The sequence below is a fragment of the Archocentrus centrarchus genome, chromosome 22 (assembly GCF_007364275.1).
Source record: "Archocentrus centrarchus isolate MPI-CPG fArcCen1 chromosome 22, fArcCen1, whole genome shotgun sequence".
NCBI classification, from domain to species: Eukaryota; Metazoa; Chordata; class Actinopteri; order Cichliformes; family Cichlidae; genus Archocentrus; species Archocentrus centrarchus.
The window spans coordinates 9,826,672-9,939,730 of NC_044367.1; the positions used below are offsets into that span (position 1 = coordinate 9,826,672).

General features: G+C 41.7%; 8 protein-coding genes across 16 annotated transcripts; 6 read left to right on the plus strand and 2 right to left on the minus strand.

The window, feature by feature from the left end:
* Window positions 1-8,101: 8,101 nt before the first annotated feature.
* thbs1a (thrombospondin 1a) lies at window positions 8,102-16,680 on the plus strand. 2 transcript variants are annotated; one of them, XM_030718407.1, is made up of 22 exons: window positions 8,102-8,259; window positions 8,353-8,439; window positions 8,674-9,233; window positions 9,340-9,418; window positions 9,532-9,621; window positions 9,716-9,825; window positions 10,135-10,260; window positions 10,631-10,727; window positions 10,849-11,022; window positions 11,118-11,294; window positions 11,375-11,548; window positions 11,636-11,916; window positions 12,006-12,224; window positions 12,331-12,438; window positions 12,855-13,014; window positions 13,117-13,235; window positions 13,564-13,798; window positions 13,904-14,131; window positions 14,218-14,489; window positions 14,583-14,680; window positions 14,782-14,921; window positions 15,017-16,680. In XM_030718407.1, exons 2-22 carry the CDS (start codon window positions 8,376-8,378, stop codon window positions 15,022-15,024), a joined length of 3,519 nt encoding a protein of 1,172 aa, XP_030574267.1. In that variant the 5' UTR covers window positions 8,102-8,259; window positions 8,353-8,375; the 3' UTR covers window positions 15,025-16,680. The 2 variants fall into 2 exon arrangements, with proteins under 2 accessions (XP_030574267.1, XP_030574268.1); XM_030718408.1 differs by having other exon boundaries at window positions 8,356-8,439.
* Window positions 16,681-16,803: 123 nt separating this feature from the next.
* On the minus strand, window positions 16,804-44,605 carry fsip1 (fibrous sheath interacting protein 1). 5 transcript variants are annotated; one of them, XM_030718652.1, is made up of 10 exons: window positions 44,296-44,605; window positions 44,152-44,209; window positions 43,887-44,056; window positions 43,718-43,796; window positions 43,540-43,629; window positions 42,795-42,934; window positions 42,441-42,560; window positions 38,995-39,156; window positions 27,319-27,471; window positions 16,804-19,244 (listed from the first exon to the last, which is right to left on the minus strand). In XM_030718652.1, the coding sequence occupies exons 1-10, from the start codon at window positions 44,455-44,457 to the stop codon at window positions 19,146-19,148; spliced, it is 1,233 nt and encodes a 410-aa protein (XP_030574512.1). In that variant the 5' UTR covers window positions 44,458-44,605; the 3' UTR covers window positions 16,804-19,145. The 5 variants fall into 5 exon arrangements, with proteins under 5 accessions (XP_030574512.1, XP_030574511.1, XP_030574514.1 ...); XM_030718651.1 differs by having other exon boundaries at window positions 43,718-43,799; XM_030718653.1 differs by lacking the exon at window positions 16,804-19,244 and adding an exon at window positions 26,760-26,883 and having other exon boundaries at window positions 43,718-43,799.
* A 47-nt stretch (window positions 44,606-44,652) lies between these two features.
* On the plus strand, window positions 44,653-51,785 carry LOC115772412 (sushi domain-containing protein 4-like). Of its 2 annotated transcripts, none has more exons than XM_030718649.1 (11): window positions 44,653-44,855; window positions 45,432-45,573; window positions 46,594-46,785; window positions 47,026-47,217; window positions 47,901-48,098; window positions 48,573-48,767; window positions 48,920-49,111; window positions 49,517-49,711; window positions 49,794-49,926; window positions 50,052-50,440; window positions 50,525-51,785. In XM_030718649.1, exons 2-11 carry the CDS (start codon window positions 45,456-45,458, stop codon window positions 50,548-50,550), a joined length of 1,830 nt encoding a protein of 609 aa, XP_030574509.1. In that variant the 5' UTR covers window positions 44,653-44,855; window positions 45,432-45,455; the 3' UTR covers window positions 50,551-51,785. The 2 variants fall into 2 exon arrangements, with proteins under 2 accessions (XP_030574509.1, XP_030574510.1); XM_030718650.1 differs by having other exon boundaries at window positions 44,654-44,855; window positions 47,901-48,092; window positions 50,525-51,783.
* LOC115772415 (sodium/bile acid cotransporter-like) lies at window positions 51,764-55,874 on the minus strand. Of its 2 annotated transcripts, none has more exons than XM_030718657.1 (6): window positions 55,776-55,874; window positions 54,535-54,957; window positions 54,213-54,417; window positions 53,833-54,011; window positions 52,286-52,485; window positions 51,764-52,136 (listed from the first exon to the last, which is right to left on the minus strand). In XM_030718657.1, the coding sequence occupies exons 2-6, from the start codon at window positions 54,921-54,923 to the stop codon at window positions 52,075-52,077; spliced, it is 1,035 nt and encodes a 344-aa protein (XP_030574517.1). In that variant the 5' UTR covers window positions 54,924-54,957; window positions 55,776-55,874; the 3' UTR covers window positions 51,764-52,074. The 2 variants fall into 2 exon arrangements, with proteins under 2 accessions (XP_030574517.1, XP_030574518.1); XM_030718658.1 differs by having other exon boundaries at window positions 55,781-55,805.
* Window positions 55,875-58,791: 2,917 nt separating this feature from the next.
* LOC115773052 (protein max-like) lies at window positions 58,792-64,646 on the plus strand. Of its 2 annotated transcripts, none has more exons than XM_030719554.1 (4): window positions 58,792-58,979; window positions 61,188-61,295; window positions 63,120-63,258; window positions 63,362-64,646. In XM_030719554.1, the coding sequence occupies exons 1-4, from the start codon at window positions 58,944-58,946 to the stop codon at window positions 63,544-63,546; spliced, it is 468 nt and encodes a 155-aa protein (XP_030575414.1). In that variant the 5' UTR covers window positions 58,792-58,943; the 3' UTR covers window positions 63,547-64,646. The 2 variants fall into 2 exon arrangements, with proteins under 2 accessions (XP_030575414.1, XP_030575415.1); XM_030719555.1 differs by having other exon boundaries at window positions 63,135-63,258.
* A 678-nt stretch (window positions 64,647-65,324) lies between these two features.
* LOC115772349 (ras-related protein Rab-15-like) lies at window positions 65,325-70,648 on the plus strand. Its single transcript, XM_030718539.1, has 7 exons — window positions 65,325-65,503; window positions 67,468-67,528; window positions 67,634-67,694; window positions 67,773-67,850; window positions 68,045-68,134; window positions 69,255-69,320; window positions 69,432-70,648. Exons 1-7 carry the CDS (start codon window positions 65,380-65,382, stop codon window positions 69,585-69,587), a joined length of 636 nt encoding a protein of 211 aa, XP_030574399.1. The 5' UTR covers window positions 65,325-65,379; the 3' UTR covers window positions 69,588-70,648.
* Window positions 70,649-70,697: 49 nt separating this feature from the next.
* gpx2 (glutathione peroxidase 2) lies at window positions 70,698-71,769 on the plus strand. Its single transcript, XM_030718538.1, is given in 2 exon segments — window positions 70,698-71,066; window positions 71,416-71,769. Coding segments are annotated over 2 exon segments (723 nt in total).
* Window positions 71,770-73,297: 1,528 nt separating this feature from the next.
* Window positions 73,298-110,033, plus strand: LOC115772241 (signal-induced proliferation-associated 1-like protein 1). Its single transcript, XM_030718312.1, has 21 exons — window positions 73,298-73,577; window positions 88,925-90,618; window positions 90,754-90,884; window positions 91,985-92,173; window positions 92,343-92,517; window positions 94,315-94,418; window positions 94,709-94,866; window positions 99,674-100,253; window positions 101,350-101,624; window positions 101,742-101,993; window positions 102,098-102,241; window positions 102,349-102,503; window positions 102,605-102,687; window positions 103,009-103,427; window positions 104,241-104,441; window positions 105,032-105,194; window positions 106,002-106,203; window positions 107,187-107,336; window positions 107,532-107,652; window positions 107,898-107,976; window positions 108,096-110,033. The coding sequence occupies exons 2-21, from the start codon at window positions 89,127-89,129 to the stop codon at window positions 108,237-108,239; spliced, it is 5,217 nt and encodes a 1,738-aa protein (XP_030574172.1). The 5' UTR covers window positions 73,298-73,577; window positions 88,925-89,126; the 3' UTR covers window positions 108,240-110,033.
* Window positions 110,034-113,059: the final 3,026 nt, after the last annotated feature.

A 113,059-nucleotide genomic window follows, 5' to 3' on the forward strand; every position in this document is an offset into this window, starting at 1 on the left:
GCAGGCCTAGTGGTAACAGATTCAGTGGGAGTTAAAAACAAAATAAATAAATAAAATTTAAAAACTGAGATGATAGCTGTATTTGGGTACATTCTTCGGCAGCATTCCCAGACACCGGCAGTGGCTTCAGTGAAGTCGGAGACGCTGCTGGGTTTGCCAAGTTTATCTAAAATACGGGAACAACTGACAGATTGTCCACATTGGCAACTGATGGAAAGAATGGAAAGCAAATGGAATGAGATGGTCAACGTGTTGAATCAAAAAAATAATAATTATGACAGATACGTCTGGCGATGGTAGAACAAAATATTTGTATACACAATTTTTGTGAGCACCCACGCCGCAAGGCAAAGTAATGGGTTTTTCTTTTGTGTGTTAAAGGTGTCTCTGGTACTTTGCCTGCTGGCAGACACAATGTGTTGCCTCTGACTGGAAGAATCATCACAAGCGGTCATAAATTCAAAAGGGCCCTTGTCTTTATCAAGCACAAAGAAGATAATAAACAGAAGCTACTGTTATTAATTAGTTTCTTCACTGAGAACCTGACAGAAACCGTTCATCCGTTTCCAGGAGAAGAGCTGTGGAATGACTTCAGATGGCACACTCCCCAGAACACGGTGGACACTTACCATACTCAGCCAACTGTTTTGAATTGGCAGTAAATACTCCAGGGTACATTTATGGACCCTAAAGGTGATGCCAAAAGGAGAAAAAAAGAAAAGCTCTAAGTAAATGCAGTAGAATTGTAAGAGTGCATGCATCAGTCTTCACATGAAAGTCTCAGAACGGGGACAACATGCAAACAAATAGAGAAGGGTAATATTTTTACACTATATCAAAAAAAAGACACATGAAGTGTCAAAGTTTTGCATATAGATGTTAAGTCATGTGAGGAATAAATTGATCATGTGCAGTCTGAGCCGGGGATTCCACAACAAATGAAGCACAAAGTGGTGATCTATAGCGTGAGGCGAATCTGGGCAATGAAGCGTTTTGAAAATATTAAAATCCCACCTGGTTCTGTTCAGCAAAAACATGTGTAAGAATGTAAGGAATTCCAAAAATAGGACAGCTTTTTCCTGACACTCCAGGCTTTTATATCATTAAAAAAAAAGAGAGAGAGAGAGAGAAAGATTTTAATCAGCTGCAAGCTTTCACCCTGGAAATTGGAGAGGAGCAACACTGCACTTTAAGGATATTTATTTATTTAGAAATAAATAAATTACTATACCATAAACTTGTGAAGTTTACAGCATAGTAAATTGACTTTCATTAGTTGTCTTTGAAGTAGGTCAGTCCCGACTTGTAAAAGGAACATGAATGCACCTGCGCACTGGTGGGTAAAGGGATGGAGATTGATGTCTTGCTCCTGCCTCTGGGCTCGATCCTCTCTGATCTTTTCACCTACATAGTAAAGAATGTTCATTCCACACCTGACCTGCGTATTCCGAGCATGTACTCAACTTGATTTTCAGAGCCTCTTTTCTCAAAGCGCACGTGAGTACATCTCACCACGGGATTGCAGCAGGTCTGTGTGAAGCAGTTCCACAAACACACACGTGAACTACGGATTCATGCATGTGCAACTTTGCCTTCCTGAAAATTAAAAATCATATTTGACAGTGTCTGATTTCCATATTGCATACTTCCAGCTGTGTGATGCTTGTGGATCCTATTATATTTATTAACAAAATTGTGGTTTCTTTTGGATCTCCACTAAATTTTAGCATGACTTTATCTGTCTAAATTTTGTTCACTTGGCTAACATCTTTAGTCAAAGATAAGGAATAACTAGGTCAAGAGTCACTTGAAGGGGTCACTTCTGTGGGCAAGCTCAGTGCTCAGTGGAAGTGAACACCTTAGCAGTTCTCCGTGGGTTTCTATCCAACTCCATTAGGTTACTTTGACAGAACTAGGCCTTGTACTTTATCAGAGGCCCATGATGTCATGGGAAAGACACTGGCTGCAGAGCACTGAGCTGTCAAAGACTGTTCAATATCTGCGGAGGTAGACATCAGCATGAAGGCGTTTTTGCCTCACCTGCTTGCCTCCATTGAAGGTTGTTACATTGGAAGTTTAATATCCTCGAGGGTTGACATGCTGAAACACTTCCTTAAATTTGTGGCGTGGGCCAAGGAAAGCAAACTGATCTGGAAGCTTGTGCATGTGGGAGGATAAAACAGTGCTGTTAACTCTCGGTTTGTTCGACACAGCCCAATGCACAAAAACAATCAAGGAGATATTTTCTCTTAAAAAAAAAAAACAGTTTGGCGCAGCTGGAGAAATGGGCTCCAATGGTGCTCTTTGTGAAGAATTTGACTGTGTTCTCTTCTTATTCATATTTATTGTTCACATAAACTAAAACCTCATCCACGTTTTCAAGTTGGTAATATTTTCAGGGAGATTTTGTATTTCAAACTAGAACCAAGTTTATGGTCTTTATTAGTATCCAGAAGGATGATAATGCTTTAGGACTGCCCAGCCTTGTGATTGACAAGTCAATTGATAAGTCAGGTCCACCTGGATGATGTAGCGATACATGAAATGCTCAGCTTGAGACTTCACAAATCAAACTAAAGCCTAAACGTCTTGAAACCTGCAGGTCATGTTATTTGTCCTTATTTGTAATTCCACTAAAATACTCCAAAAGGCACCAACAACACAGACACGGTCCGTTCAGTGTCTTGAATTAGCGGAGCTGAGGCCTTGCTGTCAGTCAAAGCAGCCACGCTCCTGACTTTAATCCAAAATCCCAATGGGTGCATTATAAAATAATCATCCATCCTGCAGTTGTTATGAGATGAGGAAGTATTTAGAGAGGTTGAGCATTTGGGAGTCTGACTTGCTTTTTCAGTCTTATGTGTTGGCTTTATTCCAGAGGTTGCAACTGGTTGCTCCTTAAGCAGTTATGCTTGATGCTTTCACAGCAAGTGTAACTGCCTGGTGTATCAGGACTGACTGGGGTGCGAGGTATCAGGGAGGGTTAGGGTTTTGATATATTCCTTATTTTTAAAGGTCTAATATTAGCTGTCTAAAACCATGCACAGAGCACTCTTTTTGTATTGCCTTAAGGTGGACCTGTTATTAAGAAGTATAACTTGTGGTCAAACTATTTTGATACGCTTTCCAAAAAGTCATTATCCATCTGTGTGGCCATCAGAAACTCCATCCTGATGGGCCTCAAGGTCTTTCACAAACCAAACAGTCTCTTGTTCTTCTACCAAAACATCTTTAACATTCCTGGGTACAGCGCTTGCAGCTAAGTGGCCGATGATCTGTCAGCTCATCAGTCAAAGGTTTGCATTTAGCAGCGCAGCAGAAACGTTATGGCACAGCAGCAAACATTTACCATCATCACTCACTGAATGCAAAGGGCTGCTTGGACAACTCGCACGCAAAAGAGCAGCACGACTGACTCGGTGTCCATCTGTGAACGTTAAGAGAAGACAAGTTTTCAGAGCGCCTGTCCAACATAATCAGTCTCTGACATCACTTGCCGGAATTGTGCAGGGTCACTGCAACCAATTAATCACTTTCTTCCATGCAGACATCCAAGGATGAACTAGCTAAATGCCACCACAAGGACATCTGAATCCATCAGTGGTTCTTTGCAGTTTTGGTGTTGAGCATATCAGATTCCTTGTATGTATATCAAACCTATTGATCAATGGTGTGTTATAATTAATGCAGAACCCTGGGAAAATGCTTAAACATGCAATATTTTCTAGACCACAGACGGAACAGGTTCTTATAACTTTCTGTTTCACATAATATCATTTTTGTCAAGCTCGAAAGCCACCGGTAATATCCATATTTCCTTCTTTCATCCCTCTGAGGCCAAGCGTGGATTACTATCAATGATTTACAACGGCCAGCTTGTCCAAGTCATTTTAGTCTTCTGTCTTGTTCCAAAGACAAAACAGCTGAAAGAATTAAAAAAAGAAAAAAAAGCTTAGTTTGGCAACATACATCGAGCTCTTTTCATAAATATCTTTGATTCCCAGATTTCCTTGGAAGAGCCTTCAGCCACTCTGTAAGATCAGATTCTTTGTTAGTATCACCAAAGTGTGTTGCATGCAAAATCCAATACACACCTGATGACGCACGATTGAAAGATAATTATCAACACTTAATCATCTTTTCCTACGAATCATTGGCATTGCTCTCCTACATGCCCTTTCCATTTTATTTATTCCGATTTTTTTTTTAAATAAATAAAAATTGAGTGATTTTCACAATCTTGCACCCCTGGACAAGTTTTCCAAAAGATATGATAAAGGAGATGAATGATACATTCAACAAGGCGTGCTTGCCAAATAAAAAGTTCCTAACACACCCTCATCTGTCAGAAACAGTGTTTTTAATAGCGTATCTTATTCTGTGGTTAAAAAAACAATTATAGCTGCAGGGGACATTAAAATGGACTGTGCCCAGGCCAAAGCTGGTATTTGAGGCTTGATGTATTAGTCATAGTAAGTTTCTAGTAAAAGCCTCTACCTGTCAATACAATACCAGTGATTTGCTGCGTCATACATTGCCCAACATCAGTCCCATAACCTGCCCATCATCAGATGTTGAGCACGCTGTTCCCATCCTGTCATAAACACATAGTGGATGGAAAAACCCCACAGCAGCTTGTTCAGCTTGGAGTGAATCAACAATAGAGGAGAGTTTTTAATCCAACCACAAAAAAAAAAAAAAAACAGCTCAGATTTAACATTTAGTGGTTAGAAAGTATTTAATATGAAGTCAATATGAAGTTTTTATTCTTTTAGAGTATTTGCTTCTAAAAATGGGATTTGCACTTATCTCTATTATAATGATGCAACTGTAATATGACCAACAATTGCATATATTGTTCATCATCCATTCATTTTCTTAACCGCTAATCAAACCTATTCCAGCTGACATTGGGTGAGAGATGCAACCACAGCCAATTTTAGAACCTAACATGCATATATTTTAAATGTGTAAAAAAAAAAAAAAAACCCTCACGGGTGCATGAAGAACACACAAATGCCACAAAGATAGGCTGAGCTGTTAGTGCTAACCACTGCAACGCCATGATTCCCTGTGTTATGACATTTTAAGAGCTACGGTCCTGCGAGGGGCTTTAGCTTTACTTCATTCCTCAGTGCTGTAAACGCTCTGAGACTGTCTACTTTTACTGCATTAAAAGTAGACAACCACAACTAGACATGATGAATTTGTTACCGTCTTGTCATATTGTATTCATTTTGTTATTATTATTATTTAAACTGCGGTGTTTTAGGTCGTGTTTAATCTCTTCCCACCTTTTGGGGAAAACAAAGTAAATCTAGGTTTTCCTTTAATTTGTCGCCCTTCAGTAAGCATGTTACTATGCGGTGATAAGTTTTGATGTTACCTGACATTTTCACCTGTACGCTCAGATTACAAGTCATCGCTTCTCCGTTGTATGCATAAAGTGTTGTTTCATAATACCGACTGTGTTGCCATAGAGTTCTTCCTGCCTTTGTGTCCTGCGTGTATGCGTCATTAGTTCTGATGTGTTTGAGTGCTGGACTGCCTGTTGCCGGTGTTAAGCCTACAATAACTACAGAGTCAAATTTTCTGTTAAATCAGACCTGCCTCACATGTTCATGCACATTGTGGAAATAGTGCCTGATTACCATCTCTCTCGTGTCGGGATGAATTGGTCTGATCCATCACTGACCACTATTGCTTTTATAAACATTTGACAATTAATAAGATGTGCCAGTCGGAGCTGGAATAAAGAGCGAGTGCTTAGAGAAATATCTTGTCCTTTCAGGGAATAAACTATCTGTGACATTCACACACTACTCACCAGGGTAACTGCTGCTACTCGTGCTATCTGTACAAACCTGGAGTGTGGTAGGTGGTTTACTGAGCATTTACATAAACACAGATCTCTGGACAAGCCCTTCCTAGTGTTTTAAATATTAAATGCAAAAGTTATTTGGAACTCTGTGTAATTTGGTGCAAAATGAATGAGCAAAAAAAGAGATATATTTATCCAGTGAGGTAGAAATAGAAACAGCAAATGTGGAGTAGTTTTGTCCATGTGGGAAAAGAGCAGATAAAATCAGTGAGGTGATTAAACACAAATGAACGCCCACCCACGGATCCATGTATCTGAGTTTCCCCAGTTTGGACGAAACTGGGTTGGGAATACACTCGGAGTAAACACTTGCCATCTATGGGCTGTTTCCGTTTTGGCTCAGCTTACTGAGTATTCATCAGTACTTTGGCACAGTCTTATCCCACACTATGACCTCACAGACACGCCCACCAGTGAGATATGTCCAGTCACACCTACCTATGATATCTCCAAAATTCTTTTCCATGAAACCAGAGACTCTTGTCCCATCTTAATCCCGTTTCACATCCCTGAAGCCATTTTCCACTTCAATAACAATTTGACCTGTAAAACTCCACTGTTGTCTTATCACCTCCTGTAGTCTTATGTTTCACTAAGGTGAGTAGTACATGCTGTAAATCCTGTATGTCACAGAAATGCCAGCAGTCATAAAACTCTTGCATTCCTGCGGTGTGTTTACACTGGCCGCAGAACAGGTATCCAGATGTGTCTCATCACAATCAGAACTCCATAACCTATCTCTAGACAGCAGCTCTATTTTAGAATCAAAGTCATCACAGCATGCAGACGCCTCAGTGCTCCCTCGTTTTTCCAGAAGGCTTTAATCTCTGTCATACGCTCACTCGCTTTCCTCAACTTTCCCGTTTGCATCCTCAAGTCTGCAAGAGTTAGTGGAAAATAAAGCCAAATACAACGAACTGTGAACAAATCTCTGTCAAGAGAACTGTCTTTACTTGGTGGTGGTGTGGGAAAGACAAGACGGAGAGCGAACAGGAGGCCGCAGGCAAAAAGCTTTAACCTTTAATGTGGTGGACAAAGGTGATGAGGGTCTCATGCTGTCTTAACAAACTTTTTGTTTCCAATATTTGCCTTTTTTTTTTTATTTGCCATTGACATTGATGGAACTGTTGAGCTAGTCATTTCAATTAAAAAAAAGACTAAATATCCTAGATAAGGCACGAGTTGGAAACCACAAGACACAAGCACCAATTTCTACATAATACATACATATATATGTCATAAAATACTCTATTTAAAACAAAAGAAAATACAAATGCACTTATATAGGGATTTTCTTCATGTAACATTAACATACAATGTGGGTTAAATGGATGTGCAACTCCATCATTTCCCCTATTTTCTCCTAGAGAAAATATTCTATCCTAAGTATTCACAGCATTTACCATTTGCCATTTTAGTGCATGGATTACTAATGTATTGTATTTGTAATAATAAAACCCTTTCCAAATGTGAAAACAGGCTTTTTCCTGGACGGCCCTTCAAATATTTTGTTTTCCACACATCATTGGTACAAAGAAATTCAGAGATGAGATTCTTCCAGCATACCTTTCACTCCCCCAGACCAGCACACTTTATTCGTTGCTCAGTGAGTCCCCTGGCGGCCACCATAGTAATAACAACATAAGAACTAGGCAGACTTTTTACCCAGTATGAAGCGTGTAATAAATAAGTATAAGCTCGAATTAACACGAGTGTAGGGTATGGAATATAATTTACTATTTTATATGGCTTTTAAATCCATTCATAGCTGGTTTTGTGTTACCGGTCTACAGAGATAATTGGCCTTTGAGTCATATTCAATCAAATGAATTCTTTATCCCCAGAAAATGGCATTTAAATTAAATTAAGACTGTTTGAGGAATAATTAAACTTTTATTTGACCGGAAACGACCAAATCTTGGCTTCAGCGCGTGGACGAAATACTTGTCCGATGATGGAAATTCTGCTCAGGAATGCATTTTTCCCTCCTCTGTGTGTGTGTGTGTGTGTGTGTGTGTGTGTGTGTGTGTGTGTGTGTGTGTGTGTGTGTGTGTGTGTGTGTGTGTGTGTGTGCGTCTCGGATATTCCTCTGACTGGCTGTGAGGTAAGAAAATAAGTCCGTCCCTCTCTCTCTCTCCTGATTGGTCCAGATTGAACTCAGGAATGTCCCAAAACTGTTTAAATAGCACTTATATCGACCTGATAGATCAGTAGAATAAGTGGAAGCATCAGAATAAACGGGAGCTTAAAGAGACTATCCACTATTACTATCCACTGAGCTTCTGTTAGAGCTGAAGGAGGAGAACCAGGATAAATAACAGGACAAGCAAGGACCTTTTCTCTTTATCCTGCTTCCAGCGGTGTTTTTCATTTTTAAGGTTTGTAGATAAATATTAGCCGATTATTTGATGTTTTTAATGTTCAGATCTTGTCTGGATATGTTGGGTAACTCTGTTATTCTTTGGTTGCAGTAGGGTTCACTTGAGGTTTCGAGATGATGCTGTGTGGCATCTTTTTGCTCTTGATGCTTTGGAGCTGTGAGGGCGCACGACTTGCAGGTGAGAATGGAAAATGTGTGTCATTGCTCGTTCACCTGTCATTTCGTATTAAAAGGAATCATTTCTGTGTGGAAATTTTTCAGCTTATAGTGACAAAATTATAATTATAGTGATGGTTTATTTTTACGCTTAACGTTATCGCCTGTTGCGTTTGTGGTTTTCTTTGTTTTCTATGACCTGTCGTTGTGAGAGGGGAGGAAAAGTAAATGCTGCTGTTCTTTTCTTTGACCGCAGAGAGTCGGGATGATAACAGTGTATTTGACTTATTTGAATTGGCCCGGGTAAATAAGAGACAGCATGGAGTGAGCATGGTCAAAGGCGAAGATCCATACAGCCCCGCATACAAGGTCCTGAATGCGAACCTGATCCCCCCCGTCCCCGACAGCGCCTTCAGGGACCTCCTCGACTCCATCCAGGCAGAGAGAGGTTTCCTTCTCCTGGTCAACCTGAAGCAGTTCAAAAAATCCAGGGGCAGCCTTTTGACCGTTGAAAAAACTGACGGGTCCGGGCCCGTTTTCGAGATTATTTCTAACGGGAGGGCGAACACGCTGGATTTGGTGTACTCCACGGTCAACCAGCAGCAGATCGTGTCCATCGAGGATGCGGATTTGGCCACTGGACACTGGAAGAACATCACCCTGTTTGTTCAAGATGACCGGGCGCAACTTTTTGTCGGCTGTGACCGGATCGATGATTCAGAGATGGAAGTGCCAATCCACAAAGTGCTGTCCCAAGAGGTGGCAGACACTGCAAGACTCAGGATTGGAAAGGGAGCTGTGAGGGACAGATTTAATGTAAGCGTTGTTGTATTTATTCAGAACTTAATAACAATACAAAATAAAATTCAATCTACTATATTTTGTCATTACATAATTGATTTAATTTATAATTGCTTTTCAGGGAGTGCTCCAGAATGTGCGCTTTGTCTTTGGTACCACTCTGGATGCCATACTGAGAAACAAGGGATGTCAAACTGGAGGTAAGTCTTAAAAATACATAAATAAAACAACAGTAAGGTGTGCATATTATTAGACTTTCTCATTATGCTTCAACCAACAAAAACACATTTGTCTCCCCTCTTTTCCCCTGCAGCTGTCCTGACTGATGTCATGACTTTGGACAACCCAGTCAATGGCTCCAGCCCTGCCATTAGGACTGATTACACTGGCCACAAAGCCAAAGGTAACACCTGTCTTCCCCAAAGAATCAAATCTTTGTTGCAGCTATAATTTTAATAGTTGAGAAAATTCACTGGACTCCTCTTTCCTGTGTCCAGATCTGCAGTCTGTCTGTGGCTTCTCCTGTGAGGACATCGCCAGCATGTTTAAGGAGCTCAAGGGGCTCAATATGGTTGTGAAACAGCTGTCAAAGGAGCTGCAAATAGTGGTAAGCTCAAAAGGCAATCGGGGTGTTCTCTTTGTCATCATTCACTCCTTCTTTTCCTCTGCTTCCACTTATTGCATTCCCAGTGCGTAGCCACTTGTCGCTGTAATGGCTCATCCCCAGCCAAGTCCTTAATGAGACCCATATGAATACACAAATATGTTTGGCTGTCAGCGGCATTTGCACTGCTTCGCTAGATTCAAGCAATGTCTTAATCACGTGTTGGTCAGTGATTCATTTGTGCTGGAACCTTGGCAAAGTGAAAGTTTTCCATCCTGAGTAACCCCCTTTCTGTCTCTCTCTTTCCCCCAGTCTGAGGAAAGCCGAAACCTGAGAAATCATTTGGAATTCCACAGAGGAGATTGCATCCACAACGGCATCATGCACCGGGACAAAGATGAATGGACTGTCGATAGCTGCACCGAGTGCACTTGCCAGGTAAGCATCATCACACCTGCTGGAATGCAACCATTAAGCAAAGGCAGGATTGAGCTGAGGGAAGCCATAGCTGCACTTCCTCCATCCCAAGTCATAATCGTGTTTACGTTATCACCTGCCTTTATAATCACCTTGCTCCTGCCTGAAAGCTATCAACAAAGCAGCATGGGGCTTTTTAACTACAAGCCACATCTAGTGAAGGCTGCTCATGGGCTGTGTAATGAGTCAGGGTGTTCAGTGAGGATTATGTTTTGTATCAACACAGTAGGAGTGTCATGTCACTGATAAGCCTGGAATAGTACCAGCAAGGCCTTATTTTTTTCCTGCTAACTCATTATACTTGTACTAAGTAACATTTTCCTTTGTCCAGAACTCCGCTACTGTGTGTCGCAAAATCACCTGCCCTCTGATCCCATGCGCCAATGCCACTGTGCCCGACGGAGAGTGCTGCCCTCGCTGTGGAACACGTAGGTTTTCTTTTAAAACTGATGGACTGATTGTGACTTTAATCTGATTTTCTTCCTTGATGACTTTCCACTAAAGAAAAAAAACCCTCATAATTTATGCCTCCCCTCCCTCCCTCTACAGCCAGCGACTATGCAGAAGACGGCTGGTCCGCCTGGTCTGAATGGACCCAGTGTTCGGTGACTTGTGGCCGTGGCATCCAGCAGCGCGGGCGCTCCTGTGACCGCATCAACAGCAAGTGTGAGGGCACCTCTGTGCAGACCCGTGACTGCTACCCGCAGGAATGTGACAAACGCTGTAAGTTGCCAAACATTCTTAATGATCGTATTCTTATAATACATTTTTCCCAGGTCGGGAACATGACGAATTAATGGCGTATGCATTGTTCACAGTCAAACAGGATGGAGGCTGGAGCCACTGGTCACCTTGGTCTTCCTGCTCTGTGACCTGTGGTGAGGGGGTCATCACTCAAATTCGCCTCTGCAACTCCCCCACACCTCAGATGGGTGGCAAGGACTGCGAGGGAGAGGGACGTCAAACCAAAGTCTGCAAGAAGTCGCCCTGTCCTAGTAAGTAAATGTCACAACTTAAGTATAAATCACATAATTTATTCAGGGCAAAAAATAAATATTAATTTTTTATGTCTTAGTCAATGGAGGTTGGGGACCTTGGTCACCTTGGGACAGCTGCACTGTTACCTGCGGTGGAGGAGTTCAGACCCGCAAACGTCTCTGCTCCGACCCGGCCCCCAAATATGGTGGAAAGGACTGTGTTGGCGATGCTGCTGAATCTCAAGTTTGCAACAAACAGGAGTGCCCTATTGGTAAGCATCTAAGCCTTATTAGCCTAACATAAACTTAAGGCACAATCCAGATCACCATTCTAAGTTACAAATGCTTTTTCTTCACAGATGGCTGTCTCTCCAGCCCGTGCTTCCCTGGCACAAAATGCACCAGTTTCCCAGACGGCTCATTCAAGTGCGGCAGATGTCCAATTGGCTACACAGGGAACGGCGTCACCTGCAAAGACATTGATGAATGCAAAGAAGTCCCCGATGCTTGCCATACTCATAATGGAGTCCATCGTTGTGAAAACACAGAGCCAGGTTACAACTGTCTTCCCTGCCCTCTGCGTTTCTCTGGTCCTCAGCCTTTTGGAAGAGGTGTGGCAGAGGCAACTGCTAAAAAACAGGTTTGGATTATTACTTACTCATTTTTTATTTTCCTGCTTCTCTAGCAGCTTGCATTGCTTTTTTTTTAATCATCTGTAATTTTCTTTAGGTTTGCGTTCCCCGCAACCCGTGCAAGGACGGAAGCCACGACTGCCATAAAAATGCAAACTGCATCTACTTGGGCGTCTTCTCTGAGTCTATGTTCCGCTGCGAATGCAGGCCAGGATATGCTGGGAATGGACGCATATGCGGAGAGGACAGTGACCTGGATGGATGGCCCAACACTGACCTGCTGTGTGTGGAAAATGCCACTTATCACTGCAAGAAGGTAATCCAGACCCCACATGGACAAAAATATACTAGGCTGTAATTACCCATCTGTGCTCTATTATTGCGATGATTGCCTGCTGAACTTCTCCATTGTTTCTTTATAGGATAACTGCCCCAGCCTTCCCAACTCTGGCCAGGAAGATCATGACAAAGACGGCCTGGGTGATGAATGTGACCACGATGATGACAATGATGGGATCCCGGATGATAGGGTGAGTAATCACAGCAGTTTCTCTTTAGCCGCTAACTGTGCTTTCCTCGGAGACCAGACATAGTAATCAGCTGTAGCCATCCTTCCTCTGGGCAGTAGGAATGTGAAGTCCTCACATTTGTGTGCTTTCCCCATAGAAAGTGGAAAGTAAGTAGCGCAGGAATAGTGTAATATAATTTCTGCATAAACCCCGAATTGAGGACGATGTGGCTTGTTGCCCATAATTCTTAGTGTGGATTTGGAAAGTTGGGCAAGAAATATGCAGTGGTAAAAATCACCAGTGGAATATCACATTCCAGTTTGAGTAAGAAAAAAAAAAAAGGAGTCTGGAAGAGCAAAGTTTTGTTCCTATAAATATAACTTCTCTGACTCGTGACCCATTTTAGTCATTAAACTGAGATCTCTCTATTAATTTAGGACAACTGCCCAAGAGTGTACAACCCCGCCCAGTATGATGCAGACAGGGATGATGTTGGTGACCGCTGTGACAACTGTGTATTTGAAGCCAACACGGACCAAACAGACACTGACAACAACGGAGAGGGTGATGCCTGTGCTGTTGACATTGACGGTGATGGTAAGTAATTTCTCCATATTTGGTCCAACTTTCCTTAACCTTATTTTTATAAAGCATTTGCCCTGTTGTGAAGACTAAAATGAAATTCAAATCTCTCAACAGGCATCCTGAACGAGAATGACAACTGCCCGTATGTTTACAACGTGGACCAGAGAGACACTGACAGGGATGGTGTTGGAGATCATTGCGATAATTGCCCTCTGGAGCACAATCCTGATCAGGTAGCATCATCTTTCACTTTTACTTTACAGCTATGGGGATTTGCATAGCTATCTCTGACTTTGTATTATACAGAACTTTCCTCAGAATGCTCCCTCTTTTTTTCTTTTCTCTTCCAAATTTGAATGAAAAAGAGTTTAAAGTTGTTGAAGTGCAAGGACACTGCACATTTGTCTGGAGGGACATTGCTTGCATACCTGAAAACAAGGGGCTGCTTTTGAATCACATCCAAAGCAGCACCTCTCATATCGAGGCCGGTGAAAAACAGAAGAGGGAATTATCTGAAGTGAGCGCGAGTGGCTCATCAAAAGGAATTTTGTTCTTTCGCAGATTGACTCTGACTCGGATCGCGTGGGAGATAAGTGCGACAACAACCAGGACATTGACGAGGATGGTCACCAGAACAACTTGGATAACTGCCCATACATTCCCAATGCAAACCAGGCAGACCACGACAAGGATGGCAAGGGTGACGCCTGCGACCATGACGATGACAATGATGGCATCCCTGATGAAAAAGACAACTGTAGATTGGCATTTAACCCTGATCAGCTGGACTCTGATGGTAAGTCCATTTCTCAGTTTGTAGTCCTACAAAACACCAGTGCCTTTTATAAATCTTTGTTCATAAAGCATTTTTGTGATTTTCATGTGCATATTTTTCTCTCAGGTGACGGACGTGGGGATGTGTGCAAAGATGATTTTGACCAGGACAATGTTTTGGACATCTACGATGTGTGCCCGGAAAACTTTGCCATCAGTGAAACCGACTTCCGCAGATTCCAGATGGTTCCTCTGGACCCCAAGGGCACCTCCCAGATTGACCCCAACTGGGTGGTCCGGCATCAGGGCAAGGAGCTGGTGCAGACTGTCAACTGTGACCCCGGCATTGCTGTTGGTATGTAATATACGGACAGACGTCTTGCTGCAATGGACATAAAGTGGTAGCAATTTGATGCTAACCCATCTTTTAATTTAATTCAGGTTATGATGAGTTCAGTGCAGTGGACTTCAGTGGAACATTCTTCATCAACACGGACAGAGATGATGACTACGCTGGTTTCGTGTTTGGCTACCAATCCAGCTCACGCTTCTACACAGTGATGTGGAAACAGATCACCCAGACATACTGGTCCGCCACACCCACAAGAGCTCAGGGCTACTCTGGGTTGTCAATCAAAGTGGTCAACTCCACCACAGGGCCTGGTGAGCACCTGAGGAACGCCCTGTGGCACACTGGAGATACCCCAGGACAGGTGAGCACAGATGAATTGACTCAAAGTTTGAGACATAATCTAAAAAATGTTTTGAGACTTTTCTCATTTTAATGATTTGCAAATCATTTTCAGGTGCGCACTCTGTGGCACGACCCCAAGAATATTGGCTGGAAAGACTTCACTGCCTACAGATGGCATCTGACCCACAGACCCAAGACTGGACTTATTAGGTGAGACAAAAACCCCAGAAAAATGCTCCTTCAATCAATTATAACTGCATAATTTATATTAAAATTACCACGAGCTCCACTGACTGTATTTTCTTTTGCAGAGTGGTCATGTATGAAGGCAAGAGAATCATGGCTGATTCCGGAAACATCTATGACAAGACCTACGCTGGCGGGCGGCTAGGCTTGTACGTCTTCTCTCAGGAGATGGTTTACTTCTCAGACCTCAAATACGAATGCAGAGGTAAGCACGCGAGCGACGGTCAGATGCATTTGAAACCACCTGCCATCACCTTGAACTTCATTCCTAACATGTTTTCTATCTGCCACTTCTTTCAGATACATAATCGGACCGCAGAGCCTTTTAGAAGAATTTATCAGTATGAAACAATAAAACGAGACCTGGATGAACTTCTATTTAACTCTTTTCCTTTGAGAAATGCACATTGGAGGTATGAAGAGCAAGTGAGTTAAAATGAGGTAAAGTGACCTCAGGAGCATAAGCCAAATGAAAGTTAATCCTGCACCACTGCACCAAACACAAATTTTGAGCACAGCTCTGCTCAGAAGACGATTGGCTCTCTCACTCTGTTTGCTCTGATCTGCATTGAAAGAGGGCCACATTTTATTGCTTTGCACACCTGAACTGTTGTCGGTATTCCTCTGTGGATGAGGATGAGGGACCAAAGGGAAGAGTGTTTTTTTGTATTTTATTTTTTGGTATTTTTGAGCATTAATATACATCTGCTGTGGACTCAGAGATACTTGTTTCAGTATGAAGAAAAGAGTAGGAGAACTTTGTTAATTTTGGGGGTGAGATTGCCCTTTGAAGGAACTCTTGAGGGACCATGGACAGTATGGACTGACTGTTACTATCAAAGAGAGTGAATGCTATTTGTGTGTTTGTGCATTTGTTCCACCACCTGATAAGGATAGTTATTAAGATAACTGAGTCAAAATTTGATTTTAATCTCTTACGGCGACCCCTTTTAAAGGCACGTGCATGTATCCGAGGCGCAGGGCTGGCCCGAAATATTAGTTTTCTCAGGAAAGAGCACTAGAAGAAATAAGAAGAGCACAAATTTCAGGACAGCACAGGGCCCCAAAGCACGCACACTGCTTTGGAACAGTAATTATGAGCAAATATAATGTTGATAACTAATATTTACTGAACATTTCAAGGGACATAAAGAGCGAGGGCCAGTCTGTTTCCTAAGATTATTGTAAGTATGGCTGTTTATGGCTTTAATTCTTGCTCATTTCTCCACCTTTATATGTCAGCAGCAACCCATTCCTAGAAAGTGAAATCAGGATCTTTTAAAGATTTAGAATTACTTCTGACCAAAACCATGAGAGAAAAAGGAAAGCATCACTTCCACCACCTCGAAATATTCCGCTTCTGCAGTGTGCATGGCTGGTGTGCCTGAGCTTGTGTGTACATTTCTGACAATGGGAAAAAAGGAAACCCTTTATGTACAAATATTACCTCATTAATTCTTTTTGTATTGAGGCCAGCAATACACAAGAATCACTTGTCTAAGCAACAGAGTATAAATTGGTTGGCTTCTTTATTTTTTCTTTTTTTAAGCAAGACTTTAGTATCATTTATATGCTGTAAATAAGATATTTTTGTAGCTGAAGAAGCCCAAACAAGAACGTAAAGGATTAAGGAAATGTTGCCTTGACTATGTTTTGCGATATGTATTTGTGCAGTCTTGATAAATTATTATATTTGTTGTATGTTGAGGTTATTTGATTTGTGTAGATATATGCTATTTAAATAATTTATCTAGAAGCGTAGCCTCATATGGAAGCGTTTCTGTCTGTATAAACTCATTTGCACACTGACACGAGGATGTCTTTGTCATTTTGGTTATTTTATTTCTTTTTTTTTTTTATATTAGTGAAGCTTTTCTATAAACATTTGTACCATAGTTTTTACCCAAAGTGCTGTTTATACTCCTACCTGTTCTTTTATAATGTCAAATGAACAATAAACGCTACAGGAAAAAAAAAGTTCCAGGGTTTCTTGGTGTCTTTATTTTATTTTATTTTATTTTTATTTATTTTTTTGGGGGGGGGGGGGGCAAACAGTTAAATACTTGAAAAGCTAAAATTCTCTCTCAATGATTTTTTTTTTTTTTTTTTACTTCATATCTACAAACACAGGGAGTCAAGCCATGCTGTGTCAAGCAACTGGAATCCATTAGTTGGGTCTAGTGAATCCTTGGAGAAAGGGAGTATCCTTGGGAGTCAACAGCAGCAAAACTCAACATGAATTATAAGCTATTTAAGCAGCACATCTTTACAGATATGACCGCACATTGCACAAGCATTTTTCTTACAGCTTCAAATGACAACACTCCACTGGACAGGTATTAGACAGAATTTAGGGAGATATGAACTTAAGTTATGGCTGTGTGCCACTTTTGCCAATAAGAACATGCAATGAAACTCCACACTTTTCATAAAAACATCCAAATATAACACGCCAAAAAAGATGGCTTCCTATCCATAGACCAGCTCTGTAGCCTGCTAGCTGTTATGCTGTAAGACACAGCGGCAGTATATTATTGCAAACAGAAATATGACTACTAATTTAAATCTTTCTTGGGGTCAGAAAGAGCTGTAATGTGCGCCAGTGAGGGTCGCGCCAAAAAACCCCAGACATTCTCAGTGTGCCGCAGGTCTCTTTACATTAGCAGTGACCTCATTCTTACCATAATGAGCTCACTGTTTTTCCATTACCCTAAATGAGCAGTTCATCTTCCCTTCTGGGAATATACTGTGTCAGTTACATACACATTATTTGTGTAATAAAGACAAATATGCTACATATGTTATAAGTGCATTAGTCATATACGACAAAGTTTAGTGCCATTAGTCTGAAAAGTGTTTGCATCTGCTCTCTCAGAGATCCATTAAATGTTTAGATTCGAGGGGAAATGGTGAAGCAGGTTTCACTCTCGTTGGGATGTGTCCTTGGAGGTTCACCTGGCTGATTTGTCTCCAGTCTAGAGGAATGTGAGATAATTCCTGCCATTTAGACAAGGTCAGAATGTGAGGGGTAAGGTGAAGAGTGAGATGAACAGGCCCGTAGGTGTCCAGCGCAAGGGGAGTAAAAAGGCAGGGCCTCTGGGCTGAGGTTGAGCCAGGTGCGGATTAGCTACCCGGGCTCTGCATGCATGGAGCAAATAGGAAGGATGTCTAGGGCTTCCAAAAATCTCTCAAACAAACCAAAACTCATCATTGTCAAAGTTGGTCATCTACTGTCAGGGTGATCCACTTATGTAAATGACAACTGAGCTTGAAAGAGGTCACACAAGGTCCCATTTCAGAAGATCCTTCTAACCCATTCACTCTGAAGGAGATCACCTACAGAGCTAGGAATGAGTGGAATGCTTGGAGCTGAGCTGGAGCTGACTATCACTGCTATAGAGCACACATCCTCCCTTCTCATTAGCAGCCATGCTGGATGTCTGACCACACATTACTAACACAGACATTCTATATTTCATAGGAAAAAGCTTTAAAACACAGTAGTGCTCAGAGTTCACCCCACAAACCCGCTGCTATAAGCTGATGTGTACATTAGAACATTCTGTGGCTGCGGCACCCGGTTATTAAATTTAATGACAGCAATTTTCTGTTCTGATCTATGATACTGTGGTTAATACAAAGTGTGGCCCTGCTGCTTTGTTTCCTCATGCAGAGATATAAACACAAATAAAAACCTGAGTTATAATCAAGCTGCATGTTCAAAACATGCAGACCAATTAGGATTAAAATAAAAACTGTTCTCATCCTAAATGAACCAAATTTGAGGACTATAATTTTTCCACTGCTACCACATCGTGAATAAAATGTCCAGCAGTTTATGTTGCTCTACACCGATCAGCTTCAACATTAGAACCATGGACAAGAGAAGTGTATGTCACTGATCACGTCATTAAAATGCAATGTTTAAAATGCAGTGGGAATCTCTGGATCTTCCTTTGACTAGTATCCGCCCTTTCACGGTCGGTAGCACCTTCCCCCAGCAGGACAACACACCCTACCACACTGCAAGACAATGCTCAAGAACACATCAAGGGACATGACCAAGAGCCCAAAGCATTGACCCAATCTTCAAACTCCCCACATCCTAATCCCATCAAGCATCCATGGGATGTGCCATAACAAGCGCAAACCAAAGAAGCCCCACCGCACAACCCACGGGACTCAAAAGAACCACTGCCAGTGTCATCCCAAGACACCCCCAGAGGTCCAGCATCCATGTCCTCACAGGTCAGGGATGTCTTGGTGTCACAGAGGGGATTACTTCATTTCCTCCAGGTAGTTTTTATGTGGTAAGCAGTGTATATATGACAGGACCATTCTATCTTCAGAAATCTAATGCTAAGGTCTAACCACACAAATTTATAAGGAAATCTCAGAAATTATGCATTCTGATAGCAGTCAAATCATTTCAGTCATTCATTTCAAGGTCCTGGCTCCAACTTTCTTTCAGCTCACATCCATCCATGAGGCCGAGTAACTGTTCCTCAGTAAGGTCTGGAGACTCACTCTGCAGGAAAACACAAATACATGTAAGACTTCAAAGGCCTTTGTATGATTCAATAGTTTAAAATCAAATAAATAGAAACAAATGTGACAACACGTGTGTATTTGCAGATTCATTCTGCGTGCAGGCCTACAACTGTGGATGTCACCATATTCAGGTCACATGTGCCTAAGATTATAAAAGTGACTGACTGCTGACATCATTCCTAAATTTGTTCCAAACAATTTTACTAGGTCTAAAACTCAGTTTCTGACACGTCCAGACAAAGTGCCGGATTAATATATGACCTCACATAACAGTGGCACTTCATAATAATGTACTGCACTGCTGCGGCCGTCCCCTGCGCTTTGTTGGAAGGTGTTTGGGAAAAAACACTTCCAGTTGGATGCTACTAATGTTTTTCTACAGATAAGCCAGACTCCTCACACGCAGCCTGGGACAGCAAGCGAGTTCAAGGATGAAAGAAAACTTTTTAAAACTGGGTTATGAGGAAAATGTCTTCAAAGTTAAATAAATGTCAACATCTATTCCTGGGAATCACGTGTTATTTGGCTATATGCAAACTCTGAATTCCTGGCGACTGTGACTAATTTACCTACGCACGTGTGCTCATAGACAACTGCAAGCTCACGATGTGAGAAGGCTGCACTTTGTTTGAACAGCTGCAACCCAACAGTCAATTTATTCCACTAATATCGACTCATTACCTTCCGTGACACAAGCATCGTGCCAAAAAAGTGTCAAGAAGAGGCAAACGTTATATCTCTGGGATAAACAGAAATTGCTGTCATCATTCCCGCAGCGTGTGCAATCTTGTTTTTAGCCGTCAACCTTAAGTGAACTGAATGTCCCTGGCCTTAAAGTAAGGATGCCATGATCCAGATATTCTGTCCCTAATCTCTGAGTCTTTTTCCTCCCCTCTTCTGGTCAGCAGAACAACACATCATCGCCTTATTAACATAATATTCTGTTACCAAACATTCTGGGTTGAATACACAAACCCCAATGCACATAAAAACATCATGCAAATGTAACTTTTTTCACCTCTTTTTGACTCAAGATTCCTCTGTCACATCTACTCCCTCTAGCTAGTGCTATTCACCGGTCATCTGTTGACCTGACCACCCACTGAAACTCTCCACCACCACACGATCCTGTCCATGCTCAAAGTCCTCCAGAATGTAATCATATATAGCTTTTAGGTCATGGCAGGTTGGGCAGACTTACTCATCTTTGACCCTCACAATAATCCAGATATATATTTATTTACCAAGGGACAGGAGGACACAGGCACCACAGACACAAATGCACAATAATGCCTCTGCGCCTGGAGCCTTCATTGTGTTTTCCCTTTGACATTCATGTAGCTGTGGACTTGACCTCCACCTTTGCATGGCAAAAAGGGAACAAGGAAAGATCCTGTAAGTTTGAAAAAAGAATTGTGCATGCACATAAACAGTCACTATTTAAGTGACACGATAAGTGTGTATCCATTTTGGACACACTTACATATACTTTTGTGTACATTCTAATGGAACAACTGGCACCTCAGTCACAGAAAAAAAGTTTGTTAGGAAAGGCAACATGATTCTTTGCAAATACAAGTGAGTAATTCCTGCAACTTGAGACATATGGCACAAAAAAAAAAAAAAAAAATACAGGTCAGTTGTAGGCATGTCATTATTTTCAGTGGCAGTAAAAAGTGCCCCACTGACCGGAGCATTAGTGGTCTGAAATGACTTTAACCGATACCAGCCATCTTGGAGATGGAAACTACGGGTTAGACTTTCCAACGCTGAGGAGAGAAAAGGAAAGAAGAAAGAAAGAATTTTTTTTTTTTTACTGCTTTGACAAAATGCTACAACTCTTTAAAAGTGGCCTGACCTCAGGTGCCCTCAGTACTGGGGAGGCCAAGGGTGTCTGTGGGTGACTGATATGTGCTTTTCTGCTGTTACACAACCAGTTAAGGTCCATCATTTCTTTGCTGTAGAGAGCCTCAGTTGCTCAGCAGGGACCGCACTAATTTTGGTAAACAGCACCAAAAACTGCTGCGATTACAGGAAAGCTTTCCAAAGAAAATGCTTGATAAATTTGATTAAGGTGCTTCCAGGGAGCGCTTCCTTCTTCCACTGGGTTATCAGTGAGACGGGAACAACAATGCTGAGCTTGGCTGAAAGTGAACAAGTGAGTGTGAATAGATAAAAGCTTTGTTTCTGGGCTGCTTTGGGCGGCTTATGTGCAAGTAGGGCTGCAAGAAAAGATGTAAATATGCATTTTTAACAACCAACCTACAGTCAAAAGAAGGGCTCTGTATGCTGCTAAGCTTGAAGCTGGCATTCCCAGCTTCAGCCATGATTCTCTTCCACATGATTCTCTGACAGAAACATGTGAAATCCAAGCTGGAGGTGGAAAATCTATAGATTCACTTGAAGATGATGATTCCTCCTGAGGACAGTGCCGGGCTTTTGACAGTGTCTGTTTTATTGTTACTGGAATATTAAAATAGGTTTTTATGAAAGTGTGTCCAGTTCCTCTACCAACAAACAATGGCAAGGTGGGTAAACTTCTGACCTTTAGTAAAAGATCCGAACTCTCCGTCACTCTCAGAACACGATCGGCTTTCCACCAGGTGAGAAATCTGACAAAGACATAGATGTGGAGCCCTCCAGCCACATTCTGCAAGGCACTACCACCTCTGCACAGTTCATGCTGCCTCCTGTGCACACAGGATACAGAACCAGTTTTTAACACAAGTGTGGGCTGCTCAGCTTTCAGGGGTCACTGACTTCAGTCACATACCTGAGCTCTATGGGCCACAGACCCAGAGGCTACTTCTCCAGGAGAAAGAGCTTCTATTCATTGCACTCCTGTTCTGCTATAGTACCCATGACATCATTGTAAATATGCCATGTCTAATGTCAGATCATTTAGATTTTACAGATACTCACTCACCTCTGGGACTTTTGGAGGTGCCTGATTAAAGGGATTTCTGGCTGGCTTCCAATATCTTCCAATATCTGAATAACTTCACACACCTCATCCAACACAGTACACCTAGACACACCCTCAGTGTCTGTGTGCACAAGACTTGAACTTTATCTTTGTGGTTCATTGGCTCATGCACTCTTTTTAATAAACATCTGCATTTGGCTATGTACTTAAACTAGAGAGCCACTGCCTCAACCCAAACAGCTATGTCAGAGGTTGCAGCAGCAAAGGGCTCAAATCTGACAGATTTAAAGGTGAGAGCATGGGTTTGCATCCTTAACCACTAGCCTCCTCACACAGTCTGTACAATGACACAGTGTAACTGGCAAAAAAAAAAAAGGGGGGGACTTTTCCTTTTCCTTACTGTAGACATTCATAGGAATTTGAATCACAGCTTGAAGTACAGGGTTTTTGGGTTGCATCACCACAACTGGACTGAGATGGCTAACACTAGCTATTCAATACGGGGCAAACATCACTGAGTACAGGACTAGGAAGGTTTAACATGACTGAAAGATACCACTTAACAAAGTATGCTACCTTTGCCTTTCAGTTCATGAGCTTGCTAACATACGATGCATCCTGCCAAATGCAAAATATTGTAAAAGGTCAAACAGCCTAAATCACAATTCATAACTTTAACATTTAAAGGTTAAAGAGGCTAAAATGTGCTCCATGCCATTAAACCTACATTGCTTCCATATTTCAATCAGCAGATGAGCTTCATCTAAGCTTCAAGCTCCATCCTGAGGCTTGAAGCTTAGATGCTGTTTCCACAAATATATCCAAAAGCGGTGTCACCTTCCAGGAGAATACAAATTTGAATTTCAGTATTTGATGCTGATTTAAACAGTGTACAGGAGAAGAGAGAGGTGCGTTTGAGGGGCTGCAGGGTAAGTGCCTGTGGAAAAAAGCATGGTTCACTGCTGCCAATTCACTTATCACATAGTGCATTTGGACACTCAAACTCTATGGAGCACCTTTTATTCTATGACGTGAGACTAGTGTGAGGAAACTTTTCTCAAATTGTCTCCTTTCCAGGGGATCATATAGTGACAAAGAGGAGCAGACATGGGTGACAAGCCAGTGGCTAACGGCCAGCAGCCATGGATGGAATGAAGTACAGGAGGTGGTGAAAGACGCAGGGAGACAGAGAATCCATTTTCACCACAAACTGGACGGTAATCCATGGAAAAAAGTTGTGAGTTTTGCAGAGTTGGCAGAATGATAGGGGCTCAACAATGAACTTAACAGATTCAGGTCAGCTGTGCATGGCACAACAGCTGGGTACCATCGTTGCTGTCATGGCGTGTGTGTGGCAGGCAGGATTGGACCCCAGGATGCAGACTCACAAAACAGGACTTAAAGGAGGATTTATTGGGAAAAATAACAGGAACCAGAACACAGCTAGGCAGGGGCTGGACAGATGCCAAAACTAACCTAAAATAACTACAGAGAAGGGCCACACTACGAGGGAATACTGCAGCGGAAACATCAACGACGCGACAACAGACAGAGAAAACGCAGGACTTAGGTGCCGTTTACACGAGGCCGTTTTCACTGGAAACGGTGTCGTTTTGATGCGTTTCAGCCTTTCGTTTACACGATGGCATTTCAGAAACGATCCGCGTTTACACGAGGACATGTGAAACGATGAAAACGATGTAGTTCCCATGCCAGGCCACAAGTTGGCGTTGGTTTTCTCTTTGCAGTTTGTTTACGCAAGACGCGCATGCGTGGAGTGACACAGTAGGTAGTGCGGCAAATTGTTCATTACTTACAAAACGGCCAATGTGAGAGGTTTTGTGTGGACAGATGATGAGGTTGGATCGCTGCTGCACACAACGCTGAATTACAAAACGGTAAAAACACAGGAAAAGCATAAGAAGCACTCGTGAATCCGCGAGTACTGTTTATCAGTTTGCGCGTGCGCGAAAAACTGGCCGTCGCAACCATAGTGCGCATGTGCGAGTCGAGCGTTTTCAAATCACCCCGGTTTCAAGTGTTTACACGAAAACGCAAGCCGGTGCGTTTCTGAAACGCTCCACTCTGGACCCCGTTTCTGAAACACATCGTTTTCACTCTGTTGTCGTGTAAACAGAAGGGCGAAACGCATCAAAACGACACCGTTGTCGTGTAAACGCAAGGCTGAAACGCATCAAAACGACACCGTTTCAAAATGAAAACGGTCTCGTGTAAACGGCACCTTAAATACACAGAAGGGCTGATCAGGGCAAGAGGAAACAGCAGGGAGCAACAGGTGAAGCAAATAAAACTAACAACGGGAAGCAAAACTAAACACAAAGCACAGGGAACACACGACTGTCAAAATAATACAGGAAGTGACTAACCAAGGTGCACGCAAACGGGGGACTGGCACACAGACACGGGGCAGAGACACAGACTAGTCACAACACTAGGAATAAACTCAACATGAAAACACAGGAGGTCAGGGTTAAGACATCATGGCAAAACAGACAAGAGCATGGAGCAGGGGAGACAGGGACGAGGGGAACAAACGTATCAAAACACACTGGGAATTAAACACTCAGGGAAATTAAACTAAAAACACAAAATGCTGGGCAGACGGCCCAGGACCATGACAGTTGCCCTGGAGGAACTGTAGCTGCGTATAACACACTGCTCTGTCAGCATCTTATATCTGGATTCTTGAATTTGCTTTTTTTTGCTTGCTTGTTTTCAGGCTGCTGTTCCGATAAGTGACAGGACTATTGTACAGACAAAGATAATAATAAACTACTGTAAGTAAGGAAGTATGACTGATAGTGTTGCCCTGATTAAAACAAGACTGTCCTGCTGGAATTATGCTGTTTTACAGTAAATGCTGGGATTGTCCTTCCTTTTGCTGTAGATTTAGGAACACAGCCAAATGAGGCTGCAGGAAAAATGAGAAGCAGATCAGCTGTTGAGTATCACATAATCTGCTTGAAAAATAGGCCTGTTAACACTGCCTTATCTGCTCTTTGATGACGTTTGTTCTACTGTATTTTAAGCCCGCTTCCTAACTTTTTCCTGATATCACACAGGTGTGATGTGCCACGTGTCCTTGAAAACTGTGAGGAAATGGATCAAGTGGAGGACAAAAGAAGAAGTGACAGCCCCCACCCAAAAAAGAAATAAATTATATATATATATATATATATATATATATATATATATATATATATATATATATATATATATATATATATATATAAGAAATAGGGGGAAAAAATCCAGCAAAGATCTGACACAAGATGCATCTGGCCCTACTATAGTGTACGCCAAAGCTTCATCAGAAACAGTCTCAGTGGAAGGGCGGAGGTCAAGAAGCCATTCTTAATGAAGGGAAACAGGGAGAGAAGGCTGAGGTATGACAAATGACACAAGAACTGGACTGAAAATCAGTGGGAACCGGTCTGATAGAGTGATGAATCCAAACTTGAAATTTTTGGTGCACAGAGCCAGTGGGGTTGGGGAGCTTGTTGTGGGATCATCTGTGCTGAAGACTACAGGTGGTCAGACCAAATATTGACTTTCAAGCTTGTTAGAATTGTACAAACTCAGTTTTTGCCTCATATGCTGTATTTCCACTTATGTTTGCACATTTTTCAATAAATTGCTGCACCTATTTCCCTTTTTCCTGACAAAACATAAAGAAACGAAAATCTAATCAGGTCATCACAGAGTCCAAGTGAATATTTGTCTGTAAGGCATTGAAGACATACTGTCTTCACAAGAATGGGATGTATGGAAATATGGATAATGTAATCCCTCCGGGGATGGCTGTCACCAACGTGGAGGAACAATAATCCTGTGAGAGACTCTCTGAGTTATGGATGTTATACAAATCAACTTTATGAGTATACTGCAGCTGTGTGAATCTGACTAAGTATGCCCTCCCAGACAAATTCTGACCAAATAAATCTTTTCTAACCACAAAACAAGCCCCGTGGCACTAAGAATATACACTCTGAGGGTGCTGTTTACATTGAAGTCACTTGCTGGGTTCACTCATTTAGTCACACTATATAAAATGCAGTGACACATAGTCGAAATGCAAAGACTGTGCTGCAGCCCCAGTAGTTAAGGGACTGGTGGGTTTGATGTGTTGGAATCATGATGAAAGAATGGTTTTCTTGGCTTAATGAGCAACAAAATTCCACTTGTCTCTCCTTAATTAGGCCAGGAATAGGCCTCAGTTGCATGGCATTATGCTGTATGATGTAAGGGTGTGGCTGCCACTTGGTGTTTTTATTACCTCACTGGTTGCCAGAGAAATGCTCATCTTTTATGTTTAAATTAGGCATACTGTATATACATTACACTGTGATTCATCTAGAATCTGAGAACTGATGAGAAGAATGACAACAGCAGCAGCACTCTGAAGAACCAAGCAGGTAGGCTGTTAGGCAAGACAGGGAGAAGCTACCCACGTTAACGATAACATCAAGCAAATAAATTTATTAACTCTAATGTTTTCCTTTTATTTAATGGAAAATTTAAAGTCATAAAAGTCAGAGCAAGCAGAAATCAGGCCTGTCCACTTTTGTTCTTGGGACATTCTTGCATTGTGCCTTTAGTGACAGTCCTCTGGTTGTAACTCTGCGGAGGCTCCTAAGACCAGACGGTGCTCATTGGTTTCTAGGAAACACTGTGGAGTCGAGACACTGAATCTTGGCAAAGATTGCGAGAAAGCAATTAAACACACAAAAGGCTATCAGTGGAGAAAGTGGCCATCCTGGCCTTCTGATCAAAACCATGTATCAAGAAATGCAGAAGAAGAACTTTAACTCACCAGTATAGGCAGAACATAAACTCTAAAGTGCTTTAAGTAGTAATAAAAGAGAGAGAAGCAAAATGAGGAAAAAGGGGGAAAATTATGGGCCTGCAGAGACACGAATGTTGCATGTGATTTCATCTTCTCACTGTAAGAATGACAGAGAATGAGCTGTATGCTTGTAATAATTTGTTACACACGTCTACAGATGAACACTGCGGAGCAATATAATGCACAACACAGACGCATTGTGTGTAAGTATTCAAGTGTACATGAGCATGTGTGAGTGTGTAGCTGCTTTGAACTCACAGTCATCTCTTGGCTTTGACCCAGGAGCTCCAGCTGCCGTTGGATCTCTTGGAGCCGCCTCTCCTGCCCTCTCCTCTCCTTTATATCCTGCAGGACCTTCTCTCCTGGCTGCGGGTCCCCATCACACTTCCAACAAACCTCTGAGCCAGGGCCCTGATACACAGCAGACATGAGAGGTTCTCACGGGGAAGAAACACCTCATCTCACGTGGGTGCTCTCCGAGAGTTGCACTCAAAGCTTCTGGCTGTCGCTTGGAAGCATTTAAATAGTGATAAAAGCATATAACAGCACACCACAATTAATTTCTGGGAAAGCTTTCCATTTCTCAAATACTCCTACATATGGGGAGTAAAATCCGGAACTCATTATAAGACCTGAGAGAGCTCAATACCTTAGCTACGGTCCCCTCGGGATCAAACATAAATCACCCGTTTGTGGCATCCACGTGCGCTGACACATGAACCCCACGCTCATCCAAAACAAACTCTGAAAATGGGTCAGGAGGAAATAGGAGTCACGCTTGGAGGATTATCAACAGATAGCTGATAAGTGGGAGGTCTGTCTTTCCGACCAAAGCACGGATCTTTCTCTTTGTACCCCCCCCCCCACACACACACACACACACACACACACACACACACAGAACCACTTTAAAAGTCAGTGAACAGATGTAAATTTGAAGTCTGTCAGATACCGCACTGATGCTGATGTAGTATGACAAAGTTGGTGCAAAAAAAAAAAGTTCTTGCCCGCCCACCGTTTACTTCTCCATTATCAATAATGGAAAACCGCTGCAACAATGATGTAGACACTGTCCAGTGCATGACCCCCACTAGAGTCACATTTTGACCTCTAAAAATACACAACTACTCCATAAAAGCAGCAGCTAGCTTTAAAACAAAAATTGTTGGGTCTGTGAGGATGCTGCCAACCGCAGGACTGTTTTGGAGTGTCTGTCCAGCGCCGTGTGGTTGAAATCTCTCGGTTAGTCCGGATGGGAGGCAGGCGTGTGTATGATCTAATAATGTTGAAATTGATGGACATTTCATAAAATGTCGACACCTCAATAGGGACTTGCATACAGCAAAATCGTAGGTTGGTAAAGAAAGCGGGACCCAGGAGAAATTATGAACTTAAACGCTGAGCTACTAAATCTGTTATGACATATTTATGGTTGGATGTAATCTTAGTTAAAGCCAGGGTAGGAGGGGACTTCCCTAAAGCTGAGCCAATATTTTGGGTTGAATTAATGCCTCTTCCCTTGTAAATAAGCAAAACAGACATATCTATTTAGCTAATATCATTTACTCAGATTTTTAGAAGCCAAATTTTAGCAATATGACTTTACTTTAAGACTCGAGACTTAGCAAAAACAAAATTATCCTAGATTTTCCTAAGTGTGTGTGGTCTCACCTAGCGGTGCCCTCTGTCTCCCTATAAGGAAATAATGACAGCTTCTATCTGAAGCTTCTTTTAAGTGGTCGTCACTGGAGCCCTTCAGTTAAGACTCAATCACCCTAGACTACAAAAGCGAGGACCACGTCGGGCTCAGACTCCTGTCATGCACCAGAGTGAGATATGCAGCATTCCAACCAGGAAAAATAAAAATTAAAGTCTAGCTTTACCACCATCATCACACCACTAAATGCACGTTGCTAAAAAAGCCCAAATCTCTGGGAGAAACAGTTTATTTAATTTGGAAACGACAGCTGCCCTACTTTTTACTATAGGACTGCAAACAGGCAGGGCACAGCTGGCCTACAGACTGCAAACTTCAAAACTGTCTACAAAGTTTAACAATGAAAGAAGCCATTGCTGGCCAGTTCGAATGACTTGTTACAGATTTTCAAACTTCACCAACACCCTGTGACTAAATTAACACCCTATAAATTACTTTGTATTTGAGGCACAGCACGAAGGTTCTGGCTTTTGAACATCCTGGTCTGCTGGGACCTTTCTGTGGGCAGCTTACGTGCTCTCCCACAGTCCAGAAACATTGCTTGTTAAGTCGACTGGTAATTCTAAATTGGCCATAAGCACAAACATGACATGAATGAAGTGTCTCATTGTCTTGTGTTGGCCCTGTGATGAACTGGTGACCTGTCTGGGGTGTATTCTCCCTCTCACCCTATGACATATGGAACAGACTCGAGCACCACAGCGACTCCAATCTGGATAAGCAACTGAGAAAATGGGTGGACCAATCTAAGCCTAATTACAGTAAAGTGTTCTTAGCTTTCAAACTCTTCTTATCTTTCCATTGGTCAAAGATGTTCTCACATGGTAACAGCTAACAATAAACAAATTATAGAGGACAATCTATGAGGTTTACATAGTTTGTTGCACGTGAGTAGTAATTGTGCTAATAAGATTCAATACGTAATGCCAGCCTAATCCAACAGGCAACCTTTGGAGCTGAAAAATGATACCACTGTGAAAGTGCCAAAAAATCCATTTCCTTGAATGGCCACTGCAAAAGTGAGTCGATCCCTATCCATGTTCTGATCAATTTTGATCACATGTTGAAATGATATTAATGCTTAAAGATATTCATTAATATGAGCAAAGCTGCTTTGAGTGACAGTTGGTCATGCATGGTCCATCTGGACACACAGTATCAGTTGTAGTTCTCAAAATAAAATGCCAAGCAAAACAGTTTTTATATTGCTGGAAAATTTAATGTACGCATGTGGTTCACCTATGTTCCATAAAAGAGTCCGTAATTGCAGTACTGTGCCAGCATTATTTTGAAAAATAGAATAGAATAGGCACTTACTGTGTAATAAATGAGTGCAACAAGTTTAGCTCATTTTCAAAGACATTGGCAAGCATTACCAGTGAAATTACCCTTTGCTCTTATGCCAGTTACACGGTAGTAATCACCTCTTGGAGGAGAATGAAGGATGTGTGTATTGACCTCGACAGACTCCAGCTATTGTTCTACTCTATTAGCGTATTTGTGCTATTTCTTCTTAAATGTTTGATAGCTCTAACCCAGTATGAGGTGGGTCAGACTGAGTGACAAAAAGAGCAGGGAACAGAGAGTGAGGTAGTGCTTATCTGAACAACACACCAAAAAAATCTGGTAATTGTCCCATATTGGAGTAGCTACTTGACAGGATGTACCAGATCTCCAATAATCACATCTCCTATCTGGGTCACAGGATTGCTGGAAGGCCTCAAAAACCTGGATTTGTTTTCTTTAAGCATGAAAAACATGTCAAACACAACTAGCTTCATACAGAAAAGTAGGTTTGCCAGGCGCTGAAATATGAAATGACTGCTTCAAAATTTGTATTAGCATCACAAACTGAAGCGTCCTGAATTTGAAACAAATGTTATTAAAAAGAAAAAAAAAGTCATTCACGCATGATATTGTGTCTACAGAGAAGCTGTCCTTGTTTTACTTAACAGTTTGAATCTTTTGTCCTTGCCAGAGTACAAAACAAGAAGCATAACCATGACTTTGTGTGACTTTGAGATAACTTAAACCAGGCGTGCCTTTCACGTTCATTAATTGATTTTTAATAGCCCGTGATCAATTTTATAATCTCTATTAGAAGCAATACATTCCATCCAGAAGTTGTCATGATGTTTGAGTGTGAACCAGCTGCAGCGGTTGATGGATGAGCCGCTGTCGTCCAAAGTGACGAAATAAGAAAAATAGTGGGGTTATTTTTGTGCCAAAAGTTTCACTTCAGATTAATTCAAAACAAATCTTGGACGCCTAACACTCAGGAATACTGAATGTGCTACATACTGATGTTCCCATTAAAGGAGTATTTTATTAAACCACGTCAATCACATCATGTTTGATAGTGAAGGGAGCCAGTGAGATTGGCAGACCGCATTCTCAGATGCATCTCATAAAAACAAAACAAATGTTGTAGTCATCATCGTGCATCAGTGTTCTGCTGCAGCCCGCAGCAATGTGCATATCTGAACACGGCAATAGCATGTACCAGCCTACTGGTTATTTCAGCTTCCTTCTTATTACATTAGGTATTTCAAAAGACTGCCTTAAGCCTGACCAAAACCAATAAGACAGCTTGATGACCTTGTTCACACGTTCAAGACAAGCTAAACAGTGACACATGCTCCGAGGCAGCAAATCCAAGGAAGCGTCAGCAGTAAAATCATAAAAGCTGCTCCACATGCCGAATGAACTGATTGGTACGATGTGTGGTCTTTAGAACAAAGTTCATAGAAAAATGAGGACTTTGGGTTATACAAAAAAAAAGAGAGAAAAAAACCCCACTATGTTTTTCCCTCAAAAAACACTTGCGTGATGTGAACGCAGGCCAGCCTTTCAAACAGCAGTTTGTTTAAGCATGCAGCGGATCACTGGGCCTTTGTTATATTAAAAATGCCTGTTGGTAACATTAAGTCACTCGGTCATTAAAAAAAAAAAAGAAAAAACAGGCAACAGATATAATGGAAACAGCATGTTTTTGTTATACTTTGAGTTACCAGTTTATTAAACAATCGATTGCAGTTAATTACAATAGCCCCACAATAATTGGTGTCCTTTCCAAGCTTAAAACTCGAGTTATTGTTTCAAATCTAGAATATGCTGTGTTTTCTTCAGGCTGTGGTTAGTGGTCGACTTCAGTACTTTGAAAGAATGTTATCTGCATCCAAATCCCAGAAACACTTTTCAACATAATAAAACACAGTTCAACAGAAGTCGCATACAAAACCTCCAATATATTTTTCACTATGACATGGGATCTTGTTGGAAGTTTGTTATTGATTACTCAGTTTGCCTCCTGGAAACACTGTAGAAACTGATTCCTGTTGATTGGGAAATATTCTCCTCTTTGTTTGACTTGTTAATGCCCCGAGGCTGCACATTACACGGGGACCATGCTGCGATGATAAAAGAAGGCCGGCCATGCTGACTCACGCAAGGATGTCTGGTGTTGTTCAGGACAGCACGCTTCTCTTTCTCTGTGTTCCTCTGTTTTTCACTCACTCTGAATCTTTTCAAATCTGAAGCATAGAAGGAGCTCGAGCTGTGCCACGTGGACCCAGGCTACCTGCCAAGGCCCGTCCACATGTCTTGCCACGAGCGCTCCCTGTGAGCGCTCAGGAGCAAGCTGTTCGGAAGCTATAGAAAAGTGTCTTGACTACTCTCCATTTCTTTAGTCTTCTGTTACCCCAGCTATGACCTGCAGCCATGTGTGCATTTGTGAGGCAGAGATTCTGCAACACAGCTGTATGTCATATACAGCACTGCATATAATACCTATCAGGAGCTGACACTCCGGCAAGCAAAGTAATGCAAACAAATGCATATATTACTGCACTCGCATAAAGGCACATTCTACACCTCCTTCCCCTCCCTCCTCTGTAAAGCTACACCACAAATCTATCTTATACAGCACCATAAGAAACAGTGTCAGGGTTTGTATATCACCATCTTAAAAATGTCCCAGATACAAAAAAATTGTTTGTATCCAGGCTGTCATTTTTCCCCTCCTGAGGTCATGTTTTCCCATCAGTACTTTGGATCCCTGTAGATAACTTGCTGATTGGTGAGCATTCCTGAAGTATTAGAAGATTCACTTGTGGGTCATCTGGACTTTATAGTTGCTTTCTCTTTTAGACTTGAGGGTGGTCTGTAGCAATCGTTGCTGCATAGATCAAAACCTTCTGGCGTTTCCTACGATCCAAAAAGGATGTTGAATGTGAAACTGTTTTTTAAAAAAAAAAAAAAAAAACTGCATCACCTGTGTGTTCACAGCATCTCAGCATAATCCAAAGAATAATCACCGGGCTTAAAAAGTCTGACTTGTTTAAAGATTTCCCTGCTTCAGGTCACTAAATAAAATTTTGCATTTATAATCCCTCCAAACCACTGTAAATACTTCACAGTCTGATGCTTTTACTATTAAGAGACATTACTCATAAAATTGTCTCCACCCAGCACCGCTTTGCTAACATAAGGTAATTTAATTCTCTTCCAAATAATGACACACATAAAATCAATGTGAACAAAGAGCTTAAGAAGCAGGCCACTTTCAATATTTATCAGAAGCATCTGGAGAGAAAAAGCATCCAAGCATCTTTTTGCACTTTTTGTCCCCCAGTGACAAGATTGTGCATTGTCAGGCAAAGTATCTGGCCTACATTTCAGCTGCTGATATTATACAATAAAGTGGGGTTTTTTTCAGTAGTAATAATTAAAATGAAAGACTGTGAGACTTGTCAATGCAATCCTTATGGAACAGTATGCCAGCGTAACATCTAGCTTAGCTGTGTCCAAAAAAAGAAAACAACAAAGTATATTTTTCCAAAATGTGGAATTATTCCTTTAAAATATGGTTCGATCTGCCCCATGTATTGAAATATAAAGAACAGCAGGTTGTGATTTGGATCATGAAGACAGGAGATCAGCAAATATTTAAAGCTTTGCTAATTGCTAACAGATGCCTGTGTGACTAAGTTACCCACCATGGAGTGTCATAATGAGTGGAACAGTCAAAAGTCAGATCTCAACCATGACAAGGAAAAACCTCTCAAAACCACTTAACACAACTGCTGCTGTGGAGAACACCAGCGGGAGAGGCGTTTATAAGAAGACAATAAACTGGGTCTCACAGGAATTACAGGGTGGGGATGGGTGTGGAGTCTGTTCCTTTCAGCCAAGTTAACCTTGTGAAAAACACCCAACGTGCCACACGACAACTCTGACACCGCGATTCTGACCGGCTGTCTGGCCATCAAAAGACTGCCTATGAAAACAATCACATCAGATGCTTCATAACCCTATCCAAAAAATAAATAAATAAATAAGGTTACCAATGTGATTAGTGATGAATGCCAGCTGCTGTTAATGATTAAAAAGAAAACGCTGTCACATTGTTTTCGTGAATTAGCACTTCTTCCATATTTCAGCAGGAACATGACATTGCATTCCTTAGCAGACAGATTCTTCCTGAGCTCAGAAGATATAATATGTTTTTTGCATTCCCACTGTTGTCACTATTAAAGAGAAACATATTTTTAATTATTATTTTACGCTATATTTTGCACTTAATAGTCGTATTTATAAAACAAAAACTGTTTGTACTACATGTATACTTTTTGTGCCCCATTTCTGAACACTGTGAATACACTGATGCATAAATCTCTATCATGACTAAAACTGTGCAGAAATGCACATATGTATCATTTTGTTGGGTTTATAAAGCCACGTAAAAAGTACAGTTTCTTTTTTTATAAATCATTGTGCATGAGTCTGATTTCCACTGTCTTTAGTCATGAATAGACACTCCCTTTTTTCATTATTTACATAGAAAAATGTTGGAGTAAGGAGCAGGTGGAAGAGAGCCTGGAGAGGTGGATGTATACACTGGACTACTGGACTCGGTAGAAACAGGAGAGAATACATGTGTGTAAATGAGAGGAAGGCAAGTGTAACAGTGAAGATGCGAGGAGTAGAGGTAGTCAAGGTGGATGAGTTGAAATGCCTGGGGTCAACCATCCAAAGCATGGACAGGAGACAAGAAAGGTGAAGAAGAGAGTGCAGGCAGGGTGGAGTGGGCAGAGGTGAGTGTTAGGGGTTATTTATGACAGAAGGATAACAGCAAAAGTGAAAAGAAAGGTTTACAAGATGGTACTGAGATCTGGTATGATGTACGGTTTAAAGACACTAACAAAAACAGAGGAGCCAGAGCTGGAGATGTTAGACGGTTAAAGATGCTAAGATTTTCGCTGGGAGGGACCAGAATGGACAATGAGTATACCGAGGTCAAGTAGTCTGGAGACAAAGTTAGAAAGACAAGGCTGAGAAGGAAAAGAGGAAGACCACAGAGAGGATTGATGGATGTACTGAAGGAGGACATGGAGAGGGTTGGTGTGACAGAAGAGGATGCAAGGACAGGGTGAGATGGAGGCAGATGCCCTTCTGTGGCGACCCCTAAAGGGAACATCTGAAAGAAGAAGATTGTAATAGTGGAAAAAAGAAAATATTTTGTGACCTCAGCTTCAAAATAATAAAAAGAAGAAAATTACTAAATGAAAACAAAGTCCTGCTAGAAGCAAGACTTGCCACATGGCAGTCATCTTGAAATGCCTCATTGCAGTTATTCCAGCAGTTTTTTGGGAGCAGTATCTAAATTAACATTGAATTTAATCCTCACCAGGACTTTAAAAACTGCATGTATAGAATCAACAATCAAATCTGCTGAAACCCTCTTAAAAAGTTTGCTGATGTTGCCACAACATAAGCTCTTATTGTTATAATTCTCCCACCATCTTTGCCGATGCAGAACTCTCCCATGGATGGATTTCACTTCAGGATTCACCTTTTCAGGCTTGACTCCTTTAAAAAAAAACGTGCATGGTTTGAGAATTACTTTTTTTTTTTTTTACCATAGCTTTAATTATATGACTGGACCAAATAAGATAAATTTGCAAACTATCTGCTGACCACTTTCTGTTTGTCAAAAGGGCGTTTTCTGCCCAAAACTCTGCTCTCTCACTTAACGTTTGTCGCAGTTAAGATTATGGGCACTCATCAGCAACCACACAGTGTGACTAAGTGACCTCATGCTCTTACATCAAAATATAGCTGACCAATGCACAACAAAAACACAGCTGGACTTACAATTCAAATAAAGAAGAACTGTGGCAGTGACTGCAAACCATGACACCATAATATGTTAATTTTTACTGCAACCACACATTCAAAAAAAAGAAACCAACCCACATTTGAAAGGATGACATATGTAATTCTAATGTGAAGAACACTTACACACCCATGTCACCAAACACCAAATAGCAGCTACTTCTCATGACAGAATCCTCTGCTGGCTTCAAGCTGTGGGTGGTGCAGGGATTACCACACAGTGGTACAGTAGGAGGGGTGTATTATACATTAATTCTGCAACCCGACAGATGTTTTTAATGAAAGCGAGGCTATTTCAGCTGAAGTATGAGAAAAAGGGGAGCAGAATGAAGAATGCAAAAGGAGCGATGCTGTCATAAGCACAATAATAATAGTGTCCAAAGGAAACAGTGATTAAAGATGTGTTTTGTTTCCTTTCGCTCCAGAGCTCCGGTGGTTTGTAGCTACCTGAACTTTTTCCTATCATCAAAAACGACCAGGGGCAGAGGAAACACAGCTTTTTCCGATCAAGTGACACCATGACTCACCGTGCAGCAATGCACTTTTTCTGTGCTTTATGGACTCGTGACACAGACATGTGCTTGGACATCTTAATAACATAAAATTCAGTCATTACAGTATAATATGCACCTGCCACTGACAAAGAAAAAGCACTGACATGACAATCTTCCCTCTGTCTTATGAAATGAAGAAAGCTTTTGCTTGTGCAAGTAAATAATTTGCAATATACATGCCGGTTTAGTCTCACAGTAGGCTTTATATAGCATGTAGTAAACATTGCTGAATGTGTTAATATGAAGAGGAAATTCCAAATGAGGAGGAAAGGAAAGCAATGTTGGCACTCCTCTACCTCCACCAGGTCTGAAATTGCATTGTAATGGGTGGCAGCTCTCCTCTGTGGCAGCATCCCAGCTGGAGCCAGGCCTCCCAGACTGTATCCACCCTCGTAGCCTCGAGTGAGAGACCGTGCAGCCAGAGATTATTCATGAAAGAGAGAATATCAATCACAACTTACTGGGAAAGAACACCACCAAGTTCGGAACACACAGATTTAAGGCCTCGGATTCTTTATGAGGGAGTGCACAGTCGGGAGAGAATAACTCCCCCTTCCACATAAAACGTGACAATCTGACACAGCCAGAAAACAAGAGACGAGGGAAAACATGGAAATCTAGGTCATGAATTAATATGAATGGGGGTAAAACACTTTCAGGGATGTTGAAACCGATATATTCATTTCTTTTTTTGTGTATATTACAGTCTGCTCTGGAATGAGTCAGCAAACAAGCAGGTCCACGAGCTGCTAAACAAATGGTTTCAGTTAGAAAGAAGAAAGGTAACTGCAAAACAAAAGCATATTTCCTTTTATGAGCACCTTGAGGATTTACAGCCACTGGTGTGATTTACTGTGCGGACGGCTGATTTTTAATCTGCACCACAACAGCAAGACAGGAGTGAGCTGGGGTTAGAAAAACAGATCATTTTAAGACCTTTTTGTTTTTATTTTAGCAGTTATCGTTTGGTTATCTGGTTACTTGCCATTCAAACGTTGCATGTCATTGTTTAATTCATATTTTACATCAGTTGAAAAGGAATGCCTGCATTAGACATTTCAGCACTAATGAAGAGCAGATGATGGATGGATGATGGGGGAATTTTACTTTTCCAAAATCTCTTTTGAGCAGGCAAGATGATTAAAGGGTGGGAAGGGAACGAAAGCAGGGTGCACAAAGTGACACATCCAGCTGTCTAGTATTATCACAATTTCATAGTATTGGCCAAAAGTCCACTTCCACATCATGTGGGGAGAATCTTACACAAGAGAGGATTGTCTCATTTTGAACGGTATTACTTAGGACCACAGTCACAGTTACTGAGTAATGACAGTCGTTCACCTAAAGTACCAGTTTAGCCACTAGAAACAGTTCTAAGTCATTCATTTTGGGCGCATGAAGAAGCAGAGCCACCTTTGCCAAACACTTCACCTATTAATGGTGTCCATCTGGCTGTCAAGTTACTGGCACTCAACCTTTCAGTAAAAACTGAGTTTCCATGATTTAGTCTACTCTACCAGGTTATAGATTCAGAGCAGCAGCAAGGTTTCACATCTGTTTATCATCTAGACAGATGCCGTATACGGATGAACCAACATGGATTAATTACTGTATCTAACTCAACTTTAAATACTAAGCTTGGTTAAACTGCAATCTGCACATAAAATCAGACAAACGATCGACTGCATTTACAATGCGGGAGTGAAATAATAAGACCAGTGTCATAAACATACTGGACATTATATCATACATACTTCATGTGTTGTTCCAGCATTAAGATTCAAGGTTTGCGTTTTTTTTTTTTTCCTTGACTATAGCCAGTGGCAATAGCAGAAAATGGCACCCTGGGTTATCTAAATTGACTTAAAAAACATCATTTTCCACAGACAGGTTACGCAAATGATAAACATGCCATCTGGCTTTGAAAACACAGCAATATAAAGTCCTGAGATAACTCACTGAGCTCACGTCTAAGATTGGGCCAAGACACAGGACCAAGGCCTGGAAATTTTTTACAGTTATAAATATCTGTAAAATCGAATCCCCCTGTTCGGTAGTGATGGACGGGTCGGACTCGAAAACTTACATAATCTAAGAGGTAAAGATTAGCAGTTAGCACACCTACATACATACCAACCTAAGTCTAACTGTATTAAATACAGTATTCAGCACAGGCAACTCAGAGAAAATATATTAGCAATTGCAATTAACAACCGAGGTTTAATGGATAAAAATAAAATGCATTCATAATGCAATTGTGATATTTTAAATACATTATATATTTTTTCCCTTGCTCGCATGGAAAGAGCATTTCCATTAAACTTTACCAGCATCTAATACCGCATGAGACGTATTATAATATCTTTATATGGAAATGTGGAAAACTGGATGGAAACATGAACAAAAACGCTGTTCCAAAGTACACCAACTTGCATGATGAAGCCACTGCTCTTACAACTCTACAAGACTGCCACGCTTGATACGTACCTGTGACATGGTTACGTTGGTGTAAGAGCTTTGAACAGAGTGAAATTCTTCGACAGGAAGGAGAAGGCGAATTTTGGAGTCAATGTCAATCAGGTGCTCCAGGTCAGAGGGCTCTGGGGTGTAACCCTGGCCTGTCAGGACAGACACAGCCCACATTGTCTCCTGAAAGAAAAGCAAGGTCCATTACGTGTAAGCCTGCTTTATTATGTAGCAAACGAAATAAGAGACTGATAAACATTACCTATCCACAATGTTGTAATAGTGAAGTACAAAAAAATGAGAGCGACTTTAGGTCCTGATATTTTCCTCTGGATGGGGCAACTGCCAAACTTTGACAAATGCCTCTTCCTCCAATTGACTGTCTATCCCAGCGCGGCTCACGTGGGAAACAATGGGTGGATGATGAGCTCATCACAGTGCAGTGGTGAGATAAGATCATGCCAAAGAGGATCATAACTCTCCAAAGAACGCAGCTGTAACCTCTGAACACTGGGAAGGGGGTTCTGAGGAAAATTGGCAAATGAAAACAGCAAACACTGGGGTCTATTAACTAGGTGGACCACATCACAAAGCAAGAATTTAAAAGTTGAGATCCACAATTTTTTATGACACTGATTAGTGCGTCGTATGTAGATCTATTCCATCTATTGTTTCAGTCGCTGCAATTATTTACTTGGATGTGGCAGAATATCTCAACGCCAGGCTTCAGGCAGGGTTCGTATGTCCTTTTTGTTCACATGCATGCGTTTTGTTCCACTGCATGACAGAATGTGAGTTTTTGACAGACAATACATAAAAATATCAAGCACAGAGTGATTTAATCCTCCTGCTGCTCACCATGGAAGAGAGGAATTCATAGGAAAAAGAAAAAAACAAACCCTGCACTGATAGACTGATAATCAATTTGTTACCCTCTTTTTCCACCATTGGTTAACTCAACAGAGTGGGCAGGTTGAAATGTCTGAACCCAGACTCTGGGCGCTACTCTGTCTGATCTGTCCCACTGGTGATCGAGAAATTTTTAGAATCTTGGAGGAAACCCATCACTGGCATTGTTCTTCTACTAATGGAGGAGGGGGTCAACTAAGCCTTTAAATGGGCCAGTATGGAAAAGCCCAAATTCATCCAAGCTGCTCAAAGTTCAATAATCTCAACAATTAAAGCACTGAGATTTAATTTTCTTTGTAATGATAGGGCAGTCTGAATAATAAAAAATAAATGCTGGGGGAACTCAAGATTCTTTGTGTGCAACAGTTAAACTGGTGCATGTGTACAAGAACACAGGACATTATTCACCCATGATGAGTTCCCCGTTGCTGCGTCACATGTATGAATGGGCATGTCAATGCACTTATTGTTTCAGCTCCATTGTGATTCTGTAGGTATTGATCAAAGTCAAAGGAAAAGAAAAAGGCTCTCACACAAGGCCTTTCGTAAGGGATAAACATCCGAGCTCCTCCGCTGCAAGTGTTCTGCGATTACCGACTGTTCCTGATTTACTGGGTTGCGCAGAACTTGCAGAGCTTGTACGGATGGGACTCAGCAGCATCAAAATCAATGTGTGAGGCAAACAGTAAGCAGCAGCCTTTGGTTGATGTCTCCCAAGGGATTCTACCAAGAACTTGGTGAAGTCCTCAAAGCTAAAGACAGTTCACTGCCAGAGTTGTGGTGACATAAATAATGTGCTTGCTCCGTTATTGCTATTCATAATACCAGGTCTTGCAATAACAGGAAGTCTTCCTCTGGCCAATAAGACCCAGAGCATCTGCGTTCCCCTCACTTTGGCATCTGCCACTAAAATGACATGAGTATTGTTTTAAAAGTCAAGGCAAGTGTCATGAATAGAGCAGCAAGACATTACAAAACCTCAGCAAGCCGTCCTTCGGATGCAGAGCTGTCAGAGTTGAACTAAATGGAACCACATGTTAAAGGTAAGTAGTTTTTTTTTTCGTGCATTCCAGCAGGCTTCGTCTCATCTGACTTCAAACTGGCTGTGCAGCTGCCAAAAGTGTTATTAAGGCAAATTAAAAGTGAAAATAAAATCATTTGACGTTAGAATAGAGTACGTGGGTTCACAGGGAAATCCAGGTGGCAGGGTCTCAGATGAATCCTCAAAGGAAAACAAAAGCTCCATTCACTTAGCTTTAAGCTCTATCGGCACAGTGTGTGCAGCTGTAGGACTATATGAACGATTCTGGCTTCTGAATTTTGCTGAAACATCGCAGAGGGAACAGTTTTGAAAACATAATTAGAAAACTAAGGGATAACAACGAGCTTTCCATGTGAACCATATGTGGCACTTGACATCTAGCTCATTATATGAACTGCTTCTAGGAGTCAGACTCTTCTGCCCGTCGGCTCTCTAAGCTGCCAAGCAGTCTTTAAAACATGGACATCTGACCCACATGCTCTTCTGAGAGGCGAAGTGTGGCTGAGTTATTTAACAATGGGCTTCAATATAACATAATTCAAAAGGCCAAATGTTAGATAATAATATATTTCCACCTACAGCGCTGTATGAAAAATTCTGTACATCATTATTACTCCCATTGGGAGAAGAAGGTAAGTAGCAGCCCAAAGTGGAGCTGTTTGGCCTTAATGCACAGTACCACATTTGGCAAAAACCAAACCCAGCATATCCGCACAAACACCTCATCCCAACTGTCAAGCACAGTGATGGAGGAGTGATGATTTGGGCTTGTTTTGCAGCCACAGGACCCGGACACCTTGCAGTCACTGAGTCGACCCTAAACTCCTCTGTATACCAAAGTATTCTAGAGTCAAATATGAGGCCATCTGTCTGACAGCTAAAGCTTGGGCCAAACTGGGACAATGATCCCAAACACAGCAGCAAATCTACAACAGAATCACTGAAAAAGAATCAAGGTGCTGCAATGGCCCAGTCAAAGTCAGAGCCTCAGTCCAACTGAAATGCTGTGCAACCTTAAGAAAGCTGTGGCTGCAAACCTCAATGACCCGAAAAATGACTTAGAGAAGAGTGAGACAAAATTCCTCCACAATTATGCGAGAGACTGATGAAGTCAATGAAAAAATTATGTGTTCAAGTTATTGCTGCTAACGGTAGTTGTACAAGCTATTGGATTATGGGGTTTAGTTATAGTTTTTCACAGTGCTGCACAGAGTCCCGTGAAAGCTTTCTTTTTCACATGACTGTATAATATCACACAAGAAAAAAAACATTTATAAATGAAGGAATTCCATTAAAAGTCCATTAGATTTTAGATTCATAACCAAGTTTATTTTTTTTAATGTAGAAAGTAGAAAAGAGAAAAATGTTGGTAGAGGAGGCAGTGGACGGGATAATCTGCTCCAACTGTGCTCTTGCACAAGACCTCTGAGACATAAAGGGTAAGTATAAAGAAAGTTGAAAAAGAGAGCCTTGCTCTACAGCATATGTTGTCTGTTAGGGCTTCATGTCAGCCTACCTTGGTGTCTGCGCCTCTGGCACCGTCGCCTTCCTCTTCATCTATTTCTCGGAGGAGCTCAGTCAAACGCCTTTTCTCTGCCTGGGTCAAAAGCACTTCACCCCTTTCACCACTTGCGAGCTATTGCATTACACAACATTTGGGGGGGGTGGGGGGGTGATTATCATTATTTGCCCAACATTTCTTTTCTTTTTAGTGTTGTCATATTATGTATAAATTCTGCTTTGTTTTGGGGGGGGGTTAACAAGAGACCAAATATTTTCCTCAGTGGAAAAACCAACAGTGGAAAGACTTGCTTTAAGTCATGCGATATATCCCAGCACTCCGTTTGGCCCAGTGTGAACTTTGACATACCTCAATGTTTTTCTTGACAAAGTCCTTCTGTTTATTCATGCCTTTGGAATCTCCAGAGCAGCTGCTTTCAAATTGGTCTTCCCCAGTGTCTTCATATTCTCCTCCAAATGATTTTATCAAGCTGTCTGGCCTCTTTTTACCTGTCAAGTAAAGTACACATTGTATTTCTAAGGGTAAATATTGAAATAGTAAGCCAAGACACTAACAACTATCAGGCAGCTCTGGTAATGTTATTTATTGGGTCTATGGTCTAATTCATATAGTCTTGAAACAGAGTAAAATGTACAAATATAAGGATTTTTTAAAGAAATAGACTAAAACTATTCTTGTAAGGTGACATAGTGGATGGAAGGACCGTGCTTTAACTAAATCTTGGGCCTCTTTGATAGCAAGCAGCTAATTTGCCTAAGTACCTCTGAATGGAGCAATAAGCACTGATTTCCTCACTCTTCTTGGACTGCTGTTTTGGGGAGGGGATTTATTTCTTGGGGAATCAATATCATAAAAAAGCCACATGAGCTTGATCAGGAAACTTTTTATGAGTCACACTAGGCACAATGTTATACATTCACTTCTTGGAAAATTGCTGTAACATTTCATTTAGTACACTAGAGTCTGCAGAAGGCTGAAGTGAAAGAAAACAAATGATCAAGTTCCCCGAGCTTATGGCGCCATCAAGTGCACGATTCTAGCAACACAAATGAGAACTTGTATTTTCTGTTAAACTATATTTCCACAGGCTCACTTGGCTTCAGGTGTTGGTTGTTTCCATTCTGCTCGTGTTCAGGAATCTGAGTGTCAAACACGGGTACAAAGTCATCCTCCTCTTCTGTCTCTAGAAGATGATAAGACCGTAATTATCAGAGACTCAGTGATGATATGAACTACACTTTTCCACGCTTTTTTGCTGATATGAATATTACCGTTTTGTGCTTCCAAAGCCAAAAACAACCTTGTGTTTAAAGCTTCCTGAGCAGATTCCGAGTGACCCTCAGGTCTATTCTGCTGCAGAAAAAAATGGACAGTCTAACATCACATAAAAGTGATAAGAATCAACATATTTTAGTTTAAAACAGACGAAGGTGTGCCTACCAGGAACTCTTGCCAGAGTTTTGCTTGAAGCTCCTTTCTTTGTCGTCGGATTTCTTTTTGTTTGCAGATTTTTGCAGACAGTATCTCATCAAGTCTTTTAATTTCTTCAATGGCTCTCTGTAGTTTAAAATGTTCATTGTCTTCCTCGGAAGCATCAGTGTGAGACTGATCTAAATGAAGTGCAAATATTCGGTTACAAAGTGAGCTAACTTCATTAAAACTGGGCCATAATTCAGCTGCATACCCCATTACGCTGAACACTTACCTTTGCCAGGACCTCTGGCAGCGGAATCCGCTGTAGTGTCTTCAGAGCTGCTCGGAAGCTGCGGGAAATTGTTTTCTAACGTTAAGAGATGTTATCTAATTCTGTGAGATATGTAATACTAATGCGTCGTGTTTATTTAATTACCTGAATATGAGCAGCGTCGTTGGGTAAAACAACTAGGGAAAATGGAGCTGTAGGACAAATTCTGTCACTGTGAGGTAATGATACGCTGGACACGCGGCTGCCTGTTTGCTCGCTCGACACAGGTCGGGAAATGTCGTCTAAACTGCCTCTGATGATTTCCATAATGTGTTTTCTAAGCTAAATTTCAAAGCTAAAGTTACAGCAGTGCATTTGTAGCCATTAAGTAACTAACCACAGCCAAAGATTTGTCCGCTAAATGTTTGGTAACTAAGGACGCAATCACATCCGATGAGGTAGCTATGGACAGTTGTTACTATGGCTACTGAACAAAATTGATGCGGCTCAGCTGACGCTTCAATCAATGCGGCTAGCGGCTAGTGTAGCGGGTCAAGCTTGGAGCTAGCTGGCGGTTAGCTGGGGTGGTACCGCTCGGCACGCTAAATCGCATTTTTGTTGTTTCTGCTGTAGAGTTAAATTGTTTCGGCGTAGCTGGAATATTGCTTATTCATGTCTGCGCTGTGAGGGTGCGACGGTGGAGGTTTCGAGGCCGTGTTTTAGTGGTAAGTAACGCTGAATAACGAGCCTTTATGTCTAGATAGCAAGCTTTAAAAAAATGCTAATATTTACTACCCATTGTAATAATAATGAAATCAGATAATATGCTTTGTTGCATAATACATTTTCATGTGCTATGGTAGCCACTTATAAACATTTCATACTCTTTGTGTAAAAAGTGATGTCTTTTGTCTGGGCCTTGTTCGCTGTGAGGTTATCAAACTGAGCTATGAATGCTAAAAACGAAACAGGGAAAATTGGCGTGTACGGAACCACCGTAGTTATATTTTATCTGTCGTATGTAGTTAGATGAAGCAGTTGCTTCTTAAACAGTGCATATTTACCGCATGAGTCATTGGTATTGCTTTTTGTTTAACGCTATTCTACCAAATGCTAATACCAGTATCTTTACAGTGCTGTCATTGTAGCACTTGCCCATAATCACACCCATTTCGCTGGCAGCTGCCCAAGCTCTGCAGTGTACCTGCACCAGGCAGGTGTCAGCATACGGAAGCTGTGGAGGATTACCTTTTAACCACTGTGTACACTTTTACAATAATATTATTTTCCGATTCTGCCAGGTTGAGTTGACTCTGAAGGGGAAGATGTGCAATGGAATGATAGAGTCAATACCAAAAGCCTTTTGGGCCCACTCCTCAGCCACTAAACGGTCCTTTGTGTTGCTGCTGTTTCTGACTGTAGTGTCCACCGGGCAAGGGTCAGGTATGGGACATAATTTATGTTCACTAATTTTTCTCAGAAGAGACTTTTCAAATCAGCTTTGTCATGACACAGATTGAATGGGTGAATATCAGCTGATACCATCTACTACTGCACGGTATATTTATTATTGTTTATTGTGTTGCAGCCCTAGTAAAGTAGCTCTATATAGCTATTTGAAGAATTTGCATTGAAAACTTTAGAAAGGCTCTGCATACTGTTCTTGAATCAGTGGGGCTATGGTTATCCAGCCATGTCAAAAAGGGGGAGGAAAGCTGTGTCAAAAATGTCACAAACAATAGACAGACAAAAGTGTTATCAAACCATGATGGCATTGCAGCCTAAAAGTCCATTAGATGTTTGCACTGTTACATGCATAATTAATTGTGTTAGATGGTAGCCATGATGTCTGTATACTTATCAGTTTCATGGTAAGTAAATGAACATATAAAAAAACATGGATGTTAACTCTTTACCATTAGTAGAGTTTACTTTTTAACAGTGTTAGGGATACACATTATGAGTGAGTCGTGCAAGTATAATTCAGTTTGTTTTGCAGCATTTGCCTCCACCCTTTTGTAATATGTCTAGCTGTTTCTTTCATTAATCCTGAGAAAATAGTTTTCATGTAATCTGCTTGAATCCGATTGGTCAGATTGTAACAAAGCCTGAAGAAGTGGGTCTGGTGGAAGCAGGCTTTCCTCATACAATAGTTTTAGTAGTTTACTTTTATCTTTTGCTCCCATTTTGAATGGGTTATAATAGAGAAAAACACCAAAATTGTCAATAAATGATGGTGTTAAGTGAGTGTTTTTCAGAGTGTCCTAAATAAAAACTGATATAGAACTGGAGAAAACTGTATAATACAGGTGTTGATGTTATAATTTGCTGCAACTGTGAAGCCTTTTTAGGTGTTTGGCATAATGGCTACATTAGTGTCGATATTGGAAATATCAATCCAGAGTCTTTCTTGCCTTGTTGCTGCAGCAGTTTTAAAGAAATTCTTCTGTTCTTTCTTCCCAGGATGTGTGAGGCCATACATGGTTCAGAACAGCTGGGTAAACCTCACAGAAACCAACAGGGGCTCATTCCCTGTGGGCACAGTGTTGCAGTACAGCTGTGACCCTGGTTACCTGCCAGATGGCCCTAACATCCTCACCTGCACCACACTGGGACGGTGGTCCTCTGAACCTCCTCGTTGCATTCGTAGTGGTGGTAAGATATTCTGTCGACTGCTGTCTTTTTTTTTTTTTTTTTTTCTGATCTATAAAGTAGTGAGTATTTAATGCTTTGAGCAATTAACCAAACATCTTTCTCTCAATTTTTAAACCCTGTTTTTCTTACTTTCAAAGTTTTAATTATGTGGCAATTCAGTGTCCAATTTTTTTGCCAACTTTTCTAATACATAAACAACTTTTAAAGATAAGTTGCTGTTCTTTTTTTCCATCTCATTAGCATGCCTCCCTCTCTCCAAACCTGAGAATGGGGGCTACACCTGCCACCCATCCCCTTGTCGACTGTTTGCCCATGGCGCTGTGATTGAGTTCTTCTGTAATGAGGGCTTCATGCTCAGTGGAGACTATAACTATTTGACTTGTCAAGATGGAGAGTGGGACGGCCCCATGCAGATCAATTGTGTAAGCCAAGGTTGGTCAGTCCTCAAATTCATCCCATCTCTTTTATCAGGAACCAAGCAGCCAAGAACATATTTTCAAACTGTGGGTTTTATTGTACCCCAAAAAGGACAAAAAGTGATATAAATACAAACCCATGAAAGTAAGCTATTTTAAGTAATCAGTGGGCCCATAAGTTAGGTCAACTAAACCAGCTCCACCCTCCACCTCCAGCCTCCTCTTTTGCTCAAACCAGGAGGAAAAATAGAAAAAAAAAAGAATTACTGCAGCTTATAAGTCACTGAAACTAATGTTAATCAATTATATGCACCATTATATAAAATTTCGCATGGCAGTATAGCATAATGGATTAACCACATTTAACTTTACTACACCACTTCAGACACCACTTCTAGATGACCATAACATCTTCAGAGGTTAACAGATTGGTCCTAAACATTAGCATGCCAGAGAGATGTGAATTTTATGGAGATGCTCTTGATATTGTCTGCAATATTGGGCCTCGAATAATTCTTTGTGAAATTCTTTAAGACACATTATTTCAAATTAATCATGTTGATTGTCATACCTTTCTGCTTTGTTAATCTGTTGTACAATTACTTTGTGTTACTTTTTAATAATTAAAATGTAATGAATAACAAACTTTTTCTTGTTATTACACCCCCACCTGTTTTTTGTTTGTTTGTTTTTTTTAAGGCTGTATAAGGCCTTCCATGGTACAGCATGGCTCAGCTAACCTGACAGACAGCAACAGGAGCTTCTTCCCTGTGGGCACTGCACTACAGTATAGCTGTGATCCTGGTTACGTGCCAGCCGGACCCACTATCCTCACCTGCACCAAACTGGGAGACTGGTCCTCTGAACCTCCTCGGTGCATACGCAGCGATGGTAAAGGCAAGCGTCCTATCAATTCTGAATCCACCTAATTTTTAGGTGCATTGTAGTTTGCGATGTTAGTTAATTCAGTTATTAATAATTAGCTGCAACTATCGATTATTTTAGTAATCGAGTATTCTATTGATTATTCCATTGATTAATCGACTAATCAGATAAGAAATACTTTTGTCTTATTAACAGCTAATGTGGATGAAACACTTCTTACTCGGAGACACCGGAGCCCTGCAGAGTTTAAACAAAGCATAATAAATTTGTGTTGAGGATTTTTTTATAATCGAATTATTTGAGTTACTCAAGGAATCGTTGCAACCTTAATAATAATACTACTACTAATAATAATAATAATATACTTGGATGAAAACAGAGCAAGTTTTTTCTTTTTTTTAAAAAAAATAATTCCAAATACAGTTAGATGGGATATAACATATCATGGTGTTTTTATACATTCACTGTATTTCCTTTCATGGACAGTATGCCAGCCTCCATATCAGCCAGAAAACGGAGGCTACACCTGCCACCCCTCTCCGTGCAGAAGATTTTCTCATGGCACTGTGATTGAGTATTTCTGTGATGACGGCTATATTCTGAAGGGAGAATATAAATTCATCACCTGTCAATATGGGAAATGGGACACCTTAATGCCGGTCAGCTGCCTCATTGAGCAAGGTAAAAGTGAATTAGCTGACTGTCTCAAAGGGCTTTTCTTATCCAATTTACCTATTATTTCATTTTATCATTGTTTTGTAATAAAGAATGTAGTTGCTGCTAAAACTGATTACAGCTATGAACTGTATTTTTCTTTTTGCCCCCTTTTTAAGGTTGTAGAAGACCCTCGATGGTGCAGCATGGCTATGCTAATCTGACAGACACCAACAGGAGCTTCTTCCCAGTTGGTACAGTTCTACAGTACACCTGCAATCCTGGTTACCTCCTGGATGGATCTGTGACTGTCACCTGCACCACACTGGGACACTGGTCCTCTGAGCCTCCTCGCTGCATACACAGTGATGGTAATTTTCTTGTCTGAAATTTGAATGAATAGATAATGTCTGTTATTGGTGTGTTCTTGCCTTTGGATTTTAAAGGTCTTGTGTTTTTATTTAATGGTCAGTGTTTCCTTTAGTAAGAGACTTGCTTCACTCACACACACACACACACACACACCAACCCCGCAGGAGGTTAGAGACACATTTTGCGACTGGATTCAACCTCCAGCAGATGGGATGTTAATGCTCGATGCAAGATAAGAAATGTCAAGATCATTTGTATACTGCTATTAGCAATGGTGTTAAAGGTTTCTCCATCCTACTGGGACTCTTTTCAGTGTTTATAGTGATGGCTGGCTCATTTTCTAATAACATAACTGTTTTGGAATCACCTTTCCTGTCACTGTTGTTTATTTCTTTCCTGGATAGTATGCCAGCCTCCATATCAGCCAGAAAACGGAGGCTACACCTGCCACCCCTCCCCATGCCAAAGACTTTCTCATGGCACTGTGATTGAATATTTCTGTGATGAAGGCTATATTCTGAAGGGTGACTATAAATACCTTACCTGCCAGTATGGGGAATGGGACAGCCAAATGAAGCTAAGCTGTATCATGAAGCAAGGTGAAGATAAGAAAATACTTTTCAACTAATAATTCCAAAATTTTGTTCAGATAACCATATTAATTATTTGTCTGTCTCACAGACCACAATCCAGTTTTGCCATTGGGGATGCCAACTTTATCCATAGTGGCATCCACAGCTAGCTCGGTGGCTTTTATCTTGCTTCTGGTGGTGCTGTTTGTGCTGCTTCAGCCAAAACTTAAGTCGCTCCATCGGTGAGTCTGCCTTCAAAATTCCTCTAATTTCACTGCCAAGATCTTATTTCTGAAACAGAGGGCATTGATTATGGAAACTAGTGATTAAAAAAAGTTTTAACTGTTCTCTTGTCCGCCACACCTAGACGTGATCAGGGGGTATCAGGACAGCCTGTGTCTATCATGGTGGAGGGAGTGCAGGTGACTCTGCCCTCGTATGAGGAGGCTGTGAGCAGCAGTGGAGCTTCTGCTCTCAGTTCAGAATCTCGAGTCCAGATAGTGCTGTCGGAGGGTCAGCATGCTACAGCGCCAGAGGCTGGCCCCTCTAGGCCTTCTTCCCTCAAACAGCAGCAGTCTGAGATGGCTGTGGTCCATCCTGTACCACCCTCCTCATCGTCTTCATCTCCCTCTTCCTCTACCTGGGCTTTGGAGCATGCAGGTGCTGCAGCAGGCACCTCATCATCACAAAGAAGGCCGTCTGGAGGCAGCGATCAACATAGCCTGTCTCTGGACTCTGAGATGGACTACTCTGATGGTAAAGTTCTATTTATACTCGTCCCTTTCTACTTATTTAAAACACTTATTTTGTAATAATCACATTTTTGTCTTTCTTTCCCAGATATTCCATTACTGAAGGAGGCCTGAAACACGCTTCAGCCTTTGGACTTATCCAAAACAACCAGCTTTGCGACTGACCTGTAATGATGACCGGGAGTTTCTCAACACAGCTGTCAACACAGATCAGCTCAACTACAGAGGCCCTGAGTTAAGCTGTGGGTCACTCAGAAGAGTTCGTCTGACCATCCCAAAGGAGAGGAGAGAAAGGATACACGTGTACATACATTCTTACATTTTCATGTCAATTCATGTACTGTGTATGTATGTCTAATATCTAAAACTCATTTTAATAATGTTGAACAAAACAGAAAGGAGCAGGCACTTCTGAGGGAATTTGTGTTCAATTTTGTTGGAGGAAAATGACGCGCGTTTCAGTTGATCGGGCAAAGCTGCAAACTCATCTTTGGAGCTGTTGGTGTCATTCGTGTCTTGTTTGCTGTTTCTTTTTTTTAACGACTCACCCTACCTTTCATGAAACACGGTGGCAAAGATGCATAAAGGGTAGTCAGATAAATTGCTGTCCATGTATGCTCACAGCATCATCTTCAAAGGTTTTTGTGATTCTAAATCATTAATCATAACTCACACTATTTCACGTTTCATTGTATATTATATGCCTCTTTGTCCACCCTGCATTCAAGATACTTCATTTCTCCAAAAATATTTTTTCTTTGTATTCAAACCCCCCCCCCCCAATGCCTTAGCTTTCCACTTCTATGCACAGGTATCTATAATTTGTGAAATTTTAAAAATGAATGTCAGTGAGATGCCGCCACTGCTTAGTGACATTACACGTGGCTTTGTCAGACACATGTACACAGGTAAATATTTTGTTATTAATTTATTCAGGCTGCTTGGGAATTCCTGTTTTAGTTCTAAATGGGAAGTTAAAATGTGTATTTAATTTATTTGTGCCCAGAACGCTGTTGATCAGCCATGGCTTCTTCTTCTGCTTCTTCCTTTTTTTTTTGCCTCTACACCTCATGGAAGCTTTAAAAAGTAGGTCTTTTCACTTTGCAGCTTCACTTTTAATTCTACTGCAGGCACGTTATATGTGACACTGTAAATGTGGTTGGGAAGATCCAACATGAAAAAATAATAAGTGTACAGACTAGTGTAAATGTTAAGTGTTCACTTTGTTTGACTGTCCATTGAGTTTACCTTTGAGACTGATGAATGGATTTTTTTTTTTTGTGAAGAAGGTATTTTAATATATGTAAAAAAAAAAAAAAAGGTTTAATTTAAGTTTCCTCTGTATATATCATATGATCATATGATTTAATTAAATATTATTTGAGGTGTTACAGTTGACTGTTTTTCCAGTTTGTGTTACAGTTGAGCCATTTTACTGTTTGATTTTTCATATATAACTTCTCCAAAGTGACACAGTTTGGTGGGATGGCTGCAAATCTTTCCACAGTCCTCAAGTGTAACATCCCTGAGCTCTGAACAGGCAGATGACATTTATAACATAAAGGCACTGGATGGCTTCATCCTGGGTATCTTTTTTTTGTATCCCTCACCAGTGCTGGGTTATCAGCAGTGATGCTGTCATGGTTGTTTCACCTCGTCGTGTTTAGGATCAGCACTCTTGTCTTCTTCTTTTTCTGTATCTGTGTAAGAACGGGGGAGAATTAGACAATATTTTGTTTGACCTCATTTTCCAACAGCTCAAAACACGCACGTGTGTGTCAGTTCACATGCTCCTCTGATCCCTTAGAGCTTCGCTGTGCAAAAACACGCAGGCAGCTGTGACACTTACCCTCAGCTGGTGTCCTGACTCTTTGGTAACATCTGAAGCACAGGGTGAAGAGAAAGACCTCAGCGCACTGGAAAGTGATGTATAACAGGGGGAAGAGAAACATGGGCCCAATAACCTCAAGAGGAAAAGCCACCTTTAGGATGGCAACACACAGCTGGATGTTTTGACACCCTGTCTCCATGGAGATGGTCCTGCTGCATCTAAAAATAGGGGAAGCATTTTTCTTTATTAGCTTTGAGAGTGATTCAGGATTATTTCATGTTGTCCTTATACATCACTCATAAAGCACAAGGATTTTCAGTGATGTACTTAGACTGTCCTTTGCTTTCATTGGACTGCCTTTTTTCTTGCTTCCTTGATATCACAGCATCTTACTGTCTATACTATACACAACAAATTAAAGATAACCTGATAATAACATGTTAACGAATATTCAAAGGTTTGCAGACCGCATCTCTGAATGCACAACACATTGAACCTTGAAGCAGATGGGCTACAGTAGCCAAACCCCGGACTGGGTGCCACTCCTGTCACGTATGAACAGGAAACTGAGGCTGTAATTTGCACAGGGGCACCAAAACTGAACAACAGGAAAAAAAAAAGGAGACTTGAGACTGGAAAAATGTTGCCTGGTCTGATGAGTCTTGGATTTCTGCTGTGACATTTTTTTTGGCCACAGCTGCTTTATTTGCAGTGTAGACAGACAAGAAATGGGGGAAAGATACAGGGAAGACACGCAGGCAAACCAGCGACACTCCGGAACCCAAACCCGTGCCGCCCGCACTGCAATGCAGCATATATATGTGGTCGCCTGCTCCACCACTGAGCCATCCGGGCGCCCTGCTGTGACATTTAGATGGTCTACCTGAGTATTGTTGCTGACCATGTCCATCCTTCTATGACTACGGTGTACCCATCTTCTTGTGGCTGCTTCCAGAAGGATAACACACCATGTCACAAAGCTCAAATCGTCTCAAACTGGTTTCTTGAACGTGACAATGATTTCACTGTACTCAAATGGCCTTCACAGCCAGCAGATTTCAATCCAATAGAACACCTTTGGGATGTGGTGAAATGCAAGATTTGCATCATGGATGTGCAGCTGACAAATCTGCAGCAACTGTGTGATGCTGTCATGTCAATATGGAGCAAAATATCTGAGGAATGTTTCCAGCATCATGTTGAATCTGTGACAGGAAGTATTAAGGCAGCTCTGAAACCAACGGGTGTCCTACCAGGTACGGGCAAGGTGTACCTAACAAAGGTTTTGGTGAGTGTATATGAACTGTCCAATGATTTAACATGTTGTGAAATATGAAAACCTTTTACTCTGCCAGAAATCCTCAAAGACTTTCATAAACTGCCTCTTATCCTGTTGCACAAACCCTGAAAGAACAGTGGCTATTGTGCAAGAACAGTGCAGTGTATGAGAAACATAATATAATACAGTGACTGGACAGATTCAACAAAAAGTACAAACTTGAGACACAACCTCAGACCCGCTTGTTTACAGAGTCAAGGAGAATGCTTAGTGTGTATTTACTTACTGCGGACTGAGTCTGCATAAGGCAGACATGACATATCCCAACATAAAGCCAATCAGTGGCATCAGTGAAGCCGCAATAAGAGCATCCGGGACGAGGATCATCCATATTAGGTCTTTGACAATATAGAAGGACAGGATAGAAACAATGATGCTGGACATCACCAAGAGGCTAAGACCAACCTGTTGAGAAAGAGAAAACATATCACAATAGTCAAGAACTGGTCAAATGACACAAACACTGTGTTAAAATATGTGATAAAACACTCCTGGTAAACACTCTTATTCACGATAGGCCTTTTCCATGGCTTTTCGTTTTCTGCTCTTATAAATCGAAACATCTGCTGTGAAGTCCGCTCTAATCTAGTCACGTGATGGTCTCACTTTTTTGACGATTAATGCGGCATTTGGTTTGAAGTGATTAATGGCAATGCCGAAAGCACAAGGCACCAGGGTGAACGCCAGAGTGGCAATGATGTCAACATATGGCACAGCATTTTCCAATCCAGTGAAGCCTTGGGAGAAGACATACAGCAGCAAAGGCATCAAACCCAGGCCTGCAATGTTGGAGCAAGCGGTCATCACAATGCTAGGAGGATATTAAAGTGAAGAAGGAAAGCCATTAGACTGATGTGTCAGCATCTCATTGTATGACAGCCAAATTTGGTGATTTACTTTAAGTGGTACATCACTGTGAACGGCTTACCTGAGGTTCATGTCGCCTTTCACGACAAGAGAAAAAATGTTGGATAAGCTTCCCCCTGGACAGCAGCCACAGATGAGCACCGTCACAGCCTTTATGGGATCCATCTCCATGATTTTGGCGAGACTGAAAGCAGTAATGGGCATGATGCAGAACTGGGACAGCAGGGCAATGGTTACTCCTTTTGGCTTGAAGAGATAGGCCTTAATTTTGGAAATTTCCATTGTACAGCCAAGAGATATCATGGTAATGAACAGGATGACAACAGTCAAAATATTGACTGTTTTGTTGATGGGTCCCCTTATGATCAGGCTGGCCAGGCTGACATTGCTGGATGCAGTCTCTTCATTAGAGAGGATAGCTATTCTCTCGTGGGCCTCTGTCAGGTTCATTGTAGCACTTGTCCCAACGTTATGTGGGTTTCACCTGTCACACAAAAGAAAAGGAAATGCATAAATTTGAGATTTAACTCCTTAGGACTTACAGCTAGTGAATCATCTCTGCAGGGGTTTCCACTCCACTTGGTTTGCACAGATAGAACCCAGAATACTCAAAATCCCATTTTTCATAAGGAAAAATAAACCAGTTAAGCAGTAAATTCAGTTGCCTCTTTGTTGCCATCCTTCCATGCAAAGTATTAAAAAAACAAACATGTATAACAATGGTTTCTTAATTCTCAGTCATGCTTTTATGGAATAAGTGGAAATGCTGATTCATAGTTTTGCCATTACAAAAAAGACATAGTAACAATTAATGCTACTATTTGAAGCAGCCCCCCTCACCCCCACCCTAAAAGTTGATTACATAATTAAATATTGTAACAGTCTATAAGCTGTAAGCTGCCTGACCTACCAGGTTAAACTGAGAAATTGTGGTGAATCATCAAAGACTGGGGGGGTTTCAAAATATCTACAAAAGCTGCACATATCAGGTGTTTGCATTTCAGGTAACTTTTGCTTCATTTAACTTTTACCTCAGTTAATAAAAAAGTTTTGGGGGTTTTTTTTGACTCCTTTACTTTTTGGTTTAGTTTGAAGAGAACACTTCTGTACCGTAACAAATACACCGAAATGAAATGAGCCGTGTTGTTGCACTGCATGACATAATCCTGCTAAAAATGTCGCTTTGTTCAAAAACAGCTCCATAAAACCTAATTTAATTGAAAACACTACTATTGGTGCTACTCTTTCCCTTTAAACATAAGCTGTTGTTACGGTAGGTGAACCATAAAGGCACTTTCTTACCTTACCTCACCCACTGGCTGCAGCTTTTACTCACTCACACACTTGTGTCCATCTAGTCTCATGCACTCCTGCTGAACTGCTTTTCTCTGTACTTGAAAACAACTCCCCCACCCCTCCCCCCCTTTTCTCTTTTTTCAGGCCATTGTGAGAAACTTTGTGGGATTTGTAGGCATGATGGTGTGCAAGGAATGCAAATATCTATTTGTATATCCAAAGGGGCACTTTTATTCATTTGACCTCACTATCATGCAAACTGCCCTCCAATTAAAGTTATGCAACCAGAAAACTGAGATGCTTGGGGGGGGGGGGGGGGGGGGGGGGGGGGGGTAATCAGTCTTTTGTTATCACAATGGACCAAATAAGATAGATGAGACACAAATCTTGTGTAAATCTGTAAAATATGGCACAGATTATGTCAAAGGCAAATGGACCTGCTTAAAATTCCATCGCAGCTTTTCAGTGCATTCCTCACCAGGGCCAGCAGCCTGAGTTAAGTCAACTGTGTTAATCTCGCTTGTTACTGCTTTCCCAAAGAGCACAAACATTTAAACAACCAGCACATGTGAAACTGAAAGGAAGAAAATCATTTGCAGAGCTCTTTCCTTACGAATGAATCGGGGAATGAACAAACGCACAGCAACTGTAAGGAAACTAAGAAACACAACTAGAGATATAACAAAAAAACAGATCCTCATAGACAAATGGCCCAGGACCATGACAAAATGATCATCTTTTTGGGGGTGTAACTCTCCCCCAGAATACTGCGTTCCTTCCATCTAGGTCAAGTCACAGGAGAGAGTTACACATTCTTTCAGACAAACAACCTGACACAGCACAGAGCATCTCTACTGGCAGTTAGGCATGACAAAAGCAAAATGATTATAACACTCATAGACTTCTTCCAACAACCATACAAACTTTTAAGCAGTATTATGGCATTGTACACATTTTCATTGTTATGCAGATGATACCCAGCTTTATCTAGACATGAAGCCAGATGACAGACATCAATTAGTTAAAGTGCAGGAATGTCTTAAAGACATAAAGGCCTGGATGACCTCTAATTTCCTGCTTCTAAATTCAGATAAAATGGAAATTATTGTACTTGGCTCTGCAAACCTTAGAAACATGGTGTCTAACCAGACACTTACTCTGGATGGCATTACCTTGGCCTCCAGTAACACTGTGAGAAATCTTGGAGTCATTTTTGGCCAGAATATGTCCTTCAATGTACATATTACACAAATATGTAGGACTGCCTTTTTGCATTTGCACAATAGCCCCAAAATTAGAAATATCCTGAAGCTTATTCATGCATTTATTACTTCTAGGTTGTCCCTAAAGATCCTTGAAGCCTTCAGCTGACCCAAAAGTACTGACAGGGACTGGAAAGAGAGAGCATATTTCTCACACAAGGGCTTCTCTTCATTGGCTCCCTGTTAGATCCAGAATTGAATTTAAACACCTTCTCCTCACATACAAGGTCTTGAATAATCAGGCCCCGTCTAATCTTAAAATCTCATAGTAAAATAAAGGACTCGATGTTCCTTAGAAGCATGCCTTTATGCAGAAGTGATAATATCTGAACTTCTTTTTTCAGTAAGGATCCTGCAGTCAGTCTATTAACATTTCAAAGAATTTTACTTAGTCTTTCCAAAATAAGCCTGTTTTTCAGTTCCAATTATTACTTCTTTGTTGCAGATGTTTTTGAACCAGAAAAAAAGGACTCTCCAGCTCCACCAGTGGCTCTGATTACTGCATATTTAGATCACAGCAGAATAATTAAAGAATCTTACTGAACTGACTGAAAAGTCAGTTGAACAAGACTCGGTTTTGTCGAGGTCCTGCTTAGAATGAAAGGATCTAACTTTTTCACCTAACCTGGCTGGTCCAGTTTTATGATTGGTCTCTACACTGCAAGGATGGATTGACCTTCTTACAGGCAATGAGCTTCTTACAGGCATTGAGCTTATAGTGATACTCATCTATAACACTCTACTGTTAATACTATACAGTGTCTTACTTAACCTTAGATATTTAAGGTATTTTGGCAAATGAATAATTGGTTCTGGATATTCCCCTGTTCTGTCCTGACATCTGAATCTCAATTAGATTAACTGACCACAAATATTCAAACTGATTTATATTTTTCACTGGAGAAAAAGCAACATCATTTTTCTTTTCATCCTTCACATTATCTCCTTTTAGAAATGCGTGGTGCAGACATTATTATTAATTACATTAATTATTAGTTTTATTAAACATTCCTAAAAATGAAGCATATATGTGTAGTGCTGCAGCCATCTGAAGGTGTTATGTACTGACAAATGAACAGCTATGGATGGAAGGTGGGGGAGGGCCGCTGACATGAGCTAGGCCACCATCTGGCCTTATAATCATATGCTGGAAATAGAAAAGAGCAGATATTGTAGCAGACAACACTGCTAATAATGCCCACTTGAGAAGCAGATTGTAGACTCACATTTGCATTAAAGGGCACATTTATAGCTAATATGTCGTATCAGATATCATGCCGTATGCACATTCAAGGCTTTGCAAAGATACTGCATGGTGCAGTAACTTTTGGTTGCTTTTTGGATGATATTCTGTCTCCATGAAAATGAAAATTAAACTACCATAAAATTAGAGACTGCTTATTTATTTGTAAGGGAGCAAACTTACAAATTCAGAAAATGATCTTATATATATATATATATATATATATATATATATATATATATATATATATATATATATATATATATATATATATATATATAAGAACATCATGTTCCATTCGAGACAACACACTGAAGCTACTCATCCTCGAGCTGCTGTGATTGTAGGGGATTAAGTGTATTTTAAAGGGGGCTTGCCCAACTCCGCGGACTTGTGGGAAATATAGTTTCAGCTCCAAAAAAACAGCACATATGCAAATCAGGCTGTGTTGTACCAAGTTACTCAAACTACCATAAAGCTTTGCTTTATCGCGCCTGCGCTGTGTATGTTTTCCCCCGTCCATGTGTGTAGGCGAATCACGTGTGGACGAACCTTTGGTTGTCATGTCTCTGCTGTAGCAGAGTTCCGCGTTGGGTTTCATTATTTGCCTCCAGTTTTTCGCTGCACTTTGTTTTCTTTTCTCATACCTTCTTTTTCTTTAATCGAAGAATGAGTGAAAACGATGACATCGAAGTCGACAGCGATGTATGTCTTTTTGTTTCCTCTAGAAGTAGCTAGCCAGCTTGTTAGCTGCACAGTAACTTACATTCCTGTCAACATACGCTATTTGATTGTGCTAGCTAGTTAGCGGGGTTCCTCTTGGCTAACACTAGATTTTGAAGCCCGTGTGGGGTTAGCTGTTAGGAGGAGCGTTTAAGCTCTTAATTAATTGCTGGCTTGCAAATGAAAACCGAACACAGCGCATAAAACTGGGGAATAAGTTGGGTGGCCTCGCTGCGTTCTAACGCTACGCGACATGGATCGCTCCTGCGGGGCAGCTCAGCCAAAAAAAAAAAGAGGACTTTTTTTTTTTGTCTTTATCAATTTGTATTACTCCTCCTTTTCGACCATAGTGCTGCTGCTACGTGATCAATAAAACTTATAATAAAACGCTGTGTTGAAACTGTGTAAACACGATGCGACGTTCATAAACAGCAGTTAAGTTGTTGGAGGACACAAGGTCAGCTCATCTGAGAGGTGAACTGACGGCTGCTTGGACATGTTCGTTTAAAAAATATAATACAGTTTTGTTGGCTGTGCTAAGGATTCTTTTACTATAAATGCAGCTCTTGTTTATTTGAGGCATAAAGAGGTTATTCCTTCACCTCAGCCTAGATATGTTTAGCATACTTGACAGCTAGCTGGTTAAAATGTATTGGTTGAATATGATTTAAGTCAGGTTATGATGCGCACACACTTAATACAGCAAACTAAATAAAAATAAAGGACTCGATGTTCTCCTATCCTGCATGTTGTATTTGCATTGCAGTTGCACGTAACGTAAATGAGCCACTTGAGAGGACTGATTTCATGTTGTGTAGTCGATTAAGAGCATACCAGCTTCTTCGGGATTTCCCTGTAATCCCTCTTTACCCACTACATTAGATTTTCTGCAAGAAACCATAATTTGCCAGTGCATGAGTACACCCACTGTGAAAATTTAAATTCCTCGTGTTGCAAAAATCAGCTGCATTTTCCCAGCTCAAAGTGTGCTGTGGTGTTTTAATTGAGCACGCATCTGACGCATCATGACCTCAATCTGGCCACATATTTCTCAGAACTATGGATTCCCCTCCCCCTCCTTGTAAGCTCCAGTTTAGATCCTACTAGAGCCACCTATACATGTACTGTTAGGCCCGACAAGCCATCTTTATGCATCTAACGTTGTTTATGCATTGCATTTTGTATAGCTGTATATGACCTGCCCAGGGACTGTTATTAGTTTTGCAAAAATCTATATTCTTATATTGATGTCCATTGACATGTACTGTTGCTCTTATATATATATTAATATATATATATTATTAATCTGTGCCATTACCTAAATTAAAAATGAGCAATTTTATGTACAAACATTAACATCTGGTCTGGCAGCCTGGTTTGAATGAGTGTGTGATAGCTACAGTAATGCCAAGACAATCATTCAGATTTATTTGCTCTGTTGCAGTATAAGGATTAGTGGGAGGAAAGGTGTAACAAGTGTTTGTATTCAAATTTGTAAGATACTGTAAGTGTTACGTGACTATTATTTATCGATGAAATTAGGAACACCTTGTTTTAAGGCGGGAAATGTGTCTGAATTTGAACTTAAACTGCAATTCTTACTACTAATCTTAATGGGTATGCTGTTTTAAAAGAGCATCCAGCCAGAGCTTGATGACCTCTGTAAAGTTACAGCAAGTGCTAAAGAATTAGACTGTAAGTGCACAAAGTCTGTCCACAGCCTGTGGTGGAGATTATGAAATCAGGCATTCTCATAATTTTGTGTAAGCAGAGAAGCTGGCAATCGAGCTGAAGAGGCAGCGGTTTTATTTGCTTTGAAAACTGTGCAGCACAAACTTGAAGTTTTAGGTATCGGTTGGTTTAGTTCAGTCCATGTTAAAAAAAAAAAAAAAAAAAAAAAAGAGGGCCCAGGCGTAATGGTTGATATTGAGTTTTTGTTGAGACTCACTGAAGCTGGTCCAGCCCTTCAAGCAAACAGATCACGTCCTTGTAAATACTTACACCACAGGTTCCTGCTTATGTCTGCCTATTGATGTTAACACAAATGCACGCAATGCCCGTATAAAGATGAGGCCTTCCCTTACTGCAGTTCAAATCACTTTAATATGTTAAAGAACTGTGTGTAACATGTTTTTTTGTAAATGACCTGTGTTTTAAGGAATAGTATAAGCATTCCCTGTCCCTTTCCAGGCAGACAAGCGAGCACATCACAATGCGCTGGAGCGCAAACGCAGGGACCACATTAAAGACAGCTTCCACAGTTTACGCGATTCTGTGCCTTCATTACAAGGGGAGAAGGTGAGGAAACAATTTACATTGCAAACTACCTGAATATAAATACAGGGTTTTGAACTTTAGATTCATGGGGATTATGTTCACTACCCAATCTCAGGGATCAGCAGCAACGTGGCAGCTTTAAGTTTCTGTCATTGTGTACCATCATTATGTTCCACCTTAGAAAAGACAGTGAGTTTTGTAATATTACTAGTGGGTAAATCTTTGAATGTATGACCTTGACTCGTGACACAGTGTTTACATTGTGGTTTTGCTATTTAGAGATCCGAGTGCTTCTTTCACCACAGCCAAAGAGGCCAAACCTGCTAAACACTTGTACTTAAACAAGCCTTCTGTTCTGGAGGTTATAATCTGAATTGTTGCATTTCTGCAAGCTACATATTAAAATGAATTTTATGTCACCCGACTACATTTTTAGGTTTCATGCTATCCAGCCACTTCTCTCTTTCAAATCTGCTCTAGAGGAAGGAGCTAATTGTCATTTGTAGAAATCGATGCGCTGCCAAGCAAAGTCACGCATGTATCAAATGTGTTCACAACACTGTAACCCTCATAATGAAATATGAGACTTACAGTGATGGCTTTGTTCCATTATGACTGATATTCATTCACAAGCTGATTCATCTCCTTGGTGGTGTTTAACATGCTTGTAGACACTGTCATCAAAGCAAAGCAGCTCTGTAAACTGTGACAACTCTGCCAACTAAACGCTGGATGAAGAGTGATGTCGCCGCTTATGCAGTCCTTTTCATATTTCATACTAAAAGTTCAAAAGGCAGTTAATATATAGTTGTTGCGTCAACACTGAGAACGATCCCATGTTCTCCCGTGTTAAGCACGATTTGTAGTGCTGTGTTGAATCTCAGCTGTGGTGGACTACATTGTCGTTTGCGTTTAACGTATGTGCTGTGTACCTGCGTTGGTCTGCCATCACAAGTGAAAGTGAAGCTAATAATGTGGACGTTTGAGCTAAAGAATGTACAGTGCTCTGTGTAAAAGTCTTGAGCCACCCCTCATTTCCTTATATTTGGTAGTAAAATGTGAAAATGGCAATTTATTTAAACATATGCAAACATACATGGAAGTACAGCATAAAAAAGAAAAGTTCTCCAGGCGTCCAGGCTCTGAGGAGGCCAATCCATGACTGATAGAGTTCCATTGTGTGTTTTTTAATCCAGATATGCTTTTACTACATTGGCAGTGTGTTTGGGATCATTGTCATTTGGAAAAATCAGATGCTTTCCAGATGTTACTGCACGGTGGAAAAAATCTGATGGTACTTTTCTGCACTCCTAATTCCATCAGTTTTGATAAGATCCCCAACAGCACTGGCTGAAATTGGCCACAAACCATGACAGAGCCTCCACCATGTTTCACAGATGGCTGTAGACACTCACTGTAGTACTGACCTGATTTCCTCTGTACATACTGACAATGATTTAAACAAATTTTGCTCCAAACATCGCTCCATAAGACCTGTTGCCACAGATTTTCAGTCCAGTTCTTAATCTGTGTACTGTGTTAACACTGTATATTGCTAACAAACAAACCCATCACAGTTGTTGAAGTCTGCCTTGCTGCAACAGAGTAGTACGTGTGTAGTGGCTTTTCTGGGAAGGTGCGTGTCAGCCTGTGCTGAAGATTTAACACAGTACTACAAATCAAGTGTTGGCCCATCTGCCCGAGGTTGCTGACTCCTGGAACAGTCCTTGTTAACTTCATATTCTAATCCAGACTAAATTGCATCACACTGTGAGCTTTTGTATAACTGTCTTGGTACACTTGATTAGACAAAGTGTAATCTGCTTTGCCACACGGGTCTGACAGATTTCTGTTAAACAGGCTTCCCGAGCACAGATTCTAGACAAAGCCACGGAGTACATCCAGTACATGAGGCGAAAAAACCATACCCACCAGCAAGACATTGATGATCTAAAGAAACAGAATGCACTGCTGGAGCAGCAGGGTAAGTGATGCACTTGTTCAATAAATTTTGCTCCTTTTTGTCACGTGGATTCAATGCACTGTTTGTAGTGGTGTCAATTTTCATCTTTCTGTGCAACTTGCAGTTCGTGCACTTGAGAAGGCCAAGGGGAACACTCAGCTCCAGACAAACTACTCTTCTGATAGCAGCTTGTACACAAACCGTAAAGGGAGCGCCGTGTCCGCCTTTGACGGCGGGTCCGACTCCAGCTCTGAATCAGAATCAGACGAGACACCCAACAGGAAGAAGCTGCGCGTAGAGCCCAGCTAGATTTGGGTGGACCCCAGCTCCTGAGACAGACTCTATTTACCCACCAGCCCCAGCTCCTCTTACCTGTCCGCACTGAGTCCTGCCTTCTTGTGCTAGTCCAGGAGACGAGGTGGAGATTGTGTGAGAGAGGTGCTATTATGTATAAAACGCTTCTACCTTCTTTTATCCTTCTGGAAAGCATCCTGTCAATTCTTTTGTGGCCCAGCAACAAAGTTTAAGATCCCCAAATTGAGGCAGCTCTGTAGTTTTGAAGGACTTGATGCTTTTCAGACCTCATAAATAACCATTCATAAATGTGGAGATGACAAGGCATGAGGCTTGAGTAAAGCTACAAAAATAACCTTTCCCTTTGGTTGTTTTGGTCAGCCTCTCCAATCTGGTGGAGTTGTGAGACTTTTGATAAATGGAAATGGTAGGGATACTTTACCTTTTAAATAATGATGAGAATAATGATCATATTTTTCCAGAAAAGAATGTGAAGTTGGAAGTTTTGGAAGAACTGTCTGTTACGCAAAATGCAACCCTCCTTATTCTGTGTAGGCGGCTAAAAGTTTTGCCTTTGAAATGTTGTGTAATCAAACAAATCCCTCTATTTATAGTCATGCACCAAGAATAATTTCTTACCCTTATATATAATCTGATGTCTGATCTCCCATTATGTTTGGCTTGAATATTTCAAAAGTTTCAGCTATTTATTTTTCTCTATTTTTAATATTATTAAATAACTTGTGGTTATAAAAAAAAAATAAAAAATCCCCTCATGGATATTGAATGTTACACAATGCAGTTAAAAAGCATTGTCCTTTATTTTTGTCAATGGAAGTCCCTTTCAGCGTGTAGTATGTAACACTGTATACTCTTAAATGGTGTCATTTCTGCAAAGAAAAGCCTTCCCTTGAAATATTTGCCTGTGCTGGGAATGTTTATCTTTTTTTTTTTCTTTTCTTTTGCAGAGGTAAATTAGTGTGTACCTTATAAAATTTGTTTGTTCCATTCAATGGAAATTACAGGTATGTTGTACATACTGCCAACGGTTGTCTTGCAAGTTAAGGCACACCTTTATTATGAAACTATAAATAAACTATTTTATCCTTTTTGGATGTATTTGTGACTGTGTTTTTTTAATGCAGCTGCGTCCTAGTTTTTGTACATTAGGCGGTATCCTTTATTTGCTATTAAATGCAGGCTTAATTAAAGGCCCTGTTAATTAAATAATTTGGCAGGTTTAATAGCTTTTAAGAGTTTGCTGATGGAATTAAAGCAATCAGAAGGATTTATTGAAACATTGGTAGAAATGAATCTTTGAATGTTGCTAGATCACAATGATTGGATTGTGGTGCAGTTGCTACCCACAGACAGATCAGTTTTCTTTGGCTTTTCACTCAAATTTAGATATAAAGTAGAAAATATGAGCATCGGGGGACAGATGTCATCAATCATTGTTCAAATATTGAATTTAGACTCAGGGCAGTGTGCCGTGTCCTGGCGCTCCCTTTTCAGGAAGCAACCTTGAAGGATGCGGTCTCTGTGCTGCTTTCCAGCGCCGTAGGAAATTGCCTTTGTGACCAAAAAAAAAAAATTTAAAGAAAGGACGCATAGGACCGTGAAATTCAACTGAAATAATTGCCTTGTATTAATAGTCTGTTGATGAAGCAGGATGCACGATGAACGTTTAAACAAATCAGCCTTTGTAAAGTGCATCGAGCGCTGCTTTCTGAGATTAGAGTGGGAGTTCTCGAGGGTCCCTGAATGCGCCGACAAAACAGAAGACAGCAGCCAGCCGCGCACCGCATCAAACAGGCATGTTTTTTCCTCATCGTTTAGCTTTTGGTCATGGCTAAACAGTACGACTTTTTGTTCCGGCTGCTCATGCTCGGAGACTCGGGGGTTGGGAAGACTTGCATGTTGCGCCGGTTCACGGAAAGTGACTTTGACAGTTCACATATTTCCACCATCGGTAAGCCATCCAAGAAGTTTTCAATGAAGCTTGCTCCCAAACTCATCATGTGGCTTTTTTTGTTTGTTTTAAACATCATCAGGAAATGCTTTTCTCTGGATGAATGTAAATGCACGGATTTTAATATTTCGAGCAATTTCATTTAAGGTTTCCCACTTGTTCAGAATGTGAAAGTGGGCCTACTTAGGATTAAAGGGCCTCAGGTTCAAACAGCCTCACATGAGAAAAGTTTGCTTTCAAGGCTTTCTGCCACAAAGGCTCTGTAAGAGGGGGATAACGCCGTCGAGCACACTGAAAATATAGGATGTAATGTTTTGGTTAAATAAAGGTCAAACACGTAGGAGAGGTTTGATAAAGTAAATCTGTCACAAGCACGCTGGAAATGGGAAGTAAGACATTTCGTCTTCTCTCAAATTACTTGATATGCTATCTTGTATTTTTTTCCCCCTCTGACTGTAACTTGTGGATTGATGAAGCATTAGTGCTTCATATCACTGCTGCCACTTTTCCTGACTGTGTCACAGACTAATGACTTGGAATAAAATGTGGTAGGCCCTATTTACCCTCCTTACCTGTGATACCGTGGAGCATAATCAGGGTCAACTCTCACCAGAAAATGCAGGGTGGAAAGGCTTTATATAGGATTTAACCCAGCTATTTGGAAAAGTACCTGATATTGAAATTATTGCTAAAAATGAGCCAGCCGTGCATTTAGATCTGCATCGGGCAGTGAGAGAACTGCTGGAACAAAAGGATATTGATATGCAGGATGAACATTTATCCCAGCTGAATGCACAGCTTTGCATATATTATATAAACACGGAGCTTTGTGGCATGATTAATAAAACAATTGAACAAACACTGCTGTCATTTCAAAAAGGGGGGAGCCATATAAGAGTAAAAATCCATCCTTAAGCCAGAACAGAACTGGGCTACAGGAAGAGCTCATTCATAGACACTGAGCGCAGTGAGATCATGATTTTATTGCTGTGTGAAGTCGATGTATTTTCTGATACTGTAGCACCCCTTCATTTCAGTCAAATCTAGCAAACAATTCAATTCAATTTTATTTATATAGCACCAAATCACAACAGTCACCTCAAGGTGCTTTATACTGTAAGGCAAAGACCCCACAATAATCACAGAGAAAAGCCAACAGTCAAAATGATCCCTTATGAGCAAGCACTTGGTGAGAGTGGGAATGAAAAACTCCCTGTTAACAGGAAGAAACCTGTTAAAAGTCATCTGCCGCCAACCGGTTGGGGTTGAGGGGCGGGACAAAAATTCATTTGCTATTCTAGTGCCATGTGAAAAAATTGTGACTTCAAACTCTTGTCAGTGGAGACTTTCCACACCTGAGTCACACTCAAGCCTTTTTCTGCTCTGCTTCTACCCTGTGCTCAGACTACGACTGATGATGGCGCTGTTGTCAAAAAATGTTATCAGTATCCATCAGCAGAGCCAAATGAAATGATCTCTTTCATCTTTTCATCTGTAGTGTTGTCTTAATGGGACACTGGACTATAACAGAGCTTGTTGCATGACTCAGTTTCAGTCGAGCTTTAGCTGTTGGACAGATGGCCTCACATTTGACTCTACTTTGGTATACAGAGGAGTTCATGCTCGACTCAGTGACTGCGAGGTGCCCAGGTCCCGTGGCTGCAAAACAAGCCCAAATCATCACTCCACCACCGTGCTGACAGTTGGTATGAGGTGTATAGAAGCCAGCAAAATCATTTTGATGCCGTCAGGGTTCATTGTGATCATTCACATTTCTGGGTTCCTTCGTCCTATCACCAAGCAGAGAAATCCCCCGCTGTAGTTCACATATCAGTTGAGATAATGGTGTCTTCAAGCAAGCCTCACTGAACCTCAGTGAGATTTGTCACCAATTTGTGACTCCAGTTTGTATTTTTGAAGGTTGCATCTCAACTAACATCTGTATTTTTATTTATTTATGTCAGGAATTGATTTTAAGATGAAAACCTTAGAGGTAGATGGAACCAAGGTGCGAGTACAGATATGGTAAGCCAATTTTAAATTTTTAAAAATTTTATATTGCATTTACAGATGCTGCCATGCATATTAGGCGATTCCCTTTTGCTGATGTGCGTTTTGTCCTCCATGCAGGGACACAGCTGGTCAGGAACGCTATCAGACCATCACCAAACAGTACTACAGGCGGGCACAAGTATGAACAGCCAAGAGTAAACTTGGATTTATGTAACGCAGCTTTGACTCTTTAATCCTCTTTCCACTTTTTGTGCAGGGCATCATCTTTGTCTACGACATCGCAGACAAGCAGTCCTTTAAGCACATAGGGAAGTGGGTCAGTGATGTGGATGAAGTAAGGCAACAAGCACTCTCCGTTCACTCCCTTGCACTTGCTGCCCTTCACAGTGGCCCAAAATTTGTTTTCTTGCTAACTGAACTTTCACTGCTTGCTAAACAATCAGTGGCTTAAAGTGACTGACGTGATGATAAAGTCCACTATCTGCGTCGAACTGTGCCGAAGTTCAATTTTTTTCTGTTTTCTTTTAGTGTATCGCGCAAAAAGTGGAGACCATATTGGTAGGAAACAAGTGTGATGATGCAGTCAGGAGGCAAGTGACAAAGAAGCAAGGAACCAAGGTTTGATTGTTATAATTGTAACTCTTATATTATGGGTTTTAATGTTTTTTTTTCTTTTTTTTTTTTCCTGTTTGACTTTACAGATACAGAAACACATCACAGTAGTAGATTGTGTTTTAACTACGCAGCATCACACTCTAAACTTCTCCTATATTTTAAGTTCATCTCCTGGTGGCCTCCAGCTTCTTCCAGGAAACTTCCTTAATTTTTATGACCCTTATCTTTATAATGAATATGTCTGTTTCACTCATGTTAGCCGAGATGCCAGATCATCTTGTAATGCAGTCTACACAAACAATCCACACACTACATATAAATTCAACCTGTCTATCGTGCAACCTGGCAACCCGATTCAAGGAAGTGTGTGTGTGCAGCTACCGCTGTCGTGACAGGCGGGCCGTTAGCTGTTTCTATTGCTCCCACAGCCTCGGCTCTTTTTACTGCAAAGACACAGTAAAGAAAGAGACTTTAAAATGCACCAAAATAAACACTGGACATTCTGTACTGTGCGTGCAAATCTTGTGTCTGACAAGTAGTTGTTCATGTTGTAAAAACAAATGATGCCTCTTTCTGACACTATTAAATTAGACTGGATTATGGCTAAATAGCATTCATCAGAATGGACGGACCTCCATGCTCTTCTCTCCTAAAAATAGAATACTGATCAACTGGTGAGGCTGACATGGAGAAATGCCTCTTCCCACAATATCCAAAATTCAGTGAAATTCCCATAAACACACTCCTAAACCTTGTGGAAAGCCTTCTCAGAAGAGGTGAAGCTGTTATAGCTGCAAAGAGTGGGATGAAGACATATTAAACCCGATGGATTAAGAATGGGATGTCACTCAACTTGATATGCGTGTGAAGGCAGATGAGTAAATACTTTGGGCAATATAGTGGATCAACATATCAAATTCTGAAGGACAGCCAGTGACCTAAGCATACAACACATCCATGCAATTGATATATTGTGCATAATATATTTAAATCTTCATACTTTTAACAGCCAGTGCTGTTTAATCAGTATTATTGTACCACTATATCCCCTTTGCATTTAAATTGTTTCCAAATTATAAAATAGTTTTATTTCTAATCATATCTGCTTGAATCTTGTATGTAGTTAGCAGAATCCTATGGGATGCCCTTCTTTGAAACCAGCGCCTCCGCAAATATCAACGTCAATGAGGTAGTGCAACTTTCTCTGTCACATTTTTTACTTTTTTTTTGTGGTCTGGGTAACTTCCTTCAACAGTCTCTTTATTTATTTTTTTTTATATTTCCTTCCTTCTTCCCCCAGGCATTCATACGTTTGACAGAACTCGTGCTACAGGCTCACCAGAGGGACGTGGACAACTTGTTGGGATCTCTAGACAGTTATCTGGACAAGGCAGGTCTGGAGGAAGAGAAAGAGAGTAAAGACACTAACTGTTCTCAGAAGACCTGCTCCTGTTAAAAACAGAGTGCCATCATGGTGCCATGGCTTTGCATGACTTGATTCAGCCCTCCTCCAACCTCTTTACAGATGCACCGACTTGTTGCCCCACGGTTTGGTGGATGGGTTTCACCTTTTGTAAGTTTGTTGAATTATGTTGCGTTAAATGCATTTAGTAGCAGCTACCACCAGAGGGCCAAATTTAGTGGCATGATCACTGAGGTGAGGAGTGGATCCACAGTTTATGGAGGAAACTGTTTTCTGTAATACGACTATCCATACACACACTCACACACACACACACAACCTAAAAATATGTTTGCACTAAGCACCTGGTTTATCAGTTGTGCACCACATTTTCTTTATTTTTATTTAATAATTTTATTGGGGCTGTAAGTGAATTATGGATTCAAATCGACAATCATTTATCTGAGGAGGATGGAGGCGACGACAAAGCAGCTGAATTATTTACACCTGGAAATTTAAAGCCAGCAGGGGTGGAGTTATTTCCACAGTTGACTATGTTCCTTATGGGAGACTGTGTTGTGCCATGTTTGGAGATCTTGAACGCCTGCTCGTGCATTATCACCCTGAATGTGTGTGTTTGCGTTACGGATGCGATTGGCACTGCCTGCTGTGTGTTGTTTTACTGCTCATTGAAATAATGTATTCAGGGTCTGCCAAGGTGCCACTTAAGTGTAATTTTAAAATAATGTGTACAGATTGTTACACAAAAACGGGTTAATAAATTAAAGTTCTCATATTAGAACAAATGAGTTGGGTGTTTGGACCTTGCTGAGTCATTACATTAGGATGCAAGGAGTGAAGTCATGTCCACAGAGAGTTCAGACAGTAGATTCATTCATTTTTAATCGCGCGCTCTGAAAGACGGGGGATCGTGTTGAATTTTTCATGATAGAGAAAACTGATACGTGTCACAGAGATACTGTAAAGTAGGGTACATGTGGTAGCACATGCAGGTTTCATTCCTAAAGCACTCTTTTGAAAGTAATATAGTTAAATTGACTCCTAGAGAGTCGGATTTTGTTTAACAAAATTATAAAAATAGAATCCTAATAAGATGACACCGTCAGTTACATTACTCTGTCTCAGACTTCTTCAGAGTATAGGATGGCAGATGGAGATCACTCTCCTGCAGGGCCATTTGATACCCGTGAAAGGCAACTTTCTGCCCTAAATGAATCAGGTGACCAAGCAGTTGGATACAGACACGTTGAAAATCCCGTCTGCCTCTAGTGTGGCAGCACCAGAGACAAGATGACGTTCATCGCAAAGACTTTTTACGACCTGAGGGCCACCACGCTGGAGGGAGACTCGGTGGACTTCAATGTGTTCAGAGGACGGGTGGTCCTCATAGAAAATGTGGCCTCACTCTGAGGAACCACCACCCGGGACTTCAGCGAGCTCAACCAGCTGCAGAGCAAGTACCCCCATCGGCTGGTGGTCCTGGGTTTTCCTTGCAACCAGTTTGGCTACCAGGTGAGTTCAGCAGCAGGGTTTGAGGTCAGTTTTTGGCAGTTTTGTCTTGATCAAAAATCTCTTAAATGTATTGCTTTATGTACCAGTGACATGCTGTTATTTAAACCTACTATGCTGGTTCTAGTTCAAATAAAAAGCCACACCTGAATACCACTTTTCCTGAGCCCAGCTGGGTCGAATTTCAGTTAATAAAACTGACTTGAATGATTGCCATTATTGTGTTTCCTGCTTCCTAAAGCATAATTTAATAGTGTGCAAACAGTATCTGGTACTTATGGTTTGATGCTATAATAGGATTTTAATGATCTTCCTGATCATATTGAATGCAATGAATATTTGTATTCTGCAGGAGAACTGCACCAATGGCGAAATCCTGAATTCACTGCAGCACGTGCGTCCAGGTGGAGGGTTCAAGCCCATCTTCACTGTCTTTGAGAAGTGCGATGTCAATGGAACAAACACACATCCAGTCTTTGCCTATCTGAAAGACAAACTCCCCTATCCTGATGACGACCCAAATTCTCTCATTCAGGACCCCAAATTTCTGGTTTGGAGTCCCATCAGCAGGACGGATATCTCCTGGAACTTTGAGAAATTCCTCATCGGGCCAGAGGGTGAACCCTTTAAGAGATACAGCAAAAAATTCCCCACCATTGACATAGAGCCTGACATTCAAAGACTGTTAAGATTAACCAAGAACTAAGTATAGCCTCTCTATCTCTTAATGACTTCTCATCCATAACTCTCAAAGCTGTCATGCTGTCCTCCACACTGTTAAGCCTTATTAAATGAGGGTGATGTTCTGAAAGAATAAGGGAATATCACCGGAGACTCTGTAAGTGCTTAACAGTTGTGGATGAATAAACAATGTAGTTAAAAGTTTATGCATATGTGCATTATTCTTGAGGAAATTGATCACTTGGATGTTTTCATGTCCTTTTGTTTCTTGTCATTTTCTAGTTGGCCCAGCAGGTGGTGCTACTGACTTAATCCTAAACTTCTGTCATGAATTAACATTCATCACACACACACATACAAATGTTTGCACTGGAATAAAACCTTCAAACCCAATTCATCTCCCACTGAGGTGTGATTTTAATTGGACCGTATATACCACTGCAAGACACTGTGAAGATGTAAGGATCCTCTGATGTGAGGATGACAAAAATAGAGCTGAGTGTAGGCATAATAATGAGGCTTTAAATACAGTGGGAAGGATGTGGAATTATCTGAAACACCCATTCAAATAATTCAGAGCAGTCTTCTGATTATGCACCCTCTTGCCTGCCGAATCCCTGTTTATTATTTGAGAACCTCCCACTCTAATTTGCCAGATCTACATTTCCAAATAAAATTTGCTGATACAATGCAACTACATGAATGCTTTATCACCATAGTGACACCTTAAGACAACTCCAAAGTCATGCATGTAGGAAAACGGTGACCTTGCAGCTGTTGGCTTTTTATGCAAAGTCTGCATTGTTTGCAATGTATGCTTTGCAAGTTAGTGCTGGATTGTGACCTAATGGCAGGTGGAAACATTTCGCAACACTAAAGTGATACTTTTTTTTAACTACCACTCATAGTGGCTATGTTGGTTGTAGGGACACTTACTGTCTCTGCATATCATGTTTACATATTCATGTACCGTCGTGATGCACCAGGACATTTGATTTCCCTCAGTTTGACTGCAGGGTAAAGATTCTTGCAGCAAATATTAAAAGAGCAATACCAGGGGCCTCTCCCTACACCGCTCCCATCCACTCACAGCTTGCAGGAAAATATTACCAAAGATCGGTTATTTTGAGGAGATGACTCGCTCTAATCAAATCGTTAAATATACAGTAAAATCTAATAAAACAAGCAGCTAACAAGTCACCGGAATTTGTATCGCGATAGAAATATTTTGGTTTTTCATCAACGGGAAAAAAAACTATGTTTTTACAGTAGGGGCATTTTTGATACTATAAAAGTTCGTTTTAAGGCAAGCGGTGCAACTGGAGGTAGCTCAGGTTTGGATCATGACTTGAGAATTTTGGCTGCCTCTCATTAAATTTCACAGTTTTCAACCTGCGCTTGTTCGGGGCAGAGTGAGACCTCTTCCCTCGCCCCCCTCCTTTGCCCATCTACTCACTACAGGTGAGCGCTGTTGCCACGGTAACGTTTGCTTTCCCTGCTAAGCCTTCTCGCGAGACTCCAGGGCAGAAACGAGGGAGAGAGAGAGAGAGAGAGAGGGAGAGGGGAGGCTGCCTGAATGATCTCATCCCTCCAGCAGCTGCATACCGCAGCGAGGCAAAGCCGTAACTTTCTATCAAACTTCCAAGTTGCCGTTCAGAGGGCGACGTCGGGTCATTCTCCGTCGGAACCGGAGCCGACACGTTTTCCCGCGAAGAGCAGCTAAGGGAGCGCTGCGTAGTTTGCGTCTCGGACTTGCAGCACCTTGTTACGAGTTGAAACAAAAGGAAGGGGAAAAAACTGCTGGGTGCTGTGTGACAACCAAAATGAGAAAAGGTGAGTGGTGTTACCAAGTCATGTGCGGAGTGCTGTTCGTGGCACAGGGTGCCTGCACCCAACATCTGTGCGAGGAGGACAAAGCACATCTTTGTGCTGTGTGAAGGTGCAATGGAAAGCCAGTGCGCAGTGTTGTTATTATTATTTTAAGTAATAGGGCTGGCGTGGTTAGACGAAGTGAGACTATCAGGGTGGCTGTCAAAAATATATCCGCTGCGTCGCCGTGTATGTGAAGGGCATTGTTCCCTGATTCACAGGTGGCACCGTTCACACCACACCGCTACATACAAGAGGATGTATGCGTGTCACCACCCGAGGAAAAAAAAAAAAAAAAATCAGGGTGGTATATCCCGTGTTGTTGCCACACGAGAAGGCTTGTCGGGCACCAGGTGATTTCCTTTTGCCACATGTCTGACCCTGTGAGATTTGTTTACAGCCTGCCCGGTTCAGCATCTGGTTGAACGGATTAGGCCATCAGTGCGCCTGCAAGTCATGGTCCCTACTGAATATCCAGTGCCATTTTGATGAGATTATCAGTTTATTTCTGCTTGAGGTGGAGAGTATTCTCCAGCCTCTGTCCAACTGTGCTCACATAGGCTGTTTTGGAATACAGAGAGCATGCATACCAATGGTGGCAGCAGCATGTGCGAATGGGAAAGATCTGGCAATGCGGGGCTATGAGGTAAAGTTTTGTTTTGACAGAAACAGCCAGACCTTAACCTTTGAAAGTTTACTTTACAGGGCAGCGTTGTGTCCAGATTGGGGTGGTGGGTATTTACAAAATGTCAGCTGCAGCAAAACAGTTACAAGTAAGCAGGTAGGAAATTCAATTTTAAAAAGAACTGAGTCGTGCGTGTTTGTTACAGTAGCAGTGCTCGTTGTAGTTGGATAACTTGGCATGAGTCAGGTGAAAAAACCGGGATACTTTGGAGTTTGGCTTTGGGTAAGGATCGGGGATTTTTAGCATTCTTGATGAGCTTAGCTGACCCACTGTGGCTGGCATGACTTCACTGCCATTTTTGCTGCTCGGTTAATCTCACTTTTTTGTCCTGTTTGTCTTCTGCAAATACACTGGACTGCTTCTTGCTTTTTCCAGTGTTATTTTATTATAGATGATGAATCTAATGTCATTGGAGGGGAGGGGGTGGGGAAAGCCACAAAAACTTGATCTGTTTTATTTCTTTCACTGCGTGGGCCTGTAACGGTTCATTTGGGGATGAGAGGCTAGTTTAGTTGAGATATGCAGGTTGACAAGATCTGCTCAAAGATTTGGGTGAGACTGCTATCAGAATAGATCTACAAAGATAACTCTGCTCCTTGAGGGGCAAAAAAAAAACAACTCGCTTCTCACATTACTTATCATCATACATAGTCCTCCCACTGTTTTACTACTGAAGGACAGTGTTTCTATTTTCGCTTTGCATCACGTCTCTCAGACAACAATTGTTTTTGTTCTTCATTTGTAGTAGAGTCTTTCTATAACGTACCCACACGTTCACAGAAGGATGCTTCCTGTTGCTAAGTTGAGCTTATGTTTCCATTGTCTCTTGTGCATTGGCTCGGAGGGAATAGCTTGAGCAAAGATAAAGGGGAACAACAAGAGGAGCATTGTGCTGCTTTATATTTTGCCACTCTGGAATGTGCTGCAGTTATGCTAAGTGGCCTTCATAAAGTGCTTAAATTAACTGTTTACGTTATATAATAAATGATGGGAGTGTTATTATTTTTTTTATGAATGCTCTGGTTTAAAGTGCATCAGTGCCCTTAAAGTAGGTAGGTACTGACTAAGCTTCTTCTTTACCTTCACAAACTTGGATAATTTTGAGGCTGCAGGCACACCTCACTGGACAGCAAACTAAACAGACCCTGAGACGTAAACCTGGATAAAGTGGTGTACAAACATGGTCAGTGTTAGCTACAAGGCTGATTTTTTTCTTTTTTTTCCCCTTCCCCACCAATGTGAGTCACTTATTCCTGAGTTTTGACAGAATTTCAGTAATAGCTTTGAAAAAAAAAAAAAAAGGGGGGAAGCTTCCTTAGTTTTTAACATGAGTGAAGTGTCTGACTGATATTAGTCAGCTCACAGTCAGAAGTCAAATGACCTGATGGTAACATGGCCTCTGGTGATTTTTCAGAGTGCGTGTCTTTTTGCTGGTGACTGAGGGGTTCATGAGTTTGACTTTAATGAGGTGTGACTACGGGTCTGCATTTCCTGCTTGCTAAACTGTTGGAATGCTCTGTCTTTGTCTGGATGGGACAGTCCACTTTATACCACCCGACGGAGGAAAGCAGAGGGCTCGGAAGCCACAATAGTGATGATGTAATCCCCTTTCAGAGCTCTGTCACAGAGTAAATGCATGCAGACAAAGGAAAATTACCCTCCTCTCCATCCCACCTGCCACAAAATTTTGACCTCACAAAAAAATTTGTGGTGATTCAGAATGAATAATCTGTGTGGGAGATCACTGACCCTGGAAGTTGAGCGGTGGGTCAGGTGGAAGGTGTTGCAGCTGGCTGGGAAGCTGACCCTGACTGAGGGTTTGGTCTCTGTTTGGTGGTCTGTTACGTATACTCTCCATTCCTAAGCTAAAGCGACCTCTCTAGTTTCTGTCATCCTGCTTCCAGCTCTCAAAAACCCAAACCCACAGTCATGCCGAGATCAGACGCTGTGTAATTCCCCTTTTCTGCTCCCATCAAACCTCACACAGGCTGAAAATAGTCTGATGTGGGACAGAGATGAGAAAGTAAAAAAAAAAAGAAGAAGAAGAATTGGCAAACAACCACTTAAAAAAATTAAATGTTCCGTGATGAAAACTTGGGATTCTGATGATGATGTGTTGCTGCAGGCTATCTCCGCTGCCACACAGCAAAGACGTGTTTGGTATTGTCTCGACATGTCTGCCAGTTGCTACACTGTCTCTGTTAGGCCCGCGCGCTCTCTCTGGAATGGATTACAGAACTCCGCTCAGAGAAGAATCCAAACATCAAGCAGAGCTGCAGGCCCGAGCCGCTTGCAGAGACTATGTGGGCTGCTTTGGAAAATAATTCCACATACGAAAACCACAGAGGTTCTGCCGTTGTCCCCTCCTGTGGACAGAAATCTGAGAAGCAGGCAGGAATGCGCGAGGGCTTGGTCACAGCTGATCTCAGAACAGATCTAGATGCGTAGACAGGTCTGTTCAGCTTATCCTCATTCTTGTTCGTGTTTACAACTGTATTATTATGTTCAGGAGCTGCGTTTTTTTTACCATGTGATGTGCAGTAAAACTGGAATGCTGGCACAACGAAACACCGCGTGAGGTTTACCCCTGAATGCTATTTAACAACACCACTCGAGGAACACATTCTGTAGTTCATGTTGTGCTTTGTTTCCTGCACTGAAATTCCCCCAAATCCCTCTTCATATGGTTCCAAAATTCCACATCCTTTGCTTTTGGAACCAGGGAATCTCTTTCCACCCTGTGAGTTCCTGCTTTGCTCTTAGCTGAGAGGGAAGAATGAGACCACTGTGGACGAAAGGCTCAGTCTGCAAGATTCAGATGACTTTTTAAACAAATAATCTCAGGTGGACTGAGTGAAGTGTGCAGGAGAATGTCCTACTCACTTGTCTTGTATTAGTTCTGTTTTATTACCCCACTCAATACTATAATGAACACATACTGTTAGTCTCTCTCTATATATGTTGTAAATAATTAGTCACTCTCTGATAAAACAGGCCATCGTCTTTTTCCATGTTGCTCCAGGTGCAAAGGGCAGATAGTGCCGGTTAATAACAAACATGGCTGCTTTCCCAGCCTTTCCTCTCTTGTTGCCTGTTTCCTGTGTATTTCATTGATGTATTCCTGGATACCCGGCCGGGCTAGCTTTGCAACACAAGGAACACGGATGAAACTGAATGTTATGTATGTGCTTGTTTGGTAGACATTCTTGAACTTGAATATGTCACCTTAAACCGGCCAATTCTTTCAGTCCCTTAATGGCTTTAGTGCTTAGTTCAGCAGTTATCATTATCAGTACTGTGAGAAGGTAAGGTGAAGTTGTTGCCTTGCTTGTGTTTACATGGTACATACACTTGCCTGGAATACTGATTAGAAAGAAGTCAGAAGTGACTGTTTGCTGTTAGACAGAGAACATCTACACCTGAGCAGAGTTTAACTTGTCCTAAATGTTCAACTTTTGCCTCCCTTTCAACAGATCCTGCAAGGATAAATGTGTTAAAATTCCCAGCTGGAGCTACAAAAACACAGTGGAAGATGCAAATGAACCAAGACCCAAACAGAAAAATTACTGGGACAAGTACCTGATACTGTATATTTCCAAAAGTATTGGAATCTGCACCATCGGCTGCTGTTTGAACTTAAATGTGGTTTGCGTAAAGCTGGCTCAAGAATAGGTTAAAACTCCAGCTGCAGGGGCTGGCTGGAGTGTGGCATTAATGTGGTGCAGTACAAGCCAGCAGTAGCAGCATGCTGTGCAGGTTTGCACTGTGATTTTTTTTTTTTTTGTGTTTTTTTTTTGGAAGAGTGTGATTTAGCAGAGCACCACTCTTATGCAACACTAGCTGACTTATCATAGTCCAAATGAATGTATGAATTGATTAACTTTGTGGCCTGACTGTAATTGGACTGGAAGTGCACTGGGCTGTGCGCTGGACACGTGCCCAAATCAATGACTGGAAACGGTTTACATATATAACTTTGCTACGGTTCTGCTGCTGTTGTTGAATTTTGAGTCCTCATCAAGCCTCCCAGCTGCACAACTGTGCATTGAGAAATGACATGATATTCCTGACCTCCAGATTACTGAAGCGAGTCTGCCCTCTAAAGCTGTAGGGGACAACGCAGTCAGCGAGGCTTCTCCAGAGACATCCCAGAGAATCCCCTGAGGTTTCCTGTGAGAGTAACAACAAGGTTTTCCTTTGTTGACTTCTCTGTGCTGTACTGAAGCTTTGCCCGTGTCCCTTGCACTGACTACATCGCATTGTGCTACCTTGTTAAAATGCTTACCTGGCAAGAACTAATCCTTATTTTTGGACTTAAAGGGGCTAATTATAAAATTGTGTACATCTTGCGCACTAGTGGTGGCCTCAGAGGAGACACTCGGCCAGTGTAAGAGGCTATTAATCAAGCCTTAACCTTGACTCTTGCATTCCAGGATGACTGGCTGTATTTTCCTTTTCACAGCTGCTCTTTCAGCTAAAGATCCCATTGTATCTGTTATATTTTTGTCTGTGGAAGAATCCATACTGCTGAAATACATCCCATCATCCGTTTGTGTAATGTAATGAGTCTCGGTGCATTTCCTTAATGCTGCAGAGGTATGCTTAGGGGCCAAACAGCTGTTGATCGATTTGAAAGATCAGTTTGATTGAGGGAAATTAACTGAAAAGGATGTACAGAGCAACTTAAGGTAGATTAGATTACGTTCCCTGTGGACCTTTTAAATAGGCTGTGGTCAGTCCTGCTGCTGCTGTGGAGGTCATGTTTCTCAAGTTTGTTCAGCAAGGTCCCCGCCTCTCTCAACCAGCTTAATCAAACAATCAGAAAAGCTCCTCTTCTATTAACATCACTCTGCCACAACATGCCCAGGCAACCCTACATAACCTACATAATTCTATAAATGCACGTTCAGCCCCTCTGAGTATGTGCTGTGATGTCATGTTCTTTGCGTGCAGTCTTTGTTTTGTTTTTTTGTTGCAGTTAATGTGTCTGTGTTCTAGCAACAGATACACGGTTGCTGTTGCATTAATCACACTATGATTGTTTTTCTGGGTTTGTGATAAATAAATGTGCTTCACTGTGATATGGGCGATCTTATCGGGATTCCTTCTTTGCATCCCTCTGTGATTCGGCTTGTTTGCTACTTGTGCAATCAGGCAGAGGATGTGAGAGGACAGGGCAGTGGATGACTTCCAAACATTGCAGACATCTGTCATATCGACACCTCAGCTGTAAAAATGTGTCAGGTTGCTGTTAGCTGACCTTGCTGCTAATACAGTTATATGCAAAGATGTAAGTGCTTTTTTTCTGAACCCTGTCTGCATTCCAGACCACTCTTCTTGCTGATGAATACAGTTTCGCTTTTTGTGTCATATACAGGAGTAAATATAGAAACTTGTACACTCTCGGTGTGGTATTTGCATGTCCTCCCCGGGTCCCTGTGGGTTTTCCGCAGGTGGACTGTGGTTTTCTCCCACAGTCCGTATGGCCATAAACATGGATGTGAGCGGTTGTATGTCTGTCTGTTAGTCTGGTGACGGTCTGGCAAACTTTCTATGGTTTACACGGCTTCTCTCCCATTGTCAGCTGGGATAGGCTCCAGATGCCGTGGCCCTAGCTGGATAAACGGTTAAGAAAGTGAATGGATGGACTTGCAAGGAAGTATTACAGAGTCCAAGCACATTGATGCAATTTGGACTGGAAGCTCACAGACACAAAACAATAGGGAAGCCAAGGATTATGCAGGCCTACTAGAGGCATATTGTAGGTTATGCTTCTCCTTTTACCTCATATGACAGAGCAGTGTGATCCAACTGATTGGCCAGCACCCCGAGAGCCCAACTTCTAACTCGTAAGGCTAAAATTTTTAACATTGATTAGTTTGTTTCCAATAGGAACAATGTGGCCACACAACTGGTTTTCTAATAATGACTGTGTGTGCCATGCCTGCTTTTTGTTTCGAAGCCTGTTGATTTTCAGGAATATTATTGATTGTTCTCTATGTTATTTTCATTGCTGGTAGCCATAGGTTACAAGAGTAAATGGCTCTATTGGTCTTTGGACAGCTAGGCCTGGAACTCAGCATTGTGAACGATACTCACTAGTGGGCGCACACAGTCACAGCAGGGTTTCCTGGCATGCAGTGTGTGTGAGACCACTAGATGCTCCCAGCCTGGGGCATCCAGTGATGTGCAATCAAAACACCACAATCTACTTAACATGTTGATTGACATCTCATGACCCGCTGTATTTACCCCTATCCAAACTTTCATACAGCTCCGCTGCTGGGCTGCAAATGATGATGAAGAGACATTGATCCGGTGGAACAGTCAAAATTAATCTGTGCATGCTAGTGTGAGAAGCACTAAGGGCTTACTCTAATTTGCTTTGCTCACAAGTGCCTGTGATCCAAGAATGAAGTAATAGCAGGCTTGGAAGTATTTGTCGGGCCCCCTGGCTGAGTCCCATCCCCCGTCTTTTAGCACGTGGAGGGGGTGAATTATAGACCGCCAGCCCACAGACTCTCCACTCAGCCCTCCTCCTTGCATCAACACTGTTAATTATACTGCAGCTTCGCTCTCCCATCCTTCTATTTTAATCCTCAATTGATGAAAACTGCTTCATCCCAGCACATATACTTGAGCACGTAGAGTGGAGTGTGCCAGACCCATGCTGAGCTGGGAGTATTTGTTTGGTAACAAATAAGTTTACTGCTTTTCAGATATTAAGAGGGGGAATTTACCTTTTTGTAGGGTGAATAAAGTACACAGAGTGGCTCTGTAAACACCTCCCAGTCTTCGCAGCCATGTTTAACAAGGCATGCTGCTGGGAAATGCTCTCATTGCATTGTTGGCCTGGTCTAGTAAAATCTTGTCAAACACTAACAACGGTGGCATTTTTTAGTACATTGCAGAAAGTGGAGGGTTTTTTTTTATGACAGAAGTAAAACTGTGGTTAAATTCAAATGCAATAAAGCAACAATGGGAATTACCATGCATTGTCCTTTGGTAATTGCCTGTAAAAGCAAAAGCTGAAAGATGAGTTAGTCTAGAAATCTGAAGCTTTCTCTCTCAGCACACAGCAGAAAAACTTTCCCATATAAATCACATATATTGTTCACCTGCAGGAAATGATGCAGGAGTTAGCTGTTTTAGAAATGGGCCTGTTTTGGCATTGGTTGTAAATAGATTTCCTGTATGGAGCAGGATCTACAAATATTTTCTCAAGCTGTTTTGTGAAGCTTCTAAATCAAAGTTGGATTGACATTCAGCAAGCTGATTTTTTTCTGATGTGTCGATGCTGTGGACTCAGTATTCAGTTATATATAGATAGATGACAGATGTATACACGTATCTATGTCTCACTGATATAGATATAGCTATAAATGAAAGTTTGTGTTCAATAATATGTAAATATGTTTTTTTTTTAAATCAGTGTCATGTAATTCAAGATATAGATATAATCAACAAGTTTTTGTTAGCTAATTTATCTTTTTAGCCTACAGTTCTCTATTTTACACATATGAAATCAACTGAAAGATACAAAGAGGTTATGAAGAACCAATTAAATGTCATAATTTAATACAGTTTTACCTGTTCAGCTGATATCCATCCTCTTATGGCCTTGCTGCCAGATCAACTTTTCTGTCAGAAGCGTGTTTCCTGTACAGGACTGCGTGAGAGTCTTGAACCACCCTTCATTCCTTTATATTTTGCTAGGAAAATGTGAAATCCATGACTGATAGTGTTCTGTTGTGTGTTTGTTCCATCCAGGTATGGTAGTCTGTTTGGAATCATTGTTCCATTGCATGACGGATCAAAATCTCATAATATTATGAGTTCATAATTCCATCAGTTTTGATCAGACACCACTGGCTGAAATGTAGCCCCAGACCAAACTGAAAACAATTTGAAAATAAAAACATTGTATTTATTACTCTATAAGACCCATTTTGTCATACCTCAGCCTTTTCTCCTTGTTTCTCTTCAAGAATGGCTGCTTGACAGCCACTCTTCCTCTGAGACCATTTCTGATGAGGCTTTTGTGTCACGGTGTGCTGTCCACCCAGGCCCCACAGTGTGGGGCCCACATGTCCCCCATGGTACATTACCACCACCGACTGGAATGGAGTGTGAACCGGAAACTTGTGCAAACCGGAAAACTGGTGGCTCCAAAGGGCAAAACTGCTATGAGCCCGGCATGGATACCCTTCATGGGCCCTTTATGGGTTTTCTGTGGGCAAACCCACTGTGGGCTTACCCATAGAAAACCCATATATGGGCCCCACATATATGTTTGCTGGGTAACCAGTAACAACAATGGCAATGATAGTGATTGTGCTTAATGAGTACCACCAGGTGAGAGTTTGGTGATAGTTTACATGGTGATCTTTGGTCTTTATTGTCAGCCATTGGCAACATGCCACCAATTGTACCAAGGTTTCCTACAGTTATCTTTATGACACTATATCTGCATAGGGCCAGTGCTGCACACACAGAACCTATTTGTGTTTATGAGCCAAGGTTTTCCCAAACTGTTCACTCTTCAGACGGAGAAGCTGAGACAGTGAATAGATGTGAATTGTACCCAGAAATGCAGACTCCTAAGATGTCCAGTAGTGCCAAGGGAGTAAACTTGTTAACCTTTGATTCTATGTCAAAAAGAAGAAGAAATTGCTCACAGAAATAGATGCACGAACTTGTTCACTACTTTGCTTCATTAGTTTAGTGGACCATGATTTTCAGTGTTTTTACAGGACTGCAGGGATGCCCAGCCTTGAAAGCTCATAGTTAGATAAAACAAATTCAACATACATCTGCTTAAAAGACCACAAGCAACACCGGGAAATGAGCAGCAGGCTAGTCAGAGCATCAATGTAGATTTCATGCTCATTGCAACATCCTCACAGTGCTAGGCAACAAGAATAAAATCCAGCTTCCACCTGAGAATCATGTCTGCAGTGTACACTTTGAGAAGAAATGGGAGCAGAGTTCCAGTGATGACAAGAGTTTTTTCTTTTTAATTTTTTAAAATTTGATTTATATATGGCCACCATGTTTATTTGCATGCACATTTACATGTTATTGTTTATCTTTCTTAAGAGGTATTTTGGAAAATTGAAGTGTGCATAGGATGATCCTTTTATTCTGGGCAGTCTTGAGGAGTCTCTGTACAGAAATCATAACGAGACCATAATTTGCATGTCAAACATGAAATTTCAAAGAAAAGATATTTTGGGTCTGAGACAGGTTTTCCAGAAATAACATCTCAGAAGGCTGGTGTGTGACACAAAAGTGCTGTTTATGATTAAACAAGTGGTTTAGCTTCAGAAATGGGTACCCATCAGTCCTCACTTCCCTGGGATTGTTCTCATAAACCAAATCTGTGTTGTTGTGTAGGTGTTGTTTCTGTATTTTCTGGGTTTTGCCATGTGTGTGTGTGTGTGTGTGTGTGTGCGTTTGCTAGGGCCTTTGCCTCTGCATGTACCTGTCTGTGTGCATCAGTAGTTCCCTGTCTCTAATGGAGTCCTAGGGTTGTAGGCAGGGAGGGAGGGCAAGAAGAGGGAAAGTGCAGCCTAGAGCAGACTTCCACTTTTAAACCCCAGCTCCGAACGGCTGCAGTTCAGCAGCCAGGCAGACACCTCATTAGAATTTTTTACATTCCTCTTTGGGCAGCAGCACACTTCTTTCTAACCCACAATGTTTAAAAACTGATGAGATTATATCCAAACTGTCTCAGTCAACCTCCAATATGAGGCTCTAAACCAACTCAGGCTATGTCTTTTATAGATTAATGTACTTATGGACCATAAAAGTGGTGAAATGACTGTACATAATGTTATAGCACTGTATAATTTAAATCAATCAAATATAAACCTGTTTAAGACTTTTTTTGTTTTGACAGATTATCATCAGCTGTTAAAAAGAAGTGGTAGTAATTCTACTTTAGTCTGCATAAGTAGACCACCTAAGCTCTTAGCAGTGCAATTAGCTTTTTTTTGGAAGTAAGTGGCGCTTTAGGAGTTGGACTAAGGCTTTCATTGTCGGAATTTGTGGCCCACCCAGATAATTGGATATAGGAATGGGTTTACTGTTGCTAACTATAAACTATGTCAAGTGTTTCAAGTGTCTGTTTATTCTCCTGTCTCTCCCACATGAAACCCCGGTAAAGTGCTTTCTTGTATAAGACGTGAGGAAGGATAGAGGACACCCTGCTGGAGATAATGGCAGCGAATGTATTCTGGCACTCCTCCAGAACTGTCGTCTTGTGTACGGCTGTGAGTGAAATTCACTTTGCCAGCGGTTAACTCTGCTCATTACTCACTGAACTGTGTTGCAGTGATAGCGAGGGGCCCAGAGTTAGGGCAGTGCAGCATTAGCACAGCAGCACACTACAGGACAATGGATGTGATGAATCTCGATACACTGCCACTGGATTCTGAAGTCCTCCAACTACACGTGGTCATTTGCATTGCATTGCGTGGTCACATGAAGAGTTCATCGGCCCAGTTCTCGCTGCGCCACTCCGCTTCACCCAGAGCTGGTGTATCCTAGATTAAAGCTTTCAGTGTAAGATAAGTGCAAGAAAATAAGGCAAGCTTTTATAATGGTGTTTTATAACACTTTGGCAGACATTGTTGCACTTCTGAGTATTTGCCTAAACATGCCTGACCCCCCCCCCCCAAACACATGCACACACACACACACGCGCACACACACACACACACAAACACAAACAGATGTTCATCACTTCCTCCGCTGACATTGGTAGAATTCCAGAATCTCGGCTCGCAGTTGGATGATGCTAGTGTCGTTTGTCTGCCAGCATGCCTGTCTGTTTTCCCCTGAAGGTGTCAGGTTCTCAGGTTTGCTCAATCAGATGGACGGGCAGGTTTGTGCCTGGTTCTCAGCCAGATCTGTGAACAGGAGGAGACAGCAGGGAAGGAAAAAAAAAAAAAAAGTGAGAGAGTCAATTGGAGAGAAGGAAGTGGCAAAGTTGCTCTGTTACTTCCTGTGCATCTGGAAGTTCAGTTCTCGGCAGCCACGTTTGGGCTACACCTTAGTGACCTCAGTTTACCCCTCACTCCTCAACTCTCCCTACAGAACAAGAAATGATGCTGTGTAGGAGTCTGTGGCTTTACTGTTATTGCATCAGTCTCTTTCTGACTGGTGCATGACATTGTGGCCAGTTGTGGAAGAGTTTTTGCTTCTCTCTGCAGTCTGACTCTTATGTGTTTTTTTTATTTTATTTTTTTTTCTCCTTTTGTAATTTATACATCTTTCCCAGACATGGTAGTTTTCCCATTTTACTCCCCCAAACCTCAGTTATCTGCTAGTTAATATGTGTTGCAGCTGTAAGTCAGTGGATTACAGGACAGCTAATCGAGCCTGTTATTATTCTTATACAGACACACTCAACACAGTTTTCTCCTTTTAGTTGTAGGCCTTTTTGCCATTATTCTTTTGCTTTTCTTCTCATTTTCTTTTAATAAACCCGTTTCCCTTTTTTCCCAATTCCTGGTTTGATGTTTGCGCCATTTCTATCTCTCCAGTTCCGCTTTGCATTTAATTCATCTGGTTTTCCTGGCAGGCCGCATATATGCAGCCATAGTGAGGTTCCCGTGCCAGGCAATTTTCAAAGACTTCACTGTGCTGGAACGAGGCCCCGGTTTTGACCAAGCCAGGACAGAGGGACCTTTGTGTCTGTTGCCCAACATCCCTGTCAACCCTTAGAGCGGGGAAAGATTAGGACACAGAGAGGGCTGATGGACTAAATGGTAGGGTGCCTGTTTGAGAGCCAATGGTGTCAGGCAAACAGCCCCTTAGCCTCATTCAAGCACGCAGTAATTACAAGCTTGTAGGGCAATCCTTCGGCTCTTTTGTCTCGGCTTTAGATACACTTGCCCAGTGTACTGGGAAACTTCATTCCCCCTCTGTTGGGAGACCCAGGGGGAAGACTCTTTCAACTGCAGCGTGCTGTCCTTTCGCTCAACATCAGCAAGCTCAGCAAATGGGACTCCCCTTCAGGAAACGCTATTTTTTTTTTTTTTTTTTAATTATGTTGTGTAAGCTGAGCTGTGTCTTAATGATGATGACTCAGGAAATGCTCACATTCTCAGTTCATGTTTGTGATTCATTGCATGATTCATCATTCCTGCTGACTGACTGCTGTCTGTCTTCCACCTTTGATTTCATGGGCGTCTGCTTTGTCACAAGACCCTGGAAGGCCTACTGTATCAGTTGGATTAAACACACGCAGGCTGAGGCTTCCCAGGGGCTCGTTAATGTGTCTCATCTCTTAAAGCAGAGCAACAAATTGTAGCTCTTGAGAGGTATGTCATAAAATCACCAGTTCTTTACTGCTGCTTTGCTCATCTGTAGGTAGGGTCTTAAGGACTAGCTCAGAGGTCAGAGCCCCAATTACAGGAAGTTAACCTAATTTAGTCAACATGCAGAAGCTGTCTGGACATGTAGCACTGACATGTGGAAAAATCTTTCTTAACTAGATAAAGACTGATAGGATGGGTTTGAACAAGACAGCATTATGTTGTGAATCTTTGGGTTTTATCTTTGTTTCTCACAAATTTTTCCCTGCTCTCAGACAAGACTCTCAGTCTCAGTGCCATAGTTATTCGTTTAATCTGACAAGACCACGAAGTCAGCCGTCTGTCTGTATGTCTGTCAGCAAGGAGATTAGAGGCCTGTTTTCTGGGACAAGTGCGTGCGCACATGTGTAGTGTGTTGGTTCAATTCATCTCTCTGTCCCCGTGGACACTCGGCAGCATGAGGGAACGAGGCCCAACGCTCTGGGACTGGACGCGCAGTTTAACTTGCTTTCTTATAAACGTCAGAGAAAGAGGGTGTTAGTAGGACATGAATGAGGGTTTTTTTTTTTTAATTAATTAATGAGTTTTTATTAATCTGCTCCAGACACTTAATCTACTGCCATGCCCCAAAGAATTGACATCCATTCTTGTGAGCAGGAAATCCTCCTTGTGTGACATATTGAAGATCATATTGCAGATACTGCCTTTCATCCTACTTGATGTTTCTCGTGGAGAAGATTTCAAAAGATACATGAAGGTCGAATGACGTGGTGCTAGGCCATTTTGCTAGTATCCTCTTACCATTAAAATGTTATACTAAGTTTGATTTGAAAATGCTTGTTTCATTTCGTATTTTGTTTTTGCAAAAAATAGTTTTTGTGTAAGGATGTTAGACTCCACATGCTACATTTTGCAAGCAGGATTTATGACTTTAATTGTTACTGCATGATTTAATGCTGCATGTTCTTTGCACAGTATTGGGCCTGCAGAATCCCACTCTGCTGCATAATATGCACAGGCTTAAAGATTTGTTGTCAGAAAGCACTCTTCTGTGTACTGAAGTTAGGCTGACTCTGGCTGCTTTGCCTAAGGCTTTCTGAAAACTGAATCATCTGCAGAGCCTTGAGATTTTATGCTTACACTCTTTGCATGACTTATAAATTGATGTTGATATATCAAACATATGAAGAAAGCATCTAGGGAATGTTTGACCCATCTCTGTTGACTGTGCCATTGTGGCAGTATCGCATGATACTGTGCACTGCTTTCGGATAATTGTAGTTTGTTAATCTTGATGGAAAAACTTCAATTTCCCTAATTCTGTCTTTCTAAACAGAGGTAAGTGCCTTCTTTCTACTAAGGACCGCATGATTCTGAGCTAGCACAGAGCTGCTCCTGATGTTTTGATGCAGTGTGAAGGTGGCTGTGCTATAGGCCCGTCACAGTGCTCTCATTGCTGGTGGCTAATGTGATCACAGTCACAGCCAGGCAGGGCCAAGTGAGAGTAAAGCCTTAATCTCCCTCAGTGTCTCACTGCCAAATTGGCCTGATTTGTCAGGCAGAGGATCATCACCCACTTTTCAGATGACTTTCAAAGGGCCACTTTGCTTTTTGATGTGCAACTTGGCATATTTGATCCTGACAAGTGCGACTTAGCAGCACAAATCATTAATGTTTGGCTATTTAAAGGGGCATTCGAGGAGATATCAGAGATGTGCAAGCCAAATGTCAATAACCAAAGAGGGGGTGAGTTAGAAGTCTGCCAGATGAAGATATTTAGATTGTTCTCTCACTCGTGTTCCATTTAAATAAATAATCTTACTAAGGAAAACACTTAGACTTTCAAGGGGAAAAAAAAACATGCACTCATTGTTAACCTCTTTTATAATTTGGCTGACTTTCCCCTCAATGTTTCCCCTCAATGCTTATATGCTGAAATTCATTTGAAAAGTAGGCCTCCTTGTCTGAAATTGAATATATCATGAGCTTGATGGTGAACATGTCCTCGTATGTCGTATGTTTTGGGTTTTTTGGGGGAAAGGTTAGATGGCAGGATGCCCTGTTGTGTGAGGGTAAATGTTCAAGTTTTCAGAACCACACTAATATTAAATGTACTGCAGAAGTGGTGTTAATAAGTAGTAAATATAAGGAATGCTACAGCTAGCACTCGGTACCCAGCTTGTTTTCTTTTAGTTCCAGTCTTATTTATGAAAGGAAAACTCTTTGTGACTCATCATAAATACTAATTTATGGTTCTTTAGAATATTACTGTATGCAGTTACTGATTTCTCTTTTCTTTCCAGGGATGCGTGTATGGAGTGAGAAAAATGCCAAGTGGCAGTCTCGACACATGTAAGGACACATAAAGCACGCTTGAGCGCTGATGAGGTGAGCTGGCCTCTTAATCCAGACAATCAAATTGCTCATGAAGTCAGAGAGCAGTGTCCCATCCCAGAGGCTGCCATGCCCACCTGCTAAGTGCCTTTAGCCTTTGGCACTGGTGTCATGACCAGCCTGAAGCGCCAACCCATGGAGCGTACCGTTGGGGGTTCGGTCCCCGCCAGTGATGAGTTCTACACCCGCCACCTGCGTATGCCCAATGGGGTTCCTGTTTCAAGCCGCACAGACAATGTCCATGCCACTGTGAGCACAGGAGTGCCTAAAATGGGTGTACGGGCTCGTGTGGCCGACTGGCCCCCAAGGAAAGATGTTACAGTACCTCTGTGGCACTCATCTACAGAGCCTGAGAACTCTGGTGTGCACTCAGCTGGAAAAAGTCACATTAAGTTAGGCTCTATAATGAGCCCTCAGGACACAACAATGCTGCGTAACATCCACAACACTTTGAAGAATCGAGCCCAGACCCAGGCTAACAATTACAGCCCTGACACCCGTTACCTCGCCCCGGGAGACTACAGAGGTCCTGCACATAGAAACCCACGACAGAGACGCATCCGCCAGCGCAGCAATAGTGACATGACTGTTGGTGAGATGGAAGGCAGTGGAGACAGCGGAGAGGACTGGGGTCCAGCATCAGGAGCCAAAATGTCCCCTCTTCACCGTGAATATGGCAGCACCTCCTCAATAGATCAACATGGAGTAGCTGGAGAGAGCTTCTTTGAAATGCTTAAGGGCTATCAAGGGGACAAAGTTGATCAGCGTAGCCCTGCTCCAGAGAAACTGGAGGACATGCTGAATGTTGCCTCTAAGCAAGCGATCATTGATCTTCAGGAGGATGTCCCAGATGGTCATCTTTCTAAGGTGAAGGACAGAGATAAGCCTCCAAAGAGACGCACAAAGTCTGAAACAGGAGGAGAGTCTATATTCCGTAAACTTAGGAATGTGCGAGGCGAGTCCGACTCCCCCAGAGCGGGGTCTGATGTGGAGGACAGTCGAGCAGAAGACATGGGCCCTCCTCTCAAGCCCTGGGTATGTCAGAAAGGCTTTGCTCACTACGATGTTCAGAGCATGCTTTTTGACCTCAATGAAATTATTCAGCTGCGACAGACTGCAGGCAAGAGGAAAAACACAACCACGGGGGCATCTGCTGCCGCCGTGGCCTCGGCTACCTCTACTCTGTCATCAACCCACAGCCTGCCTTATAGCTCCCCCAGTGGCAGCCAGGAAGATCTAAATTCCAGGGACAGTCCTAGCCTGGATGCTGGAGATGAACAAAGCAACGAAATGTTGCTAAGTTGCCCTTGCTTCCGCAATGAGATTGGTGCTGATGGCATTGCGAGACGCAGATTGGGGGCTAATGGGCCAGGGTATCATGGGCTTGTGGGTGGCGTAGCAGGCAACAGCGGCTCAGGGAACCTGAGTGGGGAAAGTAACTTGTATGAAACATCTGTGAGCACCCACTTTACCAATGCTGGAGTAGCAGTTCTCGAGGGACCAAAGGAAGGCCCAAGCACACTCAGTGAAAAGGGCAAACAATACATTGTGGAGCACGTGGACCTGGGGGCCTACTACTATCGGAAGTTCTTCTACCTTAGGGGTGAGAGGCATTTACCTGCTTTCATTGTAGCACTTACAACATAGGACTGAGTTTATATTGTTTAAAGCAGCAGTGGTTAAATATACCCAAAGAAATGGTTTTCTTTTGTTAATTGTACTGTTTCTCCTGCCTCAGATCACTCGAACTACTTTGGGATGGATGAGGCACTGGGTCCAGTAGCAGTGAGCATGCGCAGAGAGAAGCTGGAGGAGGACAAGGAGCATGGCCAGCAATATAACTACCGCATCATCTTCAGAACCAGCGAGGTCAGCTATAGTGTCTATCCTGCTTACATCCTCAGCATAATGTTGCATCATTCCTGTCTGAGGTGGAGAAATCTGCCAAATTCACAAATTTGGGAACAAATTACTTGCTTGTCTGTGAGGGAATCTTCTGTTAAACATGTAGCAAACACGGACTTTAGTCAGTTTATCTATGCCAGCTCTAAACATATAGAAGGTGTGTATATTGCATTTACTCTACACGTGTTGTATTAGGAAGCTCAAGGTAAAATAAATATCAGTCCTTTTTTTTTTCTATTATGCAACCAACCCCTGGGCATTCCAGCTGTCTTCCAATATCAGCAATGTGTGAAGAAACTTCAGGAAGTGTGCTCATCCTCTAGCCTCCAAGGCCTGTCAGCAACCTGAAACCACTTTGTGGAGAGCTTTACTTCTTTGTTCCAGTAAAAAAACAAACTGTCATATTTAGTTGTTGTGTTAGCTCCCTGTCTTCTGTGTTTGGCTTAGGATATTGGATTTTGAATTTTGGGTTATGGGATTATATGGACATGCATTCCTAGACAGTGGGTAAAGACATCCGCCTGGGGCTGTTTGTTGTGGATTGAAGCAGGACAGGTGCATGTGATTAAACCCCCACACTTTAGGCTGAATTACCTAAGCACCTAACCTACCTTCCAGACATTGGGAACACAGGTCTATTGTAAACAGAAGCCCAGCAGCAGCCTCAAGCTTGCAGGAGAGAGAAAGTCTCCATCCGTTCCAGCTGCTTATGATAGCCGAGTGATTGAGTTCAGTCCCAGAGCCCAGCACAATGCGCACTTTGTGTACAAAGAATGCTTAGACAGGCCCTCCCACCTCTTCTTCCTCAGTTCCACTTTGTGATTGTCTTGTTGTTTCACATAACTTCTTTATGGGTGAATAAGAGGCAGCTATGACTTTAAGAACCACGGCAGCCTGTATTTCCTTCCATGTGTCAGGGCAGGCATGTTTTGGTATCAGTGTGTTTCATCTCCAAGAGAAAGTTCAAAGCAGATAAAAAAAAAATAAAATTCCTGAGGTGCATTCCTTCGGTTCTCACGCTCCTCACAATAATCTCTTCTTCTTTATCACCTCTGTATTTCCAGCTGATAACTCTCCGAGGTTCTATACTGGAAGATGCAGTGCCGTCCACCTCTAAGCATGGCACTAGTCGGGGGCTGCCCATTAAAGACGTACTGGAGTATCTTCTGCCTGAGCTCGATCTGTCGTGCCTCAGACTTGCCCTCAACACACCCAAAGTCACTGAGCAGCTAATGAAACTGGATGAACAAGGGGTAGGTGGCTAATGCACAGTTTTCCAAATAATTAAAACTTTAAAGAGTTGGCGACATTTGTTTATAAGAACTGAATGGGGGAAATAATTTTTTTCTTCAAGCTCTTCAGTCCTGAAGTAGATTAAAGAAATAACTTGACTTTCATGTCTGTGTCTTTGCTGGTCCCCAGCTGAGTTTTCAGGTAAAGGTGGGAGTGATGTACTGCCGAGCAGGGCAGAGCACAGAGGAGGAAATGTACAACAATGAGACAGCCGGTCCCGCATTGGAAGAGTTCCTCCAACTGCTGGGGGAGAAGGTTCGCCTCAAAGGCTTCACCAAGTACAGAGCCCAGCTGGACACCAAAAGTAACAATTTCCCCAGCGTACTTAAAGATATATATAACACTCTTCAGTTTTAGTAGTGAAAGTAAGGGCTTGATGTTAATGGCGATTTGGATTTCCCCTTCTTCACATTACACTTTATAGTGTAACTTTGGCCTTTTATCTTGCTTTCCATGTCGCCTCAGTGGCCTCTCCACTTTTGTCTCACTTTCTCTTTCTTCTAACCAACATTCTGGCATAACTAAACTAAACAGATTTCTTAAGGAAATGAATGAGACACTGGATCCTTTGGCCTAGATTTATTGTTGTTTACAACAGTGCAGAACCCTTCCTTTTTTTTAAAAAATAGTGTTGGGATAAAGAAGTGAGGTAAGGAGTTTCCGACTGAAAGGCGTGGGCAGAGTTATTTTTAGCTGACCTTATCACACATGAATTTGTAAAAGTTTCCCTTTCAGACCGCAAAATTTGGGGACGACTGTATTTAAATTAATCATACAGTTGGGATTTGGTTGATATGATCGTGTTAGTTGCTCCTAGGAGAGTTAATTTATGTGGAATTCCAGTGGGAGATGTTATCAGAATGAATGTGTAATTGCCATGGGTGGATTGCCCAAAGCTGTGAGTGCTTTGCCAAAGCTTGGCTTCTGTCCTGTACCTCTTCACTTAGTCCTCAGCCCAGACTTTTAGAGCTGAGCCCAACTTACCTCTGGTCCTCTATAGTGTTATTTTAAGTAGTGAAATAACAGTAGCTCAGCAAAAACTACAGAGAGCTTTATAGCCTCTGTTTGCAGGTCTTTAACCAGCAACGTATGCACGCAGCGCTCTGAAACTTCACAAATCAACCTTCTCTTTAGTATCAGATCAATTAAATAACATATTATATGTCAAAATTGAACTATTTTTGTGATTCAGACAGATCCAAAGTGTGTTGTAATGATGATATTCAGGTTTTACGCAGTGTAATTTGAAAAATTCGTATTTTGTCTGTTGCCCACAGGTTGCTATAAGTCAGTGCTATAAGACTTTAATAAACACCTGCAGCCTCACGTCTCAATGTAAAAAAGAAGAAAAAAAAAAGAAATGTTCAAATTTAATTATGGGCAAATAATATTTTTTCAACTTCTACATATCTGACAAGTTGGTTTTTACACACCAATATGAGGTTTATATGATTGACTAGTTTGTAATAGAGCAGTAAATCTTGGCCTCTGCCCGAGCTGTCAGATTTATCCAGAGAGCAGCCGGCACAACCTCCAAGACCCTGGTTAGCTGGACTTCACTCATACATCAGGATATATCAGCTATAGCAGATCAGCTGCCTCTCCTTTATCTGAATAACTGGATAGAAATGCCTTCAAAACCTAAATTTTCACTAATGGGGAAATTACACTTTGGGGAAATTACTTCCTCATCAGATTTGCTGTTTGCCACCTGATAATTAGTGCTGCTTTTATAGATTGCACTGGATATGAATGAAATGATGATTGATAAACTCTCCACTCCCATCAGCTCTTTTTTTTTTTGCGATTGTGGTCTCAACCTATTTTTCCTCGCTTAGTAAATCTAGTCCTTTGTTGGGCAATGTCAAACAAAAATGTAATGGGCTTTTCCTTACAGGATGTATGAGTAAAACTATTAATTGTTCTCTTTATGAACATTAGCTTTGGCAGGCTGACATTGATCCACTGTTCACTATTGTGTAGCTGTTGGGGCTACAGCGCAATTGCATCCTGTCTTGCACAAAAAACCCACTGAAATCAGAGATGAATGGCAGTAATTGTACAATGAGTCTGAACACTTGCATTCCTATTTTTCCTGCAGCGGATTCCACGGGCACGCACTCCCTATACACTTCATACAAGGACTATGAGATCATGTTCCATGTGTCTACTCTGCTGCCTTATACACCCAACAACAAACAGCAGGTAAAGATGGGGAGTACATCTTTGTGGCATATCTTCAGTTGCATTTCTGGAAATGGAAGGCTCCTTTCTTTGGAAACAGTTGCACCACAGAGAAACCAACAGAAGAAGAAGAGTGTATCATTTAGACAAATGCTTGTTATGACTTATCGTTCAGCAATCAGCTTTCGTTTTACAGAATGTTTTTGAATGTCAATAAATGGAATGTACCAAATCCTTGGTATGATTTTTGCTTTCACATTCATTTGTCATACCTCTCTGAATATACTTTGTTGTTTTTTTTTAATGACTAGTTGCTGAGAAAGCGGCACATTGGGAACGACATAGTGACCATAGTGTTCCAGGAGCCTGGAGCTCACCCTTTCACCCCCAAGGCTATTCGCTCTCACTTTCAACATGTCTTCATCATCGTGCGAGTACACAACCCCTGCTCTGACAGCACATGCTACAGGTGGGTCTTTGTGCTTGACCAGCAGAGATGAAACAGGAGGGAAAAAAAAAAAAATCTAAACCTGATGAGCGGCCTATTAAGCACATATTTATAGTATCAAGTTTCTTTGAAGGCTTTGAAGATCCCTAAATCTAACCAGAAAGTGAAAATGAAAAGAATTCACGAATGAGAATAAAGTGAAAGCAAGTTTATAAACAGCTGCGGTCTCTTGGCTGACAAGCTTGTGACTTCTAGTTCTTTAAAAGGGGGCTATTATATCTCAGCAAGCTATTATGTATTATATCTCAGCAAGCTATTATGTATTATATCTCAGCAGGCTGTATTGTTTTGAGGGAGATGATAATAAAAAGAGGGATAAAGCTAGCTAACATCAGTAAAGTATATGACAAACTGAATTAAGGATGCTAAAATTAAATGTGGATTCAGAACGAGAATAAAAGTGTATTCCCCCCCCCCCCCCCCCCCCCCCCCCTTCCCTAAATCTGAATTAGAATAGGAGTTAAACCAGTTTTATTCCAGATATGATGATTTCAGTGAAGAGCGTACTCATTTTTGGTAATAGGTGTAAGCACACACACTCTTATCTCATTTTAATGTGGATTCTAGCACAGTGTGTTGGTTCACATACTTTCTAGCAAACAGATCCGAGGAAGTTGGGCTTACTGGACCCCTGTCCAGTAGGATTTCATCTTCTACTGGATTACTTCAAGGCTCTGTACTTTGACTGTTTTGAATTTTTGTATATACTAATAGGTCTTCTCAAAGGGCATCACTTTGGACCTTCAGAGTCCTTTACAAGGTTTAGCCTCCTCAAAGTAGTGTTAGTAGATACTGACTGTCCCATCTACTATTGTTTGTTTTTTAATATATTTTAACCTTTTTTCCCCTCCATGATTCATGGAGACAGCGTAGGATATTTGGATCTTGTACTGTCTTTAGTGTGACGTATGTGTGCTGTGTCAGACTAGTGTCTCTAAAGTAAATTGCCCCACAGGTACATTAAAGTATTACTTTACTTTATGCTGTGGAATGAAGATGCATCAACATTATACAACCGTGTGCACCCAAAAGAGATGCATTACAAGTTTAAGTGGGGCAAACTGACAAACCTCAATGGTGACATTAAATAAAAATGTGGTTTTGGCTTCGTATTTCTGTGCAGGACTAGATCCTTTTATGGGACTCTTAAAAGCTCCACACCACTTCAGAGCTTGTAGCTGTGTTTTCATGCAGGTAGCACAGTAGCATTAAGGCAAAAGCACTGACTGGAAGGCATAGGTCAAGCATAAAAGCCTGTTGCCTGACTGCTGTCCCGTCTTCGTGAGCTGTGTTTGAATTGCACATCTGTATGCGTGCAAATTAGTTTGATTATTGTCAGATAGAAGAAATTACTTCTGCAGTAGCTGTCAGATTGATGGGGGTTCTCCCTTGGAGTCATGTGGCGTTGACGCTTATGCATTTCTACCCCACTGCACATGCACTTTCTCTGCTCTGAACACACAGATATTATACACATGTATTTGCTCCCACTCACTCTCCTACTCCCATTTCTCCTTTTACCTCTTTCTCTTGCTCACTTGCACACAGTGCACACACTTTTCCCCCCCTTGCACACTAATTCACTCAGGCTCACTCTTCACACACTCATATAAATACAAGCCTCAACCCTTCCACCATCCTCCCTCCCTCCTCTCCTTGCCTGCCACTTTGCCTTTGGGCAGCATGAGTTGGAGTGGTCTGAAGGAGTTAGCGCCATGCACATGAAGTGCTCTCTTCACTGGGACATGCATGTGAGTGGGGAGGACTGTCCAGAGCAGTGTTTCTCAGAGCTCACAGAGCCAACCTGAGGAGCAGACAGGTCAAGCTAACCTTCTGTCTTTGAGGCTCACGCCGGCATCACAATTTGGGCTAATTTATTTCGAGCCCTTTTTTCGTCTCTGTGCCGAATTTCTTTTTTTTCTGACTAGCTACTCCATCTCATCTCGACTTGTGGGCGCTTTCAATCATTTTGCTTTTTGCCTAAAGGGTTCATCTCTTGGTTTAAACTCTGAGAAAAGGGAGAGAGAGAAAATTCTGGTTCTCTTTGTTTAACTTATGGAATAAATGGAGAGGCACAAGCCACTGAAACCTTGAAGACAATCCTGCCCACCCAGTCATTCACACACTCAGTCTTCGGATTCAACTCCTATTCTGTGGACTGAGGCACCACGTGTTAAGACTTCACTCCTGACTGTTTGTCACAAGTCTTTTCCTGGATGCCCTCCCCTAACAGTTTGGAGAAAAAAAAAAAGATTCTGAGTCTGGACACGAGAACTCAGTTAGACGGTACTGCGTGGCGTATACTGGGTGTCATATTATATCCTCAGAGGAGAATTGAGTTAGCATCGGGTCAGTTTCTCTGTTTATCGCCTTGATGCAATATTCAGTGTTTTGATGCAATCATCTGAAGAGTGTGGTTACATTTTGGTGGATGCAGGAGGTAAGTTACATGTTTGTGTTGAGTTTAGCCATGTTGTGGTGTAGTGGTCAAAACCATACAAGAGTACCTGATGCAGGGATTTGCAGGCTCTATGCATTTCAGCTGATCAGTACCTTACCTTCCCACCTTTGCTAGTACAAACAAACACACATTTCACACTCTTTCCTTAAATTGTCACACATCATATATGCCAGACATACATAACCTTGATTGTTTCAGTTTGTTTTTCCTGTTTCTTTTTCAGTAATCTCTAATCTCTATTAATAAAGAGCATGTTTTTATTTGTTGAGTCATCTAGTTATTAATAGCCTGTCGTGGCCTTCTGCTGAGATCTGGATAATTCTCAGGTCATATTGAGCCAAACTAGAGCATTAAAGGAGTAAGTGGCCTGGGGCCAGCGGGGTGCTAATCTGCTGCTTTCAACTGCTGCCTCAAAGTCACACGGGGCCAGCGAGGCGGATTGCGTAACCAGATCTTTGTTTAGGAAATGAGCTTTGTTTGTGCTTGCTAGCTAGAGCCACGGCGCTGCTTCTCCATACCATGATGTAGCAGAGAGTGGCAGGGTGTCATCACTGGGAGCCGGCTTGTCATCTAGGATGGGATGTATAGCATTTATACGCTGAGTGCAGTCAGGCATGGCTTGCAACATTTCTGCTACAGGCAGAGGTTGTGTTATCTGTTTAATGGGCTGGATGGAGTTTTGTCAGGACTGTCAAACCAGCTTATCTGAGTTCACGTCTTGGTTTTTGGGCTTTTAGTGTTGTACGTGCATGTATGCACTTATAGCCTCTATATAGCCTTCATACTTTAGGAAGAAGGCAGAGGTATTTTAGGCAGGTTACTTCCTCAGTGGTAAAATAATTTAAAGTGTTTAAAAGCTTTTTATTGTGCAGTTTGACAAATTTCTTATGAACAATGGATATGAGGCAGTGTCACCACCCACTTACTAATTTATAGTAATTTAACTCAGACAGCCACTGTGTACAACTGGAATATGAGCAGCAGTGGAGGGTAACAAGAGGAGAGCTCTGCCTGCAGGAATTATAACACCCTCCTTTGTACACACAAGTGAGCAGGTCAGAGGCATTCCTCAGAGGTAACTGTAACTATGTCACCACTGGGCTTTTTTTTTTCTTTCAAACAAGCCAATGTGCTTTTTCCTTACATTGTAACTTTTTTCCCTCAGAACATTGGACCATCATGCAAGTATTAAGTGGTGTAACAGTTCTGAAACAGAGACAAAAGCTGCAGTACAAACATGGTGCATGGTCTTTCACTGATTCCAGTCAGCTACTAGCAACTGTAAATAAGCAACATTTTCTGGTGAAATTTAGCCTTTAAAAAACAAAAAAAACTTACCTAAACCTATTTTGTTGGTGTAATTATAGGTTAATTAACAGCCATTAAGAATACTATAGTTATGTTTTGTATGTAATGACTGTCTGTTAATCCATGTGCTCATGCTGCTTGTGGAGATGTGGTGGTTGATGCCTGGTTAAGACATGCTAGTCTGGTGATGTGTAACATCCTTCAGGTAAAGAGTGAAGAACCTTTTCATATGTTATGTTGTGTTAATTCAATGTATTTTTCTTTGCATATGCATATCCTGTACCCTATTTTTATGAATATTTGTATTTATTTATTTTATTGTGTACTTTTAAAGTGCATTGCATTTTTTTTATATTTTAATATACATGTTCACACCCTTACCAAAGCCAGTCTTGGGAAACCATTCTATTTTCTCTTAATCTGGCTGTACAGAAATTGACCCCAAGTCAGCCAGGGTGTTTGTGAGATCGCCCTCAATGAATAGGAGTCAGTGAAGCTAAATGGCTTAAGTAATTATTTACACCTGCTTCTAGACCCCTGAAAAACCACATTTTATTTTGTAGTATTGATAATATGTCCAGATTGATGCATAACAACACTTATGTCCTTCTTTTTTTTTCTCAGGAAGGCAAATTTTGCCCTTAAAATCCTGGCATTCTGCTAATGCATTCTGATCTGTCAGTTATGGATTTATGATTAGACTCACCCTCATTCCTTAATGCCTTCAAGTGGCTCATGGTGCTGTGACGTTTCCAATCCTTACAGAAATGTATTTCACTGTAATGGCAACCTGTAAAAATAAATCTAAAAGTGAAACAAAACTATTCTCTTCACTACTTCTGCCAAAAAAAATCTTCACCCAACAAAAGTGACATGTTTAGAGCTACAGTTGTAGGAGGCCCCATTCATTCTCGACTATCTTGCAAATGTAAAGCCCAGAGAGTGGGAGTTCTTGAGTATTTACAACTTATTTTCCCTTATCCTCTTTATCTTCTGCAGTGTGGCTGTCACCCGCTCCCAGGACGTTCCCTCCTTTGGCCCACCAATCCCGAAGGGCGTGACCTTTCCCAAGTCCACTGTGTTCAGGGACTTCCTTTTGGCCAAAGTCATCAACGCAGAGAACGCAGCTCATAAGTCAGATAAGTTTGGAGCCATGGCAACACGAACACGGCAGGAGTATCTGCGGGATTTGGCAGAGCGACATGTGACCAGTACACCAGTAGAACCCACCGGGAAGTTCCCCTTCATCTCTCTGGCACACAAACGACGGGAGAAGGTGCGTCCGTACAGCGGGGCGGAGCTCCGGAGTCTCGGGGCTATAACCTGGCAGGTCCACGCTGAGGATCAGGTAGCCGGGGCCGAACGCGAGTGCCTGTTGGCCATTTCGAATGACTTCATCATCCTGCTGGATCAAGAGGCCAAAGCAGTCGTGTTTAACTGTGCGACACGCGATGTGATTGGTTGGTCAACGGGGAGCCCCGCCTCCATGAAGATCTACTATGAGCGTGGTGAGAGTGTATCTCTGCGCTCCATCAATAACAACACGGAGGACTTTGGAGAGGTTGTCAAAAGACTGGAGGTCAGTGGGCCGACTGTTGTTTTCTGTAGCAGTACATGTCTATAACATACACCATCTGCTGAAGATATGAGCCGAAAACTGCATCTCTGACAATCGTAGTAAACATGCATACAAATCCTTTGAACCGTGACCATCATGAAAGCATTACTGCTTTTATCATCATATTTACACTTAGGCTGGTTAACTTAAGCATCTAGTAAACATACAAATCAACCAGCTAACCAGTCCCAGACTATCAGTCAGTGAATGTAAACATCATTTTGGAATCACCCTCCATGTGAACAATAATGCAGGCAAAAAAGTGCTCAGTGAAGTCTTTCAGTGTTAGGACATGCTCTCCCTTTGTCCACTTCCCTGACAACAGTAGCTCGAAAAAAAATAACTATTGTTGATGATTATAGCAACATAAGGGCGTAGCCTGAAATTATGGACTCACCAAAAAGCCACAGATGTTGCACTGACCCTATGATTATAAGTCATGCAAAGCATAATGCATAGTAGTTTAATTCATATCATTACTGAGGGTTTCCTTATGGTCTAGATAAAGCGGCACTCTTGATGGGATATTTCAGTCATTCATCAGACACTGCAGTTCTGCTTAATGATAAAGTAAAAAAGGACCGTCCCTGTGCTTCATGCTGACAGTACAGGAAGGAGTTCTTTATTTTATCATCATCTTCTCCTCTTCCTTTTTTTTAACAACCAAAACTCAGACCACTTTTTACTACTTGGTTAACTCTGGCTGATAGCACTTTTTATCCATCTAGATTGTTTTGATATTGCTTGTCCAGTTTTGGAGCGATCTGCCAAAAGATGGAAAAAAATCAGCAGCTGTATCGCTTTTGAGAAATTATAACCTCTCTTACTCAAAAATATGTTAAAGCCTTGGTGCTGAGCTGTGTTAAAGTGCAGAAAGGCACATTATAATAATAATATGTCTTCTTTTTATGTTATGTGAATGACATATTTGCCTCTGCTTGTGTGCAAAGGACTAACAATAGATTTCATCCACTTTTTCTTTTTTTTTTTAACTTTACACCACCTTTCTCTCTAACTCCACCTTGATTTGCTCTCTCTCACACGGTCTTTTCTCCAGTTGTTGACCAAGGGAAGTCAAACCACAGAGATGACCCTGCGACGTAACGCCCTGGGCCAGCTGGGCTTTCATGTCAACTTCGAGGGCATCGTAGCAGAAGTGGAGCCCTACGGCTATGCCTGGCAGGCTGGGCTCAGGCAGGGCAGCCGCTTAGTGGAGATTTGCAAGGTGTCAGTGGCCTCACTGTCCCACGAGCAGATGATTGACCTTCTTAGAACCTCTGTCACTGTTAAGGTGGTCATCATTCCTCCACATGAAGACTCAACACCACGCAGGTACTATGGATATAAATCAAGAATAGATACAAGAGAGACTGTAGTTAATGTACTGGTTTGTGGCTTTTGAGGCTATCCTTAAAGTATTCTGACTGCAAATGCTTCATGTGCCAACAGAGGCTGCTCAGAAATCTACCACATGCCACTTGTGGACTACAAAAACCACAAGGAGGGCATGCCCTATGAGTTAAAGTTCCCCTTTCGCTCCACTAACAATAACACCAAGTGGCCACGCACATCATCCAGCCCTCAAACGCGTGCTGCTGGCACAGGGGGAACCCTCATCAAGGCCCCGCCCACAGACTTCAGTAACCCTGCTGCTATTCCCCGCAGTGTATCTAGTGATGGTCGACCGCTTAACCCCAAAAGGTCACATAATAAATATAATGCTGTTATGAAACTTGCAGACACGCTGAACTCGTCTGTGTGGTTGTAACATATGTCTTTAATGACATCCATATGTCTCCTCACAGATATTCCCCAGGGAATGACAACTATGCTCTTGCCTGCTCCATTGTGATGGGACGCACTCTACACAACACAAACTCCCCTTCTAGTGTCTCCTACACAGACACCATGGCCTCCACCCACTGGAGGCAGAAGTCTATGCCCGATGGGTGAGTTCATCACTGAAGATTATGCAGACTAAATTTCATACATATCAAAATAAAGCTTGAAGAATGCTACATGGTAACGTAGATGAACTTTTTTTTTGTCTCTTCAGGTTTAATAACAACTGCCAGTCCCCCGGTTCATCTGCACGCCAGGTGGCAGGTGAGGGAATCAATGGGATCAAAGTATCGTCTAGCTCAGGTGTTGGTTGGTCGCGACCTGTGGAGGGGGATCCCACCAGCAGATCAGGGGACAAAACCAGTTCAGGTAGGCAGAACGCCTACATCAGTGTTGGTAAATAAAAAAAACAAACAAGCTTTATGTTATGGTATCTATAGACCTCATTTTCATGTCTTTGGACTCTATAGACACTGTGATTTCCAAGGTGGTGATTCCTCGACTTCAGCCGTTAGAGCAGAGCAGCCACATGTCTCCTAACAAGAGCGCCAAGGTGAGTAGTAGCCAGCAACCACCAGATGTAATTTCTTTGCTGCCATTTCATGGCATGTTGCAAATTGATAAGGGAGGCTCTGTGCAAAAAAAAAAAAAAAATTGTCTAATCACAGTTAATATCTTCTGAGTATGAGCTAAAGTTCGTGTAGCATGAAGCAGTTTATGCTAAGTGCAGTAATTAAAATGTTTCCAACATTATGGGTTCTCAGAGCACTTCAGGTGATGCAGAAGAAACACACTGACTTCATGGAAATGCTACAGCAAAATGTCTTGTTTTCTATGCTTGAAACTGATCCTTTGATTTCTCATCTGGTAATAGGCAGATGCTCCATATTCATCCAGCCAATCAAGCAGCAACACACTGTCAAGCAACGCCTCCAGCTCCGCCCACAGTGATGAGAAGTGGTACGAAGTTGGCTCCCGTTCCGGAGTACGGAGTGAACTAGATCTAAATGGCTATCTTCAAGGTACCTCCAGTGACAGCGGCATTGACGCAACCTCCTTCACTGCCACCCAGAGCAGCACAGCTTCCTCCACTGGTGCCTTCATGGCAAAGGACAAAATCCCATGGCAGGATGAACCAGCAGACAGCCAGACGACCACCGACACGTCACCTCCAACTCCAGACTCTATTGTCGTGCCCGTAGGCACCGAGATCCCAGCGAAGAGCCCGTTATCCTTTCCACTAGGTCCCGATAGCGTCTCCTACAGCCTGAGTGATGCCACCGCCCACTCCAGGTGTGCTGCTCTTCTGTTAGAATTTAGCTACGTAGGCAGCCTAGGAATCTGATCCTTTGCATCAATGGTTCATTAAACAGACAGTGATTCATTGTAGTCCAGATATATCCTGTGCTGTCCCAGCTGAAAGAGAGGAAGAATGAAATATCCGTGTCTGTGGTTTTGCATTTGTATGTATCTCAGTCTCTGGGTATCCATGATAGAAAGGAAGTGCTTGAAGTTGCTAGAAATGCAGACTGTGAGCTCAGCACTGTTCCCCTCTTCTAAATCCCACTTCCTTTGAATCAACTAAAGCTTTCCTCCCTCTCTTCTTCACTCAGCCAGAAATAACTCGGCTCCACCAGACCTGTACATTGGCAGCTTTGTTTTATAGTATGTGCACGCACATGCGCGCTTGCACAGACACAAAACTTGATGTTGGGAAATTCAAGCATTGTCAAACTCTGTAGGAATGTTATTTGAAAGAGCTGAAAATGAAGTGCAAGGACACGGTGTCCTATTTCGTATTTATGAATTCATCAGTTTATTCAGTCTACAGAGATGTCTGGATATATAATTAAGGAGTGCGTTTACTAATAGGTTTTAAGGAAGTCTGGCTCTTTGTTTTTTTTATTGAAAACAGCTAAGGCAATTTGATATGTTGAACTTGAAAAATAAAATATATCTGCATGAGCAATCATCCATTTTTTTTTCAATCACTCTGCTCGCAGTGTTTGATATTGATTAAATTATAAATACATAACATCTATGATGCGTCTCTTCAGTTAAATCTGTGTCACACTTTTCTGCTTATCCTTCATGTTTTGTTTCCAGCACTTCTGGTCACTCAGGCTGCAGCCCCATGTCCCCCCAGGATGAGGCTGCTCCTGCATCCACTTCACCTACATCCTCAAGCTGCCAGTCCCCTGGGACCAAGAGCTTCTACCCTCGTCAAGGAGCAACCTCGAAGTATCTTATTGGCTGGAGGAAGCCTGGAGGAACGGTCAACTCAGTGGACTTTGGCAGCACTCGCAAGTAAGATGGGAATTTTTTTTTTCTTTTAACTAAACATCTGTGAATGTTTAAAACTGTTTCTAATGCAGCGCTGCACGCTGAGGAAAGATTAGAAATCAGTGCAGAAATGCATCCTGCTGTCAGGGATGTTCTCAGAGGTGCATATTTTGTTATATTTGTCCCAGTGAATATTCAGCTAATTTTAAGTCTTTTTTTTTTTTTTTTTAATTTGGTCAACAGTGCCACCACCTGGTGACTTTTGAATTTTCTTTTTTTCCAGCTCAATCTTCGGTTTGTAGAAAGGATGACACTTTTTTCTCCACTCTTTACTTCATGTCTTTGAATTTGGTCAGAAAGCCAAATCATGTCTTTTGTGTTGGTAATAAATGTCGAGGCTGCTCGTCGAACCCCAGTTGCTTCTGGTGCAAAAATTCAGTATTTCATTGTCTCATCGATTGCAAGTCACCAACACCCTGGTTAGAGAACAGTTACAGCCACCTTTCAGATTTCCTCATCCATTCTGGGCATCTGAACTGGTGGCTGCTAATCGCAGACGTGCTTCGTCATTAGCGGAGGTTTCTGTCTGAATTTGACTTTGCTTTTATTTCCAGACGGCACCAGAGCGATGGTTTGCTGGGTGGTCAACCCCAGCTCAGGGCCAATCTCCGGGGCTCCCAGTCCCCCCAGCGGCACACTGCAAAGTCCAGCCTGGAGGAAGACTTAAAGAAGCTCATCACACTTGACAGCCCTCCACCCACTACAAATGAAGAGAAGGTACAGAGAAATGCTTTGAGTTAATATCGTACACTGATCCTGGTATCGTCGGCTACATAAACACTAATTTGTTTTTAGCTCCACTGTTGTTCGTCCGGCTGTTGTCTGTCAATATCTTTTGCAGCTTGCAGGCAGCATCATTTATAAGTGTATGTAAGTGAATGAAGGGCCTTTCCCATCCTTCTTTTCCAATGAGCTGCAGTCATTGAATCTAGTGAAACAGCTTTAGTTATTCTTAAAGTGATCTTGTAACTCATCAGGAGCTGTACAGTATTGCCACTTTAATAAAACTGAAAACTATTTTCTAGCTGGGATGTTGTATCTTGGGTCGTAACTGCATCAATAATTTCCTATCCTGGAGTGGAACCAGCGGCGCTCCAGCGATGCTCAGTAGAGCCATTTGTTTACATCTGGGTTGCACATCACCAGCTGCTGGTATCTCCTCTTTAATCCACTGGTGTGTTTTTGTGCCTCAAGTGGTGAAACAAGTGTGTTGTTTTCCACCTTTAGTGCGAACACTTATCTTGCGTATTTTGCAAAGTTACCATGCTTTGTTGGAGGTTGTTGAAGTAGCTCTCTTTTTAGGTACAAAATTCTCACCGGAGGCTGATATTGCAATGTGACATTTTTATATATCACATAAAATTTGTACCATTATTATCACAGATGATATGATTTGGCATAGCCCTAATAAGAACAAACCCTATAGTGTTTTTATTCAAGGTTTTTCTTCCAATTCATTCTTATTCGCAGCATTTTCTCTCTTTTTACCTGAGTTTTCTTGTCTGCTTCCATCTCTGTGTGAAGCCGTTGTTTCCAGGCCCGCCACCCAGTCGACGTTCCCTTCAGAGGACACTGTCTGATGAGAGTATTTACAGCGGGCAGAGGGAGCCGTCCTCTAGCGTTCAGCGTGACACGCCCACTGACCTTCTTTTCTCCTGCTCCACCATGCCACGTTCACCCACCACCCGTCACGGACCAGGTCGCAGAGCATCACACAAATCCCTCGGTAAATGTCTAGTTTCTGTGGTTGAACTTGTTGGAGGCTCCATCATGCGGTGGGTTACACATTTGCCTAACAAGCGAAAGATCAGTGGGAGGAGACACAAATCTGTTGGGGGTTGCATCTGCCAAATCAAACACGTGGTGCTACCCGCTGTGGCGACCCCTTGTTAATGAGGGAGCAGCCAAAAGGAGTGGATGAAGTGCTGTGCAAAAGTCTTGAGCCACCTCTTTATATTTTGTTCCAAGGAGCCTGACTTTGTTTTCTTTTTTTTTTTTGGTCTTGAGCAGTAGTTCTCCACGTTTGTTTTTTAGTAAGCCAGTTAACACTGGCCTATGAATGATTCAAACATTAACAAGGCACCTAAGTGTAGGGATGAACCAGTTGTCAGTTAACAGAGAACTTAGCAAAGAACCAATTCACCAATTCAGCGTTATTGACGCAGTGTGGGATCATACGGACAGAATAGAACAAAAAGCAGCAAACATCCAAAGAAGAGCTCAGAATGTCCTTCAAGAAGCCTGGAGAACTATTCCTGAAGAAATGACAAGAAAGCTGCCTGAGAGAGTTCAGGCTGTGCTGAAAAATAAAGGTGGTCACACCAAATATTGACTTTCAAGCTTGTTAGAATTGTACAAATTCTGTTTTTGCCTTATATGCTGTATTTCTATGTATGTTTGCATGTTTCAATAAATAGCTGCATCTATTCCCCATTTTCCTAGCAAATTATAAGGAAATGCGGGGTGGTTAAAGACTTTTACATAGTACTGTATATATGTACAATATGTGTACTACTCAAACTGCAGATAATGCGAATGCAGGTAATGAAATAAAAGCATAAAAACATCCAACAAAATGCAATTGCAAAAGTCTTATGGTCATGCCATGCACATATGTGTTGACTATGAAGTTTCCCAACTTCGGTTCCAAAAAACTGCAGATACAAATCTCACTCAGTATGTTTTACTGCGCTCTTTCTCCTTTCCCAGGAGACCTGTCAGCCCCAGAGAGTTTAGAGCTGGATCAAGAGAGGAAGAAACAGCAGCTGCAAGAACCTGTCCTCATGCCTCTGCCTGACACGGGGGCAGATGGCCCGCTAGACTGGGCCCACCTGGTAGATGCTGCCAAAGCCTTTGAGGGTAACCAGACGTCATGTTTTCATTTCCTCCTTGAAAAAACATTTGAAGTGAAGGTTAATTAAGTTGTGGAGTAGATAAATCCACCTGTTATTCTATTTTTTATCAGTAGAGGGCATTGTTACATTGTATTTGTTCTATCTTCAGGTCAAATAACATGACATTTAACTTTTTTTCCTTTTTGTTTTTATTCTTCAGAGCAGAGGCTGGTTTTCCTAGCAGCCCAAGAGGAGAACTCCATGGCTGAGAGCTCAGCAGCAGCCACCAGTCCCCAGCAGGCCGAGCCTCAGGCGGCTCCACTGAGACAGCCTTCGCCAGGGTAAGAGGCCTCAGGTCATGGCTTGGGTCCAATGTTTGCTTTAATCCACTGATTTTTTTTTTAATTTACCCCCACCCCCCAAAAACTGTGCCATCAAAGACAGAATTTTCTTCCAAATACACTGCTGCAGTTCATATCATTAATTATTCCTGCCAATACTGACAAAGATTGGACTAAGAAGCATTTAACCCATGCTTCACTCTGAGAAGTTTGTCCCAGCTAATGTCATGTTGACCTTTTCACAGAGAGACTCCAGCTTGCTTGATGGGGAAGGTGAGCCAGCTAGAATCCATGGTGAAGGTGCTACAGGAGGACCTAAAGAAGGTGAGATATGATACTATTATATTGATTCCTCTCCTCTGTGGCTGATGACACTGCCACCAATATAGATGCAAAATGTAAGTATGAACCTCAGACTGTTTGTGTACCTTTGTAACCATTAGGAGAAGGATGCCAAGGCATCACTGCAGGCTCAAATTGAAAGCCTGCGAGAGGACAACCAGCGTCTCCTCGAGGAGTCCTACAGCGCCTCAGCCAAGCTCAAGAAGTTTACAGAGTGGGTCTTTAACACCATCGACATGAACTGATGCACACAGCTGCTGACTGCTCTCCACTGGGAGAATAACCACTACTCAAGCTGATTTCAAACTTTCAGTCCTGTTCGGTGCACAACAGAATCACTCACAAAAACAGTGTTGCTATTGTGCTGTTACAAACTAGTGCCAACATGGATGCACACATCATCCTTCCTCAGCCTCGTGGATCTGTGGAATAGTCATCATAAAAGACCAAGAAAAAACCAGGGGGATAGACAAAAAGAGCAGCAGCGTGTCAGTTTTCATCAGCATGCACTCCCTTCCTTAGGAGCTCATAAAGTATAACATGTTTTTGTTTCTGACCTTGATGGACTGTTGGTATTCCTGCATGTCAGAGAGAGCAAGATGTCGAAATCTTAAAGGGACTTAAAGTCACTGCCCCCATTTAGCTTCCAAGCTAACCTAATTTTAAGTGAACAGATTTCCGGTTAAGGAAAAAGCATTAACATAAATTTGCTGAATATCGTCCCATGTTGCTCCGATAAAAGTCAGAACTTTCTGAGAATTAGTTGAGAGGTGTGCTGTAAATTTGTTGCTGTTAAGATCTTCAGTTTTCTCCAGTTCACAGATAACAACACGGGTTATTTTTGTATTACTAACCAAAAAACCAAACAAACAGAAGCTAAATGAGATGATGGGAGTTGTCATTTTTGATGGTTAGTGTTGGTAGGTAGGCACAGACAGACAGACCCTTTGCATAGCACACACTGTAAACACTGTAAGGTCGTGTGCCTGTCTGTATTGCCTATGTAAAAGACTGTGCAAGTGTAATGAGGGTTACTGCAAGTAAAACTTGTATAGGACTACTGGTCATATGAAAAGATAAATATATTGTACAAACACAATATGGGTGCCGTACAGATAGAAATCGACCTTTCAGCGTCACATATTCAGATTATTGTAAATATATGATGTTCACATTTATTTTCTCACGCCTTCCCTTGATATGATAATGTAGAGAGTATTTATGTCAAAGATGATGGCCAAGAAAAGAAAAACAGCCATATACAGTTAGAGATGTACAGTATATACCAGTAATGATCCTAAGTGATAAGATGCATCCTTTGACTTAAAAGTTTCCAACAGGAGATGGTGAACCTTTGCTCCAGAGTACAATGGTAGCAGATATAATGATATTTTTAATCCTAAAAACTGTTGCCTGCTGCAGTGGATTGAGTGACAGTGCCACCTAGTGTTGACAAGATGTAAACTACTACAGTGAACTCTCATCCTCCTCCACCTATAGCACGCTAAAATGCCTCAATCTGATCCCTAAATCTCTGGATAGATTCAATCGGTACTGTTATATTATTGCAGATCAGATGTTGCGTAAATCCTGAAATGAGTTTGTAAATCTGCGTGAAAGCCCTCACAGAATCCGGTCTGTAGAAGACCAAACTCAGTCCTTATTTAATCCTCATACTAACTATTTCCTTTTGTACCCTGATGCTGTGCAACTGTATATAGGGAGAATTTAATATTCATCAAAATCGCACCTTCATTCTTATTTTTTACAGTTATTTTTGATGTGTTTCTGCTTTACTGGCTAGTGCAGAGTGAAAGTAGCGACATGAAAGATAAATGGGGGGAAGAATATAGGACAAAGGCCACGAACTGGACCCAGACAAAATGAGTTCCAGGCCTGTAACAGTAGCAGATTGCTCCTATGCCTTCATTCTTGACATGTGTGACAGCATGTGATTCTGTTTCCATTCAGCTGTGATGTGTAAAAACAAACAAACAAAAAAAAGTTTATATCTATTAAAGATATTTTGTTCAAGTACACTTTGTCTTGCTGAGTGGTCTTCTGGTGTGATGTTTGTGGCAGATATATTGCCATATTTAGGCGCACCATTCGTCAACGAGAGAAAAACAGGAAACTAACATAACTGCTGGGGTTATATGAGGTGGCTCTGAGTAAATGGATACCTGTTGGCAGGCTTGTGGCTGCCCGCTGTTGCATTGTGATTAACAGAGAGCTGCTGTTTTTCCACTCAAGCATGATTACACAAGGCGGTTGTCCAGACACATTCAGGGCTGCATGGGATGGATTGATTGATTGATCGGGATACCCTGAGAGAAGGCAGGGTGGAGACGTGGACCGTTATGGATGCAAGAAGTGATCGTGTCAGTCTGTTCAAATTGCTGTTTGTCTATAATAATTTTAAAGGATAATTTTAAAAATGTGTTTATTTTCAAAATTGCAGCTTTAATCAGTTTCTGCCATATTCCTAATCAGTGACTGTAGAAATGGCATGCAGTTGTTGGTTTTCAATACTCATTTCTTATTGCTGTAAAAAAAAGGGCTGGTGGTATTCTTTTTTATTTATTTTTATTAATGTTTAAAAGGTAATGTTGCTACAGATGTGTTTAACTGTTAATATTTATATACCGTAGTTGGCACTAAAATGATAATGAGATGTCACGACATAAGAGCCCAGCAGATTCTAGTTCTGGCTTGATAATGCAGCAAGATTATAATGTCTGCGTATAATGAAGTCATGGTGTGCAGTGTGTCTTTAAAAAATTTATGGAAAATGGATGATAAAGAGGAGCACAAAGGGACTTAAAAAAAAAAAAACTACAGCAGAAGAACAGTATCTGAAAATAGTGTCCTAAAAAAATAGAAAAGAGACCAAAGACAGAGGAAGTCAGCTGAGAGGTCCAACAGTGAGTGTCTACAGCCATCTGCAAAACATGGTTTGATTTCAGCCAGTGATGTTGGGGATCTTGTCAAAAATGATGGAATTATGAAAAGTACCATCAGATTTTGATCCATCATGCAATACCATCTGGAAACTGATTGGCAACAGCTTCATTTTACAGCATGACAGTGAGCCCCAAACACACCGCCAATGTAGTAAAAGCACACCTGGATGGAAAAACGCACAATGGAACACTATCAGTCATGGATCGGCCTCCCCAGAGCCTGGACCTCAATATTATTGAAGCAGTGTGGGATCATCCTGACAGAGAACAGAACAAACAGCAGCCAACATCCAAAGAAGAGCTCTGAATGTCCTTCAAGAAGCCTGGAGAACTCTTCCTGAAGACTACATAAAAGAAACGATAAGCCTAAGAGAGTTCAGGCTGTGTTGAAGAATAAAGGTGGTCACACCAAATATTGACTTTCAAGCTCGTTAGAGTTGTAAAAAAAAAAAAATCAGTTTTTGCCTCATACTGTATACTGTATTTCAGTGTTAGTTTGCACGTTTCAATAAATTGTTTCACCCATTTCCTATTTTTCTACCAAATACACTGCCCAAAAAAATAAAGGGAACACTTAAACAACACAATATAACTCCAAGTAAATCAAACTTCTGTGAACTCAAACTGTCCACTTAGGAAGCTACACTGATTCACAATCAGTTTCACATGCTGTTGTGCAAATGGAATAGACAACAGGTGGAAATTATTGGCAATTAGCAAGACACACTCAATAAAGGAGTGGTTCTGCAGGTAGGGACCACAGACCACTTCTCAGTACCTATGCTTACTGGCTGATGTTTTGGTCACTTTTGAATGTTGGTGGTGCTTTCACACACACACATGGTAGCATGAGACGGACTCTACAACCCACACAAGTGGCTCAGGTAGTGCAGCTCATCCAGGATGGCACATCAATGCGAGCTGTGGCAAGAAGGTTCGCTGTGTTTGTCAGCGTAGTGTCCAGAGGCTGGAGGCGCTACCAGGAGACGTGGAGGAGGCCGTAGGAGGGTAACAACCCAGCAGCAGGACCGCTACCTCCGCCTTTGTGCAAGGAGGAACAGGAGGAGCACTGCCAGAGCCCTGCAAAATGACCTCCAGCAGGCCACAAATGTGCATGTGTCTGCACAAGTTAGAAACCGACTCCATGAGGATGGTATGAGGGCCCGACGTCTACAGATGGGGGTTGTGCTCACAGCCTAACACCGTGCAGGATGCTTGGCATTTGCCTGAGAACACCAGGATTGGCAAATTCGCCACTGGCGCCCTGTGCTCTTCACAGATGAAAGCAGGTTCACACTGAGCACATGTGACAGTCTGGAGACACCGCGGAGAGCGATCTGCTGCCTGCAACATCCTTCAGCTTGACCGGTTTGGCAGTGGGTCAGTAATGGTGTGGGGTGGCATTTCTTTGGAGGGCCGCACAGCCCTCCATGTGCTCGCCAGAGGTAGCATGACTGCCATTAGGTACTGAGATGAGATCCTCAGACCCCTTGTGAGCCCATATGCTGGTGCGGTTGGCCCTGGGTTCCTCCTAATGCAGAACAATGCTAGACCTCATGTGGCTGGAGTGTGTCAGCAGTTCCTGCAAGATGAATGCATTGAAGCGATGGACTGTCCCACCCATTCCCCAGACCTGAATCCGATTGAGCACATCTGGGACATCATGTCTCGCTCCATCCTCCATCCATGCACCACAGACTGTCCAGGAGCTGGTGGATGCTTTAGTCTGGGTCTGGGAGGAGATCCCTCAGGAGACCATCCGCCACCTCATCAGGAGCATTCCCAGGCGTTGTAGGGAGGTCATACAGGCACGTGGAGGCCACACACAATACTGAGCCTCATTTTGACTTGTTTTAAGGACATTACATCAAAGTTGGATCAGCCTGTAGTGTGTTTTTCCACTTTAATTTTGTGTGTGACTCCAAATCCAGGCCTCCATTGGTTAATAAATTTGTTTTCCATTGATGATTTTTGTTGTTAGCACATTCAGCTTTGTACAGAACAAAGTGTTCAATGAGAATATTTCATTCATTCAGATCTAGGATGTGTTATTTGAGTGTTCCCTTTATTTTTTCTGAGCAGTGTATAAAGAAATGAAGGGA

What these genes read in the sequence shown, in the direction of transcription:
- LOC115772415 (XM_030718657.1), bottom strand. Translation starts at nt 54,923, where the DNA reads ATGAACCTGACAGAGGCCCACGAGAGAATAGCTATCCTCTCTAATGAA. An exon ending in TTATGCAGACTCAGTCCGCA is followed by an intron (nt 52,486 to 53,832) that starts GTAAGTAAATAC and finishes CCCTATTTTTAG; the next exon opens with ATGCAGCAGGACCATCTCCA. An exon ending in AGTCAGGACACCAGCTGAGG is followed by an intron (nt 52,137 to 52,285) that starts GTAAGTGTCACA and finishes GTTCTTACACAG; the next exon opens with ATACAGAAAAAGAAGAAGAC.
- LOC115772241 (XM_030718312.1), top strand. Translation starts at nt 89,127, where the DNA reads ATGACCAGCCTGAAGCGCCAACCCATGGAGCGTACCGTTGGGGGTTCG. An exon ending in CGACCGCTTAACCCCAAAAG is followed by an intron (nt 101,994 to 102,097) that starts GTCACATAATAA and finishes GTCTCCTCACAG; the next exon opens with ATATTCCCCAGGGAATGACA. An exon ending in GATGCCACCGCCCACTCCAG is followed by an intron (nt 103,428 to 104,240) that starts GTGTGCTGCTCT and finishes TTTTGTTTCCAG; the next exon opens with CACTTCTGGTCACTCAGGCT.
- LOC115773052 (XM_030719554.1), top strand. Translation starts at nt 58,944, where the DNA reads ATGAGTGAAAACGATGACATCGAAGTCGACAGCGAT. An exon ending in CTTCATTACAAGGGGAGAAG is followed by an intron (nt 61,296 to 63,119) that starts GTGAGGAAACAA and finishes CGGGTCTGACAG; the next exon opens with ATTTCTGTTAAACAGGCTTC. An exon ending in TGCACTGCTGGAGCAGCAGG is followed by an intron (nt 63,259 to 63,361) that starts GTAAGTGATGCA and finishes TGCAACTTGCAG; the next exon opens with TTCGTGCACTTGAGAAGGCC.
- LOC115772412 (XM_030718649.1), top strand. Translation starts at nt 45,456, where the DNA reads ATGTGCAATGGAATGATAGAGTCAATACCAAAAGCCTTTTGGGCCCAC. An exon ending in TCGCTGCATACACAGTGATG is followed by an intron (nt 49,112 to 49,516) that starts GTAATTTTCTTG and finishes TTTCCTGGATAG; the next exon opens with TATGCCAGCCTCCATATCAG. An exon ending in TGAGATGGACTACTCTGATG is followed by an intron (nt 50,441 to 50,524) that starts GTAAAGTTCTAT and finishes TTTCTTTCCCAG; the next exon opens with ATATTCCATTACTGAAGGAG.
- fsip1 (XM_030718651.1), bottom strand. Translation starts at nt 44,457, where the DNA reads ATGGAAATCATCAGAGGCAGTTTAGACGACATTTCCCGACCTGTGTCG. An exon ending in TGCCAGAGGTCCTGGCAAAG is followed by an intron (nt 44,057 to 44,151) that starts GTAAGTGTTCAG and finishes CACTTCATTTAG; the next exon opens with ATCAGTCTCACACTGATGCT. An exon ending in AACTCTGGCAAGAGTTCCTG is followed by an intron (nt 43,800 to 43,886) that starts GTAGGCACACCT and finishes TTTTTTCTGCAG; the next exon opens with CAGAATAGACCTGAGGGTCA.
- LOC115772349 (XM_030718539.1), top strand. Translation starts at nt 65,380, where the DNA reads ATGGCTAAACAGTACGACTTTTTGTTCCGGCTGCTCATGCTCGGAGAC. An exon ending in TTCACATATTTCCACCATCG is followed by an intron (nt 65,504 to 67,467) that starts GTAAGCCATCCA and finishes TATTTATGTCAG; the next exon opens with GAATTGATTTTAAGATGAAA. An exon ending in CAAAGAAGCAAGGAACCAAG is followed by an intron (nt 68,135 to 69,254) that starts GTTTGATTGTTA and finishes TCTTGTATGTAG; the next exon opens with TTAGCAGAATCCTATGGGAT.
- thbs1a (XM_030718407.1), top strand. Translation starts at nt 8,376, where the DNA reads ATGATGCTGTGTGGCATCTTTTTGCTCTTGATGCTTTGGAGCTGTGAG. An exon ending in CCACTTATCACTGCAAGAAG is followed by an intron (nt 12,225 to 12,330) that starts GTAATCCAGACC and finishes GTTTCTTTATAG; the next exon opens with GATAACTGCCCCAGCCTTCC. An exon ending in TGACCCCGGCATTGCTGTTG is followed by an intron (nt 14,132 to 14,217) that starts GTATGTAATATA and finishes AATTTAATTCAG; the next exon opens with GTTATGATGAGTTCAGTGCA.